Source organism: Microcaecilia unicolor, chromosome 14, assembly GCF_901765095.1.
Source record: "Microcaecilia unicolor chromosome 14, aMicUni1.1, whole genome shotgun sequence".
Taxonomy (NCBI): Eukaryota; Metazoa; Chordata; class Amphibia; order Gymnophiona; family Siphonopidae; genus Microcaecilia; species Microcaecilia unicolor.
The window spans coordinates 26,512,528-26,648,008 of record NC_044044.1 but is presented as its reverse complement, the minus strand read 5'-3'; the positions used below and the strand labels follow the sequence as shown (position 1 = coordinate 26,648,008).

The 135,481-nt window shown below is 45.9% G+C and overlaps 5 protein-coding genes across 6 annotated transcripts; 3 read left to right on the top strand and 2 right to left on the bottom strand.

Annotated features, from left to right (window-relative positions):
- Positions 1 to 343: 343 nt before the first annotated feature.
- TPPP2 (tubulin polymerization promoting protein family member 2) lies at positions 344 to 4,449 on the top strand. Its single transcript, XM_030188150.1, has 3 exons — positions 344 to 516; positions 3,259 to 3,412; positions 3,894 to 4,449. The coding sequence occupies exons 1-3, from the start codon at positions 344 to 346 to the stop codon at positions 4,080 to 4,082; spliced, it is 516 nt and encodes a 171-aa protein (XP_030044010.1). The 3' UTR covers positions 4,083 to 4,449.
- Positions 4,450 to 12,439: 7,990 nt separating this feature from the next.
- ARHGEF40 (Rho guanine nucleotide exchange factor 40) lies at positions 12,440 to 58,038 on the bottom strand. The gene is made up of 24 exons (XM_030187046.1): positions 57,839 to 58,038; positions 51,513 to 51,710; positions 49,108 to 51,166; positions 48,354 to 48,542; positions 46,323 to 46,449; positions 45,967 to 46,066; positions 44,292 to 44,387; positions 44,003 to 44,119; positions 41,952 to 42,050; positions 40,897 to 41,024; positions 40,340 to 40,478; positions 38,783 to 38,911; positions 37,485 to 37,655; positions 32,103 to 33,049; positions 23,649 to 23,904; positions 22,124 to 22,210; positions 18,997 to 19,221; positions 17,784 to 17,954; positions 17,439 to 17,616; positions 15,953 to 16,063; positions 15,635 to 15,859; positions 15,337 to 15,473; positions 15,010 to 15,069; positions 12,440 to 14,495 (listed from the first exon to the last, which is right to left on the bottom strand). Exons 1-23 carry the CDS (start codon positions 57,839 to 57,841, stop codon positions 15,028 to 15,030), a joined length of 5,934 nt encoding a protein of 1,977 aa, XP_030042906.1. The 5' UTR covers positions 57,842 to 58,038; the 3' UTR covers positions 12,440 to 14,495; positions 15,010 to 15,027.
- Positions 58,039 to 68,026: 9,988 nt separating this feature from the next.
- On the bottom strand, positions 68,027 to 77,056 carry LOC115457767 (putative uncharacterized protein DDB_G0271982). The gene is made up of 3 exons (XM_030187348.1): positions 76,865 to 77,056; positions 74,404 to 74,518; positions 68,027 to 69,140 (listed from the first exon to the last, which is right to left on the bottom strand). Exons 2-3 carry the CDS (start codon positions 74,464 to 74,466, stop codon positions 68,829 to 68,831), a joined length of 375 nt encoding a protein of 124 aa, XP_030043208.1. The 5' UTR covers positions 74,467 to 74,518; positions 76,865 to 77,056; the 3' UTR covers positions 68,027 to 68,828.
- Positions 77,057 to 77,253: 197 nt separating this feature from the next.
- On the top strand, positions 77,254 to 91,189 carry LOC115457977 (coiled-coil domain-containing protein 102A-like). Of its 2 annotated transcripts, none has more exons than XM_030187712.1 (4): positions 77,254 to 77,564; positions 87,487 to 87,915; positions 90,659 to 90,789; positions 90,932 to 91,189. In XM_030187712.1, the coding sequence occupies exons 2-4, from the start codon at positions 87,496 to 87,498 to the stop codon at positions 90,996 to 90,998; spliced, it is 618 nt and encodes a 205-aa protein (XP_030043572.1). In that variant the 5' UTR covers positions 77,254 to 77,564; positions 87,487 to 87,495; the 3' UTR covers positions 90,999 to 91,189. The 2 variants fall into 2 exon arrangements, with proteins under 2 accessions (XP_030043572.1, XP_030043571.1); XM_030187711.1 differs by lacking the exon at positions 77,254 to 77,564 and adding an exon at positions 83,311 to 83,393.
- Positions 91,190 to 96,349: 5,160 nt separating this feature from the next.
- LOC115457924 (von Willebrand factor A domain-containing protein 5A-like) lies at positions 96,350 to 126,165 on the top strand. The gene is given in 20 exon segments (XM_030187630.1): positions 96,350 to 96,413; positions 101,992 to 102,051; positions 104,973 to 105,089; positions 105,092 to 105,174; positions 106,547 to 106,769; positions 107,373 to 107,545; positions 107,750 to 107,864; positions 108,480 to 108,664; positions 108,962 to 109,050; positions 109,500 to 109,644; positions 109,872 to 109,951; positions 110,830 to 110,944; positions 112,639 to 112,797; positions 114,287 to 114,390; positions 114,591 to 114,817; positions 116,567 to 116,599; positions 120,254 to 120,481; positions 123,791 to 123,924; positions 124,953 to 125,079; positions 125,949 to 126,165. Coding segments are annotated over 19 exon segments (2,463 nt in total). The 5' UTR covers positions 96,350 to 96,413; positions 101,992 to 102,005; the 3' UTR covers positions 126,029 to 126,165.
- Positions 126,166 to 135,481: the final 9,316 nt, after the last annotated feature.

Sequence of the window (135,481 nt, the reverse complement as noted above, 5' to 3'; positions counted from 1 at the left end):
TGAGAAACAGAGATGGCTGAGAGGATGAGGGACGGGGAGATATGTATGGTGATCAGAGGGTGACAAAGCAGTGAAATTTCATGGTTTATAATGGGCTAGAAAACCCAGATCTTTGTTAAGTCCTGTCTGGTGGGTGTCAAAAATATTTAATCATTTTGACTTCTAAGGTCTTGCGTTCCTGTATTGTTTTAAAGTTTCCTTTTAGTATCCTCACCTTAAAATCATTTTGGAATTTGGAATTAAATCTGAGCTCATGGTGAGTTACATTCAGGTATAAAAGTTGTTCTCCTGTGAGTGCCTCCTGCCGGTGTAACCGTGTGCCTATCTTCTGTCAGCCTTCAGCATGTCGCAGGAGCTACAGGATGCCTTCAAGAAGTTTGCTGTCTACGGTGACACGGCCGCCACCGGAAAGGACATAACCGGAAAGAACTTCTCCAAACTCTGCAAGGAGTGTAAAATCATGGATGGCAAGGCTGTCACGACCACAGACGTGGACATCGTGTTCAACAAGGTTAAGTGAGTGTCTGATGATGGTGAGGAGGGGATATGACGTCACTGAGGACGAAGGCAGGATATGACATCAGTGTGTGTGACATCACAGAGTGTAAGGAAGGGATATTATATCACTGGAATGTGACTTCACTAGACGTGAGCAAATAAAAAGAGGGCATGTGACATCACAGGGTGTAAGGAGGAATGTGACTTCACTGGAGGTGAGGAAATGTGACATCACAGATTTAAGGAGAGGGTGTGACATCAAAGTGCATAAGGAAAGAAGGTTACATTGTAGGGTACAAGGAAAGATGGGAGATCATAGGAGACCAGAGAATGGGGCATAGGCTAGAGGAAGAGGATGCTCTGAGGATTCTTGATAGCGCTTGAAAGCCCAGAACATAAGATTAGCCATACTGGGTCAGACGAATGGTCCATCTAAGCCAGTATCCTGCTTCCATCAATGGCCAATCCAGGTCACAAGTACCTGGCAGAAACTCAATTATTGAGATGGACATGGGGGACATGTTTCCCAGCGGACCCAATACTGTTACCTCTCGTACCATGCCCTGCATTCCACTGAGGACTAGATCTAAAATAGCTTGCTTCCCTTCTTGTCGGCCCAGTTGCTTCAATAAACAGTCATTGATTACATCTGAGAACTGTACCTCCCTAGCCCAATTTGCCAGCTTTCTGTCTGTTCGTTCTCTCTTGGCAGACGGTAGTACAGCCCCCTACCAGTATACTCTTTCCCCTCACATGGAATTTCTGTCCACAAGGACTCCGTGCTATCTGTTTCATGTAGAATATTTACTTTGTTTGACTCAATTCCCCCTTTAACATACAGCGTAACCCCCCCTTCCAATTTGATCCACTTTATCATTGCGATATAATTTGTACCCTGATAACACAGTGTCCCATTGATTGTCCTTCTTCCACCAGGTCTCTGAGATCGTGTTTTTTTTTTCCCCCCCAAGCATCTTTCACTGAACTAAGCCCTGCTGTGCCTTCTAGAGGCTATCTGTTAATGCTGTGTGCTGTGGTTCAAGTTTTAAAAACTATGGGGAAAAGGGTAGGGAGACTAGCTAATAACTTTGCAGAGAGTTGGGGATCTTTATTTTATGATTCCTTCTCAAATAAATGTGTACCCAGGGCTGATGCTACCGTTAGAAAACCAGGCAGTCAGTGGGGAGCAGAAAGTGCCCCTGAAAAGCCCTTGCAGTGGCAGGCCTCCAATCTCCCGTATCTTCTGATTCCCGCCCCCCCCCCCCCCCCCACTGCTCTGAAAGTCCAAACCAGCCCTGCCTCCCTCGACATAATCATTCACATGTCCCATTTCTTTGCCTGTATTTGGTTTGAAGGGGCTGATGGATTCTGGGTGTAGTGGACTGGGAGACATCGCTTACTCACTGGAGTTTTTGCAGGGATGGAAGGTGTCTTACCCTTGAACTCAAGTGAGCTTTAATGTTGGTTTGCCACAGAGGGATCTGGGAAACACACAGTTCTCCTGGTGACCCACAGTCCAGCTTTCCCACCCCTTGCCATGCAAAGTAGCCAACCTTCTATATCTCCCGTGAGGTCTTTAAAGGTACAGGGTTAAAGAGACAAAAGCACTGGAATCCCAGTCAGCCCACAGATCCCCTGTGCCTTTAAGTGAAAAATTGACCCTTAGGCTAGAAATGTTAAATTCTAAGGCCATTGCAGTCTTTCTGTTGTCTTTTGGCAGGTAATTATTTATTTCCCCCTCTCACCCAGCTGTCTGAGAGATTAACCCTTGCCTACCCTTTGGTTAGGAAGAATGATTTAAGGGAGCTCAGGGCATGGTTGAAACACAGCCTTTTTCTGGATGGGTTCGGTGTGCTTTGTGAACACAACCCTGGCAGGAGGGAGCTACATAGCAGAGCTTTATATGTGAGTGTGTGTTTGGGGGTGGGGGCATTGGAAAAGCAGGGGGCAGTACATGGCAGGAGCCAGATGCATGGGCAGAACAGTGTGTAGGGAGGGTCTCTTCTGGTGCTGCATAGCAAGAATGAGGTGCAGTGGTAGTGTTGTAGGGGGTGGGTGTGTGTGTGTGGGAGGGGTGGGAGGTGTTACCACTGGGATAGAAAGAAGTACTGCCTGGCAGGAATGAGGTGCATTGACAGAATTGTGTCTGTGTTGGGGGAGGGGGGACATGAAGCATGGCAGGAGTGAGTTGCAGCATCAGAGTTGTGTGTGTGTGAGGGTCTCAGTACTGGGTGGCTACTCTGGATGTTGTGAATTCCAGCCAGAGACCCCTGATTAAGAGGGACACTCCAATACACATTTACCATTCCCCCCAGCACACCAGTCAGTCAACATATTTTAAAGAATCCCTGCCCTCTGTTTTAGGTAGGGATGTTGGGGGTGGGGGAGGGAGGAAGAGAAGAATTCTATGCAAAAATGGGGCCCAAGCTCATCTAGTTTAATCTGGTCCACTGGCTTACACAGAGGACCTGGATTTGATTCATAATGTCGCACCTATGTAAATGCATTTGCATATGCAAATTATCTATGCTAATTCAATGCACACTTTTGTCCTCCTTTTTGAAGGCCAGTGTCCTTTTCTTAACCACACTAGTGACCAGAGGTCAAAAAGGTACAATACCAGTGGAGGACAGAGGGTCTTGAGGGAAGGGAACTGGGGCAATGTGGTGTGAACTCCTAAAGAAGAGAAATGCTTGCCCTTAAGACCTGCGCCGCCATCTTGTCTCTCTTCTCCCTTTCACCCTTCCCCTGTGCTTTCAGGACCAAGGGTGCACGGAATCTCACTTTTGAAGAGTTTGTGGCGGCCTTGAAGGAGCTATCGGCCAAGAGGTTTAAAGGGCAGCCATCTCAGGACGCCTTCGAATCCATTAGCAAGATGGTGATAGGCCGGCAACCAAGCAGCACAGGGATAACGGTGAGAGCAGGACCTGGAGATGCAAACACCAGGACATCACAATCCCCCCCAAGAGGAAGGAGAGATATTAGATTCCTGGGTGCCTCCTGCAGGATAGGGAAGAGTTACAGGAGAAGTAGGAGAGTTACAGCCACTGTTCCTAGAGGAGCACCCCATAGGTGTCTCCCCCTGCAGGAGAGAAAGAACAATTTAAAGTCATTGTCCTCCGGGGTGCCCTTTGCAGAAGGAACCTTATCCTCACACGTGCTCCGTGCAGAAGAAAGGAGGATAAAGTTCCTGGGAATTCCCCCTATAGGAGGGAGAAGAGTTAGAGGCACTGTTCCCAGGGTGCCCCCTACAGGAAGAAGAGTTGCAGACACTAGACCTAGACAGGACAGTTACTGGCACTATCTCCATGGGAGCACCCTCTACAAGACTGATCTTTATTTCCCAGTGCTAGTTTTCTCAGTAACTAACTTTTCATTTTGCTGTGTTCTTTCAGAAAGCAGTGGCCGTGGGTGGTGTGGACCGACTCACAGATACTTCGAAGTATACTGGCTCGCACAAGGAGAGATTTGATGAAAGTGGGAAGGGCAAAGGCATGTCGGGGCGTGAGGAAATGGTCAGTAACACTGGCTATGTGGGTGCCTACAAGGGAGCTGGCACATTTGACGAGAAAACAAAGAAATGAATTACACCTCACTACAGCTTTACTACTACGTTACTTTGCTTTACTGATGCCCTAGCACTGTCTCCCCTCCTTCATATGTGCTTACATCTCTACTATCCTGCTTGCTGCTTATATTTAGTTCAATTTGGACCCATGCCCAGGCTACCACCACTTTACTCTTGGTATACTAACATGTTGCTCCCAACTTATTAGACTGTGCTCCAGCTTTACTACCACTTTATGTTCATCTCAGCACTACCACCTTGATCTGTCTTTATGACCACCTCACTCCCAGGTTATAACCACCTTACTCCTCCTTTATTGCCACCTTACTCCCAGCTTACTACCACCTTACTTCCATCTTACTACCACCTTACTCTTAATTGTAGCCAGCTTCATTGTTCCTTACTTGTGGCTACATCCTCTCACATCTGAGCGAATCTTCAGCTGGGCTAACAGGAGAGAGTTAATAAACGTACCCCTGTGCTTCAGAACCTGTAGCAGTGTTGTCCTTTCCTTGCTGCTGTCCTCATTAAGGAGATGCGTCCTCTCCCTGCTTTGAGTTTGCTAGTCACTGTGAGCATCTCTGCTTATAGCACAGCATCTGGCAGGAGGGGGCTGGTGCCTTGTGTTTCTTTGGTATTACTGAAGACTTGATGGATTTACCGCATGCAACTGCAGTTGGATTGGAGAGTCACTGGTCAAAAAGCAGTTCTGAAGTCAGCTTGTGACTCAGTGACTATGCAACCTGCTTGCTATGGAAAGTTCCTGGCAAAGAATCCCCTATTCCCTGAGAATACTTTTCGAATTGTGCATTTTCAGGGATAAAACACTCATGAACTTTTGTCACATCCTTGCTATCAAAAGTCTGGTGAGAATTCGCTCTAAAGGTTTTTTGATCTGTAGCTCATCTGTAAACTTTAATGCCCTTCTTATTTTGCTTCCCTGGTGGAAAATTAGTCTAGTAGTCTCATTAAAGTTCAGAGTGTTCTGAGCTATTCTACAGGGGAGCCAAGATTGCAAAACACAGGGCTGTAGGCACAATTAACTTTTAACACGTTTCAACAAAGAAACTGGTCTGAACAATTATGTGTAACTGTGTAACCAAGTAGAATTAGCTCTTAGGACAAAAGAAGAAATATGTACTCAGTTGAACTTTGGTATATTTCTATCTTACCCAATCCTCTACGTATAAGACTATACAGAGAGAGCTGTTAGTCAGTGAAAAGAAAGGTGGTCTGGACGGACCTTTGGTCTTCTTCCAACCTACTCAACTTTCAACCTATGGAACCACATAGAGAGAGAGAGTAGTTAGTAAATGAAAAGAAATTTGGTCTGCGTGGATGTTTGCTCATCTTCCAAACTACTCAACTTTCAATCTATGGTAACAACATAGAGTTGTCAATCAAAGAAAAGAAAGTTGGCCTGGAGTGGTCTTCTTCCAACCTACCCAACCTTTTACTTATAGAACCATAGAGAGAGAGAGAGAGAGAGAGAGAGAGAGAGAGAGAGAGACAGGTTAGTCAATGAACAGAAAATTAGACTGGATGGACCACTGGTCATCTTCCAACCCACCCATCCATACACCTATGGAACCACATAGAGCGAGCTGTTAGTTAATGAAAAGAAAATCTGAATGGACTGTTGGTCATCATTCCTTCCCAACTTTGTACCTATAGAATCACACAGAGCTATTAGTCAATGAAAGGATAATTAGTCTTGATGGACCATTGGTGATCTTCCAACTCACCCAAATATATATACCTATGGAGCCACACAAAGAGAGCTTTTAATTGATGAAAATAAAGTTAGTCTAGATGGATCATTGGTCACCTTTCAACCTAAGATACACACTGGTGAATTTCTGGAAAAATTCAGGAAATATATATGACCTTTTCAAAAATAAGGAGGAAAAGACCTCATAAAGACCATTATCAATGATACTGAGGCTCAAATTTACATGTAGCCACTCAACATTGTACTCAGTCAAAACATAATCATAGGTCTAAAAACCTCCAAAAATTGTTTGATATCTTCAATAATATCAAAACTTTAATTCTCCTCTATAGTGTCTACCAAGTATCAAAAATGAAAATCACACTTAACTTTGGACGCACAACAATGTAACTTCACTGAATAAGAGGTTAACAGCACCATCAAATCTTCAGGTAATAATGTCAGTTGCGCTCACTATGCAATGCTTCAATTCTTTCTTAGAATTGGCTAAGGTCCTGATGGGGACCTGTTTCACAGATGGCTTCTTCAGGAGAATTAAACTATTAAATAAAACAAAATGTTGAAAAACAGCTTATTTTGACAAAAAAAAAAAAAACCAAATTCTGTCTTGTGAAATCTATAGACATTACTAGTGCTGTCCACCGGTTTGGTTCCTAATGTCGAGATTAAAACAGAAACAAAATGGTGCCCATTATTTGAATAATGACCTCTCCTCAATGGTGGCTTCATCGTATTGTAGGTCAGAAAGCGTAGACAAGGCGTTAATCATTCCAGATCCTTTTTACCTAAAGTTCTGGGTTTATTCCATGAAAGAGTTTTTGGTCTTTTGTTTTCCATATTGCGATATTCCTAGTTTCTGAATTTATTAAGTATAGGTAACCAGAAAATGTTTTTGTGTCATTTAGGATTTCATTTATGGGAATTTTTATTTTGTTTTCGTTTGTCCATTTGTTGCGCTGTCATTCACTTAAAATAGTGCGCACTACCCTGTTTCCCCGAAAGTAAGACATCCCCCGAAAATAAGACCTAGAGGTTTTCCTGAATTGGTAGGTATAAGGCCTCCCCCAAAAGTAAGACCTAGCAAATTTTTGTTTGAAAGCAGGGCCGCCGAGAGTCGGACAAGGCCGCCCCCAGGCCGCCCCCCCCACCCCACCCGAGGTCGCCGGGCCCCCCCTCCACCCTCCCTCCGTCGCTCCCGGAACTAACCTTAAACGCCTCCTTTCACCTTCGCAGCAAGCAGCAGCAGGGCAGACCTCTCCTTCCTTCCGTGCCCAGCCCTCGCGGACGTTACATCAAGCGAGAGCGGGACACGGAAGGAAGGAGTGGCCTGCCTTGCTGCTGCTTGCTGCGAAGGTGAAAGGAGGCGTTTAAGGTTAGTTCCGGGAGCGACGGAGGGCGGGCGGGCCAACCCCGATCCAACCCCGATGTTTCCCCGAAAAATAAGACAGCCCCTGAAAATAAGACCTAGCGCATTTTGGGGGGCAAAAATTAATATAAGACGGTGTCTTATTTTCGGGGAAACAAGGTATGTGAAAAGTGGCCAAAGAGGGCACACTCTTTTCCTGATAGGGCACACATGCCCACACAAGTCCACTCATATGCACTAGTCTGTGGATGAGCAATGGCTCATGCGTGGCTGTTCCACTATCAGAAAAGAGTGTACCCTCTTTCTGAAATAGTGCAAATGACAAAACTCAACATGTCATATTTTTTCTGTTCGTTTTTATTTGGTAATGACATAGGATATGTCATTGACTTTTCCTCCATCTTGCAAATGATGGTCCATCCCTAGAATTTATGGGTCTGAAGAAGGGTCTTCAAAAGGCTGGCACGTAAATTCCATCACAAGGATCATCGGTAATCTATCCAACTGGGCGCGTAAAATCCATCACAAGGATCATCGGTAATCTATCCAAATTAAATTTAAAGTGATGATTCCTGCTGAATTCTGAAACAAATCCTAAATTTTTAGGGTTTCATGATCTGGTCCTCCAGTTCTATCTTTTTGCACATATTTTTTTCCATGCCATGAAATCCTGGACTTCTGGGCTAGCAGGGAAGATGTGTGAAAAGTTAATTTCTCATGTTGTCTGCTAGTTTCAGACACCTTTGGTCCAGGTTTTCCCTTTCCACATTGGCCATGAAGGAGAAAATGATAAAGAATATTACAATCCACACCCACTAGAGTGACATATAAATTAAACAAGGAGAAAAAAAAGTCCTCAGAATTTACCTAGCCTTGAACCCCTGCTATGAGTAAAACAAGGTCTTGCAGTATAATCAGAGTCTTTCAAAACACTCATTTAGTAATGATGTGTAGCAAGTACATTCATGAGAGCAATTTTCATCCAAAATGCACATTTATCTTACAAAATATCTGTAGTCCAAAGACAAGAAAGGAGAAAGCAAGTTACCAAGCAAGACCAGACAACATAAAATGATTTCCAAGAATGCACTGAGCTTATTTTAATTGTTTTCTTAAATGAATGTTGTTTGATTTAGTATGTCTTGATTTTATATTTGATTGTAACCTGCTTAGATTTTATAGATAACACAAGATAGAAATTTGTTAAATAAATACATAATTCTGGCCAACTGTATTCAGAACAAATGAACCCTCACAATGGGCCACACAAAAGGGTCTCAGTCTTTGCATCTGACTGTGACAAACAGTGGGTGCTTACAGGGCTGTGCAAGAAATAGCGGCATGCAGTCTATCCCTCTCACTTTCTGCCAGTAGAAAGACCTAGTAGAGAGGTGTGGTAGCCGTGTTAGTCCACTCTTAAAGGTTATCAATAGAAATCAAACAAAATAAAACATGGAAAAGAAAATAAGATGATACCTTTTTTATTGGACATAACTAGCAAATCTGGGTCCGGGATGCACTGACCTCCCAGTCCTTACCTGACACATAACACAGCCCGTGTCCTCTGTAAATGTATCTAATTCTTTTCTGACCCACTCTTCCCTATTTGTCATAAGACGTCAACTTCCAAATTGTGTGAAGACATCTTCCCTCTTGCTTTAAGCCTGATATGATGAAATTTGCTGCTGATGCACATCACTGGCTTATCAGGTTGCCTATAAATCCACGGCAAAAGAATTTCTCCTTTGTTAGGAGCTCTGCGTTCTAATCCCTAGGTGTGTGTGAGACAGAGACTCTTGGTGAATTAATTTAATCCACCTGTCCATTATTTCTAATCCCCAATGTGTGTGTGAATTCCTAGGGCCGGAGTCTAGAGAAAGGCTGTGAGTGATATCTCCCAGAGGATAACTGGAGCGGAAAGCAGTAAGGAAAAAGCTGTGTTTCATGGTTTTCCGATGAGAGCCAAATGGAGAAAAAGAGCAACTTATGAAAGGCAATACCTCTGTTGCCCTTATTGGAAGAGTTTCTCGGAAAGAAAGAATTTATAAGAGACAATGTGGGGAGGAAACACCAAGCAGCTATTTTCTCTTCCACATTTGCTGTGCTATTATATTGAGGTAGGTGCTCTACCAGTTACCGACTACTCTGAGCTCAGCCAATTGCAAAATGTTGTTTGATAGCAATACTTAGCTTTAAGCAATAGGAATTCATTGAAATCTTTTGGTTTGCTGTACACAGCTTCAGAAGCAAGTATCAAACTGCCGGCTTCGTACGTGAATGCAAAGCTCTAACGAGTCTTTTACTAATGAACGTTTAGCATCTGCCAAGCTAGATAAACCTTCCCATGGCAAAGTACAATTAGAATGTAAATGCTATTTATGGCAGGTCACGTGATTATCTTTGGTCTGACAGTTAAGATCTTGGGTGTACTATTTGACCAAAACTTGACTTTTAATTCACAGATGTCTCAGGTTGTTCAGCGTAGTTTTTATAAACTGTGCATGATTTATTCAGTTCGTAATCTTTTTTTTTTCCCTTTTGGCTCTTTGGGTACTCATACACTCTATAGTCATTACACAACTTGACTACTGCAATGCCCTTTATAATGGTATTCATCAAAATGAGATTAAATGATTGTAAGTGGTCCAAAATACGGCAAATCAGTTACTAACTAATTCTGGGAAGATTGATCATATAACCCTTCTTTTACTTAATGAGCATTGGTTTCATGTTCTTTATCGGATCCGCTAAAAAATTTGTTGCTTGATATTGAGGGTCTACTCTACAGGCATTCCATTTGCGGACCTGCTGACCTTCTATACACCTGTATGATCTTTACGGTCTGCTCCTCAGAATCAGTTGGTGGTTCTGTCTTTCCGAATCTTTAGTCTTGAAACAATACGAGCTAAGATGTTTATTTGTTGCGTTTGTATCCCACATTTTCCCACCTATTTGCAGGCTCAATGTGGCTTACAGTATGCCGTCATGGTGATCGCCGTTCCCGAGATGAGAGTTAAATAGTGGTATTGTATTAAAGTTCATAGCTGATAGAGTGAAATATGGGTTCAGTTAGACAGTCAAATATAGAAGTTCCTTATGGCAACACGAAGTGGTGTTGCGTTGACGTTCATTAGTAACAGAGTGTATGTATGTTTAGTATAGCTGGTCTGGTTTTTTGTTTGGAATACCATGCCTTTATATCCTCGACTGAAGGGTTCTCTAGTAGTGTTTAAGATATTACTTAAAACTTATCTATTCCAAGATGACTTTGGGGGTGTAGCTTGCAGGCTATAATTGCTTTTCCCCTGTGCTATTCGCTGATCTACTGGCGGGGGACTGGGGCTGCCTGTATTGGATGTCGACTGTGAAATGTGAGATATGAGAAGTGTGATTGGCTCTTTGCATGTTGTCTTGCTTTAGTTATTTATTTGTAGCATTTGTATCCCACATTTTCCCACCTATTTGCAGGCTCAATGTGGCTTACATTGTTCAGTAATGGTGACCACCAATTCCGGAAAAGAGAACTACATAGTAAAATGGAGGTAACAGAGCGGATTAGGTAGTCAGATAAAGAAAGTTCATTTTCATAATAAGTAATAAAAGGTATTGGATTAAACTTCAATCGTGATAGATTAGCTCGAACAATCAGGAATAAAGAGTTACGATTGGTGTAATTCTGGTGTAAATTTTGTTAGTGGTAGTTTGGTTGGATCTTTGTGGTATGCCTTATTGAATAGATTGGTTTTCAGTAATTTTCGGAAATTATTTAGGTCATGCGTTGTTTTTATGGATTTTGGTAATTCGTTCCATATTTGCGTGCTTACATAGGAGAAACCGGATGCATATGTTGATTTGTATTTTAGTCCTTTGCAGTTGGGGTAGTGGAGATTCAGGAACCTGCGTGATAATCTAGTAGAATTCCTGGTTGGTAGGTTTTTATTCTTTCCTATCTGATTTTTAGTGTTCCTTATTTAATTTATTTGTTTTAAATGTACACCGCTGAGAAGATCATTGCCCTGGGCGATATATCAAACGTTTAATAAACTTGAAACTTTAACAAACGTGTGGGAAAATACAAAACCCATAAAGCAAAAAACTACGAGACATATAGAAAGAAATAAAAGCTCTCACCGATCCCTGCAGCAAGGCCACAGAATAAAAATAAGTTACACATCGCAGATAAGCACCCATGGAAATTCTTGGAGTTACCATAGATCGACATCTCACACTTGAAAGCCACTTGACGAATACAACTAAGAAAATGTTCCACTCCATGCGGAAACTCAAAAGAGTAAAACCTTTCTTCCCAAGGGCCGTTTTCCGAAATCTGGTACAATCGATGGTACTAAGTCACCTGGACTACTGCAATGCACTTTACGCTGGATGTAAAGAACAGATCATCAAGAAACTTCAAACCACCCAAAACACCGCAGCCAGACTCATAGTGGAGTGGAGGAGTGGCCTAGTGGTTAGGGTGGTGGACTTTGGTCCTGGGGAACTGAGTTTGATTCCCACTTCAGTCACAGGCAGCTCCTTGTGACTCTGGGCAAGTGACTTAACCCTCCATTGCCCCATGTAAGCCGCGTTGAGCCTGCCATGAGTGGGAAAGCGCGGGGTAAAAATGTAACAAAAATAAAAAAAAAAAAAATATTTGGAAAAACAAAATATGAAAGTGCAAAACCCCTAAGAGAGAAGTTACACTGGCTCCCTCTTAAAGAACGTATCACGTTCAAGATTTGCACGATAGTTCATAAAATCATTTACGGAGATGCCCCGTCATACATGCACGACCTAGTGGACCTCCCACCCAGGAACGCCAAAAGATCTGCCCGTACTTTTCTTCAGTTACACTTCCCCAGTTGCAAGGGAATAAATACAAACTAATACATGCCTCCAGCTTTTCTTACATGAGCTCGCAGTTGTGGAACACACTACCAAAATACTTAACAACAATTAATGAAATAACCAACTTTCGCAAATCGTTATAAACCTCTCTCTTCACTAAAGCTTACCACGAGAATCCATAACTAAGCACAACATACCACCACGACTCCCTGACTATGACTGTCTCCTTTCTATAACTGTTTGATTATATTGACATGTGAACCTTGTTATTCTTAATATCTATGTAACACCAATTGTTTTTTGTACCCTGAAATGGCAATGTCATTACAGTTATTTGTAAGCCACATTGAGCCTGAAAACAGGTGGGAAAATGTGGGATACAAGTGCAATAAATAATAATAATAATAATAATAATAATAATCGAACTTACGCTCCATGGACAAAATGTCTCCTGGAACTGCAGCTCTGAGGATTCAGAATGTTGGGAACTCTGCATAATGTTGAGGTGGAGATTTATTTTTAAAAAATGGGTCTTTGGCCAGGAACTGTTGTATATATCTTTATTATTAAGCACTTTTATGGTTGAAGGCACATGATTTATTCCTCCCGTTTTACTTTTTTTTAACAATAAGAAACGTTAATATTGTATTTTGTGATGTCCCTTTGTATCCATGCGCCCTGCCGGAATTAGTCCAGTTCTGGGAGACGCATAGAGTGAATCCCCTGCACCCACAGCCCCCTGCAGGTAGAGGACAGATATAGCAGTCTGGGTTAAGCAACAGGACGCTAAGAGCTTTCTATGGACTCCTTTGAGCTGCATTTCCCATGATGCTCTCTCCGGAAATGAGGCAGTCCACCGTCCCAGCTTAGGTGGATAGATATATATCTTGGCTTGAAAACTTTAAAAAATGTAGTGGTCTCACTTTTTTACTCACTGCTGAAACATATTTAGTGTTTTCTCCATTGATGTAAAATGGGGAAAACCTGTTTTTACATTGGGTCGTATCTTCCAAAAAAGGATTCTTTGAAAACTCAGATAGCTTTAATTGGACCAATAAAAAAAAAATTGTCCAAAGATAATATTGTACTTGAAATGTCCAGACTACCAATCTCACCCTTCTTCAGATGTACCATCACCTATAATTTTAAATCTAATTAATAGCTTTTCCAAATTCAAGATGTCTTACAGTCAGGTACAGTTGGTATTTCCTTGTCCAAGAGGGCATATGTTCTAAAGTCTAGATTATGTTTTATTGATTCAATAAAAAAGCATCTCAGCCTGGCAATAATCTAGTTTTCTTCAGATTGGATACGGTCTCTCGAACCCTTGCAAAGTAAAAAGTAATTCAGGGCTTTGTGACACATCATGAGGCTCCCTCTAATGGTATCACACGAGAACAGTGGTTAACACAACAAAGCTTCTATTGCTTCACCAGCAGAGGTCAATCTTTCTTGTCCGATTGGTGGAGTAGCTGCCTTTGATCCTGAAGAATTTTTGTTCTTTCAAAGTCTTTCATTTCTATGCAAACAGACATTTGAAATGCCACTTGACTGTCAGACACCATTCTTCTGAGATCAGGATTGATTGAAATCTATCAGAGAAGCAAGGGGATCCCCTTGAGGGCAGTACGAGTGTAGCAGAGGATCTGTTGAGTTGGAGGGACTGGAAGACTAGCAGCAGAGTATTGGTTTGAGAGCAGTAATAAAGTGGCAGAGGACTCTTGGTTGAGGGTCATTGAGGAGTGGTAGATGGATATTGGTTGGATGCAGTAGAGGTGTGGCAGAGGGTCATTGAGGAGTCATTGAGGAGTGGTAGATGGATATTGGTTGGATGCAGTAGAGGTGTGGCAGAGGACTCTTGGTTGAGGGCAATGGAACAGTAGGAAGGAAATTCTAGTTGGGGGAATACTGCATGGGGGCAGTAGAAAGGCGGAAAGAGAATATTTGGTTGGCAATAATGGGAGTGTATTAGGATATTCAGAGATTGCTTGGCAGAGTCACAGATATCCCTCAGAGCATCTACGTGAGCTATAAGAGGTCTCCTTGTCTCGTTTCAGGCCACCAGTGGAGCTGGAGACGCTTGAAGAAAGCACAGAAGAGACATCTTGATCTTCCAAGGAAACACGCTGGAGTTGTGAAACATTCCATAGTTGAGGGGTGGGGGTGGGCTTGGGGACACCGGTAATGTTCTGGGAGAAACTGGGAGAAGTATGATATCTGGTAATAAAGTGTGATGATTGTAGGTAACAGCTAAGAGATTTCTCCAGTATCAACCCTCAGAATCAATTCAGGGATCTTTATAGCGGGTAGAAAATACCTCTCCTGGAGAGGTGAGAGACCCCATGCTGCTGGGCTAATAATCAGTACAGTACTGGTTCCATAAGGTGTCCATCTGTCCATCGAGCTAATATCACCTGGTTTGACCTCTGTCTTCATGGAGGAATCTCCATCTTTGTGGGAGTCCCGTTCCGACCCTCCTTTATAATCTGAAATGCAGAAAGAATCGGCAGGGATGAGCAGTGTATTCAATAAAGGCCCTCCTGACTTTCGCCCTTAAAAATTCACTGCTGGATACGGCCCTCCACAAACGCCAGCGGCAAACATGAATGTTTCAGGGACTCAAGCTCCGCTTTTATTCAGCCAACAAGCAAAAGCTTTAGTGACGTATTATCAACGGAGAAAAAGAAATATTAAACGGTGCAAACTCTCTGGGGAAACTGTGGGCTCAGTATTCGAAAGCAATGGTGTGGACAGCTGCAGGTGCTAATATGACAAATGTGCTTTTTTTTTTTTTTTAAATTGTTGATGTTAACATGGATAAATATAAGCACAATGAATGACTCTAGGGTCCTTTTACAAAGCTGTGGTAAAAATTAGCCTTTATTGCGCCATTACGCAGGTCTTTCCCAAGTGCTAAGACCGTTTTTCCGCGGCTCTAAATGATACTCAAGGGAGTGGGAGAAGAAGAAGATACAGAGACCACAGGTGACCTTCAATTACCTTTCGGGACTGAAAGATTCAGACTGAAGTGGAAGGGTTGGACGTCACCGGGTCTTGAATCTGAAACAAAGAAAAGCAGAGAATAAATTTTGAAAGGTGGGGTATCATAGGCAGGGTGAAAGGGGTGCCTCCCCCCTCACCATTCCTGTGCTTGGGGCTGGCTTCCCCAATCTGGCACACAGGTGATACAATTAATATTATACCCTTGCGAGGCATTTTTTTTCTTTTTTCAGAAGGAATCTACTCAGGTAAATTAGATGTCCCTCTCTGACAGGGTATATAATAGGTAGATTGTGTGGCTGAGACTGGCCTAGACCCTTCTCTTACCAGACACTGTTGTTGAGTGACACTTCCTGGGACAGAGAGAGAGCGGTTGTGGGACCCTCTCATTCCCTCTCCAGTCTCTCTGTTGTTCTGTGAGCAGTTCTGCTGGTTGTCCCTGGACTCTCCATAGTCGAACTTTCCTGTAATAGGAATTATCTATATGAAATGTTGTCTCAAAAGAGCATGTGCGACAAACAGTCAGAGACAGAGTGAGAGACACACTCAGAAAGACAAGAATGAGTTGCTGGGGAACGAATTAGACTGTGAGACGTGAGACATTCTGGAAAGGGAGAGTCCTCACCCAGAGAGACCTCATTGAGCCCAGGATTCCAGCTCTCCTCCTCCTCAATTCTCCCTGGCAGTGAGGAGACCCCGGGTGAACCCAGCCTGCCTGAGACTGGGCTTCCAGAGAGCTGCAGGTTCAGAGGTCCCAGCACTGAGGCACAGCAGGGGGGAGAGGAGCGTTCACAGAAGGGACCACTGTGATCAAAGGCCGAGACTGCCACAGAGGCCCTGGTGCGAGCTCCTACAAAGAGACAGAAAAGGAGGTGAGGTGTTAGGAAGGAGAAGCTGAAATCTAGCCACAGATAGTAGTGGTGGTAGGGGGATAGTGCCTTACCTTTCCCTGTCAAGAGGACATTGATTGCCCGTTCACTGATGGCCCCAAAGCTGGCCCTGAGGTCCAGGAAGGATTTGTTGCCAACGACCATAGCGCCTGTCTGCTGGGAATCTGCAGAGGGAGAGTCAGAGGCAGAGAAAGAACAGAGGCAGAGGAAGAGAGAAAGGAGAAAAAAGAGGGAAGGCCATAAGACGCACTAGTTAAAAGAATCAATCAATAAACAGAAAATCCTCCCTTCAGCGATTACCGGCATCGCAAGTCTTCAACAAGTGAAGGAGTGGATTTTACTTATTATGATGTCAAGTAGAACCTCCCTGACAAAAGAAGATGCATGAAAAGTAAACTTTTGCCATAACCACCTCCTTAAGTAAAGAGCTTGAGAATCAGGCATCAAATGAAGCATCAACTCTGAAGGTTTCCTGTCTGAGACAAACCTTCTGAGATGTCTGTGTGTAAGATAGGGGCATCCAATGTGCAGATCATGGGCCAAAAGGGGCCCACCTGACTTTGGGATGCAGCTTGTTTGAGAGAGCTAGCAATTTTTTTTTTTACCTCATTAGCCAGCACACATTATTTTGACGAACTGTCAAGCTGTTTGATGGATATACAATAAAGTCACAGTTTTAGACAAGATGAACAAATTTTGATAAATATGATTCATACTATAACAGGCTAAAAGATGCATGCAACATGCACACATATGGATCATGATGTGGTCAAAGGATGCCCTTGTTGTAAGAAGACACCCATCTGTGAGGTCCTATCATCAAAGAGAAGCCCCCGTTTGTGAGGTCTCATTCTTTGACAGAAATCTCCATCTGTAAGGTCCTATTATCCAAGAGGAACCTCCATTTGTGAGGTCTCATTCCCTTAGAGCAATCTCCAACTTTAAGGTCTAAGAGGAACCTCCATTTGTGAGGTCTCATTCCCTTAGAGGAATCTCCAACTTTAAGGTATAAGAGGAACCTCCATTTGTGAGGTCTCATTCCCTTAGAGGAATCTCCAACTTTAAGGTCTAAGAGGAACCTCCATTTGTGAGGTCTCAATCCCTTAGAGGAATTTCCATCTCTAAGTTCCCATTATCCAAGAAGAACCTCCATCTGTGAGGTCTCATTCCTTTAGAGGAATCTCCATCTGTATGGTCCCATTACCCAAGAGGAACCTCCACCTTTGAGGTCTCATTCTCTTAAAGGGACCTTCTATGAACAATCACAGAAACTGAGGAAGAAAGACAGGAAGAGACACAGAAAGAAAGAGACAGAGAAAGTCAACGAGAATGGGAAAGAAACATACAAAGCAAAAGAGGCAGGCAAGTTATTAGACAGATGCACGGAGAACAAGAGGAAGGAACAGAAGACTAAAAGAGGTGAAAATAAATATACAAAATAAGGAGCAAGATAAGGAGAGAAGGCAAAAGATAGAGACCAATAAAGAGAAAATGGAGAGAGAGAGAGAAATAGAAAGAGTGATAGGGAAGGAAAATCACCTTTGTTTTGTGAGGCCTGTGTCCACAGGAGCTGTGCAATCACATTTGTCCACCTCTGTTTCACTTCTGTGCTGCCAGCCTGGAAGACATATGCTTCCCGTGACTTCTTGCGCCGAAACCACACCTCAAAGCGCAGTCCACTGTCCCCAATGTCTTCCGTCAGGCCCATGTCTGCTGTCTGTTGTGGGAAATGTGAAGAAATGGCGTGAGGGGGAGACAGTAGAAGGAGAGGGAGCTATTGGCCTTCAGAGAGAGTGGTAAGTCCTGCTGTGATCAGGAGCATACTGGGTTGCGATTGGGACATGACTCCATATGTCTCTACATACCTTTTCCTCACGGACTCACCTTAAATGACTGTTTGTAGCCATAGGTCTCTTGTCCACCATCAGTGATTTTCAGTTTGCTGAACAGTAGAAGGTTCTGGAACAGGAAGACCTGCCTCTGGGCTCTCTTTCTCCCAGAGAATATAGTGAACTCATCCCGCAGAAGCAGCTGACCTTGCTCCTTCAGATCCACCTGTCCAATGACACAGCCAGGATGGGTAAGGGTTACCATTTCTTTGAGTCTACTAGAATTTCAGTTCAAAGAAGAGCCTCCATAGGAGGCCATGGAACATTCTAGAACAAAAATCTGATTGATAGCACAAAGAGGCTGTGGACTACTGAGGAACTGAAGTTGCTCATAGGATGAAGCAACTCATGGAATGTAGAGCAATGGAAAGGTCAGACTGGTTGAAGTCAAACATCATAGAATGTTGAGGAACAGAAGCATAAGGTTGGCATCAGACAAAGGTCCTGGAATGCTGGGAAATGGAAAGTTCCAGCTGGCTAGGGGAAAGAGTCCAATAAATTATAGGAAGGTGAAATTTTCCAAAGGAAAATCCAGGGCAAGGGGCCATGACTCAAAGTTGTAGACAGGAAGGCTCAGGGAAAACATGAGAAAACATTTCTTTACTGAGGGGGTAGTAGGTCCATGGAATCACCTACCAGCAGATATTAGTGGCAACCAATGCCATGACTGAATTAAAAATGGTTGGACAGACCAATGGAGGTGGGGGTGGTTGAGTTTTGCTTTGTTATACTTTAGGGGACCAAAGAGCACCTAATAGAAGCCAAATTATACAGATGAGTGTCAGATGGCCAACTGTTTCAGACTGCAGCTTCATTAGGTTTGGTGGCTGTTTGGTGAGGACCTGAGAGAAGGATTAAGGATAGCCAACCAGCAGATGTGTAATAGAATGTAGCATGCTTGAGAGAGATGTAGAAGACAATGGTAGGAACAGATTTAAGACACTGAATCGAAGACCTAGGGAGAGAGATGGTGCTGGTTTTAGTATGGGAATATATCCAGTCATCCATCCAAAATAGTACAGAGTCAGAGAGCAGGGTAACTGGGCAGGATGGAGGGGTCAGTTGGCATTACCTAAAGTCAAAGGCTTTGGAATGCTGAGCCACTGAAGTATGCGATGAGCTGAAATCAGAGGTCACAGAATGGATGAAATGAAGTGTGACCATAATGTAGACATCTGAAGATCTGCAGATGTTCTCATCCCACTCACCTCGAAGCCACGGATAGCATCCACGGCCGCCAGGTTCCTTCCATGATGCACCTGGGAGCTCACCAGCTCCAGCGCTGCACGGAGGCACTGGCATTCCTGCACCAGCTCTGGCTCGCACTCCCTGGCCATCTCCTCCAGGAAGTGCTGGTACTGGTCCAACTGCTCCAGAGGTCTCTGCAGCTGCTGGCTGAGCCCCATGCCATCTTTCAGTTCCTCTTGCCGGCTCTAGGAGGAAATGGGAGAGGCAGAATGACTAATCACCATGAGTGTGATGGGAGGGGGGAGGGTTATCAGGGCAGACAGGGACAAGTCTATGAACTCCTCATTCTCTTGGAGATGAAAGACATTTGTAGACGCCATCGCCTTCATTGCGTGTGTAAATGTATCGAATACGGCCCTCACACGCTTAAATGGCAATAGTGCACCTACTAGTCTGTATTTACATGCTCAAATGTCTTAGGGGACCTTTTACAAAGCTGCGGTAAAAATTGTCGCACACTGGGGCCACTTGTTACTGCAACCAGAATTTTTTTACATTATTTTAATTGGAAGTCGTAAATGGCTGTGCACTAATAAAAATATTGATGCATGGCAATTTACTGCCTCAGTCCTTACCGCTACCTATTCAGAAGGCGGTAAGGACTCATGCGCTAATCCGGTGGTAATCAGACAGTGCGTGGCTAATTACCACCAGGCAGGCCTACACCGCGCCCCTGTGCTAGAAAATAGAAAAATGTTTTCTGGCATGAGACACGCCAGGCGGGAAATACACAAAAGTATCGCATGGGGCACCTGGGCGCTCCCCGCGGTAGTGCTGATTTGCCGTGTGCTACCTGCGCGGTAGCCCTTCCTGCTGCTTCGTAAAAGGGCCCCTTAAGGTATAAATGCAGGCGGCGGGGGCGTTCACAAGGGGAGGGGCAAGAATGGGACCATAGGTGGGGCTGATATTTAAGTGCTTAACTTACAGAATACTGTAAATTTCATGCATAAATGTTGCATTTAGGCGCTGCTTTACGCACGCAATAGGCCTGACATACATGTAGGCGTGTTGATGGCAATTACATGCGTGTCACTAGAGGATAGGTGTGGTACCTGCTTAATTTCGGCATCTAAAGGTTGGCGTTCTGTTATTTATTTATTTATTTGCTGCATTTGTATCCCACATTTTCCCACCTATTTGCAGGCTCAATGTGGCTTACATTGTTCCGTCATGGCTATCGCCAATCCAGAGTTAAAGATACAAGTGGTGATACATAGAGAACATGAAAAACAGTAAAATTAATCAAACAAGTATGAAGTGATCACAATTCGGGACCAGAGAAAAAGTGGTATTGCATTAGGGCTTATATGATGGATCGTTGCGGTATGCTTTGATGAAGAGGAAGGTCTTCAATGATTTCTGAAAGTTGGTTATCAATAGAAATCAAACAAAATAAAACATGGAAAAGAAAATAAGATGATACCTTTTTTATTGGACATAACTTAATACATTTCTTGATTAGCTTTCGAAGGTTGCCCTTCTTCGTCAGATCGGAAATAAGCAAATGTGCTAGCTGACAGTGTATATAAGTGAAAACATTCAAGCATTACTATGAATCTGCTACAGTACAAGGAGAAAAAAATCCACAGACAGAATCCCCCTTGTAGTGACATACAATCCAGAGCTAGAAAAACTGAGGAAAATCATAAGAGATCTACAACCTATACTCCAGGAGGATGAATTACTGAAAGAGATATTCCCATCCCCACCAGTACTGGCCTTCTGACAGCCACCCAACTTAAAACAATCTAATCAGAAGTAAACTTCCATCACAGACTGAAAAGGAACAGACGGGCACACTTCCCTGTAATTTATCCAGTTGCAAACTATGCCAAAATATTTCACAGGACCCCAAAGTCATCCACAAAGGAAAGATATTCAACATAAAGGGATCTTTCACTTGCTCATCTTCCAATGTGGTATATATCATTCAGTGTAAAAAATGTAGCGAAGGATGCTATATTGGAGAAACAGGCCAGATGCTTAAGACAAGATTCAATTTACATAGACATCACATGAACAATACAGCCAGTAGGGCCCCCACCCCGGTGGGACAGCACTTCACAGAACCAGGACACTGTACCAGTGATTTCACAGTGAGAATACTGAAAGGTAACTTTAAAACCATACAAGAACGTAAGACCTTTGAAGTCAGAATGATTGAATATTTTAACACCCAACAGAAAGGACTTAACAAGGATCTGGGGTTCTTAGCCCATTATAAACCATAAAGATGTATGTTGATCACCCTCCCCTCACCTATCCACACCCATCCTGTTAGAATATCAATGATATGCTTTGATGTCCCCATGCATACCTCCGACCCACCCCCATCCTCCCACCCTGTCAGACTGTCATAGTAATGCTTGAATGTTTTCACTTATATACACTGTCAGCTAGCACATTTGCTTATTTCTGATCTGACGAAGAAGGGCAACCTTCGAAAGCTAATCAAGAAATGTATTAAGTTATGTCCAATAAAAAAGGTATCATCTTATTTTCTTTTCCATGTTTTATTTTGTTTGATTTCTATTGATAACCTTAAGAGTGGACTAACACGGCTACCACACTCCTCTACTGAAAGTTGGTTAAGTCAGGAATTTTTTTCACACCAAATGGTAGTGCATTCCATAGCTGCCTGCTTATGTATGAAAAGTTGGATACATGTGTTAATTTGTATTTTAGTCCTTTGCAGCTGGGGAAATGGAGATTCAGGAATGTGCGTGCTGATCTTTTGGTGTTCTTGGGTGGTAAGTCTATGAGGTCTGACATGTAGATCGGGGCCTCTCTGTAAATGATTTTGTCAACAAGGGTACAAACTTTGAATGTAATACGTTCTTTAAGTGGAAGTCAATGTAGTTTTTCTCTTAGGGGTAAGGCACTTCCGTATTTTGTTTTACCAAATATGAGTCTGGCTGCAGTGTTATACAATTAACTCCCATAAGAGCGATGCCAGGACACCGTAACCTGGAGCCCTCTCTTCCCTACTGTTAACCCATCGTACGAAACGTCCCTCGGAGATACATTCTGCCCTTCTGGGAAAGGGGGAAGAGAAAAGAGACAAGAGGGTGGGAAAATCCACTTTACCTTGAAGAAAGCCCCCGGTACCGAGAGGATGGTCTCCACCTTGCGTCGGTTCTTCACGTACAATGCATAGAGACTGACCTGATCTGCCTGCAACGAGAGACGCAGCCACCTGTCACAGCTGTCACCAGAGTGCTGATAGTCTCCCCCCTCCCCCGTTTCTAATGCTTATATGATATTACTGCTGCTAAACCCCTGCGACCCTCAGTACACTCATCCATTCCTCAACACGTCGCCCTGCCCAACTATTGCGTCTTCAGGTTGGTCTTATTTCTGTAGACGCGTGTTTTGGGCGCACGCGGAATTATTTTTTAGTGCACCCACAAAAAAAAATGCCTTTTTAAAATTTTTGCCGAAAATGAAAATTGCTGTGCGTCCATTTTGGGTCTGAAACCTTACCACGAGCCATTGACCTAGCGGTAAGATCTCACGGGCGGTATTGGTCTACGAGCGTCAAACGCTACTTGACGCGCATAGCTGCCGCGCATCACAAAATAAAAAAATATTTCTCGGCAACGCGTAGCGGACACGCGCCAAAATTGAAATTACTGCAAGGGCCACACGGTAACCGGACGGTAACTCCAATTTTGCACCCGTAGGCGCCTACGCGGCTTAGTGGAAGGGCCCCCCCTGCGTATTTCATTATTTTTACCCTTTGTTTTAAATGCACGCCAATGTCTTGAAAAACTACTTTCCTTCCCTAAGTATCCCTCTTCTGCTGTCCTCATGTTTCACATATATTGGTGAGACACCTGCCTGAGGCTCTGATAAAGGTCCGCATTTTAGTTATCCGTGCTGTATTCCTGCTTTACATTTATCAATGCGATGCCTTGCATGAGGGGAGGATCTCATGATGATCACTTCAGCAGTACCATCATCCTCTCCTCCCTCCCCCCCCCCCCCCCCCCCCAATTTGCTTAGATTTATTTTTATGGGATCTGCTGATCAGAAATCAAACCCTTTACATACAGCAGAATCTTCTTGAATAGTTTTCAGAACGGGGACTTACTGATCGCGAGTGAATTATTTATTTACTTATGGCATTTTCTATCCCACATTAGCCCGAGTGAGACTCAGGTTCAATGTGGCTTACAATATAAACAGAAAAGAAAGCTGAAGATCATTTTCTGGTAGTGGCTAGCACTGCAGTTAACCAGATCCTATTCCACGCAGTCTGGTACTGGCTATTCCCCGCTCCTGCCCTTCCGGATTCCACTGGTAAAACCCAGAGTGGATCAACTTGTTAGGCTGAATCTGGAATGGCTCTTTGGCCATCTCAGAGATGTCATGTCACCCAGTTCCAGGCTGAAGACTTTTTGGCCAGTCCTGGTTCTAAACTTATATCCCAAAGCAGCGTGGGATTCGTAGTATCGCATCCTGCCCAAGAAGTCCATAATGCACCAGGATGGGGTGTTTAGAAACCTAGGTAAAATCTCCAGCCTGGAACGAAATAACTTGGCATCTCTGCCGTGGGGTAAAGGCTTGAATCTCTGAGCTACGATCACCACCTGCACACAAGCACACTCACATAGCGCAGAAAGCAGGTGGCGACCCTCAGCGGGTGGCTCAGGCACCCCTCCAGTTCCTTTAGGAAATAGCCAGCGTGAAAGGCCTGCAGTTTCTCCAGGTTCCACCAGAGGGTGCTCCAATCCAGCCGCTGCTCCTGGGGGACCTCATCCCGCCAGGTTTCCGGTTCCTTGCGATGGGTCTCCAGCAGGTGATTCAGCCAGGCCACGTACTCCCGCTCCTGGCTAATCGTCTCCGTCATCAGCCTCTGCAGGTTACTAGGAGAGTGGCAGACGGAGGCAATATGAGAGAGACAGACAGACATAGGAGCAACACCTGTATTCTCATCTGCTTTTATGTTTAAACTTTTTATTATTCCAAGAATGTAGTTGATGATACACTGTTAACAATGTCCATGCAATATCCCGACAAAGGCCTTTCAAGAGATCACAACACACCTAATCATTTTTCATATTTAATCCAGCCCACTCCCTTCCATCCCCTTTTCACAGGGCCGGGTTTATGGGTATTGTGGTCCTTAAATTTTAACATTTAAGAGGCCTCTATCTCAATTAAGTAGGACGTCAATATTAGGTTTAATAGACAATAAATTAAAAAAAATAAATAAATAAAAAACAGTAATAGTTGATCATAAAATAAACAAAATTGTTTTTATTTTGTAATTTTCATTATTTACATATGCATTAAAAAAAAATTTTTGTGACACGTGAAGCCTCTTGTAATATGAAGCCCTAAAGCAGTACCTTCTGTAGCTTATACGTAAATCCGACCCTGTCTTTCCGTGCAAAAACAAATCACAAAATGAGAGCAAAATGACACACTTTAGTAATCCCTGACAGTGTGGACAGCTGATATCACTCAACCCTACATTTAACAAGCTGATCTATACAGTTATATCATAGTCCATATCTATTGATACAATTGTAAATCATATAAGATGACCGCTTGTCTTCTCAGTCTTCTCCCAGCTCCCTAGTCCAGTCCCCTTTCTTAGAATCCCCCTTTCTCTACAGATTTTATCACAACTCACAGCAGCACTGGATTAATCAATGCACTGCACAGTCACGGCATCAATGGAATGGAAAACAAAAAATGAGGATGTTATAATGCCTTTGTATCGCTCCATGGTGCTACCGCACCTCAAATACTGTGTGCAGTTCTGGTCACTGCATCTCAAAAAAGATATAGCGGAATTAGAAAAGGTACAGAGAAGGGCGATGAAAATGAAAAAAGGGGACGAGACGACTTCCCTAGGAGGAAAGGCCGAAGCGGCTAGGGCTCTTCACCTTGGAGAAAAGACGGCTGAGGGGAGATATGATAGAGGTCTATAAAATAAGGAGTGGAGTGGAACGGGTAGACGTGAATCGCTTGTTTACTCTTTCCAAAAATACTAGGACTAGGGGGCACAAATGAAGCTACTAAGTATTACATTTCAAAACAAATCGGAGAAAATATTTCTTCACACAACATGTCTGGAATTTGTTGCCAGAGAATGTGGTAAAAGCAGTTAGCTTAGCAGCGTTTAAAAAGGTTTAGACAAGTTCCTACAAGAAAAATCCCGTAAGCCGTTATTAAGATGAACTTGGGAAAAATCCACTTCTTATTCCTAGGATAAGCAGCATAAAATCTGTTTTACTCTTTTTGGATCTTGCCAGGTACTTGTGACCTGGATTGGTCACTGTTGGAAACAGGATACTGGGCTTGATGGAAATCGCAGAAGTTGTAATAATTCCATTTTTTCATTGCCATTCCTTAAAGGGAAAAAAAAAATCTTTTACTTTGGTCCCTATTTACTAAGCTGCGCTAGAGGTACGCTAGCATTTTAGCGTGCGTTAGGCATTTGCACTTGCTAACCATGTAGATGCCCATAATATTCCTATGAGCATCTACACGATTAAGCACATGTTCATTTTGCACGAGCTAAAAATGCTAGTACAGCTTAGTAAACAGGGCTCATTATTTTGCGCCTCTGTAGCTGATCAGGCGGTGAAGGTCTGGACTGATTTACCAAGAGATTTAAGAGTTGTTACTCATGACGTTAGGAGTCACGGACCAAGAAAGGGATCTAGGTGTCGTCGTTGACGATACGTTGAAACCTTCTGCTCAGTGTTAGGTATTATTAGGAAAGGAATGGAAAACAAAAATGAGGATGTTATAATGCCTTTGTATCGCTCCATGGTGCAACCGGACCTCGAATATTGTGTTCAATTCTGGTCGCCGCATCTCAAAAAAGATATAGTGGAATTAGAAAAGGTGCAGAGAAGGGCGACAGAAATGATAAAGGGGATGGGACGACTTCCCTATGAGGAAAGGCTAAAGCGGCTAGGGCTCTTCAGTTTGGAGAAAGGTGGCTGAGGGGAGATACGATAGAGGTCTATAAAATAATGAGTGGAGTGGAACGGGTAGACATGAAGCGTCTGTTCATGCTTTCCAAAAATACTAGGACTAAGGGCATGCGATGAAGCTACAATGTAGTACATTTAAAACGAATCGGAGAACGTATAATTAAACTCTGGAATTCATTGCCAGAGAATGTGGTAAAGGCGGTTAGCTTTGCGGAGTTTTAAAAAGGTTTGGACGGCTTCCTAAAGGAAAAGTCCATATACCGTTATTAAATGGACTTGGGGAAAATCCACTATTTCTGGGATAAGCAGTATAAAATGTTTTGTACTTTTTTTGGGATCTTGCCGGGTATTTGTGACCTGGATCGGCCACTTTTGGAAACAGGATGCTGGGCTCGATGGACCTTTGGTCTTTCCCAGTATGGCAATACTTATGACTCTACTTTTCGAAAATACTTGAACACTTTTCTTTTTGTTTCACAGATTTGTCTTAAGAGATAACTTCTTGATTTATTTTACTTGTTACATTTGCATCCCACATTTTCCCACCTTTTTTGCAGGCTCAATGTGGCTTACATAATACCATTAGGCGATCGCCAATTCTGGTATGAACAAAAATACAGAGTGAAGTTGTAGTAGGGTAAAATTCATGTATGACAAAAACATTCGGGGATCGTAAAGAGGAGGAAGGGTTTAGTTATTTCCACTATGGTTTTGGCTTCGTTGTGTTGCAGGGTTCAGGCATTGGATCATTAGGGTATGCCTTTATGAACAGGTTAGTTTGTAGCAGGGGCGTATCTGGACTCTGGCGGTATGGGGGGCCAGAGCCAGAGGGAGGGGGCACATTTTAGCCCCCCCCCCTTGCGCCACAGATCCCCCCCCCGCCATTTCCGGACCCCCCCTCGCCACCAATGACACTCTTCCACCCCTCCCGCCGCCGCCAACCCTCCCCCGCTGCTGTCACTTACCTTTGCTGGCGGGGGACCCCAACCCCCCGCCAGCCGAGGTCCTCTCTTCCATGCAGGCTGCGCCGCTGCAAGTTGCAACGCTTCCTGTTCTTCTGAGTCTGACGTCCTGCACGTACAACGCGCAGGACGTCAGACTGAATTCCAAATTCTGAGTCTGACATTCTGCACGTTGTACGTGCAGGACGTCAGACTCAGAAGAACAGGAAGCGTTGCAACTTGCATCCTGCTCGGAAGAGAGGACTTCGGCTGGCGGGGGCTTGGGGTCCCCTGCCAGCAAAGATCGGCGACGGGTTGGTGGCGGGCGGGTGGGACGGAGGGGGAGGTGGAGAGGGTCTGTGGTAGGGGGGTCCAGGGCGAAATCTGCGGGGGCCCAGGCCCCTGTGGCCCACGCAGATACGCCCCTGGTTTGTAGTGCTTTCCGGAAGTTTAACTGGTCATGTTATGGAGAAGGAGTCCCTTAATCTCTCATGTAAAGTCCTGCCCAAATTAAGAACTTTTTAAAAACCTATGGGGGTTGAGTTATTAGGAGGCAAGACTGTACAGAATTATTAATTGGAAGAGCTGATGATTTTTTTTTCTGAATGTGTTAATTCACAAGCATTGTACTAGTTTTTATCCTTATTGTAATCCGCTGAGAACTTTTTTTTCCCGAACGTAGCAGAATGTAAATCATTATGTTATGTTATAAATGTCGACTGACCCTAGAATTCTATAACAGAATCTGGGTACCGAGATGCTTTTACAGAATTAGCACTTAGCATGCTGCATCTTGTCCCCCCCTTAAAGGATAGAAAGATATAACGTTCACAGACAAAGCAAGATCAGCCTTCTTGAAGCCTCAATGAATGGAAAGCTTGGGCTTGCTACTGTTCTCAGTTGAGTCTTTCTCCCTGGACCACAGAACACCAGGCGAAGTCCTGATACCCCCTCTTCAAGTACAAAAACCACTCAATACCCTTTTGGTGAATAATGCCTCAGGACCAGGCTGCTTTCCCTCTGACACAGGGACCCTCACCCCAGTGGTGTTCCTAGGGGGGCTGACACCCGGGGTGAATCGCCGATGCGCCCCGCCCCCCAGGTGCAGCGCCCCCCCCCCGGAACAGCGCGATGCCCCCCCCAGCGAAAGAACCCTCAATCCCCCGGTGAAAGAACCCCCCCCCCCGGGTGCACGCCGCTGAGGAGGGGGGTGCCGCGCGCCTGCCGGCTCTTCGTTGTCATGCTCCCTCTGCCCCGGAACAGGAAGTAACCTGTTCCGGGGCAAAGGGAGCATGAAAACGAAGAGCCGACAGGCGCACAGCACCTCCCCCCAGCGGCATGCACCCGGGGCGGACCGCCCCCCACCGCCCCCCCCCCCTTGGTACTCCACTGCCTCACCCTCCTGGACACTGCTCCACTCAGCCTGCAGAGTGAACTGGAGACCAGAGGCGTAGCCAGACAACAGATTTTGGGTGGGCCTAGGCAAGAAGTGGGTGGGCACCAAGTGTTCTCCCCAGGGCTTTTTTTTGTGAGGGGGTACTTGGAGATACTGAGCACCGGCACCTTTTCCATTGTCTGCTAAAATTGACCCATGGACCCCAAGTTTTAATGAAAGAGCTCAGGCTCTACACAACAATTCTGCCTTGTCATAGATTCTGTGACTGGTTGCAGGGGGCCTGGCTATTGTGAGGTGGGTCCCTCAGTGATCACCCCACCCTTAAAGGGTGGCCTGGCATTTGAGTACCGGCACCTTTTTTGCTAGAAAAAATGCACTGGTTCTCCCCCCTCCCCCACCACCAAAATAAATATCTCTCAGCTGGTGGGCTAACACTTCTTTCCACCTTGGCAGTGGAATGCGCTAAAAACTGAGAATGTGCAGGTGCCAGTATCATGGAGAGTAGCGTTTTTCTTACCATCAGGGGGAAGTCTTCAGTAGGCGGAGCTTGGGATCCCCACCAGCTACCACTAAACATGTGCTACTGTTGAGTGGGCCTGAGCCTTAAGTGGGTGGGCCCCAGCCCACCCAGGCCCACCTGTGGCTACGCCACTGCTGGAGACACCCTCATTTCAACTGGAAAGGAAGGGAGGTCTCTGCCAGGTATCTTGTGACCTGGATTGGCCACTGTTGGAAGCAGGATACTGGGCTAGATGGACCACTGGTCTTATGTTCTTCTTCCCACCCATCCACGAAGCACCTCAAAGCATAGCCTCCTCTGGGTGGCCTCCCTCTTGTCCATTGGGTTAACAGCACTCAGACCCCTTTTTATGAGCCAGCCTTGCCCTGGGGAAAAGGGTGGCACCTCCTTCTCAGGGCTGGCCTCGCCACTGAACGACTGTGTTTTTCACACATTGTCCCACATTTTAGCCCCTAGTGGCTTACGCAGTTCTTTAATTATAAACTTTGAAAAAAAATCAGTCATTGGAGAAAGACCCGAACCTGTGATAATATTTTTTTAAGTAATAGAAATAAAAAATAAAAAACAGATGAGGCCCGGAGTAGTCTAGTGGTTAGTGCAGTGGACTTTGATCCTGGGGAACTGGGTTCAATTCCCACTGCAGCTCCCTGTGACTCTGGGCAAGTCACTTAACCCTCCATTGCCCCAGTTACAAAATAAGTACCTGAGTATATGTAAACCGCTTTGAATGGAGTTGCAAATACCTCATAAAGGCGGTATATCAAGTCCCATTTCCCTTTCTCATGATGCTTCTCCCCACCAGGCTGCCCTAGCTCCCTCTGTCTTACATCAATAAATCTTGAAATAAAACAAGAAGATGGTAACATTGTTAAATGTATCAAGTTAATCCAATAAAAAAGTATCATCTTTCTTTTGCTTTGTTTTATTTCTATTTACCCCTAACTTTGAATCCTCCTGTATCTGGAATGATCCCTCTTTCATGCCTATGGGAATTAAACTCTGTGGCTAATGTAACACTCCCTTCAAACTTCCCTGGATTGAGGGGGAAGGCACTTGCCAGACAGATGCCCCCACTGGAGCCAGCTCATTCATCCCCCTTCCCATGTATATCTCTGGCACCCTGATGCCTCCACCCAAGGAGAAAGGGTATTAAAGAGTAGATTCCCTTCTCTTTCCCTCAGGAACTACCACAAAATCTGTGAGTTCAACTGTGTTAAATCTCTCACTGCTTTTCCCTCATCACTAAGCTCTGTCCTGTTTGACAGCCTCTCAGAACTATCTGAAAACCTGTCACACCCCTGTCATCTGTGATCTAGTCACAGTGACAAAGATCACAAAACTAGCTCTTAAAAATCTTTCACTCCACTGTCATCTGTGATCTGCTCACTGATAGACATCACACATGTCCCTCCCTGAGTCAAAGAAAGCATATTTCCCTCCACAGAAAACTCCTCCCCCTTCTTCACAGCCCCAATTACACCCACTGATATTTCCCTCCACAGAAAACTCCTCCCCCTTCTTCACAGCCCCAATTACATCCACTGATATTTCCTTCCACAGAAACTCCTCCCCCTTTTTCACAGCCCCAATTACACCCACTGATATTTCCCTCCACAGAAAACTCCTCCCCTTCTTCACAGCCCCAATTACACCCACTGATATTTCCCTCCACAGAAAACTCCTCCCCCTTCTTCACAGCCCCAATTACATCCACTGATATTTCCCTCCACAGAAACTCCTCCCCCTTCTTCACAGCCCCAATTACATCCACTGATATGTCCCTCCACAGGAAACTCCTCCCCCTTCTTCACAGCCCCAATTACATCCACTGATATGTCCCTCCACAGGAAACTCCTCCCCCTTCTTCACAGCCCCAATTACATCCACTGATATGTCCCTCCACAGAAACTCCTCCCCCTTCTTCACAGCCCCAATTACATCCACTGATATGTCCCTCCACAGAAACTCCTCCCCCTTCTTCACAGCCCCAATTACATCCACTGATATTTCCCTCCACAGAAACTCCTCCCCCTTCTTCACAGCCCCAATTACATCCACTGATATTTCCCTCCACAGAAACTCCTCCCCCTTCTTCACAGCCCCAGTTGCCACAGAAGAGAAGACAAATCCACACATTTGCTGACAACCTGCTCAATCTCACAACACACAACACTATGAGTACTGACAGAAAAATCACACAGATCAAACTGTGAGATTCACTAACACCAGTGCATTTTTTCTAGCGTAAAAGGTGTCGGTACTCAAATGCCAGGCATCCTTCAGTGGTGGGGTGATCACTGAGGGACCCACCCCAAAATAGCCAGGACCCCTGCAACCAGTCACAGAATCTATGTAGGGCCTGAGCTCTTTCATTAAAACTTGGGGGCCAGGGATCAATTTTAGCAGAGTGGCCTAGTGGTTAGAGCACTGGTCTTGCAATCCAGAGGTGGCCGGTTCAAATCCCACTGCTGCTCCTTCTGACCTTGGGCAAGTCACTTAACCCTCCATTGCCTCAGGTACAAACTTACATTGTGAGGCCTCCTGGGACAGAGAAAAGGTGTGAGCAAAATCTAAATTAATAAATAAAAAGGTGCCAGTACTCAGTACCTCCAAATATCCCCTCAAAAAAAAGCCTTGACTAACACACAAACTACCTTCTATCAAACTCAATTTATATATGGGTTACACTAAGGCTTCAGGGTCTCCACATATACACCCCTACATACACACAATGCACATGCAGCCACTTCTGAGGAGAGGAGCCACCAGCACATCTGGGCCCGGGTGAAATCCTTCTCCCTTCTGCATCTCATGCTTCCAGCCTCTCCTTTGATAGCATTCATGTGTCCTGGGCTGCTGGAAATGTGCTGCCATTCCATGCACTCCCGAGGAGGCTGCCAGCAAGGTGCAGAATGGCCAAAAAAGCATTTGGGATCGCCAGTGGGGTGAAGGATGGAGTGGAGTAGCCTAGTGGTTGGTGCAGCAGACTGATCCTGGGGAACTGGGTTTGATTCCCACTGCAGCTGCTTGTGACTGTGGGCAAGTCACTTGACCCTCCGTTGCCCCAGGTACAAAAAATAAGTACTTGTATATATGTAAACCACTTTGAATGTAGTTGCAAAATACCACAGAAAGGCAGAATATCAAATCCCATGTCCCTTTCCCTTTCATTGTAGAATTAGTATTAGACATTTTCTTTAAGCCATGTGGCTCTCAAGTGTAAGAGAACCTTCCCCAGGAATAAGTTACTTACCATATTCTTCTTTTCCTCTCCATTCTTGGGGTTCCGCCCCATGGAGCATCCGCCATGAGTGATCCCCCTCTTCCTATCATGACGTGTTCCTTAGGGGAGCAGGTCCTGTCTACCACCTCGGTGCTGCTCACTTCCAGTCCCTTAATGTAGACCCCAACATTCCCCTGCCCAGTTCCAGGTTCGCTCAGTGCCCTCTGACCCCAACTGGGCCTGACAGGATCTGTTGGTGGAGGAACAGGAGAGTCCATGCTCTGTGCCTTCTTCAGGAGGCCCCGGAAGGCCCGAGGTCTGGGGAAAGGGGAAGCAGAGCCTTCCGAGGCAGGGCCCCTCTTCCTCGATTCCCAAGGGATCTTCTCTCCCACTGAAAGTGTGGGGGCCTGGGGTCCACAAGACATGTCGAACCGTTGGCTAGGGATGTCAAAAACACTGTCCTCATCAGTGGTTTCTGCCAGCTCTCCAAAAGGTGACAGGGACTGGGAAGAGGAGGTGTCCAATGGTCCACTGGCTGCTGGAGGCATGAATAGGGATGTCATACTCCGGGAGGGGCTAAGCATGTATCCGAATCCCCAAAACTTCCTACCTTCTCCTTTGCTGGGAGCCAAACTGACACTGTCTGATCGTTTCCTGTGAACATCAGGGCTCCTTGAGGCAGGTGTGATCAACGGTGGAAGTTTGGTCCCCTCCAGGGCTGTCTCGGTCTTCTTCTGGACAATCTTCCTTATCTCCTGACATTTGAACCAGCATTGTGCCCACTCCTTCAGTGCTGTGTGGTCTTGCAGCTCCAAGGCTGAGGCCTTTGCCTCCTTGAAAAGCTTCTCTGGAATTTCTGGATGCTGCTGCTGGTACTGGGCCAGGGACACCAGGGCCTCTTGGCGTTGCCTAGGAGAACCAGAGCCTTCGCCAATGGATGCCAGGCGTCTCACACCCTCCAAAGCCCACTCGTGTGCCTGAAGAAAATGACATAAAGGAAGAAATAAAGTCTAAGATATCTACTTCATTTCAAAACATTAAGTGGAACAAAATCAAACAAAGGGCAGCCATTTTGTTTTCTCTAACACTCCGTCCAGAAGGGTCATAAGTTATGTAATTATAGTAGGACATGAAAATGTACCTTCCTTGCAGTAACAGGAGGAACATTCTGGGTCTCTGCTCCAGAGTAGTCCCACTAATGGCAATGAGGAGTGGGCTAGCTGGAATACCCCAGTAACAGTAGGAGAAGTATAAAAAGTGAATGTAGGGAGGGGCAAGGGGCCTTCTACCCAGAGAGTCTAAAGATGTAGGAGGTGTTGAAAGTAAGCTGCTCGCTCAGGGCACAGTGAGGGAACTCGGTCCTCTTCCACCAGAGGTCAAGAGCAGAAAAGGGGAGAGGCAAGGAGTGAGGCCTTTTCCCAGAGACAAGGTTTAAACCAAAATCTAGTTCAACACCTCAGGGGCACAGGATGCAAGAAAGGAGTAAGGTACAAGGGATCAGAAGAAAGGATCCCTCATCTGAGAAGGGAAGTGAAGCTGTTGAAGTGTTTTACAAGGATAGGCTGGTGTGTGAGAGGAGGTAGGTCCTGAATCCTAGGTGCTTCCTGTTGGCCTTGAACAAAGAGGGGGTGCGAGGAACTTAAGACTGTGAGGTGAAGAGTTCCTGAGAGAAAGGAGGGTCCATTGGCTTGTATGGAGTCAATGCACAGAGGAGAGAAGTAACCAGGGACCATCCTGGGCCCTCAATAATTAATTGCACAGGGAGACAGAGTATGGGTAGAGACTAAGGTCGCTAAGTTTCCCATCAAATTAAAGAGAGACCCAGGAGGGTACAGAACTTGTCCCACTGGAGAGATGCAGGAGAGTGGAAGAGACAACCCACAACCAAGGAGACCAAAAGAAACCCAAACTGGGAGTAAGCGTGAAACGCAGTAACATAGTAAATGACGACAGATAAAGAGACCTGTACGGTCCATCCAGTCTGCCCAACAAGATAAACTCATTTTACATGGTATGTGATACTTTATACCAGAGTTTGATTTGTCCTTGTCGTTCTCAAGGCACAGACCGTAGAAGTCTACCCAGCACTCTTCCTGTACTAAAGGTTCTGAAGAGTTATCACTAACAGTTGGATATGGGAGGGGCGCTAGATGTGGTGTACTTGGATTTTAGCAAAGCCTTTGACACGGTCCCACACGGGCGACTGATAAATAAACTGAGTACCCTCGGTATGGAACCTAAAATTATTATTATTATTTATTGCATTTGTACCCCACATTATCCCACCTATTTGCAGGCTCAATGTGGCTTACAGAGTGTTGTTATGACATAGTCATGACAGGATCTTAGATACAATTAGTGATAAGCAGAGATTGGATGAGGAATTAGAGAAGAAGGTGATAGATAGGGTAGTGTTAAAGGTGTATTTTGGTATCTGGGAGGGTTGGTGTTGTTGTTGTTACATTTGTACCCTGCGCTTTCCCACTCATGGCAGGCTCAATGCGGTAGGCAATGGAGGGTTAAGTGACTTGCCCAGAGTCACAAGGAGCTGCCTGTGCCTGAAGTGGGAATCAAACTCATTTCCTCAGTTCCCCAGGAGCAAAGTCCACCACCCTAACCACTAGGCCACTCCTCCACTGTTGCTGCTATTTGAGATTCCATGTAGAAGTCGGCCCTTGCAGATCACCAATGTGGCCGCGCAGGCTTCTGCTTCTGTGAGTCTGACGTCCTGCACATACGTGCAGGACGTCAGACTCACAGAAACAGAAGCCTGCGCAGCCTTCTACATGGAATGTTGCTAGTGGAATAGCAACATTCCATGTAGAATCTCCAATAGTAGCAACATTCCATGTTGAATCTCCAATAGTAGCAACATTCCACGTAGAATCTCCAATAGTAGCAACATTCCACGTAGAATCTCCAATAGTAGCAACATTCCATGTTGAATCTCCAATAGTAGCAACATTCCACGTAGAATCTCCAATAGTAGCAACATTCCATGTAGAATCTCCAATAGTATCTATTTTATTTTTGTTACATTTGTACCCTGCGCTTTCCCACTCATGGCAGGCTCAATGCGGCTTACATGGGGCAATGGAGGGTTAAGTGACTTGCCCAGAGTCACAAGGAGCTGCCTGTGCCTGAAGTGGGAATCAAACTCATTTCCTCAGTTCCCCAGGAGCAAAGTCCACCACCCTAACCACTAGGCCACTCCTCCACTGTTGCTACTATTTGAGATTCTACATGGAATGTGGCTAGTGGAATAGCAACATTCCATGTAGAATCTCCAACAGTAGCAACATTCCATGTAGAATCTCCAATAGTAGCAACATTCCATGTAGAATCTCCAATAGTATCTATTTTATTTTTGTTACATTTGTACCCCGCGCTTTCCCACTCATGGCAGGCTCAATGCGGCTTACATGGGGCAATGGAGGGTTAAGTGACTTGCCCAGAGTCACAAGGAGCTGCCTGTGCCAGGAATCAAACTCAGTTCCTCAGTTCCCCAGGACCAAAGCCCACCACCCTAACCACTAGGCCACTCCTCCACTGGTGATTTTGTGTCGTTAAGGGTTCTCTTTGTAGGCTTTGTTGAAGAGATGTGTCTTCAAAGATTTGCGAAAGTTACTTAGAACATCCATGGTTTTCAGGGCTGTGGGTAGTGCGTTCCATAGCTGTGTGCTCCTGTACGAGAGGGACGTGGCGTATGCCTGCTTGTATTTAAATTCCTTTACAGCTGGGGAAGTGCAAGTTGAGGAATTTACGGGCGGTTTTTTTAGGCGTTAAAAAATGACTTACTGGGTTAAAAAATGGTTAAATGGGAGGAGACGGAGGGTAGTGGTAAATGGAGCTTGCTTTGAGGAAAAGGATGTGATTAGTGGTGTACCGCAGGGGTCAGTCCTGGTGAAGATCGTGGAGACGAGGACTATGTCAGAATGTCAGAAAGCGTGGGACAGGCACGTGGGATCCCTTAGGAAGAGGAGAAGTTAGTGGTTTGCTTAGGAAGGGCAGACTGGATGTTTCTATATTTCTATTAACCCTTTATTGCAGTCTCATTATTTTTATTGGTCTTCTTTCCTGCATTTTTGTTTTCCAGGGAGTTCCTTCCAGTGGAGGAGTGGCCTAGTGGTTAGGGTGGTGGACTTTGGTCCTGGGGAACTGAGGAACTGAGTTGGATTCCCACTTCAGGCACAGGCAGCTCCTTGTGACTCTGGGCAAGTCACTTAACCCTCCATTGCCCCATGTAAGCCGCATTGAGCCTGCCATGAGTGGGAAAGCGCGGGGTACAAATGTAACAAAAAAATAAATAAAATTAAATGGGTATTTTTATGCCTCTCTTGTTTTTTTCCAGTTTGGGTAACTTGCTCCTGTCTAGGGGTCACAGAGAGCTCCTGAGCCACCCACAGGGACCCTTTATCAGTGCTCGTGTGCTTGGTAGAGAGTGGGAGAGGAGGGTGCAATATTTAGCCACTGACACAAAAAAAACCCCTACTATTTCTGTACTGTCTCAGAGATCACCTTCCCTGGAGAACCGGCTACACCAAGTTATTACGATAAAAAGAGGATTTTATAGCTGTCATACGTAAGATTGGCAAAATTCTATCAATACGTTAGAGCCACCAGAGTAATTCCAGGATGGGTCACCAGCGGCAGTATGAATGAGCCCTGCTTTTGTCCCTCTGTATCTTTTTGCCTCTCTCTGGGTTGCTACACAGAGGTGGCTGTTGGGACACGAGAAGAAGGTAGGCCCTGATGGCTTCCAGTTGAAGAAGTCAACCCAACCGTCTACTAAGTAAAATATTCACAGATCACAGCACAAGTTATGGACTATGGGGGTTGCAAGGATTCCAGATCATGAGTCGGAAGCTACAAGAGTCGACTCTTTCCAAGAAATGATGGCAGACCTGAGAACAGCGTGGTTTGCATTGTCCCAACTCATACCCAAAGGGTTTGTCACTGTTGTTGGGGTGGTTGGCTGCTTTGGCAAGGTGTCTACTCTATCAAGCCCCTAGTCACTCCCAAATAAAAAGACATAAACCAGCTTTTTAAAAGAATATAAACTCTGAAAATATGCTTTGTCCTTTACTGACAGTGTCCTTTCACCTCAGAAAGTAGTTCCATCCTAAATAGGAGTGTTAGTTTTCTCTCTTAATACTTCTGTATCCCCTACCCTCCTACACAGTCATATAAAAGCTCCCCAATCTTCCCTTTTGCACCAAAACTAATTTCTAAAACTTTTCGGAAACTACTGGCATTTGACCAGACCTGGAGGCGTCCGTCCAGCCTTTGTTGGCTAGGTCGTTTTTGACATTCTGTGTGGCTATATCTTGCACCTTTGGAAGACAGGAAGGGATGTGCCCAGAAAGCTCGCCGAGGGGGCAAACGGAACTGCAGGGAGTTTCTTCTACCTACCCGCTGGAAGAACTCATAGAGACGTAGTGATTTCTGGATCTCATCCTCCTTCCGCTCCATTCGCTGAGCAAAAGTCTCCAGCTGCTGGCGCAGACCGCTGCGATCCGGGGGAGGGGAAATCTCCCAAGATTCAATCTGCCTCAGCACATCCAGGCCCTGGGCAACTTTCTCCTAGGGGTGAATAAGGGGGATTTGAGAGGGGAAAAAATGTTAGAGAACTCTGACATCTCAAAATCACAAAGTTCATTCGAGAGGAGTGTAAAAAAAAACAAAATCATCATACACTGAGACATGCACCGAGGCTGAGACAGGAGATGGAGCCATGCAGGCAGACACCTCTGGGGTGGAGGGGTATGAACTGGACAAAGGTTTGGACAAATTCCTGGAGGAAAAGTCCATAATCTTCTATTGAGATGGGCATGGGAACCATCTGCTTACCCAGGGATTTGTAGTATGGAATGTTGATACTCTGAGGTTCTGAATGGAATCTTGTTACTCTTTAGGATTCAGGAATCTTGCTATTCTTTGGGATTCTACATGGAATGTTGCTACTCTTTTGAGATTCTGAATGGAATCTTGCTACTCTTTAGGATTCAGGAATCTTGCTATTCTTTGGGATTTTACATGGAATCTTGTCACTCTTTAGGATTCCAGAATCTTGGTACTCTTTGGGGTTCTACATGGAATGTTGCCACGACTTGGGTTTCTGCCAGGTACTTGTGACCTGGCTTGGCCACTGTTTGGAAAACAGGATACTGGGCTAGATGGACCATTGGTCTGACCCAGCTACTCTTATGTTCTTGTGAACTTAGTCTAGTTTATTCTTCCATACACACACACACACACAAACACAATTACTGCTATATACAAGTAGGGATAAGAGCATCACATTCTGAAAAGGAAGGTTAGAACCAGGGCTTTTTTTGTGGGGGTACTGAGTACCGGCACCTTTTCCATTGTCTGCAAAAATTGACCCAAGGACCCCAAGTTTTAATGAAAGAGCTCAGGCTCTAGACACCAATTCTGCCTTGTCATAGATTCTGTGACTGCAGGGGGCCTGGCTATTGTGAGATGGGTCCCTCAGTGATCACCCCACCCTTGAAGGGTGGCCTAGCATTTGAGTACCGGCACCTTTTTTTGCTAGAAAAGATGCACTAGTTAGAACATATTAAAGGTTTTTGTTAGGAGACGTGACCTGTCTAAAAAAAAGGCTTGGTTTAGTAAGATTGCAACGAGTATCTTGGTGAGTGCCTCTGCTTTCACCTTCTACCTCCCCACCCCCCACTTAATCTCCTGACCTTGGTGAGGGTACGAAAGCTCCGAAAGTCCTCCAGGGCCTGACGTAGGGCCTTCACAGGATCTTCCACATCCTGGACTCCTGCCCCCGCCAGCCGGCGCTCCCCTTCATCAGTGATCCAGGCCAGAATCTGGGGGAATTAAAGCAGAAAATATATTGTTTCATGACGGAGGGGGATGGAATAAAAGGTGAACACTTCTTAATACTACCACGCCCACAACCATTAGAGGCGGGTTGACCTTGTCTTGGTTCTCTCTTCTCACGCTCTCCCTACCCCGGTTCCATTCATGGACTTGGAATTCCTGCTTTTCATGGGAGATGTTGGAGTTGCATTGAGAGCGAAACCAGACCTGGTTCAGCCTGGTTCGATGACCCAGTCGCAGGATAGATCCAGGTCATCAAAGCCAGACTGAGATATCAGCTCGGTCCTACCCCTTGACAGAAATAGGAATGCATGTGCCCAAAGGGCTGTTATATTTTGCAAAGCAGGATGTTCAGAAGGCCAGAACCAGCTGGGGAGGGGGGGGCCGCCCGCTCCTCCCCACCCCACCCCACCCATCTCCTTTCTTCCACCTATATTTATCTTTGGGCATTACTACTACTACTTAACATTTCTAAAGCGCTACTAGGGTTACGCAGCGCTGTACAATTTACCATAGAAGGACAGTCCCCGCTCAAAGAGCTTACAATTTAAAGGACACGTGAACAGTCAGTCTGATAGGGGCAGTCAAAAAGTAGTCATTACTGCTACTGACCACAAGAGGTCACTGTGGGGCCTCACTACTGCAGCTGATAGTTATGTCTGGTCACTGGTGCAGGCTACCAGTTTCCAAAAGGAATTCTTGCACAGCTGCCAAGTTACCCAGTTCCAGGAGAGAAAATATGTGGCTAGTCCTGGTTTTAAACTTACATCCTAAAGCAGTGGGGGATTTGTAGTCCCTGGTTCTACCCATTGAAATCAGTGCTGCAGGTCCCATAATGCATCAGGATGGGCTAGTTGGAACTGGGTAACTCGACAGCTCTGGAAATGAGAACCAAATGCAGAAGCTAAAGACGGTATTAGAATTCAAGAAAGCAAGAGACAGGCGCAGGGGATTCCTAGTGGTGAGAGAGGGAGAGCAAAGCCGGAGAACAGGTAGAGAAAAAGAAAGGGCAAAGATTAGATAGATCTGGAGGAAACGAGTTCAGTGATCGGCCATCACAGCTGGTGTGTAGTGAAGAGATTTAAGGACAGATGCCAGGAAAAGTCCAAAATACTTGCTCCCACTGCTTCAGACCCAGAGCACCGATATTGCGTTATTTTGGAGCAAGGGTTCTGAACCCAGTTCTCAGGACACACCCAGCCAGCCAGGTTTTCAGGATACCCACCATGAATATGCACGAGACAGATTTGCATACAATAGAGGCAGTGCATGCAAATTCATCTCATGCATATTCATTGCAGATATCCTGAAAACAGGACTGGATTGAGAATCCCTGTTTTAGAGGAAGAGAGGACCATGAGGTTATCAGCTGGACTGAGAGAAAGGCGAAGAGAGAGAGCGAGTGGTCATCTTACTTCCTGGAGCTGGTCCTGGTGCCTGCAGAGCTCCAGGCGGGACTCCAGGCCACGGAGCTGCTGATTGGACAGCCGGACCAGGCGATGGATGGCCTCATCCACCTCCTCGTAGAGTTCAAACGCTGCGGCGTTGTGGTGCCTGTCAGAGGGAGGGGAGGATGTTCAACGTTATCTATGACTCATTAAAAAACACTTTCCTTTAATTTCCCAGCGGCCTTACATCCATAGCTTTGCCTCCATATCTCTATCTTTTTCTTTCTTTCTCCATTACTGAGTTGGTGGCAGCGGTGGGATTGAAATCCTCAATTTGACGTCATTTATTTATTTTCCATTGAGTTTACTGAGTGGTGCACAATATTAACACAGAAATTTTGTAAAAATTGGAAATTATATAATAAAAAGCATAAAAATAAAAATATCTCAAATAACTGTCCACACTAACAGAAACACTCGTGAGAAAGCCCTTGTACAAAGCCAGGTTTCTGTACTGATATTAAGTAATGCTTCGGGGAAAAGTGTTCTTGGTGACGCAGCCGCTCCACCCGCCGCTCCTTTACCTGTGATTGGGGCTCTTCTGTAGCCTGGCGATCAGGGCCCCTCCACTTCTCTGCAGCTCAGACAGTCTCCCGTCCAGCAGCACTTTCCTCATCGTCTCCTGCTGCTGGGCTATCAGGGACGGGATATCCTGGGAAGAGAATGAAGTGAAGAGGCTGGACTGTAATCCAGGGACTGACACTAATCAGTATTCTATAAAAGGTGCACACAAAATCCATAGCGTTCAACTGCAAGGGGGCGTGGACTGGGAAGGGGCAGTGTGAAGAAACAGTGTGTTCTACGCATGTAAAATGTATTGGATATTTTCCTGCATTATGTTCTGAAGCATAAACATGCACCAGCAGATGGTGCATGTTTATGTTTAAAGCTGTTATAGAAGACTGACTTGTAACCAGTTTTTATTTGATACTTGACTGTTCTGGGTTCTGATTGGTCTGGAGTTTTGAAAATTACCCGGCAGATGCTGACTGTTGCTTCAGTCCTAGCCAGGAAGGAAAGAGAGACAGATCTCTTTGCTGAGGCTGTGTGAACAGGTATTTGTCCTGATCTTCCCAGGTACTGTTTAGACAGTATATAGATGTTTAGTTAGCGTTATAATTGATCCATATTTCAGTTACCTGTTATTTTATTTATTTATGTATTTATTTATTGTGATTTATTAACCGCCTTTATGAAGAGATTCACTCAAGGCAATGTACAGCAGGTACAGTTTAACATAAAACTTACAATGTTGTTATTATTTGCTAATTGCACATTTTTTGTTCAGTGTTCAATTTTTATGAGAATAAACAAAAATTGTTTGTTCACTCTGTTTGTCTGGACTGATAAAGAATCCTGGTGGTTTGTGTATTGGGTCTGTGAGTGTTTTCTGGGAACTGTGGGACCACTGGAGTGTGACCTCAGTAACTTAGACCCTATATGACTCCCCTTGAAGACTGGGCCACTCCCAACAATCTGTCACTGCATGTCACATGGAGACACATGACCACACAGTTTTGAGGAAGCTCCAGGCTGTCACATATGCAAACATCTTTGACCCCGTATCCAATAGCCTCACCTCACTGGCCTCTGGGCAGCTGCTGGCCTCCATGTCATCGATGACTTCTAGAAGAGAGCGCAGGACCTCCAGGCAGAGCTGGGACAGGGAGTCCAAGGTCTGAGACAGAGAGAGAGAGACATCTGTGCAACTGTCTGTGTATATGTGTGCGGGACTGGAGGGTCCCTCTCATGTGAGCAGGGTCAGGGCTGGCTGAAAACCTACCTATTCAAAAAGGCATACCCCACCGACCCAACGTAGATACCTACACTCGGCAACACAGCAAAACCAAAGCTCGTAATGGACACTATATAACCTTCCTCTCATCAAACCCCATTGTACCTGATACACATGTACCTTTATCAGGGGTGTAGCCAGACAGCAGATTTTGGGTGGGCCTAGGCAAGAAGCGGGTGGGCACCAAATGTTCTCTCCCCCACCCCCACATCAAAATCTCAGCTGGTGGGCAAATGCTTCTCTCCAGTCTCCACCTTGGTAGTCTGCAGCAGGCATGCGAAGGTGCCAGTATTGTGGAGAGCAGCATTTTCATTACCATGTGCTACTGTTGGATGGGCCTGAGCCCTAAGTGGGTGGGCCCCGGCCCACCCAGGCCCACCTGTGGCTACGCCACTGACCTTTATTCGACCGCAATATCACCTTGTATTTGTTTCTCTACTGGACTAGGCGAAAGCCTTTACGGTGCTATGTAAGCTGCATTGAGCCTGCAAATAGTTGGGAAAATGTGGGATACAAATGCGACAAATAAATAAATAAATAAATAAATAAATAAATAAATAAAGATGAAACTAGGCAGCAGCTTAGAGCACCAGCAGCCACAGCAAAGCAATAGAATCTGAGAGCCACAGACTCAAAGAACCATTAGGGCTCACCTTAACTGCATTTTTAAAGGAGGTTTGTATGATTATCATGATTGTTAATGACCAAATTCTTAGGGGGGGGGGGCTGTATTGCTAAAGATTTGCCTAGGGCACCCACCACCCACCTCCCATGCACTGGCTCTGGTTAAGGTCTGTGTATATATGATGAGATTGGGGGGGTCACTTTCAAGTGAGGAAGGTCAGGGTACATAAGTACGTAAGTATTGCCACACTGGGACAGACCAAAGGTCCATCAAGCCCAGCATCCTGTTTCCAACAGTGGCCAATCCAGGTCACAAGCACCTGGCTAGATCCCGAAAAAGTTCAATACATTTTATGCTGCTTATCCCAGAAAAAGAAGCAGTGGATTTTCCCCAAGTCAATTTAATAACGGACTATGGATTTTTCCTTTAGGAAGCCGTCCAGACCTTATTTTTAAACCCCGCTAAGCTAACCGTCTTTACCACATTCTCTGGCAACGAATTCCAGAGTTGAATTACACGTTGAGTGAAGAAAAATTTTCTCCGATTCTCATTAAATTTACTACTTTGTAGCTTCATCGCATGCCCCCTAGTCCTAACATAACATAGTAACATAGTGGCGGAGCAGGTGGGGGGAAGAGGGGGTGGTGGTTGGGAAGCAAGGATAGGGGAGGGCAGACTTATACGGTCTGTACCAGAGCCGGTGTTGGGAGGCGGGACTGGTGGTTGGGAGGTGGGAAATACTGCTGGGCAGACTTACTGTATATGGTCTGTGCCCTGAAAAGGACAGGTACAAATTCAATTCAAGGTAAGGTATACACATAGGAGTTTGTCTTGGGCAGACTGGATGGACCATGCAGGTCTTTTTCTGCCGTCATCTACTATGTTACTATGTTACTATGTTACTACTTTGTAGCTTCATCGCATGCCCCCTAGTCCTAGTATTTTTGGAAAGAGTAAACAAACGATTCACGTCTACCCGTTCCACTCCACTCATTATTTTATAGACCTCTATCATATCTCCCCTCAGCCGTCTTTTCTCCAAGCTAAAGAGCCCTAGACGCTTCAGCCATTCCTCATAGGGAAGTCGTCCCATCCCCTTTATCATTTTTGTTGCCCTTCTCTGTAGGGTAGGGTCTGCGTGTGCATATATAAGGCAAAGGCTGGTATCTGAATTTACGATGTACACGATACTGAGGAAGGCGTCTCTTACCCGCTGATTCTGCATCCACTCATTGTGCGAGTAGGCCAGAGTGCCCCCGAAACTGGGGGGCAACTGGTCCAGACTGGCGTGCCTCTGGAGATTCTCCAGCTGTATCCTTTCCGTACCCTGCAAACATACAGAGGAAGAAGCTAAAAACATGACCTTGGGACTCAGAGCTCAATCTCGGTCTCCCTTTATTCCTATTCATTCTCCGCTTATCTTTTCTCCCAATTCCTGTGTCCCGCACCCCTCCCCCCCCTCACCAATCCATTGTCTCTGTTCCCTTGCTCTCCTTTACCTGTAGTGTGCTTAGTTCCTCTGGAAAAGGTGTGGGATCTGCCTCTGTGTTTTCCTTCAGGATAAGAATGGAGCTCAGAAACTTAGGAGACATTTCCTACAAGAGGTAATCAATAGAAATCAAACAAAATAAAACATGGAAAAGAAAATAAGATGATACCTTTTTTTACTGGACATAACTTAATACATTTCTTGATTAGCTTTCGAAGGTTGCCCTTCTTCCTCAGATCGGAAATAAGCAAATGTGGAAGATGACAGAATATATAAGAGAAACATCAAAGCATTACTTTGACAGTCTGACAGAGTGGGAGGGTGGGGGTATGCATGGGGACTTAATAAGGATCTGGGGTTCCTAGCCCATTATAAACCATAAAGCTGTATGTCTCTGTTGATCACCCCACCCCTCACCTATCCACACCCATCCTGTTAGAATATCAATGATATGCTTTGATGTCCCCATGCATACCTCCGACCCACCCCCATCCTCCCACCCTGTCAGACTGTCATAGTAATGCTTGAATGTTTTCACTTATATACACTGTCAGCACATTTGCTTATTTCCGATCTGAGGAAGAAGGGCAACCTTTGAAAGCTAATCAAGAAATCTATTAAGTTATGTCCAATAAAAAAAGTATCATCTTATTTTCTTTTCCATGTTTTATTTTGTTTGATTTCTATTGATTCTACATGGAATGTTGATACTATTGGAGATTCTACATGGAATGTTGGTACTATTGGAGATTCTACATGGAATGTTGCTACTATTGGAGATTCTACATGGAATGTTGCTATTCCACTAGCAACATTCCATGTAGAAGGCTGCGCAGGCTTCTGTTTCTGTGAGTCTGACGTCCTGCACGTACGTGCAGGACGTCAGACTCACAGAAGCAGAAGCCTGCACGGCCACATTGCTGATCTACAAGGGCCGACTTCTACATGGAATGTTGCTAGTGGAATAGCAACATTCCATGTAGAATCTCCAATAGTAGCAACATTCCATGTAGAATCTATAGAAATCAAACAAAATAAAACATGGATAAGATGATACCTTTTTTATTAGACATAACTTAATACATTTCTTGATTAGCTTTCGAAGGTTGCCCTTCTTCGTCAGATCGGAAATAAGCAAATGTGCTAGCTGACAGTGTATATAAGTGAAAACATTCAAGCATTACTATGACAGTCTGACAGGGTGGGAGGATGGGGGTGGGTCGGAGGTATGCATGGCGACATCAAAGCATTTCATTGATATTCTAACAGGATGGGTGTTGGTAGGTGAGAGGAGGGTGATAAACAGAGAAATAAACAGAGAAATACAACTTTATGGTTTATAATGAGTTAGAAAACCCAGATCCTTATTAAGTCCTGTCTGTTGGGTGTCAAAATATTCAATCATTCTGACTTCAAAGGTCTTACGTTCCTGTATTGTTTTAAAGTTACCTTTCAGTATTCTTACTGTGAAATCACTGGTGCAGTGGTAGAGGTAGAGAGAGCTGTTAACATGATACATCTCCCTGTAGTGAGGAGTTTAAACTCACCTGAGCAGAGATCTGGCAAACTTTGAGTTAGGAGTGACGGGGAAAGAGTATGAGAAAAGCAAAAATCAAACAAAACTGAAAGAAAACGAGATAGATAGCGGAAGTGACAGTATTTAAATCTTGGACTAAGTCTTCCACCTGAAACTCTTTAAGTGCTTGAAGGACAACAGCGGGGGGCGGTGCAGGGCTGGGCCGTAAATCCAGAATTACAGTCATCCCCAATTCCTGGACCTCTTTCCTGCAGAAAGGGAGAAAGGGTTAGCTCTGGGGTCTTTAGTTGCTGGCCCTCTGTGTCGGTCTCTCTGCTCTAAAACTCCCAGTTCAGATGTACTGGTTCACGTGGCGCTTTTTAATTTGGTTACTGCAGAGTGGAAATAGCAAAGAAGGTAGGGATGTGTTCTATGCTGGCACTAAACTCTGATATTGGGTTGGTTTGCGTGGCTTGGGATGTCTAGTTACTGCATGGGGGATGGGGGGGATTTCACACCACATACCTGAGGAGAGAGTGCAGATGGACTAGGGTGCCGATCAGGTCCCTGGCACTGTACGAGACATCCCTCCATGTCCCCAGTGCCCACGGGTTCACGGTCACCAGGGCAGAGCCATTGCGGTCCACACCCCCTATGCAGACAGGAAGAGAAAGAACAACCCCTGTTATTGACAACATAACATGAGAATATAAGAGTAGCCATACTGGGTCAGACCAATGGTCCATGTAGCCCAGCATCCTGTTTTCCAAACAGTGGCCAAGCCAGGTCACAAGAACCTGGCAGAATCTCAAAAGCAGCAAGATTCCAGAACCCCAAACCGAAGCACATTCCAGAACCTCAAACAGTAACAAGATTCCGGAATCATAATAAATAGCAAGATTCCATGCAGAATGTCAAAGAGCAGCAACATCCTGGAACCCCTATGAACATAAGAGTAGTCATACTGGGTCAGACCAATGGTCCATGTAGCCCAGTATCCTGTTTTCCAAACAGTGGCCAAGCCAGGTCACAAGTAACTGGCAGAAACCCAAACCGTGGCACCACTCCATACTACAAGAAGTTGCTTCCCATGTCTGCCTCAATAGCAAACTATAGACTTTTCCTCCCGGAATTTGTCCAAACCTTTTTAAAACCCAGATACGCTAACTGCTGTTACCACCTCCTCCGGCAAGGAGTTCCAGAGCTTAACTAAGCAATGCCTTGAATCAGGGAAAAGGAAAGTTCGGTACGAAAAGACATAGGAAGAGAATTTCACAGGAAGAAGAAAGCATTATATACTTCTCAAATCTGCCCTGGGTACCCCAAATCCATATGCATGATATATACTTGTATACACTAAAGACCCAGCATATACAGTACAAGTTCATTGTGGATATCCTAGAATCCATGGAGAACTGTGGGGGCTCACACTGGACTAGGTTCTAGCCTTGACACCTCACCCCAGGTCAACCAATCAGATTGATCCTGTCCAGTTTGGTCCACTGCCCGCAGTAACATAGTAAATGACGGCAGATAAAGATCTGTATGGTCCATCCAGTCTGCCCAACAAGGCAGAGGGTTATAGGTTTTACTGCTGTGCCAAGTGAGAGCAGAACTACAAGTCCCAGGATGCAATTGGAGGTGGGAGGAAGTGGAAGAGGGAACCAGGCCCTGACAATGTGAAATCTTCGAATTAGTGTACTGCTGGTTGAACAATGCTAATCAAATCAAATCTTAAATGTTTTTTCCCTTTTTTTTTTTTAAAGCTGTTTAGTACATAAGTAAAGCCACACTGGGAAAAGACCAAGGGTCCATCGAGCCCAGCATCCTGTCCACGACAGCGGCCAATCCAGGCCAAGGGCACCTGGCAAGCTTCCCAAACGTACTAACATTCTATACATGTTATTCCTGGAATTGTGGATTTTTCCCAAATCCATTTAGTAGCGGTTTATGGGCTTGTCCTTTAGGAAACCGTCTAACCCCTTTTTAAACTCTGCCAAGCTAACCGCCTTCACCACGTTCTCCGGCAACAAATTCCAGAGTTTAATTACGCGTTGGGTGAAGAAACATTTTCTCCGATTTGTTTTAAATTTACTACACTGTAGTTTCATCGCATGCCCCCTAGTCCTAGTATTTTGGAAAGTGTGAACAGACGCTTCACATCCACCTGTTCCACTCCACTCATTATTTTATATACCTCTATATTACCTCTAGTAAATTTTTGATTGTTTTGTTTATGCTTGTTTTTATCGTATATTGTATTCTAAACTGTTTGTTATAATTTTGATATTGTAAACCGCTTTAGATCTAAAATTGTGTTAAGTGGTATATTAAGTCAATAAATCAATTCAAATCCAATTGAATGAGGCAGGGAGCCTCTTACATAAAAACATAGAAAAATGAAGGCAGATAAAGACCTCATGGCCTATCCAGTTTGTCCATCCATTCTTTCTATTATCCCTTTCTCTCCACTCTAGACCAATCACATGCTTGCCTTGCCTTGTATAATAACCCTCTCCTCCAGTTAATGAAAGGACCACTTCCCTGCCCGCTCACCTGTCAGAGAGAAGATTCCAGACTGCAGGATGTCCCAGTTCACTTCCTGTCTAGGTGGAGGCCCTGCAGGAAGAGGAGGGGCTAGGAGCAAGGAGTCCTGGGGGCTCTGTATCTCCTTGCCTCTTGAGGGCAGTGGTACTGCTGTGGGCTGTTCCACTTCTCCGGCAGGGAGGACATGATGGGCTACAGCTGAGAGGAGGCGAAGAAAGACAGAGGAAACCAAGAAACAAAAATTCACCTATTTGATGCGTTAACCTTATTCAGATTCTTTACTTAAGGGGTTCCAGGGGTATATATAAAAAGAAGAAAATGAATCGCAGCCAGGGATAATAGGATTGCTGTAACCATGGAAACTAAGGTGGGGGGAATTAGTAACACCACACAGAGGGGAGATACCCTGGGTTAGAGGTGCAGGTTGAGCTCAATGGGGGATTTGAAATGTGGAAAACTCTTCCCTCGCCACCCACCCCATACCCACAAATGACTGGTAGTGGACCCAGTGGAATAACACAGAGCAAGATGTGTCAGGAAGCATCAAATGATTGTAAAATCAAGTGAACAAGACAGCGGTCCAGTGTTAGCTCCCTGAACAACCTGGGGGTAAAACTATGTTTCCTCTATCTTAGGAAATTGTCCCTCTAAAAAACCAGTCCTTGGATGTTGCTGTTCCTGAGTAACCTACTGCATTGTGTGAAATGTAAGAGACTGAGTGGGGCCTTCCGAACCATGGTGGAGAAGCACTATTCAGTCTTACCTTCCTCATCCAGGGGTCTTTGCTCTTCCAGTCTGCCATCCTCTGCCTGGACATCTGGACTTATGTTGACCCTGGTGACCTCCAAAACTTCCTTCTCTGGGAGACTGCCAGTATCATGCACTGCCTCTGACCCCGTCACCTGCAAGTCCTTCACTTGTTCCAGATCTTGCCCTGTGCTTTGCGTTTGGGGTTCTTTTTTTGGGCCCTTCTTTGCCTCCTCTGTTTTTGAGAGCCCTGTGGGGTCCCTGGACTTCTCCTTGTGCTCTGTAGCTCTAGTGCCTCCCTTCCAGTTTCCCTTTTTCTTCTTTCTTTTGCCCTTGCCATGTTTTTTGGGAATTATGTTCACCAGAGATTCTGGATTGTTCTCATCCCTCTCAGAACCTATTATCGCTCTCTCTGCTAAGTTTGCAGTGTGGCCTTCAGCAGATTCCTTTCCTGTCTTCTTGCTTTCTGGGCCATGTTTATCTGGGTCTTCAAGTACAGGTGCCTGAACTTCTAGGCCCTTCATTACTTCTCCTCCATTTCCTCCCATCTCCTTGTACAATGTTGATCCTCCATCAGGGTCGGGATCTGCCTTAGCTTGAAGGCCCAGGTTTGCTACTGGAAGATCTCTTGATACATCTTGACTTCCTTCTTCTTCCTTCCTACCAGGGGTCATGTTTTTGTCCACACCTGGTATTGGCCCTGCCACAGATTGAAGTTCTTGGAACTTTTCAGTCCCGGAACTGCTGGATTGGACAGTAATGTTGTCCCCACCTATAGTCTGTGTTGGTGGGAATGATGATTGGTTGTACCCATACTTCTGGATAAGCTCTTGACCTTTGAGGTCCACCAATGATGACCCTTGGTCCTCAGAAACTTCTTCTTGTCTGATTTCACTATTAGCACAGGCCATCTGGAATAAGGTTGATTCCTTTCCTTTCATGATTGCATCAGAAGGCACATGTGTAGACTGCACTGATATTGCCCCAGAGGTGTCATCCAATCCATATTCCATTTGGCTTGGAAGACCTGTAGAAGGCTTCTTTGGTTTCTCCCCAGCTTTGGCATGATTTCTTTCAACCTCCTCAAGATCCATCCTTGCTTGGACCAGTGACTTGGCTACACTAGGACTGATGCAGTCTCCTCCCCCCTTCCCCTGCTCCTCTGTATTTGGATGACTCTCTATTTGGTTGGTCCCCTCATTTCGGATAATCTGAGATTCACTATAAGACTCCTTCCCCAATGGCTTTCCTCCTTCCCAAGTCTGGTGCCCTTGGTTCTTCCCTGGTAAGATTTCTTCTTTGGGCATCTTTTGATGTAGCCATGGTCGATGACGCTTGTTCCTCCCCTTCCCGTGCCCTTTCCGTGTGGGCACTGTCTTGGTCTTGAAGATGCTGTGGTCCTCCATATACTTCTCCCTTTTGTTTCCACTATCCTTAAGTGGAAGGCTGATCTCCAGGAGCTCCACATACTCTCCCTCAATATTTTCCAGTTCAGAATGTTCTGAGGGATCCACAGAGGTGGTGGATCCGGCCCTTCCTGGCTTTTTGTCACGGTTTTCCTGGCTAACCTGACAGTCTTTGGTATCGCTGTTGGAGATCCGTCCATCTCCAGGGCTTCGTGCCCCCAGGATTTCAGACACATGACCAGGTACCAGACTTCCAGAAGGCATCAGCTCCAAGCTGCACCTTTTCCCCACGATGAACTCATCTTTGTGAACAAACTGAGGGTAGACTACCTCCGACCAGGGTACTCGTAGGACCTGATCATCCACGGCTAACAGACAGTTCTCCAGGCGACCAGTGTTACGGTCCTTATTGATACCATTAAGCCACTCGACAGTGAAGATGTAGGAACAGGAGTCTTCAGGGACCAGCACCTCCTGTACACTGTATCCATCCGGGGAGAGACACTTGAGCACCAGCCTGGGGGAGCACTCCAGGTATGGCACCACCTGGAGGTAGAAGTCTCCTGGTCTGAGGTGCTGCCAGGGTAGAGAAGACAACTGGACCACGATCTTCTCATGGAGGCACAGGGGCCAGCCCTCATGACAGAAAAGGAAACCGTTGTACTGGGACTGTAAGAGAGAGTGGAGAAAGGGGAAATATTAGGATAGGAGGGAGCCTGAGATGGGAAAGGAAGACAAAAGATAGAGAGAGAGAGAGAGAGAGAGAGAGAGAGAGAGAGAGAGAGAGAGAGAATGACAGCTTATTTGGAGACAAGCAGACATACGGAGAAACAGATGATCTGGAGACACACAGGAAATAGAGTGAATGAAGATATATAGACATTAGAAAGAGACAAGCAGCTGGATAAGTGAATCATGTACATGTAATGCAGGGAGACAGACTGAGAGTAGAAGAGACAGAAGGATGGAACGAGGTGTTCAGGTCTCCTGCAGACAGACAGATGGTGGGACTCACACAGGCCTCCTGTTGTACCCTCTGTAGGATGTGTTTGGCGGGGATCAGGAACTCGATGGTGTACCTCAGTGCATCTTCCCGGTACGTCCTTGCCACCACCTCGAAGACCTGACAGAAGAGGGTGGGGGCCGTAGCATCAAAGGGTGGGTAGAGAGCAGAGAGGGTGTTGTGTATACAATCCTCCACCGGCTCAGGATTCTGAGAGAGAGAAGAACCGGAAATATTGAAATCTCCTTCTCATACCGTATCTCTGGGGCTGGAGGGGTCAGGGGATGGGCACAGGGATACAGAGGCTGTCACCTCTAGGACTGGAGGGTTCAGGAGATGGACACAGGGATACAGAGCCTGTCACCTCTAGAACTGGAGGGCTTATGGGATGGGGCACAGGGATACAGAGCCTGTCACCTCTAGGACTGGAGGGCTTATGGGATGGGAACAAGGATACAGAGGCTGTCACCTCTAGGACTGGAGGGTTCAGGAGATGGACACAGGGATACAGAGCCTGTCACCGCTAGGACTGGGGGGTTCAGGAGATGGACACAGGGATACAGAGCCTGTCACCTCTAGGACTGGGGGTTCAGGAGATGGACACAGGGATACAGAGCCTGTCACCGCTAGGACTGGGGGGTTCAGGGGATGGACACAGGGATACAGAGCCAGGACTTGAGGGCTCAGGGGATGGACACAGGGATACAGAGCCTGTTACCTCTGGGACTGAAGGGCTTGAGGGATGGACACAGGGATACAGAGCCTGTCACCTCTAGGACTGGAGGGTTCAGGAGATAGGCTCTGTATCCCTGTGTCCGTCACCTCTAGAACTGGAGGGCTTATGGGATGGACACAGGGATACAGCGCCTGTCACCGCTAGGACTGGGGGGTTCAGGAGATGGACACAGGGATACAGAGCCTGTCACCGCTAGGACTGGGGGGCTCAGGGGACGGGCACAGGGATACAGATTCTGTCACCTCTAGGACTGGAGGGCTCAGGGGACGGGCACAGGGATGCAGATTCTGTCACTAGACTAGGACTGTCTGAAGGGCTCAGGAGATAGGCACAGGGATGCAGATTTTGTCCTATCTGGGACTGGACAGCGGAGGAACACAGACATACAGGGCCCCTTTCTGGCAGCCGCCGCAGCTGTTTCCTATTAAACACTGTGAGATCATTCGTTCAGAAGGAGCCAGAGCCCAGACAGACTAAAGCAAGATCAAATGTGAAAAATCCAGCCAGGGAAAGAAGGCCAGCAGACCCCACCTGAGGCACAGGAAAAAGAACCACAGAATAAGTCACAGTCTATTAAGAAGGAAGAAATAAAAAAAAACCCACCGTTATTAATAACAGAGAGATTCTTACAAATATACTCTGTGGTGTTTTATAATGAGAAGAATTAATCAGGATAGGAAAATATTTCAGCGGGAAGGTGAAATAGGGGCAATGTGTGGGAAACGGGAAGGTTTAATCCCCTATAGAGACTGTGGGGAGAAGATGGACCCTGCCCAAGCAGAACAGGAGGGCCACATCCTTCCTGTGGAAGATTAAAGTTTGCCCCAGAGCCCCTTCCCTCCCATCCCCCACCCCCAGACAGTGGAGAAAGGAGGAGGGCAGGAGTAATAAGGAGCTGGGGAGGGGAGAGAGAAGGGGGAAGCCAGTGGAGGAAGAAGGGGGATAGGGCAGGACCGGGAAGGAGAGGGCGAAACAGGACAGAGGGAGAGCAGGGAGGTCACTGGAGGGAATCAGAGAGACAAACAGCTGATGGCCTTCAGAAATACTCTAACATCCAGGGCAGCTGCTGCAGACAGGAATAACCTCGGAGAGTCAGAAATACCTCCAGGTCAAAGACGCCCAGCATGTACCTCTACCAGACCCTCTACAAGAGCTGCCAGGACACTGCTGGGAGGAAGCTCACGCAGCTGGAGGGCATACAGCCTACACCCATCACTTTTTCCTACATCCAGCTTAGGCTCCTCTTTCATTACAGCTCTGGAAATGTGGAAAAGCATAAGGAAACCGTTCCAGACCTCTGGAGAGAAGTGTTTATACAAGGGGGAGCAGGGGATGAGAGGAAAGAGCATCCAGAAATCCCAGCCAGAAGCAATATAGGAAACTAGCAGAACATTCATAACCCTGCAAAATGCTCCCAGCTAGCTCTTAACACTGCTGCCAACCCTTTCATCTCTCAGTCTAGTACTGCATTGGGGTTCTGATACTGGGAATGATGTGTGAGAGACAAGCTCCCTGCGTCCGAGATGTGCAGACACATTATACTGGGCTCTGATACTGGGAACGGTGTATGAGTAAGAGACAAGCTCCCTGCGACCGAGATGTGCAGACACATTATTCTGGGCTCTGATACTGGGAATGGTGTATGAGTGAGAGACAAGCTCCCTGCGTCCGAGTTGTGCAGACACATTATACTGGGCTCTGATACTGGGAGTGGTGTATGAGTGAGAGACAAGCTCCCTGCGTCTGAGATGTGCAGACACATTATACTGGGCTCCGATACTGGGAACAGTGTATGAGTGAGAGACAAGCTCCCTGCGTCCGAGATGTGCAGACACATTATACTGGGCTCTGTTACTGGGAATAGTGTATGAGTGAGAGACAAGCTCCCTGCGTCCGAGATGTGCAGACACATTATACTGGGCTCTGATACTGGGAATGGTGTATGAGTGAGAGACAAGCTCCCTGCGTCCGAGATGTGCAGACACATTATTCTGGGCTCTGATACTGGGAATGGTGTATGAGTGAGAGACAAGCTCCCTGCGTCCGAGATGTGCAGACACATTATTCTGGGCTCTGATACTGGGAATGGTGTATGAGTGAGAGACAAGCTCCCTGCGTCCGAGATGTGCAGACACATTATTCTGGGCTCTGATACTGGGAATGGTGTATGAGTGAGAGAAAATCTCCCTGCGTCCGAGATGTGCAGACACATTATTCTGGGCTCTGATACTGGGAATGGTGTATGAGTGAGAGACAAGCTCCCTGCGTCCGAGATGTGCAGACACATTATTCTGGGCTCTGATACTGGGAATGGTGTATGAGTGAGAGACAAGCTCCCTGCGTCCGAGATGTGCAGACACATTATACTGGGCTCTGATACTGGGAATGGTGTATGAGTGAGAGACAAGCTCCCTGCGTCCGAGATGTGCAGACACATTATTCTGGGCTCTGATACTGGGAATGGTGTATGAGTGAGAGACAAGCTCCCTGTGTCCGAGATGTGCAGACACATTATACTGGGCTCTGATACTGGGAATGGTGTATGAGTGAGAGACAAGCTCCCTGCGTCCGAGATGTGCAGACACATTATACTGGGCTCTGATACTGGGAACGGTGTATGAGTGAGAGACAAGCTCCCTGCGTCCGAGATGTGCAGACACATTATACTGGGCTCTGATACTGGGAACGGTGTATGAGTGAGAGACAAGCTTCCTGCCTCTGAGGTGTGCAGACACATTATACTGGGCTCTGATACTGGGAACGGTGTATAAGTGATAGACAAGCTCCCTGCCTCTGAGGTGTGCAGACACATTATACTTGGCTCTGATACTGGGAACGGTGTATGAGTGAGAGACAAGCTCCCTGCCTCAGAGGTGTGCAGACACATTATACTGGGCTCTACTACTACTACTACTTAACATTTCTAGAGCGCTACTAGGGTTACGCAGCGCTGTACAATTTAACAAAGAGAGACAGTCCCTGCTCAAAGAGCTTACAATCTAATAGACAAGTGAACGGTCGGTCCGATCGGGGCAGTCAAATTGGGGCAGTCTGGATTCACTGAACGGTAAGGGTTAGGTGCCGAACGCAGCATTGAAGAGGTGGGCTTTAAGCAAAGACTTGAAGATGGGCAGGGAGGGGGCTTGGCGTAAGGGTTCAGGAAGGTTGTTCCAAGCATAGGGTGAGGCGAGGCAGAATGAGCGGAGCCTGGAGTTGGCGGTGGTGGAGAAGGGTACTGAGAGGAGGGATTTTGTGAGAGACAAGCTCCCTGCTTTTGAGGTGTGCAGACTAGAGAATGACATGGGGACAGGGACCCGCAGTAACCATGGGGATGGGGTGGGGACAGATCCCACGGGGACGGGGACAAACCTTGTCCATGTGTCACTGTCTACTTTGAAGCCTGTTAATGAACTGGACTGTTATCTATGTTTGTTTGATGGATGCAGACGGCAATATTTTATTTTTTTGGAAAAACAAGCAAACCTGCAGGCCACAGCTAGCAAAATTTGCATGGCGGATCCTGTACATCCTGCTACCAGCACATCTTCTAAGAAGACATCTTCTATTGCAGGAGGGACTGTAGAAGACAGGAGAGCTAGACTGAATCCTGACATTGTTGATGACTTATTCATCAACTGATTAAAAAAAAAAAAATCTCCCCTCTAGGTCTTACAGAACAGGTTGTATTTTGTAGCCCTGGACAATTTAACAGGGTGGATTAGGATTCCTTGGGGTAGTAGAAATCAGCTATTATTGGGGTTGGAAGGGTAGAGGGTGGTGGTGGGAAGGAGGGTTGTGTTTTTAATTACCCTTCTCTAGACCCCCGCAGGACCCTTGCCCACGGAGGTGGAGAGAGGGTTTCAGCTGCTCATTGTTATTATTGTTTTCTGTTTGTAATTTATACACAACAGTTGCACAGCACATTGTTCCTTTTTATACTTTAATAAAGAGATTTAAATATAAAATCATAAGCGTTTGAGGCTTCTGCAGATGAGGACAGAGCCCATGGGGCGGGGACGGAGATAGAACCTGCAGGGCCGGAGACAGGGCCTGGGGGGACAGGAGGGGGATGGAGTTCTCTAATGCAGACACACTGTGATGGGCTCTGATACTGAGAATAAGGTGAGAGAGAGAGAGAGAGAGACCTCCTTGCAAGTTTTTTGTCTCACTTTCCTTGAGCCCCAGAGAGATCTGTCAGACATCTCTCTCGGCTTCTTCTGTCCTTCTACTCAAAATGCCTACCTCATGCATTAGCAATCTGGGAACAGAGAGACTATTAATCAGATGTTGGGAGGGAGAAGGGAGTCCTAAACTGCTTCCTGTACCAAGGGCCTGCCCTGGCAGGAACTTTTTTGAGCGTAGGGACACGGGGCAGCCAGACAGCAGAATAAAGAACCACAGTTTGGAGACAGAAGAATAACCGAAGTGAGAACTTCAATGCATTTTCCCTCCTGTACTGAAGAAAATGCAAAGCTGACCAAGATGCACGCTTCCCAAAAACTACCAGAGAAAATAAATCTAAGACTTTCTACAAAAGAAGGAACGGGAAAAATCTCCCTGGTCCTAGAAAAAAGAACAGAAAAAGCCCAGTGGAATGAAGGACTAGATCTAATGGCTAGAACAGAGGACTGAGAACCGGGAACCTGCTTGAAATTCCACTGTGGCTCCTTGAGATCTTGGGTCCGTCATTAAATCTTTATTGCATCTATCTATCCATCCATCCATCCATCCATAGGAGCCAACTTTTTTTAAATTATTGGGGGTGCTAAGCCCAATGGAAATAACACCTCCCTGGATACATACAAGGAATTTTCTCAATATTGGGGTTCTCAAGCACCCACAGCACCGGCTCCTATCTATCTATCTATCTATCTATCTATCTATCTATCTATCTATCTATCTATCTATCTATCTATCTATCTATCTATCTAGGTGATATCTGAACTATGAGAGAAAGACAGAAACCCATCAACTTTGAGTGATAATCAAATGCAGAGTAGGAGGAGGCCAGGACACTGATATATGTAAAGTACAAACAGCACGGAGAAGTGAAGAGGGTCAAACCCAGGGCAGAAGGAGCCGGTCCATAGAGACTCCGAATGAGACCGATACACGCACAGTGCAAACAGCACTGAGAACTGAAGAGTGGGTGCTCGTCACTGGCCTATGCTGGCATCACACCCTTACGCGTACAGAATGAATACAGCACAGACAGCTGAAGGGTAAACTCTGGGAAGGAATTTTTTAAAATAAATACGGGTGTGGTTGTAATAAAAACATGCACGCCTGTAATTCCAAGAAAAAAATATATTAATCCGGAAAAGGCAACGAAGAAGCAGACAAGAGGAAAGGCAGGGTGACACAACTGAGTAACTGAGCCAGTACCACTGAATTAACCTGGGGAGGGGGGGGGGGGGGGGGGTTGTATGTGTGTCTCTTGTTTTCTTTCTGTCCTTATGGCATCCTTGTTGCATATATCTTTGTCTGTCTCTGTGTGTTGCACATGTATTGCATGGGTTGGACTGTGTGTATCTGTGTGATTGTATATGAGCACATGCATATGTGTGAGCGAGACACAATCAGACAGACAGTGCATACGTACCATGGCTGTGTCCCGTCTGCGCTGTCTCTTCCCATTTCTGGACCTCTGGGCCCTGGGATCCCCCTGCTGCAAGGTCGAGGGGTGGCAGCGACTACCAAGCCCTGCTGGCCAGCTGCAGTCAGCTTCCCTCCTCCTCTCTGCCTCTCTGTCTGCTTCTTTCTCTCTCTGATTCTGTCTCTTTGTCTTTGTCTATCTTTATCACTTTCTCTCTCTCTCTCTCTTTCACTTGTTTCTGTTTGTCTCTTTCTCTCCCTGCCTCTCTCTTTTTTCTCTGTCTCTGCCTGTCTCTCTCTGTCTGGCCCTCCGTCTGTCTGTCTGTTTACATCCTTTCCGGCTCACACACTAAACATTCCCAGCTTTTCTTCCCATCTGGCAGAGGGACAGCCTCTCCTGGCCAGCCCTGGGCTGCAGCTGACTGAGAAGGAAAGTAGCTTTCTCTGTCTCTCCAGGCTGGGGTCCCTGCCAGGGAGGCTCGTGACAGCCCACCCTCCAGCAGGCAGTCACTCAGAGAAACCCAACACTTTGCCTTTCTGTCTCACTTTCTCCATCCCTGGCTCCCTCAGGCTTACCACCAGTTGGCTCCGGATTCTCAGAGACCAGCCAAGCCAGCCCTGGTTTTGAACAGTGCATGCTGGGACTGGTAGTTCCAGGGTCTGTAAGGAAGTCAGGACAGTCCGATTTGAGAGACTATCCAAAATGAAAATACATGAACGTTTCTGTGTACGTTGAAGACTTTACTACTTCTACTATTTAGCATTTCTATAGCGCTACAAGGCATACGCAGTGCTGCACAAACATAGAAGAAAGACAGTCCCTGCTCAAAGAGCTTACAATCTAATAGACAAGAAATAAAGTAAGCAAATCAAATCAATTATTGTGTACAGGAAGGAGGAGGGTAGGTGGAGGCAGGTGGTTACAAGTGGTTACGAGCCAAAAGCAATGTTAAAGAGGTGGGCTTTCAGTCTAGATTTAAAGGTGGCCAAGGATGGGGCAAGACATAGGGGCTCAAGAAGTTTATTCCAGGCGTAGGGTGCAGCGAGACAGAAGGCGCAAAGTCTGGGGTTGGCAGTAGTGGAGAAGGGAACAGATAAGAAGGATTTATCCATGGAGCGGAGTGCACGGGAAGGGGTGTAGGGAAGGACGAGTGTGCAGAGATACTGGGGAGCAGCAGAGTGAGTACATTTATAGGTTAGTAGAAGAAGCTTGAACAGGATGCGAAAACGGATAGGGAGCCAGTGAAGCGACCTGAGGAGAGGGGTAGTATGAGTAAAGCGACTCTAGAGAGGCTAAGTTATCCAGTTCCAGGAGGAAGACGTTTTGGCCAGTCATGGTTTTGAAATTATACCAAACAACAGTGTGTGGGATTTATAGTCCCTGCTGATTCTACCCATGCTGCAGGTCACATAATGCACCACGATATGGTTTTCAGAAAGCCGGGACTGGCCTAAAATCTCCCTCTTGGAACTGGATAACTTGTCAGCTCTGAGAGTCCTTATATGCAAATATCTTTTTTGAATATTCAGTGCTGCTATCCAGAAGACAAGACCTGGTGTGCCTTCAGGACTGGTCTGGGAAACATTACCCTACAAGGCAGGGGCGGATAACCTCAGTCTTCCAGGACCACAACCCAGTCAGGATTTGGGGATTTCCCCAATGAAGGGCAAGAGATTTATTTACATACAACGGAGGAAGTGTATGCAAACAGATCTCGAGCATATTACATAAGTACTACTACTTATCATTTCTACTACTTATCATTTCTATAGCGCTCCTAGTCGTACGCAGCGCTGTACACTTGAACATGAAGAGACTGACCATGCTTGAAGGAGCTTACAATCTAATCAAGACAGACAAACAGGACAAATAAGGGATAATGACAAAGAGTAGCAAGATTCCGTGCAGAATCCCACAGTAGCAAGATTCCGGAATCCCAAAGACTACAACTACTACTTATCATTTCTATAGCGCTACTAGACGTATGCAGCGCTGTACACTTGAACATGAAGAGACAGTCCCTGCTCGACAAAGTACATAGGTATTGCCACACTGGGACAGACCAAAGGTCCATTAAGCCCAGCATCCTGTTTCCAACAGTGGCCAATCCAGGTCACAAATACCTGGCAAGATCCCCAAAAAAGTACAATACATTTTATTCTGCTTATCCCAGAAATAGTGGATTTTCCCAAGTCAATTTAATAATGGTCTATGGACTTTTCTTTTAGGAAGCTGTCCAGACCCTTTTTAAACCCTGCTAAGCTAACAACCTTTACCGCATTCTCTGGCAACAAATTCCAGAGTTTAATTACACGTTGAGTGAAGAAATATTTTCTCCCATTCGTATTAAATTTACTACTTTGTAGTTTCATCGCATGCCCCCCCTAGTCCTAGTATTTTTGGAAAGAGTAAACAAATGATTCATGTCTACTGAAGATTTCCCTTCACTAAATCCATTCACTGGGGAAAATCCTGAGAAGTCGACTGGGTTGCGGTCCTTGAGGGCCGAGGTTGCCCACCCCTGCTACAAGGGCTACAAACACACATCCTGCCTTCAGAGCCGGGTTCAGCTAGTTGTGGTCTTGCCCAATTGCATCTATGGACTTGTTGTTTCTTGCCTTCCTGAAAGTAGCTGAAACTACAAGTCCCAACAGGCACTGGGAATGATGCTAGGCATGGCTCTTCTTATGGATGACATTGGGTATAGGGTACATCCTATATAATAATTCTCACCTCCAATGTTCTGACTTGCCTGGGACCGTGGCTCATTCCGAGTTGGTCTGCTAGGCTCCTTAGATCAGGCTGACATCACCGTAGCCATTATGATGTCAACTTCAGAACCCGGGGGGGGGGGGGGGGACATGCCTCACAGCTGATCCATGTCCATAGGAGGGTCGCTGGACATGGGTGGCTGGAGGGGGGGCAGGGGAGAGAGGAGGGTTGCTAGATATGGGGGGCAGGAAGGGGGGCAGGGGAGAGAGGAGGTTCGCTGGACATGTGTGGCTGCAGTGGGCGCAGGTGGACATGGGTGGCTGCAGGGGAGCCGAGGAAAACCTTGCTAGCACCCGTTTCATTTGTGTCAGAAACGGGCCTTTTTTACTAGTAAGACATAAGCATCGCTACACTGGGACAGACCAAAGGTCCATCTAGCCCAGCACCCTGTCTCCGACAGTGGCCAATCCAGGTCACAATCACCTGACAAGATCCATGGAGCAAAGCATTTTGTACTGCTTGTCCCAGGAATAGTGAATTTTTCCCTACGTCCATTTAAAAACATTCTATGGCCTTTTCATTCAGGAAGCTGTCCAAACCTTTCTTAAACTCTGCTAAGCTAACCGCCTTAACCACATTCTCCGGCAACGAATTCCAGAGTCGAATTACACGCTGAGTAAGGAAAACTTTTCTCTTATTTGTTTTAAACTTACTGCACTCCAGCTTCATCGCATGGCCCCTTGTCCTAGTATTTTTGGAAAGCGTAAACAGACGCTCCATTTCTATCTTTTCCACTCCACTCATTATTTTATAGATCTCTATCATATCTCCCCTCAGCCGCCTTTTCTCCAAGCTGAAGAGCCCCAGCCGCTTTAGCCTTTCCTCATAGGAAAGTCGTCCCATTCCCCTTAATCATCTTTGTCGCCCTTCTCTGCACCTTTTCTAATTCCACTATATCTTTTTTGAGGTGCGGGGACCAGAATTGAGGTTGTTTTAGATAGACCTGGGTTTACCCCCATCTGAAATAGAGAACTGTAGTCCTGGGTTTGCTCAGGGAATGCAATATGGAAATGAGACCTACAAGGGTGTGTGTGTGTTAAAACAGAAAAAGGCATGCCAATAAAAGAGATTTGCCATTCTCTTATGAAATGCCAGCTCTCTTACAGTTCTGTTCAACAGATGTGGCATGTTCTTCTGGAAGTTTTTTTGGCAGTCTCCCCTCATTGTCTACAGTGGTTGGTTCTAACCCTGCCCTCCATTGTTTTTGGCAAATGCCAGCCTTCATGGGACACAACTTGAAATTAATTAATATTTTTGCTGCCTTTTTTTTGGGCGGGGAGGAGGGGGAGAGGTGTGAAACAAAGAGGCATCCAATCAGACAGTAAACTTGGGTGTTCGGTTGCCAGCCAGCCTTGTTCTTTCAGGTCCAGGCAGCGATCCAGTCCCAGTTCTACTGTTGGTATCTCTACAGAACTAATGTTTGGCTTTGACTATTTATTTACCGCCTTTTTGAAGGAATTCACTCAAGGCGGTGTACAGTAAGCAGCGTAGCTGAAGAAAGCCAAGAAATCCCAAGATGCAACGGGGGTGGGGGAGTGGTGGGGGGGGGGGGGGGGAAACAAAACTGACTCAGCCTGTCCCAATACAAGATAAAATGAAATGGAACCGGTGAATAACCCTAACTGTATAAGGCTGCCAACTGGATTTCCCCATGTCCAATTCTATACAAAAATCAAGACTACAAGACCCTGCATGCAATGGGGTAAACCCAAGACTGGATCAACCCTGTCCAGCGAATCTGGATCAGATTGGCAGCCTTATAATTGTAGACGGCCTGGGGAAAAAAAAAACCCAGTTCCAGGCGGGAGACTATTTTGGCCAGTTCTGATTTTTATACTTCCATCCCAAAGCAGTGTGAGAGTTGTAGTCTCTGATTCTACCCTTTGAATCCCGTGCCGCAGGTCCCATACTGCAGTGCGATGGGGTTGGCATTCCTTTTTGGAGCGCCCAGCTCTGGGGATTTGGAATGAGGCGTTTTCTGTCCTAAATACTACAGTACATAGAACCTTGGAGTGGGACTATGCGACTCTATTATTGGGGGACCAATCCTTACTGGTGACTCAAGGACTTAGATTCCCACAATGACCACGACTTATTTATGTGTCGTCGTCGTTGGTTCGGAAAACTGCCTTGCACTATTGGATATCCTTGGAAAGGATAACGGGGGGGAGCTGCGGAAGGCCAAAATGAGGGAGGCAGGAAAATACGAGATCCAGAGTTTTCGTAGTTCCCCTAAATTGATCAAACGCCAATATGCTTGTTTGTGGGCTTCCTGTCTAAACAGGTTGGGTTAGGAGGGGGGGAGGGGGGATTTAGGTTTTGAGGGTGCAAGGGGTTGGATGTTGGGGATGGACATGCATGATTGGTGAGGTGGACTATGTGTGACTGGACGATAGGGGTAAAATGAAAACTCAATACAGAAGGACTAGGGGCTCCTTATTACAAAGGACAAAATATTGCACAAGTTTACGTTACGGGTTTACTTAGTTTTTGCAAGCTGTTGTATTACATATCTTTCTCTGTTATGTACAACAATTTTTTTTATTGAGAATAAAACAAAAAAAAAAAAAAAAAAGAAACCAGGACTGCAGAGCTGCCAAGTTACCCGTTCCAGGAGGGAGACTTTTTTTTGGACCGGTCCCGATTTTAAAACTTAACATCCCAAAGCAGTGTAGTAATTGTAGTCCATGGTTCTAGCCATTGAAATCAGTGCTGCAGGTCCCATAACGCACCAGGGTGAAGTTGGCAGAAATCCAGGACCGGCCAAAAAAAGTCTCCCTCCTGGAACGGGTAAAGTGGAAGCTCTGAAAAAAAAAAAAAAAAAGCTTCTGGAGGCTTCATTATTTTGGAAGTTGACAGCTTGGCTTCGGGTCTGGAAAGATGCATGGAAGGTCTTGTGATTGTAGGTGGAGGGCCCTTTCCCAAGAAACAAGGACGTAAGACTTTCACTGCGCTAACCAAACACAGTTCAAGGTGAACATTAAGATAACAAGAAGGAAATTTTAACAAGCAAAACAACTACCTGGCTTTCACATATAACTCAGGTTGCCGCCTGGATCCAGATTCGTCCAACAAGGTTGATGCAGTTCTGAATTTACCTCAATGCATGCAGGTACTTGTAGTTTTGCTTTTCTTAGAACATTAGAACAGAAGAATTGCCATACTGGGACAGACCGAAGGTCCATCAAGCCCAGCATCCCTGTTTCCAACAGTGGCCAATCCAGGTCACAAGTACCTGGTAGAAACAGTGGCGTACCAAGGGGGGGGGGGGGCGGTCCGCCCCAGGTGCACGCCGCTGGGGGGGTGCCGCGCGTCGGTCAGCGTCGATCGTTTCCATGCTCCCTCTGCCAGGGCAGAGGGAGCATGGAAATGATCGACGCTGACTGGCGCGCGCCCCCCCCCCAGCGGCGTGCACCCGGGGGGGGGTGTCCCTTCGCTGGGGGGGGTCGCACTGCACGGGGGGGGGGGCGCATCGGCGATCCGCCCCGGGTGTCAGCACCCCTCGGAACGCCACTGGGTAGAAACCCAAATAGTAGCAATATTCCATGCTACCAATCCCAGGGCAAGCAGTGGTTTCCTCATGTCTGTCTATGGACTTTTCCAAAACCTTTTTTTTAAACCCAGAAACGCTAACAGCTGTTACTACATCTTCAGGCAAAGCGTTCCAGAGCTTAACTACTCATTGAGTGAAAAAAAAATATTTCCTCCTATTCGTATGAAAAGTATTTCAATGTAACTTCTTGAGTGTCCCTTGGTCTTTGTACTTTTTGAAAGAGTAAAACAAAAAAAAAAATCAATTCACTTCTACTCATTCTATACTACTCAGGATTTTATAGACCCCAATCATATCCCCCCTCAGCTATCTCTTTTCCAAGCTGAAGAGCCTTAACCTCTTTAGCCTTTCCTCATATGCGAGGAGTTCCATCCCCTTTATCAATCTTGTCACTCTTCTTGAAAGTTTTTCCAATTCTGCTATAAATTTTTTTTAAAATAGGGTCACCAGAACTGAACAAAATACTCAAGGTGAGTTTCACCATGGAGCGATACAGAGGCATTATAGTATTCTCAGTCTTATCTACCATCCCTTTCTTAATAATTCCTAGCATCCCCAGAGGGAACTGAATCCAGTTCCCAAGGTCATCAATCTGCTGCACTAACCATTAGGCCACTCCTACACTACTACTACTTGACATTTCTATAGTGCTACTAGGGTTATACAGCGCTGTACAATTTAATAAAAGAGGGCAGTCCCTGCTCAAAGGAGCTTACAATCTAGAGGACGAAATTACAAGTTGGGGTAGTCTAGGTTTCTTGAATAGTGGTTAGGTGCCAAAGGCGACACTGAAGAGATGGGCTTTGAGCAAGGATTTGAAGATGGGCAGGGAGGGGGCCTGGCGTATGGGCTCAGGGAGTTTATTCCAAGCATGGGGTGAGGCGAGGCAGAAAGGGCGGAGCCTGGAGTTGGCGGTGGTGGAGAAGGGTACTTAAAGGAGGGATTTGTCTTGAGAGCGGAGGTTACGGGTAGGAACGTAAGGGGAGATGAGGGTAGAGAGGTAAGGAGGGGCTGCAGATCGAGTGCATTTGTAGGTTACTAGGAGAAGCTTGAACTGTATGTGGTACCTGATCGGAAGCCAGTGAAGTGATTTGAGGAGAGGCGTGATGTGAGTATATCGGTCCAGGCGGAAGATAAGACGTGCAGCAGAGTTCTGAACGGACTGAAGGGGGGATAGATGGCAAAGTGGGAGGCCAGTGAGAAGTAGGTTACAGTAGTCAAGGCGAGAGGTAATGAGAGAGTGGATGAGAGTTCGGGTGGTGTGCTCAGAGGGCGTAGCCAGACAACAGATTTTGGGTGGGCCTAGGCAAGAAGTGGGTGGGCACCAAGTGTTCTTCCCCCCACACACCACCACCAAGAAAATATCTCAGCCGGTGGAGAAAAAAACCGCTTCTTTCTACCTTGGCAGTCTGCAGCAGGCACGCGCTGAAAACTGAGCATGCGCAGGTGCCGGTATCGTGGAGAGTAGCGTTTTTGTTACCGTCTTCAGCTGGCGGAGCTTGGGATCCCCACCAGCTACCGCTAAACGTGTGCTACTGTTGGGTGGGCCTGAGCCCTAAGTGGGTGGGCCCTGGCCCACCTGCGTCTACGCCACTGGTACTTATTTCTCTGTTAATACATTATTTACTACAAATGTATTGTTCCTTTTGTGTAAATTTAATAAAAAGATTTGAAATTAAAAAAAAAAAGAACAAAACTACAAGTCCCTGCATGCAACGGGGTAAAACCAGGCCTGGATCAACCCTTTCGGGCGAATCTGGATCCAATTGCCAACCCTACATATAACAGACACCAGGAGCGTTCATTTCAGCTAATATTAAGATTTTTTTTTCACCCCCAGCATTTGGAGGCCTAGACTGAACCTGAAGCCTGACTAAATTTCTGATCTTGTGGCCTTTATCTTCCTGGTGTATTCATGAAGGGTCAGTTGGCTAATATTGGGTCACTTTGACTGACAAAATGTTGGTTGACCATCCCAGGGATTTATGACCCAAACCATAGGGGCACCAGTGAGCGGAACCTGGGATCATTTTGTGTTAGACACACAATCTGCATTTAAGACCAATGCTAAAGGTACTAGGGCATGGTGCCGTTAAGGTCTGTTTGGTGGCACGTAAAAGTATTTTACAGCGGTGGATATCCACAGAGCCACCTGTCTATTGGCAATGGCGAAACCAAATACACGAGTTAGCAACCTGGGAAGCCAGAGAGGCAAAAGGGGCCCCGAAACGGAAAAAAACAATTCTTATCGATTTGGAACCCATACTTACAGGGGGGTTAAGCCTTGCTTTTAAACTTGCTGTAGATTTGGAGGGGGGGGGGACTAGTGATTATGGGTTGATCACTCATCCCGGAGTGGGTTGGGAATGGGGTGGGTAGGGGCGTACCCGGGCTATCAGAACACAGGCTCGGGGTGGGGGCCATCGGGGACAGGAATTTATGGGGGGGAGGGTAGAGGGGATGAAGATTTTGTTTGTTGGGCTCTGTATGTACATGCTGATATGTAGACAGCTTGATATCGGTCTTAATAAGAAGGTTGGAATACAAGGGAAAAGGGGTGGGCTGGGGTTTAAAGTTAAAAGATTGGCGATATTTAGTAGTGAGTTGTAACTGTGAGCTACATTCTTAGTACAGAAGTTTTATATGCCAAATTTGTAATTTATGCCATCTCACCAATAAAAAAAATGTTAAACCATAAACTAAAGGGGGGGGGGGGGCCATAACAGTGAGAACCAAGGAATTTGGAAGGGGGTATCTCCTTGTAGACAATGTGTGGCCTCACCACAGTACTGGGCTTAGTCCTGGAGGCTGTACCTTCCGACAGCCATCTAGAAGATGGGAACAGCTCAAAGGAGCAGAGCTGCCAAAAGCCACACAGTTCCAGGAGGGAGATTTTTTTGGCCAGTCCATTCCTGGTTTTGAAACTTACATCCCAAAGCAGTGAAGTATTTGCAGTCTACGATTCTGAAAATCAGCACCGCAGTTCCCCATAATGCAACAGGATGAAATTTGTCAGAAATCCAGGACTGGCCTCAAATTCTCCTACCATGGTGGGGGAAGAAAAAAAAAAAAAGTCACAGCGTCAGCGAAGTCTTGAAAGTACTTAATTTCAGAGTTCTTTCGACCACAGTGTAAACAGAGAGAGAGAAGTGGGTGAATTAAAGGGGAGCAGATGTGAGGTTGACCCTGGAAAACGTTTCAATCCCGCAGACAGAAATGTTTCCCATGATGTGGGGAGGGCTGAAGTTCCCCTCAGTTCCCTGCATGCCTAACCTCCCCTCTCATGCGTTCACCCCCCACAAATTCTCTGCACCCCGTCCTCCCCTCAGCTCTGTGCATTCCCCAGGATGGGGGCAGGAAAAGCCTTAGGATGCTGGAAGAAAGGGCCCTCTGTGTGACTAAGCCTAGGCTCTGTCTCCATCACTGGATGCATTGAGTGCCCAGCCTGCCACTGCAGGGTAAGAATACCATGTCCCACGTCCACGCCTACACAGGCTCCCCAACGTCAGCAAAATTGCTAATGCACAGCAGGAATCTAGAGCTGCAGATAAACAGCACGGGCGGGTGATCTCATCATCTTCTATAAAATCTCTGCTGTATCATCATGGCCGGAAGTGCTACAGGCACACACTCATCCCTTCTGCACAGTCTCTGCAGGATGCATTCCCAGGCACACTCTGCTTTGCAGACTTAGTCCTTGCTGTTTAATGGCAGGATTTGTTTCAGGAACACTCTGCTCTTTTTTTTTTTATATAAAGAGATATAAAGAGACATCTTTATTTGATCATTATTGGCAAAATACACAAGATCTGGAATGAACAGAGAAAAGTACAGTGCTTTGCAGGGGTAGGGTTTTTTTTGTGTGGGGGGGGGGGAGGGGAGGATACAGGGCCACGTGCAGAGATTCACTGTGGGATCTCATTTGCATAAGTCAATAGGGCTGCAGCATATGGCCAAAAATAGGGACCATGTGCCCAAAAACACAGATGCTCATTCTTTGGGCTGGCCTTGGCTGTTTTGTGGTAACTAGAGTGTGTGTTCGCCCCCCCCCCCCCCCCCCACCATGCCTGCTGCAAACAAAATCTCTCATTTGTGGGATGAAGGCGCCATCCTCTGGCTATTTTGGGGTACTGCAGCTCCAGAGTGTCTCCACAACCCCGGCATGGGTAAAACACGGAATTTGTAAATATCAAATTAAATAAGTCTGATTAGATCCAGTGATCTTGGCTACCTGCTTTGTAGTCTTCACCTGCACTTTCTTTTGTGGCTCTGTGTGGGTTTTTCCTTTCTCCTGTCCTCCCCCCTCACTGAATCTGAATCTTTAATGAATATGTAAACAAGAAAATGCTTAAATGAGCCGGTGTTTAAAATTCATAGGCAGCATGGCCAAGGGGCTAAACTTACATTCCTATCTCCTTGTTGCCATCTTGAGCCCTCTCGCATGACAGGCAGCTCATAGAAATGCAAAACTTTCAGGGTGTTTAAGCAGCAAAATGATATATAACATATTTGTGTAATGTCATGTAAGGCGTTAGGGCAGAAGAGAGTGCTGGAACTGATCGGACAGCTGCAGCAAGCTCTGAGAGAGTAGAAACCAGGAACTGGTGTTGTTCCTGCCTTCTTCTCCTCTCTTGAGCGGGTTCTACTCCTCTCCTCTGCCCTGAACTCTCTCTACTTGTTTTTTCGTTTCTGGCGCTGCTTCTCGTTCTGCCTCTGCCTCTCCTTCTGCCTCTGTCTCTCCCGCTCTCTCTGCCGCTGCCTCTCCCTCTCGGCGTGCCTCTGCCGCTCCCGCTGTCTCTCCGCCTCCCGGTGCTTCTCCCGCTCCCGCAGCTTGTGCCGCTCGCGCTCCTTGTCCCGCTTCTTCTCATGGTTGTGGTGCATAGCGATGGCGGAGGCCGAGAGGATGGTGCCCGCTTCTGGTGGGGGGGTTTCCACCGAGTCTCTCCTCTGCATTTCCTCATCATTGGAACTTCTGCTGTACCTCTGTCAGGAGAAGAGACACAAGACATGAGTGATGGTAAATGACTTCTCTTTTTAACCCCTCGGGCCTGTTGCCAAGTCACACAGTGGGCCTCCCTCATCATTACAACAGCTGAAGAGAGGATGATAGCGTTATGGCCACTTTAACAAACTGAGATTCTCTTTCTGCTAAAATCTCTTGCTTCCAGAAATAGGTACAACACAAATACGCACACACACACACACAAGTTGCATATTGTCACTGACAAAAGATAAACACACACACAAAAGTAGAGGCAGATGCCATAATAGCAAAAAAAAAAAAAAAAAAACCCCAACTAACCAACCAAACAAAATCAAGATAGATCAGCACTCAGAGTCCAGAGAACCAGGGGTAACTTGAACCAAGTTTATTCAGCTTAGGAACTGGGCCTGACATGGCCACGTTTCACCCAAGTGGGCCTGCACCAGGGGTCATTATAACATCAGAATGGATACTGTTCTCTCAAATCACAGCAACGAAACAAAGACACGATTTTTATCTTCCTCAGAGCAACGTTATCAAAGTGCTTTCCGCAGGCAGAAGGTCGTCGCAGTTGCTTATGGGAAAGCGTACAAAGGCCTATCCCTCTAATTCTACAGAGTGTACCACAGGTTAGGCACCCATATAGGGGTAAACAGCAGTATGGCGCCCAGGGGGGGACTGTCTATTCAGGCAACTGGGCAGGGCCTGAGGGCCCAGAGGCTCTGCCACCGCAAAGTACAGCCCCCACAGGGCCCTGGTGGTCTAGTGGCCACTGCCGCTAATATTCGCCCTGGTTGCACTGCTGTGTTTACAAAATGGCTGCCGAGACTCCCGCAGTAGTCTCCGCAGCCATTTAGTAAACATGGCACCGCGCCAGGCAGGAAAGAGGGGATTTAGTTCTTGCCCCTGAAGAAGCCACAGCCACAAGACCACCAGGGCCCTTCAAGGTAGGGGAGGGGACAGTGGCAACACAGAGGAAGGGAGGCAGCACGGTGGGGGTGCTGGTGGCGGCAGCAGCAGCAGCATGGGGGGGGGGGGCAGAGTACTCTCAGTTTGCCCCTGGAGGCACCTGACTGCATGTAGGTTCTATTTCCTAAGTTAGCATTTCAGTGCTTTAGCGTGTAACTGTACGAGGGGGGGGGGGGTGGGTATGCATAAGAACTTAAGAATAGCCATACTGGGACAGACCAAAGGTCCATCAAGGCCAGTATCCTGCTTCCAACAGTGGCCAATCCAGGTCACAACAACCTGGCAAGACCCAAGAACAATAAGCAGTGGATTTTCACCAAGTCCATCTTCATAATGGCTTATGGACTTTTCTTTTAGGAAATTAGTCAAACCTTTTGTTTAAACCCTGCTAAGCTAACTGCTTTCACCACATTCTCTGGCAACGACTTCCAGAGTTTAATTACACGTTGAGTGGGGTGGGACATGGGCGGGTCACACACTCAGGGACCAAACTTATAGAACACTGTAAGTTGTGTGCTTAGGTGCCAAAATGTAGACCTACCTTTTACATGGTGCATGTGTTTGTGTCCCAATGCTTAGGATCTGTTTTATAATGCGATCTGCATGCTGTTATAAAATACTATCTTAGCACACGGATTTCGTGTACCTAATTTGTAGCATCTTTAAAGGCCGTATGCCTTCTGCTTATCTTATAATCCCCCATGCTCCCTCTGCTTTTCCACTGCCAACCTGCTTTCCATTCCCTCCCTCCTGGCCTTCTGCATGACCGTTTCTCAAGAAACCACCTTCGGTTAGTTTGGACCGTCCCTCCTCACATCTTTGCCAAACCCTCCTATGCAAAATTCAGGTCACTGCTCAAGACTTCTTTGATCGTGCAAGCTTTGTCTCTACCACTACCTAAGTCGTCCTCCCTTCCCTATTGTTTCATCCCCCCCCCCCCCCCCGCTGCCTTTTATTATAAACCGCACAGTTTCCTCCAGAGGACCCCTTGAGGTATATTAAATAAATTGCCCCCTTATATGTCAAAAAAGAAAAAAAAACAGCACAGTTGGGTGAAACATGGCCACGTCGGATGCAGTTATAGACTTTGTTCAAGCTACCTCTGGTTCTCCGGATTCTTGACGCGGTTAAGTACATAAGTGTTGCCACACTGGGACAGACCAAAGGTCCATCAAGCCCAGTATTCTGTTTCCAACAGTGGCCAATCCAGGTCACAAATACCTGGCAGGATCCCAGAAAAGCTCAATACATTTTATGCTGCTTATCCCAGAAATAAGCAGCGGATTTTCCCAAGTCAATTTAATAACGGTCTATGGACTTTTCCTTTAGGAAGCTATCCTGACCCTTTTTAAACCCCGCTAAGCTAACTGCCTTTACCACATTCTCTGGCAACGAATTTTCTTTTTTTTCTTACTTTGCCACCGACAAAAGATAAGACATGCTGATGAGAACTCTTAGAACAAATCTGGGCTTTTATTTGTCACCCTGCCCAGAGGGCATTACAAGAAATACACAAGTTCATGCCAACAATACCGAACTAGAACATGCTCATCCTTTTATATTGTACTAGGACTAAGGGATACACCCTGAAACCAACAGGTACAGACTAAAAGCAATTTGGAGAAACTATTCTTTCACTGAAGGAATAATTGAGCTGCGGAATTTGGTGCTCGAGGATGTGGCCACAGGATCTAGCGTAAGTGGGTTTAAAACAAGTTCGAACAAGTTCTGGAGGAAAAGTCCTAAAGTCATTATTGGCTAGATAATTTATAGCTTATTAAAATGTGCTATACCGCCTTGGCTAACCGGCAGTTCTAGGTGGTTTACAGATTTGGGAAAGTCGCTCCCCATCCCTGGGGGTCAGCACCAAAGCATCGATCTACTCAAGTCATTATAGCGGCTCCGCATAGCTACGGGGTGGGGGGCACGACCCTCCCCAAAACTGGATCCGTGCCCCTGGTTTGACTGGCGGGGGGGGGGGGGGGGTCTCCAACCCCACCAGCTAAAGCGTTTTTTCCAGCGCTGGTCTCCGGCACCACCCACGTTTCCTGCCCTGCTTTCTCTTCCCCTCACATCCGGCATGCGTGCATTCTCAATTTCATTTAAATCCAGCATGCCGGACTTGACATGAGGAGAAGAGAGAGCAGGGCAGGAAATTCGGCGGTGCCGGAGACCAGCACTGGAAAACATGCTTCAGTTGGTGGGGGTTGAGGATCCCCGCCAGCCAAGATACATGCAGTAACATAGTAGATGACGGCCGAAAAAGATCTGCACGGTCCATCCAGTCTGTTTAACAAGATAACTCATATATGCTACTTTATGTGTATACCTGACTTTGATTGGTCCTTGCCATTTTCAGGGCACAGACCGTAGAAGTCTGCCCAGCACTAACCCCGCCTCTCAACCACTAGCCCCGCCTCCCACCATCGGCTCTGTCACCCAATCTCTGCTAAGCTTCTGAGGATCCCTTCCTTCTGAACAGGATTCCTTTATGTTTATCGGCGGCAGCGGTGGGTGGGTGATGGACAGCAAGGTGGCGGGGAGCGTGACCTCTTCACTTTGGGCTCTGGCCCCCCTCCCATCTTGAGGTCTGGCTATGCCCCTAGTTCAAAGTTCTATTCCTCACCTACAAATGCCTTTACTCCCTTGTCTATAACCAGTCTCATAAATTTATAGGGGTCGGTATTCAGAGTGATGTAACTGGCCAGAAATAGCTCAGGGGAGCAGGGACTGTCTCCCTTCTACAGTGCTGTGTACCTGTGGTAGCAATTTAGAAAAGGTATTTTGGGGGAATTTGCTGGGTACTTTCCGATAACACCAATTGGCCATCGTTGGAGACAGGATGATGGTTTGGTTCTTAAGTGCTTACCAGAGCCTGAAACAGAGCCACTGCTCCCACTCCCCCATCCCCCCCCCCCCACTCAGGCAGCCGCTGCCCCCCACCTCGCCTGAGCCCAACAAGAGTAGGCCCGAAAACTCATCTCGGCCCCCTCCAGTGCTCTCCCCACTCTCCTTTGCCCCCTCCAATGCTTCCCCTCCCCTCACCCTCAATCAAACCAAAAAGAAATACCTGAGCTGGTGAGGATCTGCAAGCCCTGCGATCCGAAGACCTCCTCCCAGCAGCAAGAACCCTTACACCCTGCGCAGCTGGTGGTAGGGCAGCAGTGGCTCCCAGTTTCTCCTGGGAGGAGATCTTCGGCTGATGGGGGTTTGTGGATCTCCGCTAGCCATGCCTATGGAACACTGATTTTGGGTGGGCTTTACCCCAAATTGGATGGGCAGGGCCCACCTGTGGCTACCCGGTCCAAGAAAGACAGACCCCCTTGGAGGCTGGACCCGGGGAACCTTACCCCCGCCCCCCTCTCAGCGGCCCTGGTGCTTACTGCACAGGACAGCAGCAGTGTAAGCTCCCTTCATACCCCATACACATCACACAGTGTTTTTCAGCCACCCCTGATGGAAACGTGTAGCGTGTATGTGTCTCCTATGCAGCCCCAACAATTAGGCAAGACTAAGTGATCACCTAAGACAGCAGCTTCTGGGGAACAGCAAAGAGCTATTGCAGTCAGAGCAAAACAATAAATCCTGACAACCACAAACTCAAAGAACCATTAATACCCCACGGAGACTTGATTACCAGGAGATGGCAGGGGTGTGCGTGGCCCATTATCTGGGCTGAAGTCAGTAGCCATTGCTTGTTGCCCTATCAGTTATATTGGTTTGGGTGTACCAAGATGGTGGTGGTGGTTGCATTGGGAAGAATAAAATCCTTGGGTGGACCGGCTTCAGCTTTGTGACATCATGCCGTCTCCTATTAACCAAACCTCTATGCAATACTTACTTTTCCCTGCAGGAAGGAAGGACAATTTCCAAAGAGTCCATTTACAGACACACCACAAGGTTTAATATGTAAAAGCATAATGTCTTGGAGGGGAAGGCAGATTAGGGTTCTGAAAGTTAATGGGGGGGGGGGGGGGGGAACCCGATGGGTTGTCTAGGGCATCCAATACTCTTACATAGTAACATAGTAGATGACGGCAGAAAAAGACCTGCACGGTCCACCCAATCTGCCCAACAAGATAAACTCACGTGTCATTTTTTGTGTATACCTTACCTTGATTTGTACCTGTCTTTTTCAGGGCACAGACCGTATAAGTCTGCCCAGCACTAGCCCCGCCTCCCAACCACCAGTCCCGCCTCCCACCACCAGCTCTGGCACAGACCGTATAAGTCTGCCCAGCACTATCCCCACCTCCCAACCACCAACCACTCTTGCACCGGCCCTGTGCTTACCTCATCCTCTGAGTCTGATTCAGGGTTAAGGAAGCACATACAAGCTCTCCCTGAACGCTTCATGGCTGTGCCACCTCCTTTCGCTCTCACCGAGTGCTCCAGATGCTCTCTGACCCTGCAGAAGGAAAAGGGAAGGGTGAGTTTGACAACTTCAATGACCCTTAAGGGGGACCCTACCAGTGCCTTCAGCCATGTTCCTTAGGATCAAGCCTGCTGATCTGCTACCTTTGAGAACTAAAATGTGGCCACTCAATGGCCTATTTGCATATTATTTTACAATAACATAATGTAATATGCAAATACTTTTCCCTTTTAAAAAATATGAAGCATATATGAAGCAAATACTAGGACAAGGGGGCATGCGATGAAGCTGCAGTGTGGTAAATTTAAAACATATCAGAGGAAATGTTTCTTCACTCAACGCGTAGTTAAACTCTGGAATTCGCTGCCGGAAAAGGTGGTTAAGGCGGTTAGCTTAGCGGACTTCAAAAAAGGGTTGGACGGCTTCCTGGAGGAAAAAGCCGTAGAATGTTATTGACTGGACGAGGGAATACAGTATTTCTAGGATGGGCGGGTCAAATTGCTTGTTCTTTTGGCCGCTGTCGGTGACAGGGTGCTGGGCTTGATGGACCCTTGGTCTGTCCCAGCATGGTGAAGCTTATGTACTTTTTTTTTTGTTGTTGTTACATTTGTACCCTGTGCTTTCCCACTCATGGCAGGCTCAATGCGGCTTACATGGGGCAATGGAGGGTTAAGTGACTTGCCCAGAGTCACAAGGAGCTGCCTGTGCCTGAAGTGGAAATCGAACTCAGTTCCCCAGAACCAAAGTCCACCACTCTAACCACTAGGCCACTCCTCCACTGTTGCTACTATTTGAGATTCTACATGGAATGTTGCTATTCCACTAGCAACATTCCATGTAGAAGGCTGCGCGGGCTTCTGTTTCTGTGAGTTTGACGTCCTGCACATATGTGCAGGACGTCAGACTCACAGAAGCAGAAGCCTGCGCGGCCACATTGGTGATCTGCAAGGGCCGACTTCTAGTGGAATAGCAACATTCCATGTAGAATCTCAAATAGTAGCAACAGTGGAGGAGTGGCCTAGTGGTTAGGGTGGTGGACTTTGGTCCTGGGGAACTGAGGAACTGAGTTTGATTCCCACTTCAGGCACAGGCAGCTCCTTGTGACTCTGGGCAAGTCACTTAACCCTCCATTGCCCCATGTAAGCCGCATTGAGCCTGCCATGAGTGGGAAAGCGCAGGGTACAAATGTAACAAAAAAATTTTTTTAAATTTTTTTACTCTTTCAAAAAGTACAAAAACTAGAATAGGAGAAAAGACTCTTTTACTCAATGAAACTCATCGCTGGAGCAAGTGGTAAAAGCAATGAGTTAGCCAGGTTAAAAAAAAAAAAGGTTTGGCCAAATTCCTGGAGGAAAAGTCCATAAACCATTATCACGTTAGACCTGGGGAAAAGCCACTGCTTGCTTATCCCTAAGGGTCAGTATCGTGGAATGATTTTACAGTTTGGGATTATGACCCGGATTGGCCACTGTTACAAAACAGGACATTGGGCTAGATTGACCCTTTGTTCTTAAGTGAAAAAGCTAAAGGAATTCAACAGAAATCAGCGCTAAATGAAATCTCCAGCATAAGGTAAACAAGGGAGCTTTTCACACTTACCCAGGCGTGGCCCTGAAACGAGCAGAATAGTTAAGGCCTGTTGAATTCATACATTTGTGGCTAGGAATTTTCAGGATAATTAACTAATCTGGGTGAGGTTCCTTTCGGAGATGGGTTATGTAAAATAACAAGTCTGGTTTGCTGCAGAAGTCTCGCTGCCCTGTCAAATCCTCTCCTGTTCTATTGCTTGGAAATGTGGTCTTTCAAAGTGGCCCCTGCTGCTGGACAGAGATCATCTTAATTTCTCCCTTCTGTACAGAGGAAGGACATTCTGCTGGTAGAAATGGTTAAATGGGACACAGAGCCTGTCACCTGTAGGACTGGGGCTTCAGGGGATGGACACAGGGAGACAGAGCCAGGACTGGAGGGTTCAGGGGATGGACACAGGGAGACAGAGCCTGTCACCTCTAGGACTGGAGGATTCAGGGGATGGACACAGGGAGACAGAGCCTGTCACTTCTAGGACTGGGGGGTTCAGGGGATGGACATAGGGATACAGAGCTCTTAAACTTCACTGACATGAGAAAACAAACACTGCACTGATCACATCAAAATGGGCAAGGGGGGGGGGGGAAGGAAGTCAGTGCTGAACCATTAACACTAACGCTAACACTGATCTATCAAAGAAGTGCAGACTGCATGGATAATGTTAAGTGATCTCTTTTCATCTTTTAAATCTGGGCAGTGAATATTATTTATTGCATTTGTATCCCACATTTTCCCACCTTTTTGCAGGCTCAATGTGGTTTACAATATTGCCATGCAAAGGAAAAAACTCACCCTGTGCCAGCAGGATCCCGGGTCTGCGCCTCACCGTCTCTCTCTCAGGTGCACTGAAGCTGCTGTCTCCCTGGGGTTAGTGCCAGGTAAGGATCAGGAAGTGGGCAGCACTCAGACAGAAGCAGGTCTCAGCCCTTGAGAATCTCAGCCAGGACCGCCCTGAACCTCTTCTAATCTGCATCATGACTCAGTCCATGGGAAAGTGAACCAGATCCTCATGTAGTAGGGGAACAGGGCAAAAGTCAGGAGACGTGGGCGTGGCTAGGGGCAGAGTCTACAGCAAGACTTCCAAAAATGTCCATTTTAGAATGTGAAACTATGTCAATCCTGCTAAGTCTGTTCCTTAATGTATCCACCTGCTTAGTGCTGAGCTCTGTCCTCAACTCTCTATCATTCCCTGAGTTTTGCTGTTCAGCTGTCTCTGCTGCTTTACACATTATGGTGTGATGCCTGCACAGGGTTCTGATGAACATTCCCTCTGCAGCTATCCGTGCTGTATTCACGCATTACATGTAGCAGTGTAACATCTACATGAGGATCTAGTGAAGACCCACTCTTCTGTGATTCATGCTGTATTCATGATTGACTTGCATCAGTGCCTGCATGGATGGGACTCTGCTGAGGAGTCGCTCTTCAGCTGTCTGTGCTGTTTTCAGAAGTTACAGGCAGTTTTGTCCTGCTACACGTCTCTTTATTGATCGTGTGTGAGTCTTTGATTAGACCATCCAGTATTTGATATATTTTTTTGGATACTGTTCAAGACGAAACAGTTATTCAGTAATTGATCCACATCACTCAAGACTCCTGAGGCAGGCCTGTGGCCGAAACACAGTACTGTGTCAAGTCTACAATAAAGTTTATTCTGTTTATACCACCTTAGTCCCGTCGTCCTGAAGTCATTTGTCCATTTCCCACTTTGTCTTTCTGTATTTGCACCACGTGGGATTTAGTGTTCATCCACTCTGTGGAGAGCCTTCCCTGTTTTCATGATTTACTTGTTATCAGTATGATGACTGCATGGAGCTCTAATGATGATCTGCTTTTCAGCCATTTGTGCTGTGTTCATGCTTTTCCTTTGTTGGTGTGAAGGCTGCACAGAGTTCTGTTGCAGATTTTTTTTTCTTTCAGTTTTCTGTGCTGTATTCATGCTTCAGCTGTGTTACTGCCAGGCTTGTAAGGTCGGAAGGAAGGGCTTTAATTCACTCAGGGCCGACGATCAAAAGTAAATGTGGGTGCTAGGGGCCATTAGCCCTATACTAACACCCGCACTTACCAGCACAGAATGATCAGAGGGGTCTAGCATGTCACTTTTTGAGCTACAAACTTTTGCAAGTTTGAAAACTCCATGGTGCGACCGCACCTTGAGTATTGTGTTCAATTCTGGTCGCCGCATCTCAAGAAAGATATAGTAGAATTGGAAAAGGTGCAGCGAAGGGCGACTAAAATGGTAGCGGGGATGGGACGACTTCCCTATGAAGAAAGACTAAGGAGGCTAGGGTTATTCAGCTTGGAGAAGAGACGGCTGAGGGGAGACGTGATAGAGGTCTATAAAATAATGAGTGGAGTGGAACAGGTGGATGTGAAGTGTCTGTTCACGCTTTCCAAAAATACTAGGACTAGGGGGCATGCGATGAAACTACAGTGTAGTAAATTTAAAACAAATCGGAGAAAGTTTTTCTTCACCCAACGCGTAATTAAACTCTGGAATTCGTTACCGGAGAATGTGGTGAAGGCGGTTAGCTTAGCAGAGTTTAAAAAGGGGTTAGACGGTTTCCTAAAGGACAAGTCCATAAACCACTACTAAATGGACTTGGGAAAAATCCACAATTCCGGGAATAACGTGTATAGAATTGTTTGTACGTTTGGGAAGCTCGCCAGGTGCCCTTGGCCTGGATTGGCCGCTGTCGTGGACAGGATGCTGGGCTCGATGGACCCTTGGTCTTTTCGCAGTGTGGCATTACTTATGTACAGCGTTCCGGCATTTTCAATCATCGATGATATCGCAGGAAAGCGAAAACTAGGATGTTCGACAACAACACTCTTCTTTGTTGTTATACATCGCCAAAGCAACGACAGAGATTTGCTTGACCCCTGAGGCAGGCCTTTGTGCCGAAACACGGCCCTGTCGGGTTGTTTTCCAGCGGTTTCCAATAAAGACGTTCGACATCCTCTTTGGCTCCACCTCACTCACCCTTTTGTTTGTTGCTAGTCAGAATAGCGCCGGAGTTTTGATCATCCGCACATGTCCATCACAGTGGGAGGGGCTACGCAGGCAGCGCTGTCAAAAAGTTTCTAAACACAGATATAGCTTTAGGGAATGAAATTATAATATTAATAAGGAAAAAAGCGAGGAGATATTTCAAGAGATTTTATTTGAACTGTCAGCCGAATCTGCTTTGAGTTTTGCATAGGTGTTTGCTTTAACCGAGGACAGTGTTCTGGGAAAGCCTGTGTTTGCTTGAGAAACCAGAAAAACCCGCTTTGGGAGAAGGGAAGAGCCCTCATCATGAGGTGGATAGCTCTGGTTTTCACTGTTAAAAAAAAAAAAAAAAAGATGAATTCTTATTCTGCAAGGAATGATTCATCCTCAGGAAACCACCCTCAAATAGAAGATGGTGTTTGCAGCTGTAGTCATTGGAGAAGGGTTTTTTCCTCTCTTGAAAAAGGAAGGAAGCCATCTGCCCCCTGCACTTTGCCAAATATTTCCATATATTGCAGGCAAAATAACAGGATATTTTCTTTTTGACACAACCTGACTCATTTTCCACACTCAGGTCAACAGGTGATGTGTAGGAATGATGGGAGACCCTGTTGTTTATCCAGGCCTCATTGAGGCCTACCGTGCAAATACACTCAGGAAAGATAAAATAAAGAACCAGAGATAGACTTTAGTGAGGTTACAGTCTGCACTATAAACCCCTCTGCTCAAGTCACTTCACTGGCTTTCGATCAGGTACCGCATACAGTTTAAGCTTCTCCTTTTAACCTACAAATGCACTCGATCTGCAGCCCCTCACTACCTTTCTACCCTCATCTCCCCTTACGCTCCTACCCGTAACCTCCGTTCTCAAGACAAATCCCTCTCCTTTCAGTACCCTTCTCCACCACCGCCAACTCCAGGCTTCGCCCTTTCTGCCTTGCCTCACCCCATGCCTGGAATAATCTCCCTGAGCCCATACGCCAGGCCCCCTCCCTGCCCATCTTCAAGGCCTTGGTCAAAACCCACCTCTTCAATGTCGCCTTCGGCACCTAACCATCATACCTCTATTCAGGAAACCTGGACTGCCCCTACTTGACATTTCGCCCTTTAGATTGTAAGCTCCTTGGAGCAGGGACTGTCCTTTATGTCAATTTATGTTAATCTGTACAGCGCTGCGTAACCCTAGTAGCGCTCTAGAAATGTTAAGTAGTAGTAGTAGTAGTAAACCAAAAGAAAGGAAGATTAAGGGCCTTAAATACTCTGCAAGAAGGGGAAAGGAGAGAGAGAGAGACATTTAAAATTTAAATATTTTAAATGAATAATTAATGCAGAAGAAACAAATGTATTTCAGTGGTGAGAAAGTTCTAGAAAAAGAAGTTAAGCTGTGAAGCTTCAAAGGCTTAGGGTAATGGAATATTTTTTTTCACAGAAAGGGAAGTAAACATATGGGGGAAGGAAGACGGAGAACAGGAAGAAGGACTTTGGGTGACATGATGGCAGCACCCAAAAGCAAAAAGGAGGGGTCATGAAAGGGAGAGGGATCAGTCTTCACTGTGGAAAGAATTAATGGGTTCAAAATTCCCACAAAGGATGTATAGGCAGGACGTTAGGAACACCATTTTTTTGTGGAAAGTTGAATGCTGGAATTTGCTGCCTTTTAAGGTGATGGGATTTCTGTAACTGGAGGTATTTAAAAGCAGATTCAAGAAACCTGACCTATGATAACTTAGGGAAATCTGGGTAGACTAGGTTATCTCTTGAAGGCTTTCTGGGCTGTAGATTTTTACATGACCTCCTGAAGTTCCTCCCTGCCCCATCCTTCTAAGATTTGTAGACAACCTCCTGAAGGTCCTCCTGGTCCTGTCCTTCTAATATTTGTAGATGACCTCCTGAAGTTCCTCCTGGTCCTGTCCTAATATTTGTAGATGACCTCCTGAAGTTCCTTCTCCTGGCCCTGTCCTTCTAATATTTGTAGATGACCTCCTGAAGTTCCTCCCAGTCCTGACCTTCTAAGATTTATAGATGACCTCCTGAAGTTCCTCCTGGCCCTGTCTTTCTAAGATTTGTAGACAACCTCCTGAAGTTCCTTCTGGCCCTGTCCTTCTAATATTTGTAGATGGCCTCCTGAAGTTCCTCCCAGCCCTGTCCTTCTAAGATTTCTACATGACTTCCCGAGGTCCCTCCCAGCCCTGTCCTTCTAATATTTGTAGATGACCTCCTGAAGTTCCTTCTCCTGGCCCTGTCCTAATATTTGTAGATGACCTCCTGAAGTTCCTTCTCCTGGCCCTGTCCTTCTAATATTTGTAGATGACCTCCTGAAGTTCCTCCCAGTCCTGACCTTCTAAGATTTATAGATGACCTCCTGAAGTTCCTCCTGGCCCTGTCTTTCTAAGATTTGTAGACAACCTCCTGAAGTTCCTCCTGGCCCTGTCCTTCTAATATTTGTAGATGGCCTCCTGAAGTTTCTCCCAGCCCTGTCCTTCTAAGATTTCTACATGACTTCCCGAGGTCCCTCCCAGCCCTGTCCTTCTAATATTTGTAGATGACCTCCTGAAGTTCCTCCTCCTGGCCCTGTCCTAATATTTGTAGATGACCTCCTGAAGTTCCTTCTCCTGGCCCTGTCCTTCTAATATTTGTAGATGACCTCCTGAAGTTCCTCCCAGTCCTGACCTTCTAAGATTTATAGATGACCTCCTGAAGTTCCTCCTGGCCCTGTCTTTCTAAGATTTGTAGACAACCTCCTGAAGTTCCTCCTGGCCCTGTCCTTCTAATATTTGTAGATGACCTCCTGAAGTTCCTCCCAGTCCTGACCTTCTAAGATTTATAGATGACCTCCTGAAGTTCCTCCTGGCCCTGTCTTTCTAAGATTTGTAGACAACCTCCTGAAGTTCCTCCTGGCCCTGTCCTTCTAATATTTGTAGATGACCTCCTGAAGTTCCTCCCAGTCCTGACCTTCTAAGATTTATAGATGACCTCCTGAAGTTCCTCCTGGCCCTGTCCTTCTAATATTTGTAGATGACCTCCTGAAGTTCCTCCTGGCCCTGTCCTTCTAATATTTGTAGATGACCTCCTGAAGTTCCTTCTCCTGGCCCTGTCCTAATATTTGTAGATGACCTCCTGAAGTTCCTCCTGGCCCTGTCCTTCTAATATTTGTAGATGACCTCCTGAAGTTCCTTCTCCTGGCCCTGTCCGTCTAATATTGGTAGATGACCTCCTGAAGTTCCTCCCTGCCTTGTCCTTCTAAGATTTGTACATGACCTGAAGTTCCTCCTGGCCCTGTCCTTCTAATATTTGTAGATGGCCTCCTGAAGTTCCTCCCAGCCCTGTCCTTCTAATATTTGTAGATGGCCTCCTGAAGTTCCTCCCAGCCCTGTCCTTCGAAGATTTCTACATGACTTCCTGAGGTCCCTCCACCCTATATTTCTGTGACTCAACATGACCTCTGAAGTCCCTCCCTGCCCTATTTTTCTATGTCTCAAGATGACCTCCCAAAGTTTCTCTCGGCTCTATCCTTCTAAGATCTCTCGATGATTTCCTGAGGTCTCTCGCTGCCCTATTTTCTTTTGCCTCTGAGCCATCAAGAACAGGCCATTGAAAAGCCTTTCAGGTACTCCAGGGTTGTCATTTATGTTCCTTAATGTCAATGTGAGGTCCTTTCCAATTCGACCTGTTCAGAACTGATCTGGACTGATAGTGAAAGTTCCCTGTTTTTGCTGACTCCTGAGCTCTAGCTGTGCTAAACAGTGAACACAGGACTTCAGGGAAAAGGAAAACACTAAGGATACCAGAGCAGAGGATGGAATTGGGTCGATATAGAACAGCAGAGTGTTGTATTCACCTGCCTGGTGCTGAGCTCTGATGCCTCCTCTCTTTGGTGTCGTGATACATTTTTCTATTTAAAAAAATGTGCATCATTCTCTCAGTTCTGCTGTTCAGCTGTCTGTGCTGTTTTCACACTTCTATTAGTAGAACACCAGGTGAAGATCCACTTTCAGTTATCTGTGCTGTATTCCTGCTCTGTGATGTAGTTAAACCACAAGAATCTCTCTGTTTCTGTGCGTCTCTCTGCAGTTCTGTTCCTGTGTGGTTTATTTGTTGTCTCTCTGTTTATGTTTGTCTGTCTTTCTCTTCCATGCTTGCGCCCTCTGTTTCTCACCCCTCCCGTCTGTCTCAGGGTGTGACTTTTCTCTTGGAAGAACTTGTACAGTTTACATCTTCCCTGCAGTTCCAGTGCTGTAGCCCTTGGTGACACATCTCAAAGAGCCCAGGTGAGCACTGTTCAGAATATCTCCACCCATGCTCCTGTCTTCCTCAGAGACAGACTCACAGGTGAGTGTCTATCCCTGTACCTGTCCTCACCCATACACCTGTCTGTCTCAGAGACGGACTCATAGGAGCCCAGGTGAATATTTATTCCCTGCACCTGTGAGAATACCTCCAACCATGTACTCCTACTCTTCCTCAAAAGACAGACTCGGAAGGATACGGGTGAGCTTCTGAGCCCTGTTCATGTCAGAAAACTTCCGATTATACACCCGTCTTCCTCAAAGACAGATCTGGAGGCGCTTTAGAGAGAGGTTTTCCTCTGTGTCTCTCAGAATACCTCTGATCATGCACCTGTGTCTTTGACAGACTCACCTGGAAGAGCAAAGGTGTCCGCCCTCTGCATTATCAGAATCATTCCAATATAGATCTGTTTCACTCAGGGACAGATATGAAGGAGCTCAGATCACTGTACGTACCCTTGTTTCTCAGAGACAGACTTGAAGAAGCATGAGTGTGTGTCCCTGTCTCTGTATCTGTCACAATGCTTCCAACTATGCACCTGTCTCTCAGAGACAGACCTGGAGAAACATTGGTGTGTGTTCCTTCATCTGTCAAATTGCTCCAGCTATGCACCTGTCTCCCAGAGACACACCTAGAGAAGCCCGGGTGTGTGTCCCTGTACCTGTCAGAACATCTCCAACCATACGGTTGTCTCTCTCAGAGACAGACCTGGAGAAGCATGAGTGTGTGTCTCTGTACCTGTCAAAATGCCTCCAGCCATGCACCTGTCTCTTAGAGACAGATCCAGAGAAGCCCGGGTGTGTGTCTCTGTACCTGTCAAAATGCCTCCAGCCATGCACCTGTCTCCCAGAGACAGACCCAGAGAAGTACAGGTGTGTGTTCCTGTATCTGTCAGATTGTTTCCAACTATTATGCACCTGTCTCTCAGAGACAGACCCAGAGAAGCCCGGGTGTGTGTCCCTGTACCTGTCAGAACATCTCCAACCATACGGTTGTCTCTCTCAGAGACAGACCTGGAGAAGCATGAGTGTGTGTCCCTGTACCTGTCAAAATGCCTCCAGCCATGCACCTGTCTCCCAGGTTCTGTGTCTAAATGCAAAGAGAAGGAGTTGGATTCAGAGACCCCACTTATAGGAGGAGATTCTATATATAGTGCCTAAGAAATCAGCGCTGAGATCAGTGCTGACTAAGCGTATTCTATAAGCAGCGCCTAGATTTAGGCGCAGTATATAGAATATGCTTAGTTGGGTAGACTGGATGGACCGTTCAGGTCTTTATCTGCCGTCATTTACTATGTTACTCTTTGGGGTTCTACATGGAATGTTGCTACTAATTGGGATTCCGGAATCTTGTAACTCTTTAGGATTCCAGAATCTTCAGAACGTTTAGTACAAGAACAGAGCTGGGCAGACTTCTACGGTCTACGCCCTGATCGTGACTGAATAGATAGGGATGGGCTGGAGTGTACATTTTAAGGGGCTTCAACGTTAGCTCCAGAACTTAGTACAAGAACAGTACTGGGCAGGCTTGTACGGTCTGTGCCATGAGATAGGCAAGGACAAATTAAACTCAGGTATACATATAAAGTATCACATACCATGTAGAATGAGTTTATCTTGTTGGGCAGACTGGATGGACTGTTCAGGTCTTTATCTGCCGTCATTTAATATGTTACTCTTTGGGGTTCTACATGGAATGTTGCTACTAATTGGGATTCCGGAATCTTGTAACTCTTTAGGATTCCAGAATCTTCTGAACTTTTAATATAAGAACAGTGCTGGGCAGACTTCTACGGTCTGTGCCCTGAGAAAGGCAAGGACAAATCAAACTCAGGTATAAAGTATCACATACCATGTAAATGAGTTTATCTTGTTGGGCAGACTGGATGGACCGAACAGGTCTTTATCTGCCGTCATTTACAACGTTACTATGTTACTCTTTGGGGTTCTACATGGAATGTTGCTACTAATTGGGATTCCGGAATCTTGTAACTCTTTAGGACTGTTGGGCAGACTGGATGGACTCTATACCACCCATTCCAAACAGACCATAACAGTTTACAAATAAATTACACACAAAAATAAGGAAAAGAAGTACAGTGGAAAAAGGATAGGAACCTATCCATCATATTTTACAACCAACCATTCAGTCAAGCACGTGAGACAATACTGAAGAAAAACACTTTGCTCAGTGCTGTGCAGAACACAAATGTATTTAAGAACATAAGAATAGCCATACTGGGTCAGACCGATGGGCCATCTAGCCCAGTATCCTGCTTCCAACAGTGGCCAATTCAGGTCACAAGTACCTGGCAGAAACCCAATTAGTAGTAGCAACATTCCAGAACCTCAAAGAGTAACAAGATTCTAGAATCCCAAAGAATAGCAAGATTCCATGCAGAATCTCAAAGAGTACCAACATTCCAGAACCACCCCAAAATAGTAACATTCCATGCAGAATCTCAAAGAGTAGCAACATTCCAGAACCCCAACATTCCATGCTACCAATCCCAGGGCAAGCAGTAGCTTCCCCACGTCCGTCTCAATAGCAGACAATGGACTTTTCCTCCAGGAACTTGTCCAAACCTTTTTCAAACTCAGATACGCCAACCGCCACAACCACATCCTCTAGCAATGAGTTCCAGAGCTTAACTGCTTGTTGAATGGAAAAATATTTCCTTCATTGACTGTCCCCTGGTCTTTGTACTTTTTGAAAGAGTGAAAAATCAATTCACTTCTATTCGTTCTAAGCCACTCAGGATTTTGTAGACCTCAATCATATCCCCCCCCCCCCCCCCCTCAGCCGTCTCTTTTCCAAGCTGAAGAGCCCTATCTGCTTTAGCCTTAACTCATATAAACAGGCATAAATGTGTGCGCTATGGGGGCATTTTTGCAGCTTTGACATTGGGAAAGGAATTGAATGTGCTGTCTTTCTGTGGCACAATCGAAGAAGTTTACATATGTTATGTTCAGGTACTTTGTCCGTCTCTAGTGGGCTCACAGTCTGTTTGTACCTGGGGCAACGGAGGGTTAAGTGACTGCAGTAGGATTTGAACCTGGTTCCCAGGGCACAGTGGCAACCATTCGGCTACTCATCCACTACCCTGTTATAAAATTACCCCCATAAAACAGGTGCCAGGATTTAGACACCACTAGTCCAGGTTCCGCCGTGTTCTAGAACATGGCACCAATATCCAATGGCAAGCAGTTAGGAGGTTGTCATACATAGGGGCGGGGTGTGGGTGGAGCATGGGCGGGTGCACATGTACATGTGAATAATTATTGAATACTATGATCTATGCGCAGTCTTTTGTGATTGGTGGAGGTTCTCGCACCTAAAAGACATATATCTAGTGCAACGTATCTTGTTGCTCTAGAATATTCTAGAAATTAAAGCAGGTACCTCATTTTCTTTGTAGAATACACCCAATTTAGCACCTTTTTATAGACTTACCCTGTTGGGGTAATTCTCTACAGGTCACCTAAAGTTAGACATAGGGACAATAACGCATTAAGTGCAAATTCTCTAATGACATTATTGCATGGAACTATCGTTATAGAATTACTAGCGTTAAGTCCACAGTTACGCGTCTAACTTTAGGCTCAGGCATGCGAACTCGAAGGCTGCTCGTACGAAGTTAGGTACGTAACTGCAAGTTTCCCAAAGCTTGTATATGTAAGTGCCCCTCCCAGGTCCACGCTGCCTTGCAGTCGAGTGCAATGGATTTTACACCCACATATTGTAGAATCCCAATCAAGTGCAGTTAGACAAGTGCATTAGTATCATTTATCAGCATTTATAGACAATTATTGCTCATAAGTATCAATTAAGCAGGTTATTACATGCATAACTGCCAAGTATAACATGCGTGCAGCACTTTGCAAGCTAAGCGTAAATTTTGTGCGCAACTTTATAGAATGAGAGCCAGAATTAGATGTGGGATGGAATGAGGACAGGCTTTGCGTGGTAGATCTTGGCGAAAGCCACATGGGGAAAAAAAGAAAGTGTGACAAAACAGACCATGAATGATCGATGAATCCCTGATGAGAGCCAGTTGAGAAGGTGAAGCTGGAGGTACACAAAAAATGAGGTTTACCTTTTGACTAATACCTTTTTCTCCTCTGATTCTTCTCAGGCCTTGGTTATGAGTAGGAGGAATCTCCACAGAGTTTCCATGGGGAGTGACTCTAAGGGACAGACAAAGACAGGCCTACCTAAGGCATCTCCTCCATCCAGTCCCCTAAAATCTCCGGTCATCGCTGGTCAGAGTCCTCCTCCGGAATACTCTCACCCACTCCGGGACCACCAGCGCTGCAGGGAGGAACTGGCCGAAGCCAAGCTGGTGGCCTCTAACCTGGAGAAGACCGTGCGCTGGTGGGCCGAGTGCACCAGCAAGTGGAGGGAACGCTGGAGCCGGGCCAGTGCCGAGAGGAACAGAGCCAAGAAAGAGGTCCGAGCTCTGAGGCAGCAGCTGGAGCAGCTGGGCAGAGAAATGCAGAAACTCAGGGAGCAGTTGGAGGAAGCCCAAAAGAGACAGCCCCGGGGGACAGTAGATGGAGAAAACGTGAGTGCTCCCGAGGCCTTGCCAGGTGGAGAGAGAGCTTAGAATACTGGGCTTGATGGACCTTTGGTCTGTCCCAGTATGGCAATACTTATGTACTTATGTTTCCAATAGTGGCCAATCCGGACACAAGTACCAGGCGGAAACCCAAATTGTAGCAACATTCCGTGTAGAATCCCAAAGAGTAGCAAGATTCTAGAATTCTAAAGAACGAGATTCCATGCAGAATTTCAAAGTGTAGCAACATTCCATGTAGAATCCCAAAGAGTAGCAAGATTCTAGAATTCTAAAGAACGAGATTCCATGCAGAATTTCAAAGTGTAGCAACATTCCATGTAGAACCCCAAAGAGTAGCAAGATTCCATTCAGAATGCCAAGTACATAAGTGTTGCCATACTGGGACAGACTGAAGGTCCATCAAGCCTAGCATTCTGTTTCCAACTGTGGACAATCCATGTCACAAATACCTGGCAAGATCCCAGAAAAGTTCAATACATTTTATACTGCTTATCCCAGACTTCGCGCCTTCTGTCTCGCTGCACCCTACGCCTGGAATAAACTTCCTGAGCCCCTACGTCTTGACCCATCCTTGGCCACCTTTAAATCTAGACTGAAAGCCCACCTCTAACATTGTTTTTGACTCGTAACCACTTGTAACTACTCGCCTCCACCTACCCTCCTCTCCTCCTTCCTGTACACATTAATTGATTTGCTTACTTTATTTTTTGTCTATTAGATTGTAAGCTCTTTGAGCAGGGACTGTCTTTCTTCTATGTTTGTGGCAGCGCTGCGTACGCCTTATAGCGCTATAAAAATGCTAAATAGTAGTAGTAGTAAGTCCATTTAATAATTGTCTATGGACTTTTCCTTTAGGAAGCCGTCCAAACCTTTTTTAAACTCCGCTAAGCTAACCGCCTTTACCATATTCTCTGGCAACGAATAGTGGATTTCCCCCAATTTTCCCCAGAGGCTCAGGTGAGCAACAGAGAGGTAGAAAAAATCTAAACGGTCTTCCATCCTGGTTTGCGACCCGCATTCCCAGCACCTGTACAGAGGCTAATTTGCTCAAACTTCCTTCCCCACCCCTGGTCCCTCAGCTCAACTGCAGTGATTCTTGATACAGTAGGACTCCTGAAGGGGCTGAGACACAGCTGTGGGGCTGCCCAGATTTTGGTATTCCCTGAGGAGAAAGGTCTGCTAGGCCCCTTACATACCACCTTACTTAGTTGCTTAGTGGCCACTTACATTTAACAGTTGTGACAAAAAGGCAGATTAAATAGAATAATAAAAAGAAATGGTTTATTAAAACGATTACCCGACGTGGCCACGTTTCGCCCTCAGGCTGCGTTGGGGGTAAAAAGTATAAAATAAGAAGTGTAAGACCATATAACATGCAACATAGTAGATGACGGCAGAAAAAGACCTGCACGGTCCATCCAGTCTGCCCAACAAGATAACTCATATTTGCTGCTTTTTGTGTATACCCTACTTTGATTTATACCTGTGCTCTTTAGGGCACAGACTGTATAATACCCAACCACCAGCCCCGCCTCCCACCACCGGCTCTGGCACAGACCGTATAAGTCTGCCCAGCACTATCCCCGCCTCCCAACCACCAGCCCCGCCTCCCACCACCGGCTCTGGCACAGACCGTATAAGTCTGCCCAGCACTATCCCCGCCTCCCAACCACCAGCCCCACCTCCCACCACCGGCTCTGGCACAGACCGTATAAGTCTGCCCAGCACTATCCCCGCCTCCCAACCACCAGCCCCACCTCCCACCACCGGCTCTGGCACAGACCGTATAAGTCTGCCCAGCACTATCTCCGCCTCCCAACCACCAACCCCGCCTCCCACCACCGGCTCTGGCACAGACCGTATAAGTCTGCCCAGCACTATCTCCGCCTCCCACCACCGGCTCTGGCACAGACCGTATAAGTCTGCCCAGCACTATCCCCGCCTCCCAACCACCAGCCCCGCCTCCCAACCACCGGCTCTGGCACAGACCGTATAAGTCTGCCCAGCACTATCTCCGCCTCCCAACCACCAACCCCGCCTCCCACCACCGGCTATGGCACAGACCGTATAAGTCTGCCCAGCACTATCCCCGCCTCCCAACCACCAGCCCCGCCTCCCACCACCGGCTCTGGCACAGACCGTATAAGTCTGCCCAGCACTATCCCCGCCTCCCAACCACCAGCCCCACCTCCCACCACCGGCTCTGGCACAGACCGTATAAGTCTGCCCAGCACTATCCCCGCCTCCCAACCACCAGTCCCGCCTCCCACCATATGTATCAAAATTCTCATATTCAAACAGCATAATTACAACAAGTGATTGCGTCTTTTGTATGTATGAATTTTCACATTTTATATCACCATATGATTTAAGCTTTTATTTAGAGTTTATGTATTGTATTTAAATTATTTGTTTTAATTATGATGTTTGAATATGAGAATTTTGATATATATGGTTTTATACTTGTTTTTTATTTTGCATTTTTTTTTACTCCTGACGCAGCCTGAGGGCGAAACGTGGCCACGTCGGGTAGCATCTTGTTATTTTAACCCTTACATTTAACAGCAAAAGGCTGGCATTCAATGCTTTCGCCCAGTTACAGAATTAAGGGGAATCACGCATTGTGAAAGGGGTTGTCAGAGAGTCAGGACTGGTCTAAAATTTCCCCCTTGGAACTGGGTAACTTAGCAGCCCTGCTGCCCCCCTGACTGTTGAATCTTTGCTACAGGAACAAGCAAGAGAGGGGAGCGGCAATGAGGAACAGGTCAAGAAAACGCCACCAACATTAAGCAGCGAGACAGATGAAGATGGAGAGAAGAGGAGCGCAAAACCACACGAAGAACTCGCCAGGGAAAGACGGTGAGACTGATTAACTTCACCCTCCCCCCCCGTTCCTACCCTCAGAACCCGCTGCTCTGCCAATGCACCTCATTCCTACCCTTCACACCCTCTGCTGTTCCACGACTCAGTCCCTTCTCCTCTGTTGGTTTCTCCCTAACAGGAGTACGCAGAACGATGGGAAGGAACCACAGAACGACTCTTGGACCTCCTCTGCATTAACCACATGAACACGGAGCACGTCCCCAGACTCAAATCAAAGCGTGGTGCAAACTGGAGAAAAAGCTAACGCCATCTGGGAGCTGGGATATACTAACAGGACTGACTATCCCATGGAATTGTTTTCCCCTCGGGTTTCTGCCAGGTACTTGTGACCTGGCTTGGCCACTGTTTGGAAAACAGGATACTGGGCTAGATGGAGCGTTGGTCTGACCCAGTATGGCTACTATGTTTTTATGTAGGATGTGGTAACAGCGGTTAGCGTATCTGGGTTTAAAAAAAGGTTTGGACAAGCTCCTGGAGGAAAAATCCATAGTCTGCTATTGAGATAGACATGGGAAGCAACTGCTTGCCCTGGGATTTGTAGTATGGAATGTTGCTATTCTGCTTGGAATCTTGTCACTCTTTAGGATTCCAGAATCTTGGTATTCTTTGGGGTTCTACATGGAATGTTGCTGCTCTTTGAGATTCTGCATGGAATCTTGTTACTCTTTAGGATTTCAAAATCTTGCTGTTCTTTGGGGTTCTACATGGAATGTTGCCACGATTTGGGTTTCTGCCAGGTACTTGTGATCTGGCTTGGCCACTGTTTGGAAAACAGGATACTGGGCTAGATGGAGCGTTGGTCTGACCCAGTATGGCTACTATGTTTTTATGTAGGATGTGGTAACAGCGGTCAGCGTATCTGGGTTTAAAAAAAAGGTTTGGACAAGTTCCTGGAGGAAAAGTCCATAGTTTGCTATTGAGATAGAAAAGGGAAGCAACTGCTTGCCCTGGGATTTGTAGTATGGAATGTTGCTATTCTGCATGGAATCTTGTCAGTCTTTAGGATTCCAGAATCTTGATATTCTTTGGGGTTCTACATGGAATGTTGCCACTATTTGGATTTCTGCCAGGTACTTGTGACCTGGCTTGGTCACTGTTTGGAAAACTGGATACTGGGCTAGATGGACCACTGGTATGGCTACTCTTATGTTCATAAGTCTGGATAGCACTGTGTCCAGCTGTGAGGAGAGCAATTTTCAAGATGGAAAAGAAGTCTAGACGTGTGAAGACAGGGGGAAGGTTTTGTGGTTATTCTGTCTGCAGAAGGGAAAGCTGAGTGGATGACTTGATAGCAGATTTCACCGGGGGGGGGGGGGGGGGGGGGGGGGGGGGCTAGGAAGGTTCTACTGTACTAAGTTCCAAGAACTTTATTTTTGCTGAATTTTATTGTTTCATTTCAGATTTCAATTTGCTTATTTGTTTAAGAAAATGCATACAAAGTTTGCCTCCGTTGCAGATAGATTTGCAGAAAGAGGGTCATGGTTTTTTTTAAAAACACTTTTGCACATGGGTTCATGTGACCTTTATTTTAATTTCATGGTTATGTATAATAAAGTATTTACTGTTCATGTTTTTTAAATCTGATTTTGTTTTCTTGTGTATCCTGTTCCCTGAGAGCGAAGGATTGGTAGACTTGTTTTCAATTTTCTCTTACAGCATGCCAACTCTTTTGGTCTCTGCTTGTGATGAGTGTGGTCAGAAGCCTTTCCATTGCGGTAAGATACAGGGCATCTTGCCTGGAGGTAGGGAATGGATTGCATGTCCTCCTGAGGTCCCCCTGACCCCTAGCTTTCTAGGATTCTAAATGACCCTCCCAAGATCCCTCCTAGTTCCATCTTTTCATGACTCTAGAATATCTTCTTGCTAGAGTGAACTTGTTTCAACACACTTAGGATAGGAACCAGATGTAGGAGAAATCTGAAACAGGACATTATTTAGTATAAATAAGATTTTTCTACTTGTTACAGTTTTAGAAAGAGAGTAAGCAGCACCTTTATAGGAAAAAACTCAGTAAGAAAAGAAAGCAACACATACAATACTTGAACGCCTAAAACAGAACAGTGCCACCTTGTGGCCTTATAATGCATTGCATGGTCTTTAATATAATAAGCTGTAACTTAATGTTCTAATAGGTTGTAAAATCAAAAATGTGTGTGTGTGAGAGAGAGAGAGAGAGATTACAATTTGAAGGAGGGGGAGCTAAAGTTTACTTGCACCCCCACCAGTCTGACCTTCCTATCCCAAACAAGCAGGAAACCACAACACCTATGCTGGGATGTGTCTGTATATAATAACACTAGTAAAAAAAGCCCCGTTTCTGATGCAAATGAAACGGGGGGCTAGCAAGGTTTTCTTCTGTGTGCATGTGGGAGTGTGTGTGTGTCCCTGCCCTCTGCCCTCTGCCCTCTCTCCCTTCCCCTCTGCTCTCTGTCCCCTCCCCCCCCCCTCGGAGTCCAGTCCTTCAGTGTTAAGTTTCCTGCTGTGCTGTGTTTGTGTTACAGAGATAGTGAGGGCTTCTGCCCTCTCTCCCCTCCCCCCTCTGAGTCCTTCACTGTTACAGAGAGAGCGATTTGATTTCGTGCTTTGCTGTGTTTTCCTTCACTGTTTGTGTTACAGAGAGAGCGAGGGTGGGGCAGACACTCATGGGGAAACCGGATATCTCTCCCCCTTCACACTTCCGGCTGGAGGCTTCATTTAGAACGTTAGTGGTGCCTTTTATATATAGAGATAAGTGTTAAACTGGGTCAGACTGATGGTCCATAGAGCCCAGCATCCTGTCTCCAGCAGCGGCTTGTCCAGGTCACTTGGAAGTACCTGGAAGATTCTAATGCACAGATCCATTCCCTGTTGCTCACTTCCAACTGAAAGAGATGGAGATCCTCACGAGTATTCACTATTAATCATTAATGGATTCATCCTCCACAACTATGTTCAAAACCTTTTTTTAAAAAAATGCATCTACACTTTCCAAAAATACTAGGACTAGGGAGCATGCGATGAAGCTACAAAGTAGTAAATTTAATACGAATTGGAGAAAATATTTCTTCACTCAACGTGCAATTAAACTCTGGAATTCGATGCCAGAGAATGTGGTAAAGGCGGTTAGCTTAGCGGGGTTTAAAAAAGGTCTGGACGGCTTCCTAAAGGAAAAGTCCAGAGACCATTATTAAAATGACTTGGGGGAAAATTCACTGCTTATTTCTGGGATAAGCAGCATAAGATGTATTGAACTTTTTCGGGATCTTGCCAGGTATTTGTGACCTGGATTGGCTACTGTTGGAAACAGGATGCTGGGCTTGATGGACCTTCGGTCTATCCCAGTGTGGCAACACTTATGTATTTATGACTCCCTAACTTTTGGGGTGGTACAGCAGTATCTCAGTTTCAATCAAGAGGAGTAGCGCAACCCTGCTTTTCACAATACGTTTTGGCAAATGTGGTGGCATCAAGTGTAACTTTATATGGATTCAGGGCAATTCTATACATTGGTACTTCATTCTAGGTGCTTGTGACGGGGTTTATTACTACTACTTATTTCTATAGTGCTACTAGACGTACGCAGCGCTGTACACTTGAACATGAAGAGACAGTCCCTGCTCGACAGAGCTTACAATCTAATTAGGAGAGACAAACAGGATAATAAGGAATAAGGACAAAGAGTAGCAAGATTCTGGAATCCCAAAGATTATTAGATTGTAAGCTCTTTGAGCAGGGACTGTCTTTCTTCTATGTTTGTGCAGCGCTGCGTACGCCTTGTAGCGCTATAGAAATGCTAAATAGTAGTAGTAGTAGTAGATTCTGGAATTCCAAAGTAAAGAATCCGGAACCCCAAAAAGTAGCAAGATTACGTGCAGAATCCCAAAGAGTAGCAAGATTCTGGAATCCCAAAGACTACTACTGCTACTACTTATCATTTCTATAGCGCTACTAGACGTACGCAGCGCTGTACACTTGAACATGAAGAGACAGTCCCTGCTTGACAGAGCTTACAATCTAATTAGGACAGACAAATAAAGGATAAGGACAAACAGTAGCAAGATTCCGTGCAGAATCTCAAAGAGCAGCAAGATTCCAGAATCCTAAATAGCAAAATTCCATGTAGAATCCAAGAAAGTAGCAAGATTCCAGAATCTCAAAGACTACTACTTATCATTTCTATAGCGCTACTAGACGTACGCAGCGCTGAACACTTGAACATGAAGAGACAGTCCCTGCTCGACAGAGCTTACAATCTAATTAGGCCAGACAAACAGGACAAACAAGAGATAAGGGAATATTAAAGTGAGGATGATAAAATAAGGGTTAGGAGTTAAAAGCAGCATAAAAAAGGACATTTAAAAAAAAATATGTATAACACAGGACCAGTAAACACCGAAAAAGGAGTTGATAAAAGGATTGGCCTGAAGAAGGAAAAAAGAAAAACTAAATGAGGTAATGAGTGAACCAATATGTTTATTCACTTCAATGGATAAAAATTGACTGAGGGGACTCACAAGGCAGGCAGCTGCAATGGAATGCACAGCCATACTCAGAAAATTCTTGGTCTTTCTGAGCTCCAAGGAAGCTTATCCGTCTTCTAAGTGCTGTATGATGACCTCACCCATTTGAGAGGCTGATATTCATCTGCTTCTTGATGGAGAAACAAATTTCCCAAGAATGTATGGTCAAAGTAATCAGTAAATATCCATTTCTATTTTGCCGATCTCTACAAATGTTGTATTTTCTCAGCTTGGAGAAGAGGCGGCTGAGGGGAGATATGATAGAGGTCTATAAGATGAGTGGAATGGAACGGGTCGATGTGGAGCGTCTGTTTACGCTTTCCAAAAATACTAGGACAAGGGAGCATGCGATGAAGCTGCAGTGTGGTACATTTAAAACGAATCAGAGCAAATCTTTCTTCACTCAACGCGTAGTTAAACGCTGGAATTCGCTGCCGGAAAAGGTGGTTAAGGCGGTTAACTTAGCGGACTTCAAAAAAGGGTCGGACGACTTCCTGGAGGAAAAAGCCTTAGAATGTTATTGAATGGATGAGGGAATAATACAGTATTTCTAGGATGGGGGGGACAAATTGCTTGTTCTTTTGGCCGCTGTCGGTGACAGGGTGCTGGGCTCGATGGACCCTTGGTCTGTCCCAGCATGGCAATGCTTATGTACATATATTTTAGAACTTAGAAATATGATTGCATCTCTCCCTTTAGTTTGGTCTCTCTTTCTATCTTCAGAATTCCAATAAATTACTTATTAAGTTGTTCTGAGGAGTTAAAAACAAAAACTTTGAATAATGACAAAATTAGGACAAAAATTTGAGGTACACCAAAGTTCATTTAGGCAGAAAATGACAACATATTTTTTGGGTAGAGATAGAAATTAAACATAAGTTTGCAACAAGTGGTTACCGTTAGTCAGTGAGACTATGGGCTTGTGTTTATAGGACATTTGCCCCTCACCATTAAGAAAAGTCCCTCTTTAATGAGCCCAGGCCACCCTAAGAGTGCAGATCCTGCCTTGGGAGGAAGTAAGCCGAGAGGGGCGGAGTCAAAAGACAGGGAAGTTTTGCCAGAACTTTCTGAGAAGTTCTGCGAGACGAGGACATTTCTCTGGTAAGTGAACATTATTTTTGCCTTGTGTTTTGGGGGAACTTAAAGGTTGGGGGTTTAAAGGAGGAATTGTAGGTTAGTGATAGGCAGAATAAAAATATTCAGAAAAAAAGCACACTTTATCAACTAATCTCAATACTCTTTTCCTCATAGTTTTGAAACTTGAACTTTGTACCACAGCATTCACAGATAGGTTTGGGAACTTATGAGTTTGTCAGTGCTCCCTAGTTCAGGGCTGGGATGGGGTGCTTGATAAGTTGCTGGTTTATAAAGGGAAGGGAAATGGGACTCGATATACCGCCTTTCTGTGGTATTTTGCAACTACATTCAAAGCGGACATATATTCAGGTACTTATTTTGTACCAGGGGCAATGGAGGGTTAAGTGACTTGCCCAGAGTCACAAGGAGCTGCAGTGGGAATGGAACCCAGTTCCCCAGAATCAGAGTCCGCTGCACTAACCACTAGGCAACTCCTCCACTGGAGCTGATACTGTGATGTCATAATGCCTCATTCCACCAATGCCTGAGCCAACCTCATCAGTGATGTCACAATGGCTTGATTGCCCGATACTCGGCTCACTTCTGATATTGTGATGTCATAAGGGAAAGGGAAATGGGACTTGATATACCGCCTTTTTGAGGTTTTTGCAAGTACATTCAAATCGGTTTACATATATTCAGGTACTTATTTTGTACCAGGGGCAATGGAGGGTTAAGTGACTTGCCCAGAGTCACAGGGAGCTGCAGTGGGAATTGAACCCAGTTCCCCAGGATCAAAGTCCGCTGCACTCCCTGATCCAGAACTGGGGGTTAGAGTCTCTCTCTCTCTTGCTTTTTGTGGGGTTGGGAGTTGGCAGATGCTCCCTGCTGCAGGGCCTGTGTTATGGTCTCCCTCTGCATCTATTTTCTGAGCTAACAGTTTTTAAGCACTCCGTGATACTTGTAGCTTTTCTGCCATAGGGTGTGTCTTGCAGCTTCTTTCTGTAGCTGTCTTTGTGGATGTGGTATTTATAGACACTCCCTGCTTCAGGGTTGGTGTTGGATTCTCTCACTCTCTGGAGTAGTTTGTGTTGATTCTCCCTGCTGCAGGGTCTGCCTTGCAGCTTCTCTATGTATGTGCCTACTTGTGGGATTGATAGTTTGCAGACACTCCCTGTCAGCCTGGAGACAATTTACGGGAAGAGGTTGGCTACAGGCAAACAGGAGGGCGTGACCTGGTACCCGCAGCAGAACCCAGCTCTGCACAGCCTTGAGATCAACAGAACCAGGAGCTGCAAAGACAGCAGGTACCGGCACCAATATGGGACTCAGGGAGGGGGATGGAGAGAAAATGACAGAACGCAAAGTAAGGGATCATAGGTACGGCAGCTCTTAGGTTCTTATAAGAGTAGCTGTAATGGGTTACACCAAAGGTCAATGTAGCCCAGTATTCTGTTTCCAACAGTGGCCAGTCCAGGTCACAAGTACCTGACAGAATCCCAAAGAGTAGCAAGATTCCAGAATCCCTAAGAATAACAAGATTCCAGAATCCCAAAGAGTAGCAAGATTCCGGAATCCCAAAAAAGAGTTAGCAAGATTCCAGAATCCCAAAGAACAACAAGATTCCAGAATCCCAAAGAGTAGCAAGATTCCGGAATCCCAAAGAATAACAAGATTCCAGAATCCCAAAGAATAACAAGATTCCATGCTACCGATTCCAGGGATAAGCAGTGACTTTCCCACTTTTCTTTGATTTGTGATCCGCATTGAACCGAAAGGTAAATGGCGGAATATAGTTAATGTTAATGTCTACTGTAATAATGGTTTCTGGACTTTTCTTTCGGGGAATTTGTCCAAACTTTTTTTTTTTAAATCCAGCCACGCCAGCTGTTCATATGACACCCTCTGGCAATGAATTCTAGAGCTCAGTGATAGGGTAAATATATAAGTGTTGTTATGTAACTTTCAAGGATTGCTGTCTAGTCTTTGTACTTTTTTGAAAGCGTAAACAATTGATTCTGGTTTACTGTTTCATTTCACTCAGGATTTGGTAGTCCTCAATCGTACCTCCTCACGGCTGTCTTTTCCCAGCTGAAGAGCCCAAACCTCTTTAGCCTTTCCCCATATGAAAGCAGTTCCAATCCTTTTACTGTGGTCGCCCTTCTTTGAGCCTTTCCTAAGGGTTTGGATTTTAGGTTTGATTTCCCCCTTTCTACAAATCGAAACTCAAGCCAAGTTTCACTTCCTGTACTGCAGTTATTAAAGGAGATAAATTGGCCTGTGACATCAGAACCAGCGCTTTTTCTTCTTAAATTTTATAGAGGGCTACCTTGTTATTTATTTGTGTAAAGTTTAACAGACCCCCTTCCAATTTAAGCATTAGCTTTTAAAGGAAGAGTTGGTTCGGGGTGGGTGAGGGGGGGGGGGAAACATCTGTGGACCTGGTGGGAGGTGGGGCTACTGCTGGGCAGACGTCTACGGTCTGTGCCCTGAAGATGTCAGATACAAATCAAGGTCAGGTATACACATAAAGTAGCACATATGAGTTTATCTTGTTGGGCAGACTGGATGGACCGTGGAGGTCTTTCTCTGCCGTCGTCTACTATGTTACTATGACCTGCTAGTAATTCAGTTGCAAGATGAAAAATACTTCCCAGTAACAAACTGTCTATACTTTTCGCTTAAGCATGACAGTTCTCTTAGGAAACGGAATCCCCTTTCAAGATGGACAAATCTCATTCAATCCCTATTCTGCTTCCTGCCACTGTGTCCAGAGGTAAAACACTGGTGACACCCACTGTCAGGGCCTGTTATTTATCTGTATTTATTTACCACCTTTTTGAAAGAATTCACTCAAGGCAGTGTACAGTAAAAATTAACTCAATGTCTAACCTGATTGACCTGATTACTCTCCCAATCAGAAACAGTGCCAGCTCATCACGGACTTAGCTGAATCCCCTCTACCCAAATTGCAAAGGACTAAAATACAAGACAGCCCATGCGTCCAACTTCTCTTACATAAGCACGCGTCTGTGGAACGCACTGCCACAAGCTGTGAAAACAGCCCACGATCGCCTAAAATTCAGGAAATCATTAAAAGACTCACCTGTTGGGAAAGGCGTACCCGACTGACCCGACTTAAATGCCTCAATCCTGCAACACTTCACTATCAAAGATTGTATTGGACATTAGCAAACCCTCCTACCTTTAACCCCATGTGACTGAATCTTATCTTCCCTATACCACCCTAACATCTTTTGTACTTGTTCCCTACCGAACTTGGCGAATGCCTTTACGGTATTATGTAAGCCACATTGAGCCTGCAAATAGGTGGGAAAATGTGGGATACAAATGTAACAAATAAAATAAACATGTTACACTATCTGCAACATGTATACGAGACGGTTTCGCATATATTACAAACTTGACTGATTCTCAAGGCAAGTGCTGGACACCTACATAAGTACATAAGTAATGCCACACTGGGAAGAGACCAAGGGTCCATCGAGCACAGCATCCTGTACACGACAGCGGCCAATCCAGGCCAAGGGCACCTGGCAAGCTTCCCAAACGTACAGACATTCTATACAATCAAGCCATTGTGACATCACTAATGAGGTTGGCTCTTATTGGTGGAATGAGCCACTATGACATCACAATAGGTTAAATCACTGCTCTATGTAATAAAAGTGAGCCAAGTAGAGGACATAAGTACATAAGTAATGCCACACTGGGAAAAGACCAAGGGTCCATCGAGCCCAGCATCCTGTCCCCGACAGCGGCCAATCCAGGCCAAGGGCACCTGGCGAGCTTCCCAAACGTACAAACATTCTATACATGTTATTCCCGGAATTGTGGATTTTTCGCAAGTCCATTTAGTAGTGGTTTGTGGACTTGTCCTTTAGGAAACCGTCTAACCCCTTCTTAAACTCTGCCAAGCTAACCGCCTGCTTCACAATCTTTATAATTAATGTGGCTATTAGCTCTTAATTAATGACACCAGAACTTCTGTAATGCCCAAAAATTTCTGATACGTATTACAGTAGAATAACCCATACATTTCATATAAGTTGCAAGTAATGAATAGAGAAAATATGCTTAATACATGATACAAACATATTCTTAGGACTGAAAAGGATAATTTAGGTTTCGGTTCCCCTACAACATCGGCCTCATCTGCTATACAGAGCTGTGCAACGGGCCCTGAAATGAACTGGTAAACCTGCAGGCACTGGGGCACTCGCTGTGAGGGTGTGTTTGTGCCAGAGGTGTGGCCAGTCTTCAATATGGGAAGGGGCATGAGCCCAGAGTGGGGGAGGGGACACATTTTGCCCCACCTCCACACCGCTCTCGATGCCCGTTCTAACCCCATATACCTGGGCTGGTGGGGTTCCTGACGCCTAACTGTGGACGCCATTATTGAATTTCCCCCGCGGGTTGGGGTCATTTCTATAAGTGGGCGACACAATTTAGGCATCCAGTTTACATGGGTAGTGAGGCTGTGGGGGGAGGCGGGGCTGGTGGTTGGCAGGCGGGGCTAGTGCTGAAGACTTCTACGGTCTGTGCCCTGAAAATGGCAGATACAAATCGAGGTAAGGTGTACACAAAAAGTAGCACATATGAGTTTATCTTGTTGGGCAGACTGGATGGACCGTGCAGGTCTTTTTCTGCCGTCATCTACTATGTATGTTACTATGTATCACGCCCAGCATCCTGTTTCCAGCAGTGGTGAATCCAGGTCACAAGTACCTGGCAGGATCCCAAAAGATTAACAAGAGTAAGCAGTGGATTTTCTCAGTTTCAGCTTCATAATGGTTTTTGAACTTGTCCACACCTTTCTGAAACCCTGCTAAGCTAACCACATTTACCGCATTGTCTGGCAAGGAATTCCAGAGCTTTATTACACAATGAGTGAAGAAATATTTTCTCCAGTTTGTTTTAAATTTACTACTTAACAGCTTCTTTGCATGCCTCCTAGTTCAACAAGGGAGGGGCTAAAGATACACACTGGCCTCACTTAACCCTTCATTGCCCCAGATACGAAACTTTTAGATTGTGCGACCACTAGGGATGGAAAAAAACAACCTGTATAAGTAAACCACTTTGATTGTAGCACAGAAAGATGCTATATGAAATCCCTTCCCTGTCAGTGTGGCAAGGCACATGATTTCGTACTGAAATTCATACTGATTGAGGATCGTAACTCAGGGTGGGAGGGGGGTCCTAGCTCAACTGTGTAGCCAGACGCAGAATTTCACCGTACCGCAATGAGGCACACGGCTGCACAGTGAGGAATTTTTTTTTTTCGGCCTAGAATACGTGACTCTCTACATGTGTGCATACATGCATGTGGGTGAATATAAGCTGGCTTTGGGAAGTGTGGTCACGGAAGGCGCGTCCCTGATAAGGAATGTCCATGAGGGGAGGGTGTGGTGGAGCTGTTCATATACCAGAGGAGAACAGGTTGCAGGAGTTATGTTTCTCCGAGTGAACTGGGTAACTTTTTTTTTTTACTATTTCTGCCTGTGATTATCCCTCCTCCGATTTGCCATCTCTGGCCCTCTTACGTTTTAATAAACTCATTCACCTTTTACTGCTTTAGGACTCATCTCCGCCATGAATCTCGACTGCTGCGGGCTTCTCACTGCCTCCAAGCATCCAGGTGAGACGTTTCTCTGTATTTTTGCAGGTGTCCCTTTACCTCAGTGTCTCCCCTTTAGACTGTGAGCAAGGTTTGAATTCCAAAAAGTGCAGAATCATGCATTTATTTATTTAGTTGTGACATTTATAGCCCAAACAAGTTTGAGTTCAATGTGGCTTACAATAAACAGAATAGGATGCATAACAATGAGTAATGCATAAGAAAGTAATTTGTTATAAGAATCCAATTTTACAATACAGTATCATAAACATACTGGGATAGCTATGGATGTTTAACATTTAGAAAATCTATTATGAATGAGAAATTGTACATGAAACAAAGAGAAAGTTACAGGTAAATAGAATAATAACCAGTTCAGGTAATAATTAGTTGTTTGAGATATGGTTGTTCATTGTGAGGGTTTGTTTGAATAGGAACGATTTGAAGATTTTGTGGAATCTAGAATATTCCTGTATATTTCCTATTTTGGGTGGTAAGGAGTTCCACCATTTGGTTCCTAGATAAGTGAAATCTGCAGCGTGGAGGTGAAGTCCGAGATAGTTTCTTGCCTCATATTTAGGGTTTCTTTGAGGTAAGTTTATTAATGGTATCATATCAAGAGAAGGAGCTCTGTGCCAGAGCTGGTGGTGGGAGGCAGGGATAGTGCTGGGCAGACTTATACGGTCTGTGCCAGAGCCGGTGGTTGGGAGGCGGGGATAGTGCTGGGCAGACTTATACGGTCTGTGCCAGAGCTGGTGGTTGGGAGGCAGGGCTAGTGGTTGGGAGGCGGAGACAGTGCTGGACAGACTTATACGGTCTGTGCCAGAGCCAGTGGTGGGAGGCGGGGATAGTGCTGGGCAGACTTATACGGTCTGTGCCAGAGCCGGTGGTGGGAGGCGGGGCTGGTGGTTGGGAGGCGGGGACAGTGCTGGGCAGACTTATACTATATATATATATATATATTCTGAAATGACATAAGTCATGATGGATAAATTGTAAGCTACATTGAGCCTGAAAAATAGGTGGGAAAATGTGGGATACAAATGTAACAAATAAATAAATAAATAAATATAGTCTGGAGCTATTCCATTTAGGATTTGAAAGATAAAGGTAATAATTTGAAGGCGATTCTCGCTTTGATGGGAAGTCAGTGAGAGATTTTGTATATGAACCTGGCTGCAGTGTTTTGAGCAGTTTGGAGATTTTTTTTTCAACAGGTTACTCCTTACAGCCAGCATATATGGCATTACAGTAATCGAACTGGATGACTGATTTTATGCCTCATCTGTATTGCGTCTGAGTCCCCGCAGGCAGACCGCCTCAGCAGGTGTACAAGGGATTGCATTATCGATTTCGGTTGGGTGTGGGTGTCTCTGCAGTCTCTCTCTGGGTGTCTCGATGGATGCATGTATTTTAATTTTGATTTTAATGATGTGGAGGAGTGGCCTAGTGGTTAGGGTGGTGGACTTTGGTCCTGAGGAACTGAGTTCGATTCCCACTTCAGGCACAGGCAGCTCCTTGTGACTCTGGGCAAGTCACTTAACCCTCCATTGCCCCATGTAAGCCGCATTGAGCCTGCCATGAGTGGGAAAGTGCGGGGTACAAATGTAACAAAAATAAAATAGATACTATTGGAGATTCTACATGGAATGTTGCTACTATTGGAGATTCTACATGGAATGTTGCTATTCCACTAGCAACATTCCATGTAGAAGGCTGCGCAGGCTTCTGTTTCTGTGAGTCTGACGTCCTGCACGTACGTGCAGGACGTCAGACTCACAGAAGCAGAAGCCTGCGCGGCCACATTGGTGATCTGAAAGGGCCGACTTCTAGTGGAATAGCAACATTCCATGTAGAATCTCAAATAGTAGCAACAGTGGAGGAGTGGCCTAGTGGTTAGGGTGGTGGACTTTGGTCCTGAGGAACTGAGTTCGATTCCCACTTCAGGCCCAGGCAGCTCTTTGTGACTCTGGGCAAGTCACTTAACCCTCCATTGCCCCCTGTAAGCCGCATTGAGCCTGCCATGAGTGGGAAAGCGCGGGGGTACAAATGTAACCAAAATAAAATAGATACTATTGGAGATTCTACATGGAATGTTGCTACTATTGGAGATTCTAACATGGAATGTTGCTATTCCACTAGCAACATTCCATGTAGAAGGCTGCGCAGGCTTCTGTTTCTGTGAGTCTGACGTCCTGCACGTCTACATGGAATGTAGAATCTCAAATAGTAGCAACAGTGGAGGAGTGGCCTAGTGGTTAGGGTGGTGGACTTTGGTCCTGGGGAACTGGGGAACTGAGGAACTGAGTTCAATTCCCGGCACAGGCAGCTCCTTGTGACTCTGGGCAAGTCACTTAACCCTCCATTGCCCCATGTAAAGCCGCATTGAGCCTGCCATGAGTGGGAAAGCGCGGGGTACAAATGTAACAAAAATAAAATAGATAAAACATTTTTCCATGGCTGGATGAGTGTAGTCTTGTGAGATTGGCGTTCCTATCATTATTGGCGTTCCTTACTGAATTGTTTTTTTATATTGATTTTATGACTCTGTAAACCGCTGCCCAGATAAGTGATATATTAACGTAAAATAAAGATTAGTGAGACATCCAGCAGATATACTAGCAATATCTATTACAGGTCTTAACCGGTCCAAAATCCGGAGCAAATAATTACCATGAAATAAGTAGATAAACGGAAAAGGAGTAAAATAAGGGGGAGGTTGGGGAGGGGGGGGGAAGGGGGAGGAAAGGATGTAAAATAATGATGATGATGTTAGACTAGATGCACATGTACAATTATGGCATGACTGAATGTTTACAAAATGTTTGACTTTATTGGATTTGTTTGACGTGATACGTCATCAATAAAAACCGTTGAAATATAAAATAAAAGATAAGCAAATGCATTGCTAAGCTGTGTTGGGTGTGTCTGTATCTCTGCAGTTCCTCTCAAGGGTATCTCGGTGGACGTACAAGTGAAGGGTTTTGTTGCTGACGTCTCGGCCACTCTAAAATACAAGAATGAGGAACAGAATCCCCTGGAAGCCGTTTTCGTCTTCCCATGGATGCTGACTCGGCCATCTACAGCTTCGAGGCCCTGGTGGACGGGAAGAGGATCGTAGCTGAGATTCAGGAGAAGCAGAAGGTGAGGAGACATGTTCTTTCAGCCCCTTCCCTGCCCTCTCTTTCTTTGGTGGCTACCTTTATGCCTGTGGTCAAGGTGCCGTACAGGCAGGGTGGCCACCAGCCCCTAAATGCTGTCCAGGAGAAACCTGGATCCTTGCCAGACTGTGTTTACCTAAGGGGTGTGATTTTTTTTTTCTTTTTTGGAGACCTCATTTTTCCCTCCTTCAGATACATAGTAACATAGTAGATGACGGCAGAAAAAGACCTGCACGGTCCATCCAGTCTGCCCAACAAGATAAACTCATATGTGCTACTTTTTGTGTATACCCTACCTTGATTTGTACCTGTCCTCTTCAGGGCACAGACCGTATAAGTCTGCCCAGCACTATCCCCGCCTCCCAACCACCAGGCCCACCTCCCACCACCGGCTCTGGCACAGACCGTATAAGTCTGCCCAGCACTATCCCCGCCTCCCAACCACCAGCCCCACCTCCCACCACCGGCTCTGGCACAGACCGTATAAGTCTGCCCCGCAATATCCCCGCCTCCCAACCACCAGTCCCGCCTCCCACCACCGGCTCTGGCACAGACCGTATAAGTCTGCCCAGCACTATCCCCGCCTCCCACCACCAGCTCTGCCACTCAATCTCGGCTAAGCTCCTTAGGATCCATTCCTTCTGAACAGGATTCCTTTATGTTTATCCCACGCGTGCTTGAATTCGGTTACCGTTTTCAATTCCACCACCTCCTGCGGGAGGGCATTCCAAGCATCCGCTACTCTCTCCGTGAAAAAATACTTCCTGACATTTTTCTTGAGTCTGCCCCCTTCACTCTCATTTCACGTCCTCTCGTTCTACCTCCTTCGCATCTCTTTTTTTCCTTGCTATCTGAAGAAGGGATGTGGGCAATCTTGGAAACTCATGTAGGCCTCTTCTAGACTCTGTGATTGAATATCAGGTGTTTTGGCTGCTTGAAGCCCTGTAATAATGTGTGGGTATCCTGTAATTCACATGGGAAGTGTGTCTTGGTGTGGTGTCTGGAATTCTTTGTCCAAATTGCACAAAAAATCAGAGAGATTTCTGTGTCTTTCTTATGGAGGCTGAGTCGATGTCTACTGAGGATCTTCTTACTGCTCCAGATCCACAGAAGCAGCTGACCCAGCTCTGGTTTTGTCTCCATTGCAGTCCAGGAATTTGTAGTTCTTGCTTTTCCCCCAATCCAACCGGAACTACAACTCCCAGCATGCAAAGGAAACAGCCAGGTTATGGGTTCCTCAATGAGCTCTCTCTGAACATCCCTATAGAATTGTTGGGGGAAATGGGAGGGTAGAGTGGGAACTGTGGTCAGAGTTGGTGACTCTGCGTCCCCTGCTTCCTGTCCCCCCCCCCCAGGCTCATCAGACCTATGAAGACGCCCTCACCCAGGGGCAGGAGGCCTTTCTGCTGGAGGAGGATGAGAGCTCTGGTGACATCTTCAGCTGCAACGTGGGGAACTTGCCCCCGGGCCAGGAGGCTGAGGTCCTGTTAGCGTTTGTCCAGGAGCTGCCTGTGGAGGCTGACGGGGCAGTGCGGTTCGTCTTACCAGCGGTGCTGAACCCAAGATACACTCCACAACGTAAGAGGACCCCACAGAAATACAACAAAAATACATGACTCTCACCCGTACTATGCATGGCCGATGTTACACCACACATCCAACACAATCAATCCAAGCATACACCAAAACACCAAACCCATAAACACACATACCGTAAGCAATCACTGCTCCCTTTCTCATGGTATAAACATCATGTCCTTCTCGTGCACACGCCAAGACATGTTCAGGGTGTGACTAAGGGGGTTCCTTTCATTCAGGAGAGAGGACTTTACCCTGTGAGTCACTGCTGTGAGAGGGACAGGGATGCCATTGAAACAGGTGTCTTATGTTATTTCTATTCCTGGAAAACCATCAGGGCCTGGGAGGTGACAGGACAGGAGGTTTAACCGCCTCACTGCTAGGAGACTTCCACTTCTCTGTGCATGACTGGATATGTGCCACAGTACAGCACTTGCCACTTAAATCTGAAAACCATCAGGGCCTGGGAGGTGACAGGGCTCAGGACAGGAGGTTTAACCCCCTCACTGCTGGGAGACTTCCACTTCTCTGTGCATGACTGGATATGTGCCACGGTACAGCACTTATGACCTAACCTTTTTTCCTTCGCTTTCACTTGTGCAGATATGGGGACAGAGAGCGTGACTGTTGGTGTCCCTCAGGCTCCTAAAGGGACCCCCCTATACACAATGGAACTATCAGCAAGTTTTCACTCTCCACATGGCATCTCCCGGGTGAAGTCCAACTGCAGCCTCACCCCTCTACAGTACACGAAGGATGACAAGACCACAGCCCAGGTAAGGAGCCGAAGATGCATATTAACCCCATTCTCCATATGCCCATCTTTCTGGCCTAAGACACAGTCCCTCTCATCTGTGCACGCCCTGTATTCTGTCTCTCTCTCCTCTCTTCCTGGGGAAGTCTCTAAAGCATACCCCAGTCCCTCCGTTACATTCAGTGAGAATTGTGCTTTTCCCTCTCCCCTTCTCCATCTCTCTCAGATCTCCCTGGGCCCTGGGCACCAGTTTGATCGTGATGTGGAGCTGCTGATTTACTATGAGGAGGTGAACAAACCCAATGTCGGTGTGGAGGCGGGACTACCTGGCACAGAAGCAGGTCAGCCATTTTACAGCCCTTCCCGCTGCCCCAGGTTTAGGGCCCTGGTGTTTTTCTCTATCCCACTGATGTCTCCATCAGCTCAAGCCAGGCCTCCATTTTCCAATCCTGTGTCACCACCAGCTAATCCCCATGTCCCTCACAGAGGCGGCCCTCACTTTGTGCAGGCCTCATTTCCTTTTAGAAAAACCAGTATAAATGTCTTTAATTAGATCTTTAATAAACATGAAATTCTGTTCACACTTTTACTCATGTCCAATCCGAGACTGTAGTAACTCATTCAGGAAAAGCTTGCTTCAATACATAGGCCCATATATGATGTAATTATCCTTAATTCGTGAGGGAGGGAGGGAGGCCCACAGTTTTGGAACTGCTACAGAAAACAGTCCTCGCACATGATTCTGCATACTGAACTTGTCGGAATGAAGGGACATCAAGGAGACCTTTATTAATAGGTCGTGACTGGTGAGATGGCCTTCGGATGCACAAAGAGTACGTGGTACTTAAAAGGTTAACACAAGAGGAATGGATCTGTGTCCGTCGCTTTCCTATCTTGTCCTTAACTTTTGAGTGTTTCTCTCTCTCTTTTGCTCTCTGTCTGCCTTCTTCTGGAAGGTTCCCTGATGTCAGAGACTGCCCTGATGCTGAGTTTCTACCCACGTTTCCCTGAGGCTGAGGAGCAGTGTCGGTGTGGGGAGTTCATCTTCCTTGTGGATCGTTCCGGAAGCATGGAGTGCCAGATGGACGACAGAGCGTGGAAGAGAAATGACACCTCACCCAGGCGCATCGAGAGCGCCAAGGTAGCCTTGCAGTCTTAACACCAAGCTGTCTCTCTCTGGTGGGTCATTGTGCCTACTGATCTCTTGTTGCTATGTCTCTTGTTCTCATGTCCCTGGGCTGTGTGATTCTGTATCTCACTTCTGTTCAATAGACTGCCTCTGCCATGTTCTTCAGACCATCTCTGATATCTCTGGATTGGGGTCCATCTACTAGTTCTACCCATTGCACTACAAGGTTTCTTTTGTCCTCTGGATGGTCTCGAACCATCTCTCTCTTTTGCCAGTTCCCGGACTATCTCACATCTACTTCTCTCTTAGGAGACGCTGACGTTGCTGTTGAAGAGTTTACCCCTTGGCTGCTACTTTAACATCTATGGATTTGGCTCCAGTTTTGAATTCTTCTTCCCGTGAGTGTCCTGGGGGGAATGAAGGGGAGGGGGCGAGAAGAGTGGAAGTTGGAAAGACAGGGAGGGGAGTGTTGAGTGATGACCTGTCTTGGATCTGTGGTCATCTTCCAGCTACTGTTGAGGTCTCTGTGTTACCTTTACGTGATGTCTTTTGGGTGACAGAGCAAACATCAAGAAATTAGTTATCAATTGGGGAGATCCTGTCTCTCTCTCCGTGCCCCAACATTAGACCATCTGTCCAAGGAATTGTCCAACCCAAAACATCGTACCCAAACATTCCCTTGGAGGTTACTGCAAGATAACCTTTACATGCAGTACAGTAGGAACAGAAAGCCAAATTATTTACCTGTTAACAGATGTGGTTTGAGGCTGGGTTTTTGTTGGATTCTCTCTGGGTTTCTATGGCCTTGTCTAGAGCTGTTTCTGACTGGTGCTTGTTGATCTGTCAGGGAGAGCGTGGAGTACACCCAACAAACCATGGACTCTGCCTTGCAGAAAGTGAAGAAGATGTCTGCCGACCTTGGAGGTACCGAAATCTTAGAGCCCCTGAAAGACATTTATGGCAAAGCTGGTAAACCGGGGCATCCCCGACAGGTAAGAGTTACAGGCAAGAAGAGGTCACAGTGATGCTGCCACTGTACCCAACATAAATCCTCCCTTAGGCCAAGATAATTTAGAGGTTGGATATACTCGCCATGAACTGTCCTTGTTATCGCTTATTGCAGAAATCTTACAGTCAGGGGGATGGTGGTTCCTGGGAGGAGTGTCTCTTGATTAGATGAAGGAGTCTGTTAATGTCGCTTCCCTTCTGTGCCTTTCAGCTCTTTGTTTTCACTGATGGAGAGGTTGTGAACACCAAAGAAGTGATTGCAAAAGTTAGCCAGAATGCCGACAACCACCGGTAATTATAACCGTGGATTTTCTCCTTTATCCTACGTACCACATAAGTACATAAGTAATGCCATACTGGGAAAAGACCAAGGGTCCATCGAGCCCAGCATCTTGTCCACGACAGCGGCCAATCTAGGCCAAGGGCACCTGGCGAGCTTCCCAAACGTTCAAACATTCTATACATGTTATTCCTGGGATTTTGGATTTTTCCAAGTCCGTTTAGTAGTGGTTTATGGACTTGTCCTTTAGGAAACCGTCCAACCCCTTTTTAAACTCTGCTAAGCTAACCGCCTTCACCACATTCTCCGGCAACGAATTCCAGAGTTTAATTACGCGTTGGGTGAAGAAAAATTTTCTCCGATTTGTTTTAAATTTACTACAGTGTAGTTTAATCGCATGCCCCCTAGTCCTAGTATTTTTGGAAAGCGTGAACAGACGCTTCACATCCACCTGTTCCACTCCACTCATTATTTTATATACCTCTATCATGTCTCCCCTCAGCCGTCTCTTCTCCAAGCTATATAGCCCTAGCCTCCTTAGTCTTTCTTCATAGGGAAGTCGTCCCATCCCCGCTATCATTTTAGTTGCCCTTCGCTGCACCTTTTCCAATTCCACTACATCTTTCTTGAGATGCGGCGACCAGAATGTCTGCCTATTCCTCTGTCTTTTCTCGGCTCATGGTCCCATCCTTTCGCTTCCATCATTTCTCTCTTCCAGGGCACTGCTGAGTCGACTGCTGTTGGAATAAAAGCATAGGAAGGGGAAGTCAAAGCCAGGAGGAAGGAGGAGGGAACCCATCAGTGGGAGTTTTGAAATGGGGTACCCAATTTGCTTGTTTCCCTAGGGCCCTCCAAAGGGTTAATCCTTCCCTACTGTCTTCCTCTACAGATGCTTCGGCTTTGGGATCGGGGAGGGGGCCTCCACAGCGCTCATCAAGGGCATCTCTCATGCGGCCGGTGGCACTGCAGAATTCATCACAGGCAAGGAGCGAATGCAGCCCAAGGTAAGGTGGGAACCCTCCATTCTCCCTCACTGTCCCTCGCTGACTGCACCTGGTCACCCATTACTATATATAACAATATCCTTCAAGCAAGAGGCACCTCTCCTCATCCTTCCTGCACACTGACCTTCTGTCTCGCCGCGCTACGCTACCTTCCCGACTGGCGGTGCATGGCATGCCTGACCTCCCATGACAATCTCCGAACCCAGCATCAAATGCCTCTCCATACAGTCCCCACTCTTTCTGGTTGATTTTTTATTTTCTTTACCTTCTGCTGAAGAGTTGATCGGTGAACGCGTCACCAATGAACACTTTATAATAATGTTTATTGATGAACCTTGAAGACACAACCTGCTTGTGAACCCTGCAGAATACCGTTACACAGCAAAAACCTCATTCTGAATCAAGGACAGGCACACCGATACCCTGGTACACTAGTACACTAATTCCATTAGATTGAAAATGGGAGGAAAAACCTTGTACTACTGTGGCCAACTACGGTCACTGAAACCGGACTGCAAAATAAGCCAAGTTTGAAAAGCACACAGTTGTAAAAACAATCATAGGTTAAAAAAAAACCTCCCCCTCAAACACCCGATTCCAAATCGGGGAAAATAATATTGTGTAGGGTAGTGGAAAACACTTAAGTCCGTTCTCCAACGCTCAATTCTGGCAGGGTCAGTCTCAAAACAGTGACGGTCCCAATGGACCCGTTTCGCTGCAGCTTCCCCCGGAGATCCTTCACTGTATCCCAATCCTGGAAACGGAAAAACATTTATGAGCAAGTGCAAAATCCACCGCTGCAAGAAGAAGGCGGTTAGCTTGGCAGAGTTTAAAAAAGGGGTTAGATGGTTTCCTAAAGGACAAGTCCATAAACCACTACTAAATGGACTTGGGAAAAATCCACAATTCCAGGAATAACATGTATAGAATGTTTGTACTGCCAGGTGCCCTTGACCTGGATTGGCCGCTGTCGTGGACAGGATGCTGGGCTCGATGGACCCTTGGTCTTTTCCCAGTGTGGCATTACTTATGAAATAAGAAAATCATGCGTGCTCTTCTCAGTCTAACTTACTCGTACATACTGTTAGGGTAATTGCACGACGAGACAGCCAGCGTACTAGTGTATTAGTTTACTAGTGTACCAGTGTGCCTGTCCTTGGTTCACAATAGGGTTTTTGGTCTGCAACGCTGATCTGTTACTGTTTCACCTTGTTCTGAATCGCGGCCAGTGTTAAATGTATGTTTAGAGTGGTTGACGCTGCTCGCTATCCGGAGAGCTGTGATAATCAGGCCCACGATTCTGATAACTATCTGATAAAATTTTAGGACCGATTTTTATTGTCATTCTCTGTAAGTAAATGGAACACCCTTGTTCCATCCCGGCACTGCCCAGAAAATGAATGTAATGTACCGACTAGGATTATTATCTGGATAAGGGCAGCAGTTATCCAGAAAAAAAATGAATGAAATGATTATTTTTATTGGATTAATGAGTGGATTTTGATGATATGGCTCAAGAATTTGCTAGAATTTTAATATCATTTGCCAGTTTTTTTTGCTGTAGTGTTATACTTTTTCTGATGGTAGTTATGAATGTTTTCGGACAGTCACAGTAGCTGAGCCTGGTGATACTTGACTAGGCCGGTAATTAGTGTTTGGGGGTCACTGGGTGGCTCTTCTCATCTCTCCCATAGGCCCTGCGGTCTCTGAAGGCCTCACTACAGCCAGCGGTAAAAGACGTCTCCCTGCAGTGGACCCTCCCTCCTGGCCTGGAGGCTACCTTGGTCTCTCCACTTCCTGGTGCCATCTTCAGGGGTCAGAAGTCAATCGTCTACGCTCTGTTGAAGGGAAAGGTGTGTGAAGTCTCTCAAATTCGCAGAAACTTTCCTGGCCTGACACTTTCTCTGTTTTTTTGGCCTCTAATTGTATTTGTGCAGAGAGAGAGAGAGAAAACAATCCTCAAGTAACAACAAAGTACCCGTTTCTTGGCACTGATATTTCTACTAGGAATGCTGTTCTTGTACCTTTTCTGCTTTTATCACAATGTCTTTCAGCTTTTTATCTGTGAGAAAAGGAATGTTCCATGATTCGCCACCGTTCCGTCAGGCTCCTGATCCCGGTGTGTTCCTGGCAATGTTACAGTATCGGAGAAATCGGAGAAAAGGTTTCTTCACCCAACGCGTAATTAAACTCTGGAATTCGTTGCCGGAGAACGTGGTGAAGGCGGTTAGCTTGGCAGAGTTTAAAAAGGGGGTTAGACGGTTTCCTAAAGGGCAAGTCCATAAACCGCTACTAAATGGACTTGGGAAAAATCCACAATTCCAGGAATAACATGTATAGAATGTTTGTACTGCCAGGTGCCCTTGGCCTGGATTGGCCGCTGTCGTGGACAGGATGCTGGGCTCGATGGACCCTTGGTCTTTTCCCAGTGTGGCATTACTTATGTACTTATGTCCTCTACTTGGCTCACTTTTATTACATAGAGCAGTGATTTAACCTATTGTGATGTCATAGTGGCTCATTCCACCAATAAGAGCCAACCTCATTAGTGATGTCACAATGGCTTGATTGTATAGAATGTTTGTACGTTTGGGAAGCTCGCCAGGTGCCCTTGGCCTGGATTGGCCGCTGTCGTGGACAGGATGCTGGGCTCGATGGACCCTTGGTCTTTTCCCAGTGAGGCATTACTTACGTACTTATGCAGTTTCCAGTGGATGAGCTCTGCTGCCTTTTGTTGTGTCTTTCTGTATCCAGGCTTTCTCGGTGACGAGATATGCTACTGGTTTCCCATTCTGTCTGAAAGAATCAGCTTTTCTCTGTTTACCAGTGTTTCTTCTACACTGGCTGTCCAAAGTCCACTATCCTTTGCTGAAATAATCGATTTCTTCTTAACCAAGCCCACGTCAGAATTTGATCAACATATCTGCGTTGAAACAACTCTTTACTGCAAATGCTCTGTTTCTGCTTTTGCCACTTGTTTCTCATTTGTTTGCCGGTCAAATTTGTTGAAAAGTTCTTTTCCCCTTCTTTCGCAAAGTCTGCTGCTTCTTTTTTTTTGTCCTTTGTCTCGGTACATTTCTTTATCCCTAGTCTGGTTAAATTGCCACCAAATCCTTTTCTGAAACCTCAGAATGACGGGACCGTTCCACCACCACGTGCTTCTTCCTGCTCACAATTACATCACCATGTTTTTGTACTTTTCAAGGTGCGAAATCCCATCTTTTCTATGCATTTTCTGTCTTGGAATTTCTGCACCATTGCTCTGTCGTCTGTCTGTTGGAGGTGTGGTCTTCATCTCTTTCTCTCTCTCTCTCTCTCGTTCTCTCGTTCTGTTCATTTTAGACGGATGAGACAGCTCAGGGAACAGTCTCTCTGGAATACACTTTTAAGGATGAAACTTTTAAAAACCAGCTGCAGTTCTCTCTCCAGTCAGAGGAAACCTCCAGGTAAGAAAGCCTCCATCTGTCTGCATATGTGGCTGTCTCTGCCTTGGTCTGTGTGGGCCCATTGCTGTTGGGTTGTTGTCCTCTTCCCCTGTCTTTATCTATAAGTCAAAGTGTCCGTCACTAGAAATAGACTCTCTTCATTTTTCCTGTGTACATCCCCCTCCCCAGCTGCCCCCTCACCTCTGTGACCTCTTGCCTAGGGCCACCGTCCATCGGCTGGCGGCGAAGTCCCTGATTGCCGACCTGGAGCGCACTCTCGACAGTGACTCTGAGGAGGTGAAGAAGAGGATCCTGGAGAACAGCCTTCAGTCTGGGGTCATCTCCTCTCTCACCGCCTACGTAGCTGTGAACAAGGACTTAAACCAGCCGGTCCAAGGGCCGCTGATCCGCAGGAATATTCCATTACGAGGATTGGGTTTCAGGCCTGGTAAAGTATAGTTTGTGAATTCTGATTTTGTCACGGATCTGAAGGAGATGGAGAAAATCCTTTCATGCAAACACTGGGGGAGCTAATCCCAGCTCTGGTTTGCTGGGGGGTGTTCTTGTTTTTTGCCCTTATGCCTTTTATCATAAGAATATAACATCACTGTGATTTATATTGTGACAGACGGCCATAAGTACATAAGTATTGTCAAACTGGGACAGACCAAAGGTCCATCAAGCCCAGCATCCTGTTTCCAAAAGTGGCCAATCCAGATCCCAAAAAAGTTCAATACATTTTATGCTGCTTATCCCAGAAATAAGCAGTGGATTTTCCCCAAGTCATGTTAATAATGGTCTATGGACTTTTCCTTTAGGAAGCTGTCCAAACCTTTTTTAAACCCCGCTAGTGAGGTAATTAAATTCGCCGATGACACAAAATTATTCAGGGTCGTCAAGTCGCAGGAGGAATGTGAACGATTACAGGAGGACCTTGCGAGACTGGGAGATTGGGCGTGCAAGTGGCAGATGAAGTTCAATGTTGACAAGTGCAAAGTGATGCATGTGGGTAAGAGGAACCCGAATTATAGCTACGTCTTGCAAGGTTCCGCGTTCAAGAAAGGGATCTGGGTGTCGTCGTCGATGATACGCTGAAACCTTCTGCTCAGTGTGCTGCTGCGGCTAGGAAAGCGAATAGAATGTTGGGTGTTATTAGGAAGGGTATGGAGTCCAGGTGTGCGGATGTTATAATGCCGTTGTATCGCTCCATGGTGCGACCGCACCTGGAGTATTGTGTTCAGTACTGGTCTCCGTATCTCAAAAAAGATATAGTAGAATTGGAAAAGGTACAGCGAAGGGCGACGAAAATGATAGTGGGGATGGGACGACTTTCCTATGAAGAGAGGCTGAGAAGGCTAGGGCTTTTTAGCTTGGAGAAGAGACGGCTGAGGGGAGATATGATAGAAGTGTATAAAATAATGAGTGGAATGGATCGGGTGGATGTGAAGCGACTGTTCACGCTATCCAAAAATACTAGGACTAGAGGGCATGAGTTGAAGCTACATTGTGGTAAATTTAAAACGAATCGGAGAAAATGTTTCTTCACCCAACGTGTAATTAGACTCTGGAATTCGTTGCCGGAGAACGTGGTACGGGCGGTTAGCTTGACGGAGTTTAAAAAGGGGTTAGATAGATTCCTAAAGGACAAGTCCATAGACCGCTATTAAATGGACTTGGAAAAATTCCGCATTTTTAGGTATAACTTGTCTGGAATGTTTTTACGTTTGGGGAGCGTGCCAGGTGCCCTTGACCTGGATTGGCCACTGTCGGTGACAGGATGCTGGGCTAGATGGACCTTTGGTCTTTCCCAGTATGGCACTACTTATGTACTTATGTACTTATGTACTAAGCTAACCACCTTTACCAGATTCTCTGGCAACAAATTCCAGAGTTTAATTACACGTTGAGTGAAGAAACATTTTCTCCGATTCGTTTTTAATTTACTACTTTGTAGCTTCATCGCATGCCCCCTAGTCCTAGTATTTTTGGAAAGAGTAAACAAGCGATTCATGTCTACCGGTTCCACTCCACTCATTATTTTATAGACCTCTATCATATCTCCCCTCAGCCGTCTCTTCTCCAAGCTGAAGAGCCCTAAACACTTCAGCCTTTCCTCATAGGGAAGTCGTCCCATCCCCTTTATCATTTTCATTGCCCTTTTCTGCCCCTTTTCTAATTTCACTATATCTTTTTTCAGATGCGGTGATCAGAATTGAACACAATAATCGAGGTGTGGACCTATACAAAGGCCAATTATGTTTATTCACGAACTCTTAAAGTGACAGTGACTTCCTCGTAAAGTGCTATGTTTTCTGCTTAGGAGCAACCCAAAACTTGCTTTTTCTATTTTAAATGAAACAATTAGTTTTACAAACTAATTAATGGATTTTGAGCTAGTTGCTTAATGAATTTGGCTAAGGTTTAACGAAGCATTCCTAGAGGCTTAATATTTGTTTTTGCTCTAGTATAGAAGAGGAATGTTTTCAAAGTGTCCGAGCCATATGAATAGTTATTTACCTGGGGGAGATTTCCCCGTCAGAAAACCTTGCAACCTGTTTAAAATAGTCTCCTAGGAGGACATGTCAAAATGTAACAGTGGCTAATAAAGGGAACCATGGTTCTGTCATTCCTGGCGAAATGTCGCCATCCTCTGGCCATTAGTGGAATTACCCCACTTTATTTTCTGGCTGCCCTTCTGTTCTGACCTGGTTTTACAGCCTGCCTCACTGACACAGCACTAACAGACTACTCAACAATTACTGTGGATTCTTTTGGATTCGTATTAGGTAACTGAGACTTTTGTTAGAGGTTCACTGTTGTGTAAGATGCACAATGATTAATCTATATAACTGAAAAAAGAAACAATACCTATCTATGGTTAAAAACAGACAATCATTACTTCACTGGTCCCTACATCCAAGCAATGCTAGGAGTTTCTTGACCAGGAAAAGAAGCAGTAATACATTATACATGCATCACTGGCCCTTAATCTCTACATCCAGGCTCTTATCATCAGCTGGGGGGCCCTGTTCACAGCAAAAGCCAGGAGTCTTTTTGGCCAGAAAACATAGTTCTCTGTGCAGTACGTACATTACTCACAGGAAAGATCCCAATTTCACTAGCAGAAATTCCCCTTTTTATTAGGCTTAGAACTCATGTTCAGAGCTAAGGAAAATTACAGAATGCTTGAGAATGTCTATGTTTTGGTAAACAAGCCATGCAAAATATGCTTGAGCATGTGGGAATGTGGTCACATGTTTCTCAGTGCAGGTGGCCAGTCTGAACTCGAAACATGCTCCACCTCCCTCTTCACATACCAAATTGATTAGAGCCGTGTCTTATCTTCTACATTCAAAATCATTTTCACAAGGTACAGAATAAACAATCATTTTAGTGTCGGTCATTCAGATTGCTTTTCAACTCTCTCTCTAAAATCCATTACATTATTTATACCTTTTTTGACCTGTGGGAAGAAAAATCGTTAAGATATTTAAGTCATCTTTTCTTGATATGCTTTGCATGTGTAAAATACCACTGTTTATTTCTTTAAATACCCTCCCTTTTTTTTTTTCAACATCTGAATAATTTGCCACAAGTAGGGAAACCCCCTCTACTAAGCAAAGTGAGGAAAAGGTTTCAAAAGTAAGGTGTAAAAAAGAAACCCAAACAGACAAAACAGAAGGCGGAGATGAACCAGACAAACAAATACGCAGCTCTTTTATTGAAGGGCAGTGGGGGAGGGGGTCATATATATATATTTTTTTTCTCCCATAAAGAATTTGCAAATGTGAGGAGGGCAAAAAAGGACTTTGAGAAGAAATTAGCGTTGGAAGCAAAAATACATAGTAAAAACTTTTTTAGATACATTAAAAGCAGGAAACCGGCCAAAGAGTCGGTTGGGCCGCTGGACGAAAATGGTGTTAAAGGGGCGATCAAGGAGGACAAAGCCGTAGCGGAGAAATTAAATGAATTCTTTGCTTCGGTCTTCACCCAGGAGGATTTGGGGGGGACACCGGTGCCGGAAAGAATATTTGAAGCGGGGGAGTCGGAGAAACTAAACAAATTCTCTGTAACCTTGGAGGATGTAATGGGTCAGTTCAGCAAGCTGAAGAGTAGTAAATCACCGGGACCTGATGGTATTCATCCCAGAGTATTAATAGAACTAAAAAATGAACTTGCGGAGCTACTGTTAGAAATATGCAATCTGTCCCTAAAATCGAGTGTAATACCGGAAGACTGGAGGGTAGCCAATGTTACTCCGATTTTTAAGAAAGGTTCCAGAGGAGATCCGGGAAATTATAGACCGGTGAGTCTGACGTCGGTGCCGGGCAAGATGGTGGAGGCTATTATTAAGAATAAAATTGCAGAGCATATACAAAAACATGGACTGATGAGACAAAGTCAGCACGGATTTAGTGAAGGGAAGTCTTGCCTCACCAATCTAATGCATTTTTTTGAGGGGGTAAGCAAACATGTGGACAATGGGGAGCCGGTTGATATTGTATATCTGGATTTTCAGAAGGCGTTTGACAAAGTGCCGCACGAAAGACTCCTGAAGAAATTGCAGAGTCATGGAATCGGAGGTAGGGTATTATTATGGATTAAGAACTGGTTGAAAGATAGGAAGCAGAGAGTAGGATTGCGTGGCCAGTATTCTCAGTGGAGGAGGGTAGTTAGTGGGGTCCCGCAGGGGTCTGTGCTGGGTCCGTTGCTTTTTAATGTATTTATAAATGACCTAGAGATGGGAATAACTAGTGAGGTAATTAAATTCGCCGATGACACAAAATTATTCAGGGTCGTCAAGTCGCAGGAGGAATGTGAACGATTACAGGAGGACCTTGCGAGACTGGGAGAATGGGCGTGCAAGTGGCAGATGAAGTTCAATGTTGACAAGTGCAAAGTGATGCATGTGGGTAAGAGGAACCCGAATTATAGCTACGTCTTGCAAGGTTCCACGTTAGGAGTTACGGATCAAGAAAGGGATCTGGGTGTCGTCGTCGATGATACGCTGAAACCTTCTGCTCAGTGTGCTGCTGCGGCTAGGAAAGCGAATAGAATGTTGGGTGTTATTAGGAAGGGTATGGAGTCCAGGTGTGCGGATGTTATAATGCCGTTGTATCGCTCCATGGTGCGACCGCACCTGGAGTATTGTGTTCAGTACTGGTCTCCGTATCTCAAAAAAGATATAGTAGAATTGGAAAAGGTACAGCGAAGGGCGACGAAAATGATAGTGGGGATGGGACGACTTTCCTATGAAGAGAGGCTGAGAAGGCTAGGGCTTTTCAGCTTGGAGAAGAGACGGCTGAGGGGAGATATGATAGAAGTGTATAAAATAATGAGTGGAATGGATCGGGTGGATGTGAAGCGACTGTTCACGCTATCCAAAAATACTAGGACTAGAGGGCATGAGTTGAAGCTACAGTGTGGTAAATTTAAAACGAATCCGAGAAAATTTTTCTTCACCCAACGTGTAATTAGACTCTGGAATTCATTGCCGGAGAACGTGGTACGGGCGGTTAGCTTGACGGAGTTTAAAAAGGGGTTAGATAGATTCCTAAAGGACAAGTCCATAGACCGCTATTAAATGGACTTGGAAAAATTCCGCATTTTTAGGTATAACTTGTCTGGAATGTTTTTACGTTTGGGGAGCGTGCCAGGTGCCCTTGACCTGGATTGGCCACTGTCGGTGACAGGATGCTGGGCTAGATGGACCTTTGGTCTTTCCCAGTATGGCACTACTTATGTACTTATGTACTTATGTACTTATGATTTTGGTGTGGACAGTTGTCACCCTGCATCCACTCTTCTTCCCCCTACCCCCTCCCCCCACACCCCCGAGACTATCGACTTTATCCTTTTTTCTCTCTCTTTTCCTCTTCCACAGTATTCGGATCTGGAATGATAGCCATGATGCAATGTTCCTCTCCAATGTTCGCAAACAGCAGCCTTTCTTACGGATCCCCGGCCGCGTCGCACTTGAGCTCTTCAATGACCACAAACAGCAGCCGTCATGTAGCTCAAGGTGCCAGTTCTGGATCCCCGTCGAGATCGTGCACGGCTAGAGCAGGAATGGCAGCTAAGATGTCTCACCAGGCCAAAAAGGAGAAACACGGTACGGAATTGCTGCTTGGCCCGGCTTCTTTCGGAGGCAGGGAAAGTCTTGAGATGCACTGCTGAAACGGGGAAAGTGGAAAGGCCTGGACATCCCACCCACTTGCTTTCTTAAAAGTGAGATTGAACAAATGTGAACGTCTCAAGAGTATGCATACAACCAGGGGTGTGCTGGTAAATTTTTAACAACAGGCTCTTTCTCCGGACATAGCCAGCTCTGCAGTTGGGAGGGCCCGGGGTGGCCGGGTGGGGGGGGGGGGGGGGGGGGGGGAGCAACACTTGCCTCTATCTCCTCTATCCCTTCGTGCAGGCACGCTAGGCATACCTTTGCTGGCAGCCAATAAATGGACTGCCACCACTCCCAACGTCTTGCTCTGAGCAGCATGCTGGAACTTCTCTCACATGCTGGAGAAGTCCCAGCCTGCTGCCCAGAGCTGGAAACAAGGAGCGGGGAGCAGCAGCAGTCTATTTACTTGGCTGGCAGGGCTCAGCATCCCCACCAGCAAAGTAAAAGAGAATTCAGCAGGGGGCCCAAGCCCACATTTTGGAAGCCAGTTGTTAAAGTAGCCATGGAGGGCCCTACTTTAACAACCGGCTCCCAAAATTCTTAAAAACTTAACAACCGGCTCTTGCGAGCCTGTGAGAGCCTGCTGCAGCACACCACTGCATACAACTCTCACAAATTAAAGCAACCAACGATCGTATATATAAAATCAATAAGTGAAGAAAACTGGAAATATACAGACCGCAGTCTCTAGACTGTGCCAGCAAAAATACCGTCACTTATCTGTTCCAACTTTCACCAGGTCCGGCAGTGACAGTATTTTTCCTACAGCAAATTATGTTCTTGAAATGTCGGAGATGGCAGTTTGTATATTTTGGAGTTACTACTACTACTACTATTTAGCATTTCTATAGCGCTACAAGGCGTACGCAGCGCTGCACAAACATAGAAGAAAGACAGTCCCTGCTCAAAGAGCTATGTAATAAAAGTGAGCCAAGTATAGGACAATCAAGCCATTGTGACATCACTGATGAGGTTGGCTCTTATTGGTGGCCTGAGGCATTATGACATCACAATATCACCTCTGATTACAAGAGACTACTACTACTACTACCATTTAGCATTTCTATAGCGCTACAAGGCGTACGCAGCGCTGCACAAACATAGAAGAAAGACAGTCCCTGCTCAAAGAGCTTACAATCTAATAGACAATAATAATAAAGCAAGCAAATCAATTAATATGTAGAGGAAAGAGGAGAGGAGGGTAGGTAAAAGCGAGAGTTGACAGTTTCACGGACTGGATGTGTGCCTTTTAGGTGGAAGGATATAGTGACCAGTGATGTTGGCCTGGGTCAAATGCACATTTGTGGACTTGAAGAGTGATTGCTTTACTGTCCGGACATTGAAGGCTTCCCAGGTCACATGATGATTTGTTAGTTCCCATTGTGCCAGGTGTAAACATGTTCCTTTGACAAATTCACATTTTTTTCAATTCAGTTTTGAGTGTCGACATTTTTTTATTTTTGTGAAAGTATCACTAATAATCATTTCTATAGCACTACTGGATGCATGCAGCACTGTACACGGTATATGCAGGTGCTTATTCTGTCCCTAGGGGGCTCACAGTCTAAATTTTCTACCTGGGGCAATGGAGGGTTAAGTGACTTGCCCAGAGTCACAAGGAGCTGCAGTGGGAATTGAACCCAGTCCCCGCATGATCAAAGTCCACTACAGTAACCACTAGCAGTGGCGTACCAAGGGGGGGGGGGGGACGGTGGGGGCGGTCCGCCCCGGGTGCACGCCGCTGGGGTGGGGGGTGCCGCATGCCTGTTGGCTCCGAGTCCACTCGTTCCCTCCCTGCTGCTCCCTCTGCGCGGAACAGGTTACTTCCTGTTCCGGGGCAGAGGGAGCAGCAGCCAGGGAACGAGTGGAGCCAACAGGTGCACGCCCTCCCCCCCAGCAGGTAAAAATGCACCCGGGGGGGGGTGTAATTTCGCCGAGGGGGGGGGCGCATCTGCGATCCGCCCCGGGTGTCAGCCAGCCTACGACCACCACTGACCACTAGGCTACTCCTCCACTAGCAACATTCCATGTAGAATCTCAAATAGTAGCAACATTCCATGTACAATCTCAAATAGTAGCAATAGAATCTCAACTAGTAGCAGCATTCCATGTAGAATCTCAACTAGTAGCAACATTCCATGTAGAATCTCAACTAGTAGCAACATTCCATGTAGAATCTCAAATAGTAGCAACAGAATCTCAACTAGTAGCAGCATTCCATGTAGAATCTCAACTAGTAGCAACATTCCATGTAGAATCTCAAATAGTAGCAACAGAATCTCAAATAGTAGCAACATTCCATGTAGAATCTCAAATAGTAGCAACAGAATCTCAAATTGTAGCAACATTCCATGTAGAATCTCAACTAGTAGCAACATTCCATGTAGAATCTCAAAGAGTAGCAACAGAATCTCAACTAGTAGCAACGTTCCATGTAGAATCTCAAATAGGGAAAGGGAAATGGGACTTGATGTACTTCCTTTGTGTGGTTTTCGGAACTACATTCAAAGCGGTTTATATAGTATATATAGGTCTTTATTTCTACCTGGGGCAATGGAGGCTTGTGACTTGCTCGAGGTCACAAGGAGCTGCAGTGGGAATTGAACCCAGGTCCCCAGGATCAAAGCCCACTGCACTAACCATTAGGTTACTCCTTCATTCTCCTTTTACTCTGTCTCCTTCTACCTTCCCTCTTGCTTTTTCTTTCCTCATCTCCCTGGGGATGATTCAAAGGAAACGGGCGCTAGCAAGGTTTTCCTCTGAGTGTGTATGTTTGAGAGAGTGTATGTGAGAGTGACTGTGTGAGAAAGGCTTCTGTTCCTGCTGCTGTGCATTCCCTGTGTTGTGCTGATTCGCTGCTCCCTGTATCGTGGCTCCGCCCCTCTCCCTTCTACTGGCTAATCTGGTGTGGGTTGTGTGACATCACTATTATGTACTCCAACATGATCCACGGTTCCAGGCAGCCTCAGAATGTTGGAGGTGAGAATTATTATATAGGATCTGCCAAAAAAAATTTAAAACCGACCCAAGAATAAACCGAAAATGTTTTAACTGTGCACTGCTACACTCTTGCTGTATCTTACGGCCTGCTACCTCTGTTAATCATGTACATGACACTACTTGTTGTACACAGCACTGTACAGATGTAGGTAAGTGACAGTTCCTGCCTCATGGAGCTTACACTCCAGTGGTAGTGCTGAAGGAGGAACAGGGTTTTATGTTCTCTTGTCTCATTTCTTACAGTAATAAGAATAGAGTCTCCCCTCCTGAAACTCATCTCACTGCAGAACGCGGACGGCTCCTGGACCCTAAGCTCCTCTCTGGCTTCTGTCTTAGGAAAGTCAGAGGCCAAGCTCAAAGCCAAGATCCCCAGCCCGGTATGAGCCTGACAGCAGGGGTCGGTGATGAAGGGGGAGGGTTTTGGGTTGGGGGTGAAGGTAGAATCGGTGACTGCAAAATTACAGAAACAAAAGAAATACATGAAGACCCCCCTATCCCCCCTATCTATCTATCTACTTATCATTTCTATAGCGCTACAAGGCATAGGCAACGCTGTACACCATATACGAAAAGATAGTCCCTGCTCAAAGAGCTTACAATCTAAATAAGACAGGTAAACAGAACAACTGAGGGAATTAAAGAGGTGGGGATAAAAGGGTACAGGGCAAGTGAGTAGTGGTTAAGAGTTAAAAGCAGCGTCAAAGAGGTGGGCTTTTAGTTTGGACTTGTAAACGGCCAAAGACTGGGCCAGACGTACAGACTCGGGGAGTCTGTTCCAGGCGTGAGGTGCAGTGAGATAAATGGAACGGAGTCTGGAATTAGCAGTAGAGGAGAAGGAGAGTACCCGAGGGGGGGGGGCGTGGGGAGAGACAAGAGTGGAGAGGTACTGGGGAGCGGCAGAGTGAATGCACTTTTAGGTCAATAAGAGAAGTTTGAATTGAATGTGGGAACGGATAGGGAGCCAGTGAAGTGACTTGAGGAGAGGACTAATGTGAGCATAGCGACTCTGGCGGAGAATGAGTCCCCTTGCCAACAAAACTGGCTTCAAACCACAACTGGTACTTGCTAATGAATGTAATTCAACTCATACACACAGCAAGTAAATCTCTCTCAGGTATAGATGTTATAAAGGAGGAAAAGATTTCAGATGCTCCGCGTTCACTCGCAAGAGTACTTTTCTTAATGTGAATGCCTGGCTGCTCGGTATCCACTTTTGAAAATGTATTTTCTTCGTGTGAATATCTAAGCGAGCTTCCTCATAAGTCAGAAAAAACCTCCAAACATATAAATCTTTTTTTTTTTTAAACCCTTATAAGTTTTTGGGGATTTCAATAGCAAAAGAAGGTAGTCTCTGTCTATGGGATTCTGCAATTGTCTCATCCTCTCTCGCTTTCTCTCTCTGTAGGGTCTGGACCTCGCAGTGTGGGCCACGGTTTTGGCCGTGATCTGGCTGCATGCCTCTGCGGCAGAGCAACGGGAGGAGTGGGAGCTGCTGGAGGGGAAGGCGGTGGACTGGGTGAAGAAGGGAGCAGGTGAGAAGTTGCCGCTGGAGCCTGGAGACGAAGGAACATCGCCGGCGCACCAACCTCCACCCCCCCATCCCTGACGTTGTCGCTGCCGCCGCTCCTGCCCCCCTCCTTATCAGGCCCCCTGCACTGACATGCGAGCGCCTCTCACCTCCGTGTGTAAGCGCTGCAGGCAGCAGCAGAGCGATCTGCTGCTGCCTGCAGCGCTTTCGCAAGGAGGTGAGAGGCGCTCGCATGTCAGTGCAGGGAGCCCGGCATGGAGGAGGGAGGGAGCGGCAGCGAGGAGGGTAGCTGGACATGCGGGGAGGGCAGGGGGGAGAGAGGAGGGTTGATGGACATGGGGGGAGGGCAGGGGAGAGAGGAGGGTCGGTGGACGGGGTGAGGCCAGGGGAGACAGGAGGGCTGCTCGACATGGGGGGAGGGCAGGGGAGAGAGGAGGGCTGCTGGACATGGGGGAGGGGAGGGCAGGGGAGAGAGGAGGTTTGCTGGACATGGAGGTGAGAATTACAAATCTCGCCCGTTTTCACGGGCTTAACGGCTAGTAGCCAATAATTGCTTTTAATTCGCAGTACTTGGCACCAGTTAACACTTACATGTGCAACCGTTCTGGTCAGTATTCTATGCGTTGCATACGCAAAATTTGTGAGGGGCGCAGGCGGTTCAGTGGCGTGCTTAGCAGTCACGCTGTGAGTTGTAAAATACTAGTAATTACGCGCGCGGAACCGCTGTTATAGAATCTGCAACTTAGCACGTTTCATCCCACTGCTTAACTTTAGACGATCTTTTGAGACTTATCACCAGTGGGGGGGCAGACTTAGGCAGAGATACCCTGGCGAGGTGTGTGATAACTGGGGACGCTCTTGTTTTCCCATCAGGAGCTGCACTCGGTGACTGCGTCAGAGCTGGCAACGCTCTTCTGAAGGCATCAGCAGATCCTGCGGTATTTGGCCTGTGAGGGGATGGAGGTACAGCGCAGCTGAACGGAAACGCGTCCGTGTTCACTCTTCCTCCATGCCGAAAGTCCTGGCTGCTCTCGTCCTACGCTGCTTCGATCCTGTACTAGCCCCAGCCTTCAGTAGTCCAGCGGAAGTGCCAGCTGCTGTCAGTCTTTCATGGCCCCTGGGGGACAGCGTTGGGGGTCTAGGGACGGTGTGTGTGGGAGAGGGGTAGATGCTGATAACTGACTGCCTTTGGGATCTGTGCTATAAATGCATTGTTTCTGTTACTGTCGGGAAAGTAGGCCAGAGCAGGCCAACGGCCTAGACAAATGACTAGAAAGAAAAAAAACGAATCGAGGGACTGCGCAGACCTGCTAACGTAGTTTTAAAAACATTGACGACAAGTGTGTGTGACCTGTGTGGCAGTGCCGATGAGAATTTACGGGAGCTCAGTGCACTTTGAGCATGGCAAAAATAGTGATATTAATAAGCTCTTCAGGCAAGGGACTTGCACATATGAATTGCCTTAAAGGAAGTCTGCATGGAGATATGTGCTTTAACATCAGCTCCATATTGCTACAGTATCCTTAGCTTGTATTTTAAGGAGATGAGGGAAGGTACCAGGAGCTAATGGACTCTGAATTGTAGCTGGACAGGAACAAAGAAACAGAATAAAAAGCGGGGAAAGATTATTCTGGAACACGGGAGGGAAGAAGACTGGGTGAGAGATGATAGGCAGATGAGAGGGAAGGGAGAGCGAGCTGGGTGAAAAACCTATAAAAAAGAGAGAACGCCTTAGTCCCTGGGGGTGGGGGGGGGGGGGGAGAGTCAGATGGGCACGTGGGAAGCCAGGTGACTGCTCGCTGTTCTCCCCACTTCTAATCTTTTCTCTTTTTCGTATATTTTAGTGAGCTATTTCTGCACTGCTTCTGCTGTGTTCTTGTCTGTCTTTTGATATAAAGAAAAGAAAAATAAAGAGAATTTTCTGAATTGACAACCGGTTGTGTGAGAATTATTGGGTAAGCTTCGCCTCGCAAGCGAGTGTACGCCAGAGCTGCCCCTCAGGTGGTACAGTTCCCTCTCTGAATGTCTGGAAATCTTAACGGAACCCTCCGTTTACCTTTTCATTTGTCCGGGTGCTTTCTCCTGGGGGCAGGAGGCAGCAAAAGCCACAGCCAGTTTAAATACAGGGGAGGGTTTAGGTGGAGAGCAGGTTCTGTGTTCCCCTTTCCAGTTTGCCAAATGGGCTAAATATGGAAGAGAGGGAAACAGCCTGAGTCCCCCCCCCCCCCCTGTCAATGTCAAAGAAACTGTTCACACATTCAGCAATAAAAGTGGATTCTGTGCCTGCCAGAGGGGTTTTTTTTTTTTTGTTACATTTGTACCCCGCGCTTTCCCACTCATGGCAGGCTCAATGCGGCTTACATGGGGCAATGGAAGGTTAAGTGACTTGCCCAGAGTCACAAGGAGCTGCCTGTGCCTGAAGTGGGAATCAAACTCAGTTCCCCAGGACCAAAGTCCACCACCCTAACCACTAGGCCACTCCTCCACTGTTGCTACTATTTGAGATTCTACATGGAATGTTGCTATTCCACTAGAAGTCGGCCATTGCAGATCACCAATGTGGCCGCGCAGGCTTCTGCTTCTGTGAGTCTGACGTCCTGCAACCAAAAATACTGATTCTGAATAAAACTTTCTTGCTTGGATGGGAAGGGTGAAAGATTTGTGAAAAATCAAAATAGTTTTCTAGAGCATTTGCATCCCTATCTGTTTAATGGAGCTGGTGGTTTGCAGTTGCTTCTTGCTTCAGAGCTGGGTTCAGTTGTTTTCTCTGTGACTGTCCCTTTGCAGGGTTGGTAGATTGCAGATGCTGATATTTATTTCTGTGTTATCTCTTCGTGGGTTCTTTTTTCCCCAATAATCTAGATCCAGACTCCTATATATGGTGTCGCGTCAAATGTATGTTGGTGTGTCTATTAGGGGAAAAGCCTCAATCCCGGCGTGCACTCCTTGTGTTGTGGAACAACGAAAGGGAGCACCGCCCGATCATCACTGGCTGAAAAACCCCTGTTGTATTTTAAGTAACCCGCTTCTATTTTCTATGTTTCAAAACAAGTAAGATTGACGGTTACTTAGCTTCACTGCTGCAACATTTCTTAAGCAGTAAACCGGAACACAGTGATTTGAACCCAATCCACGGCCCGACTCGGCCCAAGTTTCGCCTACTTCCTCAGGGTCCGTGGGTCAATCGCCTGCATCTAACAAAACATAAATCAAATTTGGCGCTTATTTGTACAAACAGTCTCACCTCCAACCCCAGCTCGATAATTCTTACTTCAATCGGCTCTTCGCATTCATTAATGTGAACTATTCAAGATGGCGTCCATATTTATGACTTCAGACGCTATGTTTTGGCTCCGCCCAACTTCCTGTTGGGCGGGGCTAACTTACGTCAAATCTCTTACTATTGAATCGAGGATGTCTCATTTATTTATAAAAGTTGCTGAAAAACAGAACCTATCAAAAGAACTGACTCCATTCAATTCGAATGTTTAAACCTTCCGGTTCTAAGGAATGTAAACGATATATCCATCTCTGTTCTTGTTGTAGGAGGACCAATTTTCTGTCCCCTCCCTGTATATCCCACTTGATGTGTTGTAAAATAACACATCTAAGCATATCAAAAGTGTGATTAAATTGGATACAGTGCATAGCTAAAGGAGCGGTTTTCTTTTGCGTATTAATGTTACTCTTGTGTTCTGTGAGTCTCGTGGTAAATTTCCGTGATGTTTGTCCCACATAGATTTTCCGGCAAGGGCATATAATGGCGTAAACCACCCATTCTGTACTGCATGTGGTATTATGGTGTAAGACATGTGATTTATTGGTCCTTGGATCTAAGAACTCCTTTGTATTAATCATTACATCGCACATGTTGCATTTTCCGCCGCTTCTATGTCCCACTATCTGGGAATCCGGTGTGTAAGGTTTTCTAGGGATGGCAGGTGCCAGTATTTCTTTAAGATTCCTGCCTCGACTGTATGCCAATCTTAGATTGATATCTTGCAGTACCGGCAAAGTCTGAACTATATGCCAGTTTTTCTTCAATAATTTGGCGAACTGAAATGTTTCACTTGTATATTTTAATACGCACGTGACATTGTCCTTTTCTTCCTCTGCCTCTTTCTGTCTGGGAAGAAGAAGATATTCCCGATTATTGTATTTTGCTCTTCTGTATGCGCTCTTGATGACCTTCATAGGGTAACCTCTTTCATGTAACCGTTTACTTAGAGTCCTTGATTTTTCTTTAAATTCAAGCTCACTAGAAGCGGGTTACTTAAAATACAACAGGGGTTTTTCAGCCAGTGATGATCGGGCGGTGCTCCCTTTCGTTGTTTCACAACACAAGGAGTGCACGCCGGGATTGAGGCTTTTCCCCTAATAGACACACCAACATACATTTGACGCGACACCATATATAGGAGTCTGGATCTAGATTATTGCTTATAGTTTTGACTACCTATAGCTCCAATATTGATTAGTAGTAGGTGTTTCTTTTTTCCCCAGACACTGCTTCTTCTGTAGATCCTGGGTATATCTTGTTTTCTGGGGCAGATACTTTGCAGACATTCCCTAAGCTGGAAAAGATTTATGGAAAAGACTGGCACAGGCTCAGGGCAGACAGCAGAGCCAGCAGCCTGCACCAAAGAAGAGGGTGTAACTTGGTACCACCAAAACCCATAATCGAGACCATCAGAACCAGAGACTGCAGTGACAGCAGGTACCAGTAACACCCTGGGACCATGGGGAGGGGGAGGATTGAGGAGAGAGACAGCTGAACTTTAACCGAGCTCCGTCTAGCACTAGAACCAGGGAGAGAAATCCGGTTCTGACTGAGAGTAGAGCCAGCCCTGATAGTGACAGCAGGTCCCTTTAAATACCCTTTAAAAGTCTCTTCTAAAGCAATTCTCTGCAGCTGTCTCTCCAGGGTATCAGAGTGACGGCAGGGAGGGGCATCTCATATGGTACAAGGGCACAGAGATTGATGCTGAAAGCTGGACGCAGATTGACTCATAACGCAACAGTAACGCACACAAAAAAAAAACTAGTTCAGCAATGCTCGAAGCAAATTATATTAAAATTTTACATGCGGTTAAATTGCGCTATTAAACAGGAAGTGGAGGAAGGAACGTGCCTGTTGCACACGCGCAAAACTTTTGCGGTAAGCAAGGCTCTTCAGCGCACGCCCAGACATTACCAGCACATGGAATTTTTGCAAGGCTCGTATTTAGGCGCAGAAAAACAGACGGGGGGGGGGGGGGATGTGCGCTCTTACTTTTGGTTTTGCTCGGACGCGCTCGCGTGTTTGTTCCTTCCTGTCTGTCTGTCTTTAAAAATTGCAGGAGCCTCCTCCCGCTTATTAAAGAAGACACCCCCCCCCCCCCCAGTTCAATGTGAAAAGTTTGACTGTGGGCTTTCCCCCTTGTTCTGATTTAAAAGTTGCTCTATCTCCTTTTTAAATGTTAGTGCCAGCAGCCTGGTTCCATTCAAATTAAGGTGGAGCCCATCCTTCAGAATAGGAACCCCCTTCCCCAGACTGTTGCCCAGTTCCTAACAAAGTTAAATCCCTCCTCCCTGCATCATTGTCTCATCTATAGTAGAGGGGAGAACCACACACACAAGAATGGAAATAGATGAACAGGAATCCTTCTTCCTCTCGGCAATCCTTCCATAACTTCTGGGTCTTTGAAATTTGCCTTATGGAGAAGCTACTTAATTCTCACCCCTCAGGGCTGATTAATTCTCAGGAACTGGGTGTGCTACAGGAAGCAGGAAGATGCGCTCAGATTTTTCAGGTGGGGCCACCTGGCTTATCTCGTGAAAGCAGTGATCATAGTAACATAGTAGATGACACCCAGAAAAAGACCTGCACGGTCCATCCAGTCTGCCCAACAAGATAACTCATATGTGCTACTTTTTGTGTATACCTTACTTTGATTTGTACCTGTGCTCTTCAGGGCACAGACCGTATAAGTCTGCCCAGCACTATCCCCGCCTCCCAACCACCAGCCCCGCCTCCCAACCACCGACTCTGGCACAGACCGTATAAGTCTGCCCAGCACTATCCCCGCCTCCCAACCACCAGCCCCGTCTCCCAACCACCGGCTCTGGCATAGACCGTATAAGTCTGCCCAGCACTATCCCCGCCTCCCAACCACCAGCCCTGCCTTCCGCCACCGGCTCTGGCACAGACCGTATAAGTCTGCCCAGCACTATCCCCGCCTCCTTTCAGAAAGGAAGGGGGCACTGCTTTGGATCCAGCTGTGATATAATATGCCCTTCCTTAGTATATGCGAATCATAACAGAACCCTCCTTCCACCATTTCATGTGTCCCAGTGCTTTCTCCTGGGGGTAGGAGGAAGGAAGGAAGGGTTACAACTAGTTTGTTAATACAGTGTGTGTATGGGGGTGGGACAGTATGGTGGAGAGCAGCAAGCACTATATTCCCGTTTCCAATTGGGGGGGGGGGAGCTTTTTTTTTTTATATACAAACTCTCTCTATAACAAGCAACTAAGACTTATTGTGGTTCATCTTCGAGACATGAATGCCGAGTTAATCGCTCTTCTTAAAATGATTATCACATATCTTTTCTCCTAAAGCAAAACTCAGCATTTATGTATGATAAAGAACAACTCAACATCTCATCATGGTTCCAGATTGAAATGCTAAAGCAACCAGACACACCCACACATTTCTTCCCTTGGTCTCAAAAGATTAATGTTTCTTCTAATGTTTTGTTTAAAACTCTTAGAACTGTTTTTAATGAACTTGATACAGTTGTCACACATCCCACAACACATACTATGTACATCCCAATTTGGAACAATCCAAAATTCAAAATTAACAATTGTTGCATAAATTGGAATACTTGGAAAAAAGCTGGTATATGGACTCTCAATGATGTTATAAAAGATAATTCTTGGCTACCTTTTGCCCAAATAAGTATAAAATATAGTCTTAAAGGTTCTCAATACTACAAATGGGTTCAACTCAAACACTGTGTAACTAACTCCGTAGATATAAAAAAATTAACTACTGATTACCCTTCTTGTTGGCAACTTTGCAAGTCTTTTATGACTTCCAAAAAAGTCGCATCTAAATGGTACAAAATACTACAGTTAGCTAAATTCAAAGAACCTACTAATACCATGCAATCATGGGAATGCGATCTAAATGCCCAACTAGATGAAAAAAACTTGGGAAAACTTTTGGTTTAAAATTACTCATACCACCAAATCAGCGTCCATTTCACAATCTATGTTCTACTTAGCACACAGAGCCCTATGGACTCCTGCTAAACTCGCCAAATTGAACACAATAAAACCAAAAAACAGTGCGAATAAATGCTGGACCTGTGAAAAAGATGTTGGAAATCTTAAACATATCAAGAATATTGGAATTCTGTATGGGACACAATATCTTCCACCTTGAATATTCAAGATGTTTTATCATATAATATAGTTATATGTGGATCACTAATGTTACAATCATCAGTAGACAAATATCAAGCACAATTACTGGATTTAATGTTACATCAAGCCCTTAGAACACTTTTCTTTTGTTGGAAAGATCTTGACAAAGAGGCAGATGCAGCAACCAAACGTAAAAAAATCAAAATCGTTAGTCCCTAACGATTTTTAAAAAACGAAGAATGCACCAAAACAAAAAGTCACACATGCTCAGATCGGTATTCAAACGTACAATGTATCAAAGAATCACAATACACATCGGTAATCAGCCCCTGAATCATGCGCAGAGCAGCCAAGCGTTTTGCTGGCTGCTCTGCGCATGCTGCAAACGTAAAAACAAACAAAAAAAAAAGCCACAACACATACACGTGGCTACCCGGTCAGAAAACACATCAAATAAAAAAAATAAAAAAAGGATCGGGAGGGGGCAAGGGCGCTCATCAGGAGCGTCCTGTATGGACGGCCTTGCCCCCCCCTCGCTGCTCCCCACTTTCCGCCGCTCCCCCCCCCCCCCCCCCGAAAAAGCAAAATGCTAGCTGGCTGCCCCGGTCCCCCTCCCTTCCTGTTCCTGTGTTCTGCAGAGCTAACTCCGCCTCCCGTCATTCTTTCGCCCCGTGCCCCGCTGCCCCCCCTGAGTAACTTATTTATCATGGTGGAATTCTGTGTGTATTTTAGCTAAATACGACTATGCTGCGGCTGAAAAACATAACTCACTTGTTAAGTACAACAAAATATGGTCTCCTTTACTAAACCCACTACGTAATAACCTTTTTCAGAATTGAAATTATGTATTACTCCTGTGACTTATGATTATGATCTGTTATCGAAATAATCCCGGACTTGCCCTAACTTGAACATGTATGCTGATGCTTGTTACTGTTAACTTGTTAAGCTGGCTAATTGCTTTATTTTAGCCATTTGTTATCATTTATAAAACACAATAAAAATATTGGAACTAAAAAAAAAAAAAAAATGCAGTCACAGTCTGGAGATATTTCACATTGGCTTTGCCGGCCCCAGATCTGCCTCATCCGAACCTTTCCATTTCATAAACAAATTGTTCACATATTCAACAATAAAACTTGACTCTGTGTGTGCCTGAGTTTATTTTGTCTGGACTGTAAAAGTTGACGAGGTGGGATGTTACTATGAAGTCTTATTATTTCTATCACAACCTTCCCAATACCTGATATCCGCTATTAGGAAAGAGAAAGGGTCTTGATACACCACCTTTCTGTGGTTACAATCAAAGCAGTTTACATATTATATACAAGTACTTATTTTGTACCTGGGGCAATGGAAGGTTAAGAGACTGCAATAGAAGGATTTTAGAGATTGCTTTTCAACTCTATTTAAGTGACCGGCAGTGCACTCGCTCATTAAAATAATTGTTGAACTTTGATTGTGTGAAAATAAGTTGGAATGTAATCTATTTGGTATGTGAAGAGGGAGGTGGAGCATGTTTCGAGTTCAGACTGGCCACCTGCACTGAGAAACATGTTACCACATTCCCACATGCTCAAACATATTTTGTAAGGTTGTTTACCAAAACAGAGAAATTCTCAAGCATTCTGTAATTTTCCTTAGCTCTGAGCATGAGTTCTCTGCAGTTTGCCTGGAAGGGAGGGGCTAGAGCAGAAAATTGCCCTCTGCTGGGGCATCTGAAAAAAAGTGGCAGAACTTAGTTCCAGGCCTTTCCCCCAGAAATGAAGCCCTGGGTTCTAGTTAGCAAATATTTGAGCTTTGTCCGTCCTGGAACTCCAGCCATCTCAGTCCTGGAGTCTCCGTCATTTCCATAGGCTTTGAAAATCGGCCTCTGCTGGCATGTGGTGTCTCATAATTATATTGCTTTCCCTCACTGAGGGTCACATTTATGAAAAGGTTTCTTGTTTAACCAACGGTGCTCCCCTGCTGCAAGAATAGAGTTTGAGATATCTTTCCGAGATTGCCTCAGCAGCTTATACTTCCCCCCTGCATCCATCAACCTCCCCCATAGCTCCACTATCAACAGTAGGCTCTCTCAAAAAAATGTGACTTACTACTACTACTACTTAACATTTCTAAAGCGCTACTAGGGTTACGCAGCGCTGTACAATTTAACATAGAAGGACAGTCTCTGCTCAAAGAGCTTACAATCTAAAGGATACGTGAACAGTCAGTCCGATAGGGGCAGTCAAATTGGGGCAGTCTGGATTTCCTGAAAGAGTTAGGTGCCGAACGCAGCATTGAAGAGGTGGGCTTTAAGCAAAGACTTGAAGATGGGCAGGGAGGGGGCTTGGTGTAATGACTCGGGAAGGTTGTTCCAAGCATAGGGTGAGGCGAGGCAGAATGAGCGGAGCCTGGAGTTGGCGGTGGTGGAGAAGGGTAATGAGAGGAGGGATTTGTCATGTGACTTAAATGCTACCTTCAATTTTTTAATGGAAAGCTCCCCTCGGACGTCTGAGGGGAGATTGTTTTATAGAATTGGAGCCAAAAAGAAAGACGCTGAGTGCCCGGTGGACTCCTAATGGGTTTTGTTGGTGGAGAGAGAACTAGACGATGAGATCCGACGACTTAAGAGCTCTCTTCGGAATGGATGGGTTGACAAAGTTGGACATGTAGGATGGACCTTCCTGAATGCAAAGCTCTATGGGTTAAACAGACCATTTTAAACTGGATATGGTATTGAACTGGTAACCGGTGAAGACTGTTAAGTCACAGAGTGCAACGGTCAAATTTACGAACTTTACGTAAAAATTGGATAGCTGTGTTCTGAAGCGTTTGTCATCTTTTAAGCTGGGATTGCGATATACCTGCTAGAGGTGAGTTGCAATAATCAAGATGTGAAATGGGAAACAAACAGATAAGTGTATGTGACGATGAAGGATCCAAGTATTTTCCTGAGTGGACGGAGTCTACAGAGAGCCAAGAAACCTGATTGTATGACCTGAGCAATATG

Bases quoted from the DNA above. Each gene is read 5' to 3' on its own strand.
- TPPP2 (XM_030188150.1), top strand. From the start codon at position 344: ATGTCGCAGGAGCTACAGGATGCCTTCAAGAAGTTTGCTGTCTACGGT. The intron at 517-3,258 runs GTGAGTGTCTGA...CTGTGCTTTCAG, and splicing joins ATCGTGTTCAACAAGGTTAA to GACCAAGGGTGCACGGAATC. The intron at 3,413-3,893 runs GTGAGAGCAGGA...GTGTTCTTTCAG, and splicing joins CAAGCAGCACAGGGATAACG to AAAGCAGTGGCCGTGGGTGG.
- ARHGEF40 (XM_030187046.1), bottom strand. The intron at 40,479-40,896 runs GTAAAGGAGCGG...TCCCTCTGACAG, and splicing joins CAGAAGAGCCCCAATCACAG to GCACCACAACGCCGCAGCGT. The intron at 15,070-15,336 runs GTAAGAGAAGGG...TCTTTGTTTCAG, and splicing joins TCACTCAACAACAGTGTCTG to ATTCAAGACCCGGTGACGTC.
- LOC115457767 (XM_030187348.1), bottom strand. From the start codon at position 74,466: ATGAAGCGTTCAGGGAGAGCTTGTATGTGCTTCCTTAACCCTGAATCA. The intron at 69,141-74,403 runs GTAAGCACAGGG...TTCTCCTGACAG, and splicing joins AATCAGACTCAGAGGATGAG to AGGTACAGCAGAAGTTCCAA.
- LOC115457977 (XM_030187711.1), top strand. From the start codon at position 83,361: ATGCTCCTGTCTTCCTCAGAGACAGACTCACAG. The intron at 87,916-90,658 runs GTGAGTGCTCCC...TCTTTGCTACAG, and splicing joins GGACAGTAGATGGAGAAAAC to GAACAAGCAAGAGAGGGGAG. The intron at 90,790-90,931 runs GTGAGACTGATT...TCTCCCTAACAG, and splicing joins GAACTCGCCAGGGAAAGACG to GAGTACGCAGAACGATGGGA.